At 39.2% G+C, this 144,179-nt stretch overlaps 4 protein-coding genes and 1 pseudogene across 4 annotated transcripts in view; 3 read left to right on the forward strand and 2 right to left on the reverse strand.

Moving 5' to 3' along the window:
* Positions 1–11,412, forward strand: part of LOC140228377 (cell growth regulator with RING finger domain protein 1-like) — a 15,571-nt gene extending 4,159 nt beyond the window's left edge. Inside the window, exons 2-6 of the mRNA XM_072308603.1 lie at positions 6,422–6,558; positions 7,360–7,543; positions 8,456–8,651; positions 9,315–9,422; positions 10,054–11,412. Coding sequence (XP_072164704.1) covers positions 6,422–6,558; positions 7,360–7,543; positions 8,456–8,651; positions 9,315–9,422; positions 10,054–10,464 — 1,036 coding nt within the window. The 3' untranslated portion in view covers positions 10,465–11,412. The remainder of the gene's footprint in view (positions 1–6,421; positions 6,559–7,359; positions 7,544–8,455; positions 8,652–9,314; positions 9,423–10,053) is intronic.
* Positions 11,413–19,663: 8,251 nt separating this feature from the next.
* On the reverse strand, positions 19,664–92,181 carry LOC140228388 (protein Smaug homolog 1-like). Its single transcript, XM_072308611.1, has 11 exons — positions 92,058–92,181; positions 65,873–66,320; positions 54,320–54,859; positions 53,754–53,816; positions 53,187–53,296; positions 49,932–50,018; positions 41,878–42,172; positions 36,544–36,745; positions 34,072–34,279; positions 25,408–25,612; positions 19,664–20,948 (listed from the first exon to the last, which is right to left on the reverse strand). The coding sequence occupies exons 2-11, from the start codon at positions 66,078–66,080 to the stop codon at positions 20,911–20,913; spliced, it is 1,956 nt and encodes a 651-aa protein (XP_072164712.1). The 5' UTR covers positions 66,081–66,320; positions 92,058–92,181; the 3' UTR covers positions 19,664–20,910.
* Positions 69,686–72,267, forward strand: LOC140243569 (uncharacterized). Its single transcript, XM_072323585.1, has 2 exons — positions 69,686–72,079; positions 72,250–72,267. The coding sequence occupies exons 1-2, from the start codon at positions 69,686–69,688 to the stop codon at positions 72,265–72,267; spliced, it is 2,412 nt and encodes an 803-aa protein (XP_072179686.1).
* A 435-nt stretch (positions 92,182–92,616) lies between the features above and the next one.
* Positions 92,617–105,007, forward strand: LOC140228397 (E3 ubiquitin-protein ligase FANCL-like). Its single transcript, XM_072308618.1, has 11 exons — positions 92,617–92,630; positions 93,635–93,742; positions 94,488–94,546; positions 95,010–95,240; positions 95,945–96,041; positions 97,738–97,806; positions 100,001–100,151; positions 100,597–100,680; positions 102,866–102,993; positions 103,517–103,633; positions 104,678–105,007. The coding sequence occupies exons 2-11, from the start codon at positions 93,662–93,664 to the stop codon at positions 104,795–104,797; spliced, it is 1,137 nt and encodes a 378-aa protein (XP_072164719.1). The 5' UTR covers positions 92,617–92,630; positions 93,635–93,661; the 3' UTR covers positions 104,798–105,007.
* A 29,339-nt stretch (positions 105,008–134,346) lies between these two features.
* The window catches only part of LOC140245674 (phospholipase B1, membrane-associated-like), a 19,172-nt pseudogene continuing 9,339 nt past the window's right edge, over positions 134,347–144,179 (reverse strand).

A 144,179-nucleotide genomic window follows, 5' to 3' on the forward strand; every position in this document is an offset into this window, starting at 1 on the left:
TAAGATAAGATCGCACATACGTGTTCTCATTCTTTGGTGGTTCGCCTGATGGTTTTTAAACATATTGCTCATACGTTTATTATTGCCAAGAAACTACGTAATAGATAGATTACAAATACCAAGGAATGGCATTGATAAAAACGAATAGTTGCAAGTCAAATCCAGTCGCTTTCAAATTCTGTGGGGTTTTTTTTTTATAGAAAATGATTTCATGGGTTGATTTAAATGCAATACAACGTAAACTTGGTTGTTAAATCCGTTAGGAGTGACTAATAATCAATATTATACAAAAATGAGAGAGAGAAAAAAAATGTTATGGTTAAGTAGACCTTAATGCATGGATCTATAAAACATGAGGGAAATGTCTGAGGGAACATTAACTATGCATGCGTGTATGTATGTATGTGTGCATGTATATACTATAACTATGTATATATAATATATCTATATCTATATATAATATATATATATATATATATATATATATATATATATATATATCACGTTTATATTTATGCAGGTTTGTATACTTTTGTGTTGTGTGTGTTTGTGTTCAAGGATGTATGTGTATGACTAATGTGTTAAACATTAGACATATTCAGAGTGTAAATGTTTAACCACAAGGAATACAATATTTTCATGTTTTCCACAGAAATTAGTTGCTAAAATGATTTGAAGTGTATCTGCTATAGGCGCATCTGACGTGCAATCCACTTTTAGAGCGCATGTAAGTTCCGCTGGAATAACATTTTAACTCATGCATGAATTAAATACACCATCCAATGTTTTCAGATATCCATTCCCTACTCGTCCGCCGGTCCTTTTTAGATAGAGTAACTATAAATGTGCATTATCGATACCCAAAAGATTATTGACATTGCACGTTAAACACTTTCACTAGGTTGCCATTGTCGCGAGTCTCGATATGCTAATACATGTATACTATCTACCACAAATCGATTCTTAGTCTACGAGTGACCGTGGTGATCTTATCATGGCTTATCACATCTTGAGGTCTATGGTGGTAATCGTGTTGATCGTAGAAGAATTATTGGACTGTTCGAAAAATTACTACGATCAACACAATGTCTTTGACTGACATCAAGATTTGATTATCTGATGATCAGCACGATTAGTCCCCGAGTAAGACCACGATTTCGGGCGAATCGAGAAAGTGGACCCAGCTTAGTGAATTCCACGAGAGTGGTAACTTACCATAAGGATAATCAACACGACAGTTTCAATACCGTACATATCAATATTTACATATCTTCAAAGATTACTTCACCTATGTAATCTAGATTCTTTTGTATGCCTCCGCCAAGAAGTGGTGCCGGAGGCATTATGTTTTTGGGTTGTCCGTCCTTCCGTCCGTCCTTCTCTCAGTCCGTAATGAATTTTGCGGACAGCGTAACAAAAAAAAAAAAAAAAAACTGAAATTTGGCATGTATGTGTATTGGGGGTGAAATTCTGCCTATCAACTTTTGGGTGCACATGCTCAAGGTCAAAAGTCAAAAGGTCGAGGTCAAATGCTTAAAATTTCACTATTTCCCTCATATCTCTGCAATGCCTAAAGATATTTTCTTGAAACTTAGTGTATACAGGTATTACCTAATTAAAATTCACTGGTAAAAGTTTGGGGTGATAAGGTTAAGGTCAAATGTGAAAAGGTCAAGTGAAAATGTTAAAATTTTACTTTTTTTCTCTGTATCTTGGATATTGTTCAAGGTATCTTCATGGAACATAGTATATATTATGCATGTACTGACTGGAAGTGATTATCTAGGGAATTTGGGGTTCATGGGGTCAAAGGTCAAGGGCAACACTTCAAAATTTTACTATTTCCCTCATATTTATGCAATGCCAGCAGGACTTTTTTTTTAACTTGGTGTATGCATGTATAACCAAAAATAGAGATTCTCTGGCAATTTCTTTTTTTTTTTTTTGCCAAAAAGGTCAAAGATCAAAGATCAAGAGAAAGTGCTGAACTTGCTTCTTCCTCCATGTCTCGGAAGTGGCTCATGGCATCTTGAAACTTAGTACATATTTATGCATGTTCTGCCTGACAGTGATTCTCTTATGAATTTTAGGGTCAAAGGCCAGATGAAAATGGTAACAATTTTCTACACAATACAAAAATTGCACTTTTTCTCCATACCTTGAAAATTACTTAATGCATAAACTTATGAAAGGGCCAAAGTCAAGTTAAAGTCCTAAAATTCCCAAATACATGCTCTCCTATTCATCCAATTAGACCTAGGTCAAGGAAGGTGACCATTTTGAATTTTGAATGGAAACAATGTCATTATCGTTTTCAAATTCCCAGTAACAGGGCATTTAATCTTGTTGCTTTCGCGTGGCCTTTCTTTCTATAATATACAAGAAGTAAATTTGTTATTGCTTTCAGCAATAACAAATTTGGGCCCGTTTATCTATATCATGACGAACCTCCGGAATAACGAACCTTTGGGGGAAAAAAAATGAACCTTCGGAATAATAAACTGTGACCAATATTGTTATATTGTACAAGCTTTAACGCCGACATCTATTAACCTACTATATTACTACTTTCACTCTTTGAAAGGAAACACGCCAACAACCAACGACACAACAGGAATGGAAACAATGTCATTATCGTTTTCAAATTCCCAGTAACAGGGCATTTAATCTTGTTACTTTCGCGTGGCCTTTCTTTCTATTATATACAAGAAGTAAATTTGTTATTGCTTTCAGCAATAACTAATTTGGGCCCGTTTATCTATATTATGACGAACCTCCGGAATAACGAACCTTTGGGGAAAAAAATGAACCTTAGGAAGAATAAACTTTGACCAATATTGTTATATTGTACAAGCTTTAACGCCGACATCTATTAACCTACTACTACTTTCACTCTTTGAAAGGAAACACGCCAACAACCAACGACACAACAGGAATGGAAACAATGTCATTATTGTTTTCAAATTCCCAGTAACAGAGCATTAATCTTGTTACTTTCGCGTGGCCATTCTTTCTATAATATACAAGAAGTAAATTTGTTATTGCTTTCAGCCGGCAGCATAGCTTTCGATGGTTTGTGATATCATTAGAATTAAAACATTGAGCTCTCCATAGCTGACAATTGTAAAGTAGTAGCCCGCCAAAGTTGGATTACCTTTTTTTGATACGCACTGTATAACCTGAAAAAAAAAATTATTGGGTTTTTATCAATTGTACATTATAGCCACTCATATAATGATGTATTGTTTGAGTTAGTCTTCGTACACCACTTAATTACCAACTGCTAATAATAGTCGTAATCTTCGTTGTAATATTAAACTAGAAATGTCGCTATGACGACTGGTATGCCTCCGCCATAATGCATGATTCTCCTAAATGGTCTATAGTACATGTGGACAATGTGTGATTACATTTTCACAAAACTGGCAAAATATTATAATGGCATGTTTGTCACAAATGTGTTGAATGGTCACCTTATTTGACCTAGGTTTAATTGGATGAATAGGAGAGCATGTATTTCACTTGATCTTTGACCTTTGACCTATCGTAGATTTTTTTTTTTTTTTTTTTTTTTGGGGGGGGGGGTGCACGGGGACCATTTCTGAAGAATTTATGATGTAACCCAGTATGGGCCGACATGAACTACACAGATACTTCCCTTCATTTTGTTATGAAAAAATAAGATAGCCATGTTTCATTTTAAACTCTGAAAGGCCATTTAACAAGTTTTTTTATTTCTTAGGGCTTTTAGCATAAGATTCTTCTTTTTTTTTCACTTTAATCTTCCAATAAGAGGAAACTGTCACGTAAATGTTTTTTCTTTAACTTTTTAATATCAGATAAGTTGTGATTAATTTCACGTTCTTGGAGGGAATCCAAAAAGACAAGAAACTGTTCATATGGGAAGCTGAATGGATTGAATTTGGTAACACAGAATAGAAAAAAAAAAAACATTTTTATTTCATATAAGGAATAGAAAGTGTAATTTTTCTTTCTTTCTTCGCCGATTTCGATGAGATTTGATCAATAGATAGCAGTGATCTACAACAAACCCCACATACAGAACCTACGCAATTGCGCGCGGAGACATTATAACCCTTAGATATTGCTGTAAAACCTATTGAACCATATCCCCTTTAATGTCGTGTAACTTTTAAAGGAATTGATGTATTGGAAAGCCGTTTTCACATGATAATAGCTATGTTTGGGGGATAATTATAGGAAAATCCAAATGTTATTTGTAAATGCATATTAAATGTATGGAAAAGAACATTATAACCAAATTCCGGATCTTTTTAGAAAAATGCTAAAAAACATAATTCCTTCCTTAATATTTCATGACAACATCTATTTATCCCATCAAATGGGGTATCAGCTTGTAGGAAATTTAATTCTCTTCAAAATGATACCATTTTTATGGTAATTTGTTATTCCTAACTAAAGTTATTCAAAAATAATCCGTCTCCTAGCAACGGGCGGCGCCCATCTTAGAAATATGCAAATTAGACGCGCGCGCAACCTTTTTTTTTTCCACTGGCGACAACCGGATTCGGAAAAGACAGGTTCTGACGATCTTTGAACATATCGTAGAATTTTGTTTTAGGGTGGGTGCACGGGGACCCTTTCTGGCTGCTAGACTAAGTAGACAACATACGATACAATGTACATTATACATGTGTACGCGTGTTGTAACTGTAAGTCGATTTTTTTCGACTTACGCACAAGTCGAAACTCGCCTAAGTCGATGTGTTTTGCTCAGTCCCGAGAAGATCGACTTATGCGAGTTTAACTGTACGTCTAAAAATTTATGTGTAAAATTTAGCTGGTCTAAACTATGCCAGTATGTGAAACTTGTAGCTGATTGAAAAAAAAAAAAAGAAAAAAAATCCAAAGAGATGAAATACAATTGTGGTCATGAATGATCTTGTTTTTGCTTGTGATGATGTCTTAAAACTGATAGGGGTAGACGGATGATTTTTTTTTTGTTGTTGATAAATGGAAGAGCAAAAAAGAAAAGGAGATGGACGTACATACAGCAATACTATTGCTTACAGCAATAAATTTACTATAGTACTAATAGTGTGTACATATATTCCACGACCCTGCAGTTGTTTGTTATTATATACCTCGTATACATATAGAATCCTCTCATCTGATTGGTTAAAAGGGGAGTCATGAAAATAGCTGTGCCCCATATTTGATTTACTGTGCCCGGCACCGGGGCACAGTAACTCAACTGTGCCCTGTAGATAGGTTTGGAGACATTCGCGACCCCGTACACATAGATCGCTCATATGTACGCACCAATGATACAACCGCCGCGCATTCGATCATCGTGCTGTAAAAGAGACTAGCGGTCACTGTGCCCTGGTTTACGTTTGGAGACAGTCGCAACCAGTGGTCGCAACCCTCGGAACTCTCGCACGCTTGCAGCCCCGTACACTGTAAACGTGATGATCACTCAGTACACATGTAGCACCAATGATATGACCGCCGTGCTGTCGATCAACATTGATTATGAGTGCTGTAAAAGAGACTAGAATCTATATTTTCGGTATCTATATTTTGGAATCTATATTTTCGGTATATAAAACAAATAATGACTGCTTGATATTCGGGGCACAGTTCAAATTATGTAGGCCCTCGGTGATGTGAAAACCATAACCATGCCCTCAGCTTCGCTTCGGGCATAGTTACGGTTTTCACATCACCTTGGGCCCATAATTTTAACTGTGCCCCTCACAGCAGTCATTATTTGTATACTCTTCTCTCCTTTTATGTGACAAAAAGTGAAAAACATTGAGTAAGCATGTGCTTTATTTGCAGCCAGGCGCTAATGTACAAAAGATCCTGAGCACTATGCAGCCATCCTACCAAACTCAATGTACCGTACATATAGATCAAGTTCATTCATGTCAAAACTTTATGAAATAGTTGCTGTGCAGTGGTAAGAAAACATTTGCTAATTAAGTACACTTACCTTTTATGCCTTCATATATAATTTGCCACACAGTTGTTGACTCACTGATTTTTCCCCTGTAAAGTAATTGCAGAGTAAAAGGTAGTTGTTGTATTCCAAGTATGTAGACTAAGACCTATTGATAAAAAAGCCATGAGATGAGATGGAAATATCTGTCAAAGTGTGATGTCAGTCTTCATTTTGGGTATTGCTCTTTTTTAAAATCAGTCTTCATTTGAGTATTGCCCTTTTTCAAATCTATGTATATCCTTGTTCCCTTCTCAGTGAAGTCTTGAGCCATCCCCCAGATTCTGTGCAGTTCCTTGACATTGATACGTTAAAACCCATCTGTTTATAAATAAAAATTCTTAACCTGGGCATTTCTTACTTTGTTTTGTTTTTTGTTGAAACTCTTATTTTCCATTCCCTTTCTTAAAATTCATGTTTATATTCATGGAGCAGACTTGAGTTGCCTCACATCCCAGATGATGATTCCTGGCAGCACCAAGAGCCTGTACCCGAGACGCCCATGTTCACCACAACCCTCCCATTCCAGATGAAGCTTGATGACAAGACCAGAGGTGTAGCATCCCTCAGAGGTGGGCTGAAGTGAAATTCAGAGAGAGTCTTGCAGTAAAGTTGTTAGCCTTTGTCTATTGGATAAAGATGTATTTGTGTTTATTGTTGTAAACCGTTAGAGGTAGTGCATACCAACACACAATGTGCACAACGCCTCACATCTTATATATCATGAACACCATCCCAGACTTGGTTTATCGCTGACCCTAACACTCAAGAGCCCTAAATCTTAAAGGCTATAAAGTCATTATTTACTATTTGCAGATGAAACAAAAACCCAGCTTTATTGAGCAATCCAAAATAGTTCTAAAATGTGAGTCAGGGACAGAAACAACCAATGTGAAACTATTAATCAGTATTATCAATGTTAAGTATTGTTAAAATATACAAAATGTGAACAATCGTTATCCTAAATTGTTTCGAGTCTAAACCATCTACAGTTACAGTTTAGTAAGAAAAATAATGATATTTCCTAGGCTATATTACGAAAACTTTGTATGATAGGATGTTTCGTTATACAACTGACCTACACATATGTATGAAATGTGATAACTCGAACTTATTTTAACTCACTGCTCCCAATAGTAAACATTACCTTTAAGTTGAACGTGGCCTCTAAGCAAGCATAGTAAGTAGCAAGCCATTTGTTTACAAACATGTTGGTTTATAATTGGGAACCAACTTAATGCATCTTCAAGGCTCTACAATGTTTATTTGATGATGTATTTAAAATTGTTCTATGTGCCTTTGTCTAACATCAGAAGCTAATATTTTTGCGTTGTTCAGTCATAAGTTCCCTTCTTTCTACATTTATTTTACAGAGGGTGTTCTGATCACAGTGGAGACTTTGGTCCCATGCTCTCTGATGGGTTTTTGGGTAGTGGAGTGTGCAGGACTGACAAAGATTCTTCAATCCTGTGAGAGGTCCAGACAGAATGGGTCACATTTGCCCAATTTTGAGGCACAACTTCAGGAAATATCACTGTCTCACAGTTCTAAGTATTGGTATGTTTCAGCAGGTCTCTTATAGTTCATACAGTGTACATTCTGAAAAAGGAATGAACCTTTAATTGAAGAATTGGGACGCAGGCAAATTTCTTTTGTGCTAGATTGATTGTACTCTAAATTTTGTGAAAGAGAGCAGTAAGAAAGATACAGGGCAGGTGTATTCTGATACATTTATTTTGAAAGAGTACTCAAGCCTGCCAGTTTGCACAATGACTATTCAATGAATGTTGATATCACGCAAGATGTGTATCATTGTCTCACATGATGTTTTGGGCTGATAATTTTGTATGAAGTTGAAAGATACTGACAGCATTTAGATGTACAAATAAAAATTATCTTACAAATTTACAGTAATTTTCAATAAATTTGGACAACCACCTCAGAATAACTTTACTTCACTTGAGAGTTGTGTAGAGTATAATTTGTGTTGAGCTTCTTTGCAAATAATATGAATGTCCTCCTGGGGTCTAGGGCAACTACCCCCTTGGGCAATTACCCCGGACCCTTCCCCTGGTCCTAATCCTAATCCTGAACCTAATCCTAACCCTAACCCTAACCCAAACTCCTAACCCTAAACCTAACCCTAACCCTAATCCTTACTCTAACCTTACCACTAACCAGTATTTAGCCGGGGGGTAATTGCCCTCTGGGGGTAATTGCCCGGATATGTTGTATGATTTGACCTGGTAAGGCAATTGTACTGATGATGTTGTGATAAAGATGACATTGATGATTATAATAAGAAAATAATACGACAAATGTTACCACAGTATTGCTATTGTCACAACAGCAGTACTACACATGTACTACTATTTACAAGTACAATGATGATAATAATGAAAGTAACAAATGCAAAATTATGATTCTCACGTCCTCATCTCATTTTGATGCTCCATACCAACAAAAAAGGCTTGAACAAGACAACACAAGGCAGATTCATCTTCGAGTCACAGAAAAGTCAAATGCAAATAAAAGGAACAGTACTACCCTGGAGTCTGAGCCTGATCTTGGGCCACTACCAAGAACCAGGTATCCACTGGTTGTCCTTGTGACCCAAGGTTGGGATGCTGGTGATGACGAGAATGCACAGACCGATGCTGCAGTTGTAAGTTTACGAGTCTGGCAATTTGTAAATGCAAGAACGTGATGCAGGACAATAATGATACCTTTTTTTTTTTTTTCATTTCAACTTATGTGTAGAATAGTCATATTTCTCTACACCTGCTCAGATTGATAGCACTTTGTGGTGAACAAATCATACATTCAAAGCATCCTTCAATTTTATGTGGTACCAGGTATGCATTTTATTTTTCATTTCATGGGTAGTTCTTTATTTTACCTTGTCATTACCTAAGATATTCCTCTCATGAATTATATCTTGACTTGAAATCTGTGGTTAAATGTTGATATCCATATTTTAGTTTTATCCTGACAAAAAAAAAAATCATATTTTACTCTGCTACACATAACTTTCAATGTTACTGCATTTTGTCATGAAATAACTTGTATGTCTTCGCACATGGACTGTATTAGACAGTAATTGTCAAAATGTAGGAAAGAGTCATGTTTTTCTAATTATAGCAAACTATACATTCAGTTCATATTTTCCAGGTAATTAATCTATGGTGAGATAAAAGTAAAGGTATTAACTATACTTACAATTTGTAGGAGTTATTACCCTCACGTTTGCTACAAATTAGTTTCATTTTTATTTTCACAATCAACTCGTGAAACAATCTGGCCCTCTGATACCTGTTTCTGTCTGCAGAAAACAATCTTGTGGATTCTACACCTCCCAGACAAGACAGTGACAAAATCAAGTCATGTGATTAGTCAGGTGATCGTGACTGCTGAGGGGCAAGTGTGTGACCTTCAGGTATACTATTATTTCCAATCATCCAAGCCCACTGTGCATGAGAGAGAGCAATAATAGACTGTTATGACTGTTCTTTTTTTTTAACTTTATATTTGCTGCTTAGTGATGGGAATGTGTCTTGGGGAAAAGGAGCAGAGGGGAGGAAAGTATGGAAATTGATGGTGTATAGGAAATTTGTTTTGCTGTGACATCTTGTAAAATATGAATAATACCCTTCCCTTCATGCCAAAAGTCACAGGTGAATTGGACTTGAGTGAATTGGATTCCCATTCTAGAGTTTTTATAATTGTATTCTCTTTTCTTCTTTTACTTTGTGAAGTTTGATAATATGGTAGCACTGACAATGATTTTACATGTAATGATACATGTGTTATGCTGCAAAGCCCTTCAGGAAGTACCGACTTCACAATGGTTTAAAAACTGCTGCACTTTATAGTAATTAACTGACTCGTTGGATTTCAAGGAATGAGAGGATTATGTTATGGAATGTATTCTTTTAATAGGCAGCTTTTGTATGTGTCCCTGACAATTTTAATGCATTTGAAAGTAAGATGTTTGCTTCAGCCATTTGAATAAGTAACACAGACAAAGATGCTTTAAGCTCTGTTCTCCCAAACTGCTTGGCTTTCAGAGATTGTTTTTGGAGAGTGAAGACCGCAATGTACAGCAACGCAACTCCGAAGAGTCTGGTGCATCCCCAGAAGAGCAAATGGAACTCAGTTCGGAGGAGAGCAGACTTACCGACAGCAGTTCCAGAGTTATTGACAGGAGCTGCACGGTGTGTCAGAACGCACCGATCAGCCGGACCATCATCCCCTGCCGGCATGCGTGTGTCTGCCAGCACTGCATTGGGCTGCTTTCTGCATGCCCCATGTGCCGGGGTACCATTGTGTCGTACTTCAGGATCAGAACGCAAGACAGTGCCTGTGGAGATGACAACGTAGAGGATCACCAGCCAAATGACAGACTAGAGCAAGGCATGAATGTCACGGCTAGGATTCAGCATATCCTGGAAAGATTTAATGACTGGTTTGGCTTCTGATAGAATATGGAAATGCTCTATGCCTTTATGGTGTTCTAGTATGTGGAAAAAAAGTCTTTCAATCTCACAGCTTTTTGTGCTGTAGACATTTTATGATGAGAGGAAGGAGTTTCTAAAGTGTGGGGTCAATATCATCAGCCTTGATGGTGGCAGAATTGCAGTCCATCATTGAGGACAAGAACAACTCTAACCCCACAGTTGATCTTTATTGGTGCTATACATTTGAATAAATTCAATCAAGGTACTGTATGTCACTTGTAGTTTGGTTTTATTGTACATCGCATGGATAGCATTTCATGTGTGAACGGTGGTGAGTCAATTTCCCACTCATGCTGCAAATTTGTACTTGACTTTTTCTCTTCTCTCTTGTGAAAATTAAAGGGAAGGATATCATCTTTGGCTTGAAATCAATATTGGGAATGCCTGAAGTTTAGAAATGCTTTCTGCAGAGCTCTGCAGAATCAACATTACCAGATACCTGGAATTCTCCCTATTGCATGTAAATGTAAACATTTCGTCGCAAGGGGTCGGGTCCATACGCCGGTCGAAGACTACGTGCAAATGAATGAGGTGATTTTATGCACCCACGCGCAACATGCAGAGGTCAAGCCGTGGCACACATTCGATGTAGACTTGTGCACTTCTGGTTATGTGGAGTTACTGTGCAAGAGGCACAGGCAGATCGAGCATATGTGTGGTGATTGCATAGATTATGACTAAAACATTGTCACTTCACAATAGAAATGCATTTTCAGAGCTTATAATTTGATATTTCTTTTTCCAACATGTAACATTTGCTGAGAAAATCTACAAAACCATGGTAGATTGGACATAGAGGTAGTGTCCGATTTCATGTACGATCAACTAGAGCTCGCACCGTGCACCATCACAGCATTGTCAAGACATTGTTGTGGAAATATAGAGTGCTGCCGCCATTTGAGTATTTTTTTTTTTCAGTTATATGCCATAGGGAGAACTGTTTATCAGAGAGAGAAAAGAAAAAAATTTGGCCACACCTTAAGTTTTTGTTTCAATGCAACAAAACATGTGACCGTTGTGTTGTCAATCTTTCAAACTTTATTTGTGACCTTGAACTGCTGGTTGTGTTGACACAAAACAACTCAATAACTTTTGTGCAGTAGTTTCAAGTAATCAGCCGCAAAACACAATTTGGCGAGGGTTCAGTTTGTGAGCATTCTCTGAATGAGTTTTGTATTGTTTTGCTAATGTTTTCATTTCTGAAGTAAAACTAAAATCAGACTCATGGGTTACTTTAGGATGTATACACATGAAAATGATGAACTTAAATTAATACCATTAGTCAGCCTCCAAAATCTTGGAGTGAACAGATAGATATTCAAATTTTGCAGACTGAATGACAGTGGATGTATTCTGTGTGTATCCCTGTGTCATGCATCAGGTTGATCATGTTGTGCACACATAGTGCACTTCCCTGAAACAAACAGCAATCAACTCTCTTTTTCTTCTCATCTGCCAAATGTACATGTACAGTGTACAAGAGAACAAACCTGTATAGCAATATATTTTGCAAGTTGCAAAAGTAACAGGACTTGTGTAAATGGAATGTACAGTCAACCTTGCCTACATCAACCTCGCACAAGTCAAAAAATTGGCTAAGTCAAAGTAAATTCTACCCCAGATGCCTTAATTCTATGCTGTAAATCAAAATTTTAGGTGAGACGAAGGGTTTGCTTTTGTCCCATTTTGACTCAGCTTAACCCTAATCAGGCTGGGCTTTTTTGGCCATGCTATATCGAGGGGGGGGGGGGGGGGCGGCGGATTCCGCCCCCCCCCCCCCTTCAGATCTCGCCTATGGAACGCGCGATTGCGCCGAAAATCGGCACACGCGACGCCCACGACGTATTCTATCAAAATGTATGGTTGCTTTCTCCGAAAAATTTTTCTTATATTTTATATTAATTAATTATTGTAATTTATGCATAAAATCAGTTTTGGGCTCTAAATCACTTATTAATGCTCCAGTTAAGCTAATTTCTTTTTTAAAATGTTTCTTGTATCATTCTTCTGAGACATAGGATAAAAAAAAATCTGTATCGAAATTAATTTCTTATGTATTTCTTTGTTTTTTGACCTTTTGTTTTTGTTTGTTTTTTGGCCAAAATTTGTCACAGACATTTTTCGAAGCATTGTTATGCTAAAATAAATTAATTTCGGCCATTCTAAGTGAAGATATGAATTTTTATGTGAATTAATTGAAAAAAACACAATTTGCATTGGATTTGTACACAAAATCACGTTTTGGAGCAATTTTGGGGTTGACAAATTTTTTTCGAACGGGCGTCGCGTCAAAACGGTACGCGCGGGCACAACAATTTGGGTCTCAAAAGTTGCGCGATACTTGAAAGAAAAAAGTCATGAAACATCGCGGCGGGAGCTTATCGCGTTGCGAAGATATTGCGCGAAGCGTCGAGGGGGGGGGCGGATTCCGCCCCCCCCCCAGCCTGATTAGGGTTAAAGGAAACCGAAGCCAAATATCAGTATGGATTGAGTGAAAGCAGCAACATTAGTAGAACACATCAGCGAAATTTTGAGGAAAATCGATTCAAAAGTTTTAAAGTTTTGGTGCCGTCATTGCTGGATAGGGAGACTACTAAAATTCATTACATCAATTTGGACAACAGTATAAAGAAAATTTAAGTAGAAATTCACAGTCTTATTTTTCCAGAAAAGTGCACTTTCCATCAACTTATTAGTGACATAAATGAACCTGTATCACACAACCACCTTAGTCAGAAGGCATGGATTTTTAATTAAGGGCAGATTCTGAAAGCAGACTGTAAGCTTTAAAACGAGGTATGAATTAATACAAATGGACTTACCTAGCCAATCTAAATAATGGAAAGAAAGTACACACTCTGGAAAAGTGTTGAGTGAGAACAAAGGCTTTGAAATCTAGCCTATTCAAGCGCTTTAATACTCTCACCAAGCTGTGCTCTGTGCAATGTATGGGACAAAAGACAGGATGTTAAACTCTCTAGCAACCACAGTGAAGGGATGCACACTCTATTAGCTCATTCCATTCATGACCAATACTAACCCTGAAAGGAGGTAGCATTATTCTTTCAAAAGTTGTTCGAATGGAAAGTAAAGAATGTGAAGAGTTTTTCACCTGTTGAAGACTATCTGCATCATCTCCAAGGTGGATAATCACTGGGTTTTCTACTGAATATGGTTGATGCTTATTCTTCATTTTGTCACTATATAACATATACATGTACAATGTATACAGTAAACTAGGCAGTCACAACACATATGTTTTCAAGGTTTGTACGCTTGTATCACACATGAAGATAAAAACCAGAACAACTTGCACTTTTTATGCTGCAGTTATGTATTTTATTTGTCAAGGATCCACCTTCATCCAAATTACAGACCTGCAAATCATATTTTTTTTTGTTTCGTTTTCATATGAATACACACAAGCAATATATACTGTTTATAAGCCATGCCTTCCTCATACAGTCATGCATGGTAAGCTCCAGCCCTAAGTAGTGTGTGCAGCTACACACAAAGGTATATCAGAGTTTCAGAAACAGTAATTCATAAAATACAAACTGCAAGGAAGCAGTTCTTTTTTTTTTCTGTGGTTGTCTTTTCTGAGTTCTCGTTAAAGCCATTCATCTGATAAAATAAATTATTTACATTTGTTTTTTCCACCATGAGGCTTGTCTTCTAGACACAACTATATTCTCTAAAACATCTTCAAGAAAAGTCGATATCACCATATATGAAGCATCCCAGATGCAATGTTAGAACAATGTATAATCTTTTCCGACAAAAATAATGGTGCATATCTCATTGAAGTACACACATCCATAAAATTGCAAAACAAACGTACAGTCCTCGCTGTTCGAAAAAAAGCTACTTCTGGGTACATGGGGGTGGGCAAATCCCATGCAATCAGAGTTCATGTTGCCTCCAGAATTGTTGAGTATTCAATTCTTCACCGACTCCTGCAGATGATGAAATCAAGACATTCTCATGCTTACAGACTAGGTAGAGAGGCATTGACAACTGGAAAATAGGCTTGCATTTCCCATATTTGTTTTCCAAATGAACAAAAATTCTTTACTTGGAACCATGATGGCATGACGGTAATTCTCACAGATTAGCAGCAAGAAATACATAAATTTATGGAAAAATTTTCCTACCCCTTTCCTATAAGTGCAGATTACTTTTAATTTGCATGCTGTACAGTGGGCTCTTGTTGAGACAGACTCCTTGAAACAAGTGATATACTATGGTATTTAATTTTCATCAGGATTTCATAAACAGTGAAACAAAGAAAAAAACAACAACACTTTGAACTTGGGGGAAAAAAAATCACTGCTAAATGAAGAGTCTGTCATATCAATTTTTCTTTCTAACAAGAGACCACTGTAGAAACATGACAAGATAATTTCATCACAAGTTTGTTGGCAGAGCCTTGCTGCCTCCACCATTTATTTCAGATAAAGATTTTTTTTTCTTTCTTTTTTAATCTCACTACTTAAAGCAGGTACAATGGATATACACTACAATCAAATTACTTTCAGTACACATGCCTATTTACCTAAATGAATGAATGAAAGTGAATAGCGAATACAAACAAGTAAATTGTTCATGCTAGTATTCATATAAATTATGCTCTAATTCTGGCATAGCTACACCATTATGATGTACAACAACAAAAGAGAGCATATGGGGAGAAGATTAACAACAAGTGTAAAACAATAACAGTACATACAACTGTACTTTCCTTTCACAAGTGATATAAATATAGAGAAATACAAGGAAATATTTAGATTACACAGTGTTGACCTAACACATCTATTCACAAAAACACATGCAATTCTAACTTGTACAGTGTCCAATCTTCGGTAAAGATTTTCATGTCGATGTGCCTGATATCTGCTAGAGGCTATGCTATTCATGAATGCAAATGGTTTATGACCTGCATTTTGCAGCTATGTTTATTCACAGAGCTTTGACAGCTAAGGGCTACCTGAGCGCAAATGGCATCACAGCTTGAGATGCCAAACGGAGCTCGCTTGACTAGCAACATGGAATGTCCTTACAAGCTTTAGCGTTTGTTTTACCACCATCAGAGAAATATCAAATGATTAGCTGGGAAGATACTGCTACACTTTACTACCAATGACCAGGGCCCCATTTCATAAAAGATGTTAGGATAGCAACTTTTGCTGGAATGGCAACTTCGGTGACTTGCGAACATTTTGCATCATCTACAGCAGAGCCTTAAGCCTGAGTCATTACCACATAAAATATAATGCAGTCTAAATCTGCATACACTACTTTTAATTAAGCATGTCGCAAACCCATTGTGCAGTCACCAGAGCTATGAGAAGTCCATACCACATCAGTCTCATATTAAACCTGTATTATCTATGTGCATACACTTTGCATCAGACTAAGCACCCGGTTCTACTAGTGATGTGTGGGAGGAAAAACTTTGCCAGCAAACTGCTCTACAAACATATCAATCAGTATTGCAGGGGGTAGTTCCTTCAGTACAATTTTCCAGCCGTTCAGACAGTGTGTTTTATTACAGGTATGCATTGGTCACAACCTACTGCGCCCCCCCCAAAAAAAAAAAAACAAAACAAAAAAAAAATAAAAATAAAAAATACAGGGAGTCAACTATCATATCTCTTTTCTTTGAGATTGTGGTCAGAGTAAGGTGGTGGGGTTATATTTTCAGCAAAACAAAATTACTCATATGGGGCACTTTCCTTACAACTATGAACCAAACTGTTTTGGACTGTTTTGAATAGACATGTAAAGCTTTACAGTGCAGTTAAAGATGCCTTTGTGTGTCTTTTCTAAATTTGTGTCATAAACAAAAATGAATCATTCTAATGTTCAATAGCAGCACGCAGTATCAGCTTAATGAGAGAACTGCTTCTTACTAGACAGGTATGCTGATAAAAATGGACAACTCCTTTTTCAATCTGCACTTTCCCCTCCATTTGATTACTCAACAAAAGTGAAAGTGATAAAGTGGTGTTTTTTTTTTTTTATTGATTTAATACAAACATGGTTTACCTACGTGCGTAGCGTGATCTATATGAATGTGTTAATGTTAGACACTTGCTTTTTTTCTTCTTCTAGTTTTGTTTGCTTCTTTACTCAGAGGTGGGGGTGGGACTGGCTCTGGCAGCCATGTTACAGAATTAATTCCTACATCTTTACAAAGTCCAGGGTTTTGTGATGCTACAGTGTTGACCAACTCCTGTAACGGCTGTTTACATCCATCTATTTAAACAGCGCAACCCCCATCCCCCATCCAGTCTGGTATCCTCCAAGATAAAACTTGAAAAAAACTCCCACTGACACCCTGCCACGGATGAAATACCATGACCTCATCCCCACTGGGAGCAGGCCGATTCTTGCACCTCTTGGAAACGTATGCAGCAGTAGCGCAGCTACATCCCACTCAATTCCTCTACAGTAGGCGTGGCAACTATCAACTTGTATACAAAAGAGCAATTAATCCAAACAGAACCGTAGACACTTAATTCTGTATGAACACTTTATGACTTCTACTGATAAATCCCATATCACCTGAGCATATCATCGCCGGCGTGACGAAACCTTACATCTCAAATTTCGGTCGAAATCCCTTTCTTTGATTAACTGCCAGATAATCAGCAAAGTGATGTCCTGTCCAAATCCTAGCTGTCTAACCCCAAAACTGAAGCCACCATGCAATTCCAAAGGAAAGGCAATCCCATTTGTTACAGTGCTTTGGCTGCCACGTTTTATAACTCTTCTGAACATTTGACATATTTGAGATACAAGGTTTTGTCACCCCAAAAGTGGTATGTCAATAGAAAATAAAGACACTGTGTGGCTGCTGTAATCAAACTACAACTAATTCATAAAATGGGGCCCTCTGACTTTAGCTCATGAACCATTAGTAATGCATCCCCTCCACAACCTAACAATAACCAAGGGCACACATCCCTGATTTAACCACAACCAGACCCAAAAGAAGCTGCACACTGATAACACAAATCACATATAACCTACCCCTCATTACAACCATGAGCTATAGTCATAAAAGCATCAAACAAACAACTGGTGTGTCAATACAGAATAGGAGGGGCCATATTTATGGGTGTACAAGTTTGCAACTCCATATTGCATGTATTCTATTTTCAATTTGGTACACCAATCATGTAATTTATTTCACTGACAGACGTAGAAGATATGCATTTCATTTTAAGCCAGTAGCTCTCAGAAGTTGAAACAGCATGTCAATACGATAAGTAACCACCCTCATAGCCAGATATCCGCTTCACTTTTATTTCCCCATTATATTTGTCGTCCCCTATAACTGCTCATTTAGTTCTAGTTTAAGATAAATAACAGTCTGACTAAAATTAGACTATTCTATACAAATGATTTACAAATGACAGAAACTGATTTGTTTTTTCCCATACAATTAGACAGGAGAGATAGATAGATAGATAGATAGATAGATAGATAGATAGATAGACAGACAGATAGATAGATAGATAGATAGATACAAAGAAATGATGAGAAGTCACCTTTACTACACTCAGTTCCATGTGATACGATGCACTGTAGCACTGCCCAGCAATGCAGATATAAGCACACATTAAATATCAAATGAAAAATCACCTAACACATATCATAAAGGCATTTGTTGTACATCACAAAAATGATCCACGCAAAAGGAGGGTTTTGTTTTTTTGGCCTTGAAATTCCATTAAAACGGCCTGCGCTTGCGGCCCGTGCTCATGGCATAATCAAAGAATAGACAAATGAAACGCACAAAGGGCATACCCATAGGCTAATCTCTGTATGAACAAGTGGCAAAAGCACACACAAGCCTGCACAGATTTTTCTCTGTGTTTTATACAGCATGAATGCAAAAACCTTCACATATAATTTTATGTAAAGAAAAAAAGAAATATGTGAACAGAAAATGGGCCTGCCGTTAAAATATATCATACGTGTCTTAGTTTTCCACATAAGTCTTTACAATAAATGTGTTTGCATTATGAGAAAATACAGGAATCTAGTCACACGTTGCTGTGTCAAACAGCAAATCATGTTAAAAAACTACTGTAAACAAGTTCAAGTCTAAAAGGGAAAAATATACAAAATGATACAATACTACTTAAGCACCATGTTAATATCTGTCCGCCAAATAATGTAATATGGCCAGCATGCAATTCATTAAGTAAATATGAACAGTTTAACAAAAAGTCAAAGAACAGAAGTTACCAGTATGGTGGGACAGAAAAGCAGACGAGAGATTAAAAAAAATACAAAGACATACACCAAATGCACCAAAATATCTGCATGCTGGTTCAAATGCACTGCTCATCACGTGGACACTCAATCTAAAAGACCCACAGTCTTCCGAACTCGTTCCGAGTATGGCACCGCTTTACTGTGACTCAGACTACATCACATACACATAATACTAAAATATTTGATTCCACTGGAGCATACATAGAGCACATTATCTGAAACTCACTCATTTGAGCAGCTTTGCTCTTCTTTTTCCTCTTCCTCCTTATGAAAGGAAACTCACAGAACAATTCTTGTGATATCACCTAAAAAACAAAATTCAGCTTTTTCCTGCAACACATTCTATTTGTTTCTATCATACACTAAACTGGCATAAAAATAAAGTGAGAATAACCCGCTTCTCTTTCATAAGTATTTTCCCTTCCTCTTTTTTTCATAATACAGGATATTGTGTCACAAATATATGACCAATCCTGTTATAACAGTAGTCTAAAATCAAAACAAAGCAAAGTAAAAGGCTGGTCAAGCCCCAGAATAAAGTAGTTTCTGTGAGACTCTGACTCGATACAACACACAGATATTTTCCACGTTGTCCCAAGTTCTTTCTTGGGTACTGGCAGTCCGTCCCTGTCTGCAGCATCTAACAACTGTCTCTTCTTCTTCCATCGTCTCTGCGTGCTACAATACAGAGTGGCATTCTCTTCCCCCACCCCCTCCCCCATCTCCTTGCAGCAGAATGTTTTCTTTGGTTTGCCTTGTGCAGTAGCTGCGTAATGTGATGACCATCTGCACGACCACCTCCTCTGCCAGCCCGCTGCCTGCAGCATCTACCACCTCAAGCTGAGAACATTCCCTTCCTCAAACCTGCCTGCCCACACTTGTGTTGTGTTACACATCACGTCGGGGCATTCTGCTGCAGGTATAAAGGTCATATTGTCACTTGTACATTGCGTATGGCAATCTTCACAGCGTGTAATAGAGTAATAAAGGGGATTTCACTCTTCTGACGGGACTGGTAAGGTTGGGTATATCACACTCTACATAGAGTATGCAAGACAAGCGGGTACAGATGGCAACCATAAACTTTCAGCCTGATTTGTTTCCATTCTCCTCCACACAGTCGTAAATGCAACGCTGTGCAATGTCTTCTACGCTACTGCCAGTGTGAAACGTGTACCTCTTGCAAACACTTATTACAAAAATTGTGTCTTTGTCAAATTGATGGCATACTTAAACACAGCGGCTTCACTGGGAAATTCAGTGACCCATTTGAGTTGCAAATAGACTACCTTGACTACTGTGCTTATATAACATTTTTTGTTGCTATGCGAGGCGGGACACACACCTTGCCATCTTCCCGATTGTACATGATTGCCCGACACCATGGCTTGAATTGCAGACATTACATATCTCTAATAGTTGCAAATACCGCCATTGACTGCTATACATCAATTAGACAGGGCGACGTATCTCATGTCAGTGAAAGCGCAAGGTCTTGAAATGTCTACTCTGCTTTGTAACTGCAAATGATTCTACAGGCATGCACTGATACAGCAGCCGTTTAAGCATCATTTGTTATCGTTTACACCACTAAAAGCTAGGAAAGAAAGATAGAATGCCTGTGCTTTGAATTCTGCCATTTTCTCGTGTGGAAACGTTGCGTGTCGTACAGGGTGACGGCCATCTACTGCACGCTCTGCCTTGTGGAGTGCAGGCTGGGTCCTGATACAGTCGTCAAAAGCCGTGGTGTGTCGGTGTGGCTGCTGGCTTCTAATGGCAGAGCACGCTGATGTTCCAGTCTGTATAGCACACAACAGCTTGGCCCTCTCCGCTTCACTGTCATTTCACCCTTTTGCTCCCACTTTCACATCTTCAGCAGGCAGCCAAAGGTTTCACAAGTTCAAAACGGAAATGAACGAAAAAAAGCGAGGGGGGCCGTATGATACCAGAAGGGTAGTGCAGCCCTTCCTTGCATAGTGGTTTCCTTATATATCATTCTTTGTTTTGTTCACTTTTTTTTTTTTTCGTTACACAATGTTTCATTTCATTTGGCAATATCTTTGCTACTCTGTCTGTCCTCCGCTTCCACAGCACACCATGGGGCACTCAGGGGCTGCATCAATGTCTTGTCAGGTCTCCATTGTGCTCTGCTTCATCTGTTTGGGAGATGGGTGATAGAAAAAAAAAAAACAAGGAAAAGTAGAAATTACGCGGTGCGTAACATATGTCCCCGCCGGAAGTAGCATTTTGTAACAAAATGTGCAATATAGGTCAAAAAATCAAGGTCAAAGGTCAAAGAAGTCAACGGTCAAAATTCTGTGTAGAAGTTTTGAAGCCCTCACCTAGTGCCATCACATAAAGCAAACGGAATCGAAATCGGGTTAGAAATGGCGAAGGAGTAGCATTTTGTAGCCAATGTACAATATGGGTCAAAAATCAAGGTCAAAGGTCAAAGAAGACAAAGGTCAAAATTCTGTGTAGAAGTTTTGAAGCCCTCACCTAGTGCTATCACATAAAGCAAACGGAATCGAAATCGGGTTAGAAATGGCGAAGGAGTAGCATTCTGTAGCAAAATGCACAATATAGGTCAAAAATCAAGGTCAAAGGTCATAGAAGTCAAAGGTCAAAATTCTGTGTAGAAGTTTTGAAGCCCTCAACTAGTGCCATCATATAAAGCAAACAGAATTGAAATCGGGTTAAAAATGGCGAAGGAGTAGCATTTCGTAGCAAAATGTGCAATATAGGTCAAAAATCAAGGTCAAAGGTCAAAGAAGTCAAAGGTCAAAATTCTGTGTAGAAGTTTTGAAGCCCTCACCTAGTGCCATCACATAAAGCAAACGGAATCGAAATCGGGTTAGAAATGGCGAAGGAGTAGCATTTTGTAGCAAAAATGTACAATATAGGTCAAAAAATCAAGGTCAAAGGTCAAAGAAGTCAAAGGTCAAAATTCTGTGTACAAGTTTTGAAGCCCTCACCTAGTGCCATCACATAAAGCAAACGGAATCGAAATCGGGTTAGAAATGGCGAAGGAGTAGCACTTTGTAGCAAAATGTACAATATAGGTCAAAGGTCAAGGTCAAAGGTCACGACTGAAATTCTGTGTAGAAGTTTCAAAGCTCCCATGTAGTGCTATCATATAAAGCAAACAGAATCAAAATTGGCTCATAAATGACAGAGAAGTAGCAAATTGAAGATTTTGATCACACACGGACGCACACACGGACACACGGACGGACGGACGGACGGACACACGGACGGACGGACGGACGGACGGACACACGGACACACACACGTACGGAGCCCGTTTCATAGTCCCCTGCTCGAACTCGTTCGGCGGGGACAAAAAAACAGAAAGGAAGAAAGAGAGCAACAACGCAAGGAGTGAGACACATAATGATATTATACTGTAGGAGACTGGTTGCTCTACTGTAAGCTTTGTCTGCACATCAATCAACAGAATATCAAATTGCAAGGTTATCTTCGGGCTTTGAAAAAAAAAAAAAAGAACAGTCCTGCTTTGCAAAACAATAGGGGGGGGGGGGGTAGGGAAGGGCAAGGCTGGGCTGGCATCATGAACTGACAAAAGATTGTCCATTTGTAGACAGCCCAAACTAAATCTTACCTAACACTGTCCCATACAAATCTGATACATATACAATCATCACAAAATACATCTGGCAGTTTGCAATCATACTTTTCAACAGAAATAAAAACGTCTAATGTTTAACATACTTTTGTATGCACCAAGGACTAATGCATCAAGTGTTTCAGGTAGTGAATCTGACAATCTATCAACTCCTCTTATAATTTTCATTTCCCCTTTTGTTACAGTCTAAGTAGGATCTTTGCAACAGCTTATTATTCCTCTCAAGGCAACCTGAATGCACAGAAGGCACAGATCATATGTATGATACGCCACATATTTTACGGAGTTTCAATTTTTGCGAATTTTGTGTGTTGAATGCTATTCACAATTCAACAGCAAGGAAAATTATTAACCCTATTCTAACTGGGGGGGGGGGGGGGTCAAATTGACCCCCCCCCCTCGACGTTTCGCGCCACGATTTCGCAACGCGCAAAGCTTTTGCCGCGTCGTTTCACGACTTTTTTCATTGAAGTCTCCCGCATATTTTGAGACCAAATTTGCGACGTCCGGGTACACCGTTTTGAAGTTACGTAATGTTCTGCATATGCATGTCAACTAAAAAACAGCTCAAATTCATGATATCGTGTGCAAATCCAATGCAAATTGTGTTTTTTGGTTAAATTGATATAAATTAGATTATTTCAACTTTTAACCACTGAAATTAATCAATTCTAGTGTAGATAAGCCTGAAAAAGTGCCTGCAACAAGTTTTGGCAAAAAAACAATGGAAAACAAAAGGTTGAAAAAACAATAAAATACATAAGAAATTAACAAAACAATAAAAAACAAAAGAAATTAATTTCAATTGAGCTATTTTTTTACACAAAGATTGTTTGATGTGTCTTGAGGAATTCTGACACAAAAAATTTAGCAATCCTCCAGTCTTTTTAATGGAGTTATAGGTGAAAATATGATTTCATGCACAAATTTGCATAATTAATTTATCAAAAATAGAAAGGCAATATTTTTGTATTGTATGACAATGTAATCTTGTAGTTGATATCCAGCTCTATCTTCAGGCAAAATTTCGCGGCGATCGCACGATTGGCGGCCGAGATCTGAAGGGGGGGTCAAATTGACTCCCCCTCAGTAAAAACTTGGTCTCAAATAGCCCAGTTAGAATAGGGTTAACTCTAATCCTACCATAAATGCATCTTACATGCATGCAATTCTCAAGTCATTACAATACTAACTGTACTCCACGATTGTGAATTTAACCACTCATGAAACTGTTGGGAAGTCACGATTTGCAAAAAAATGACTGGCCAGATATGTGATGAATACAGTTTACAGAGACGTTGAATTGTTAGATGTTACAGTATGACAGCCTATAGTCTTATAAATTCTAGACTACGCACTGACAAAACTTACACATAATCCAACACTTTGCTGAAGACATTGTGACTTCTCAAAACACAAACACTGAAACAAGTATGTCGGACAATTATGATCATCTTATTACATTCCAGCAGCAGAGTGATGAGATTTGGTCTTGGAGAAATATTTTTGTCGCCTATTTCCCTGTATCCTTACAAATATAATGTTTCCTGTAGAAGAAAGGTAAATTTGGTAGAGGTTCTGGGGATTTTGACCCACTGAAACAGAAACAAAACTTTGTTTGCATCTCAACTTTACTTGTAAAAACTTATTCATCTTCACCCACACACTGATTTACCAATCCCATTCATCACCCTGTTTCACTTTTCTTTCACGCTATCCTTTCCACGCATGAAAAGTATGACTGATTCATTTTCAAGTATCGCGTCTCTTTTCTTCTTCTTTGCATTCTCCATGTAGTTTTCTTGGAATTGTAGATTTCCACTCCAGCATCCTACTACACAATAATCTTGCTCCTACATTCTGTGAATATGTATTCTTTTGTTGATGCATGTAGGTGTGCATTCCAGCATAGTTGTGTTTCTCACTTCCTCGATGACGTATAGTGGCTGAGGAAAATGGCATGCCCCCCCAAACCTTTTCCTTGTTTTGCAATGTGGACTTATATTTGCTAAAAGTCTTCGGAAATCTTACATCAAGTGCTTTCTGTTGCATTGAGAAGAATAATAAGCTGAATTTTTCTCATTACATGCAGGAAATTATAATCAATCAAATGCAATTACATTATTCTTCATTGTAATTGAAAGGAAGACAACTGCACTACTTTTGTGATGTTACATAAGCAGGGTTTAATATATAACTTTATGAACTTTTCATCTACACTGTATATCATGGACTGATCTTGACAGACAACACTTTAACCCATTGAGGACGAGTCCCGAGTATACTCGGGCAGGTGTCTATGGGAAACGCGTGTTGTAGCAAAATCAGTCCGTCCTCAACGGGTTAAAGGACAAGTCCACCTTCATATATATTAGGATTGAGAGAATGCAGCAATATTAGTAGAACACATCAGTGAAAGTTTGAGGAAAATCAGACAATCCGTTCAAAAGTTATGAATATTCTATGTATCTGTGCAGTCACTGCTGGATGAGAAGACTACTACAGTGTATGATGTCACATGCGTACAACGATATAGGGAAAATAAAAGGAGAATTTCACAAAACTTTACTTTTTGAATAAAGTGCACATTTCTTCGACTTGATTCTGACGTATGTTATGGGTAATATTATTCCCCCTGCTTTCTGAAAGAGAGAAGTTGAATGTTCTTTTGTTATGCGAGAAAAGTGAAAATATGTTGAATTTTCTTTATTCTTTCTTTATATCGTTGTACACATGTGACATCACAAGCTATAGTAGTCTTCTCATCCAGCTGTAACTGAGCAGAAACTTCAAAAATTCATAACTTTTGAACGGATTGTCTGATTTTCCTCAAACTTTCACTGATGTGATCAAATATTATTGCTGCATTCACTCAACCCACATGTCTATGAAGGTGAACTTGTCCTTTAATGGACAACAGCTAAAAGTGGAATGAATTGAAGGGGAATAGCAAAGGGGCCTCCTCGTACCTCCTAGGGCGTGCTCGGTGACACTCCTGCATAACCTCTCCAGTCTGTCTGTGATGTCGGGCTCTCCTAGGCTGTGGAGGGGGGTCTCCACCCTGGTCAGGGGTGGGTGCTGGGGTGAATAGGTGGGTGGAGTAGGCTGGGATGACCGTCGGTTGGGCGCCGACTTGGTTCGCTGCACCATGGAGTGGGCATTGCCTCCGAGGGACTACAAAAACAGAGTGGAAGAAAAGAGACAACCGTTTTTTGGGGGATAGGCCTGCAGGTACACAATATTTGTACACTGGAAATTGTGCAAAGCCATGAATATACATTTGTTGTACTTACTCCTGTGGCTAACAGTACCTTGTAAAACTTTTGTAGACATTCTTGCATTATAACATAATCTTAAGAGGTTAGATACTAACATAATCTTAAGAGGTTAGATACTATCATAATGCTGAAGAGGGTGATTCATTGACCACTGTCAGTATTGGAAAGTCTTGGGGATCTATGCTTCTCTGAATCCCTGGTTACAGTCTAGCTTTGTCATCCTGATGTACAACACCCATGTACCTCATTTTGGAGGTGAAAAACTTTCAAATTTCTGACACACCTCCTCTGAATGTTATTTGTGAAAATCTCCTGTATTTTGAATCACATGATCAAAGCAAGTTACTATAAAATGTGAATGTGAGATGCAGATTATGCTAGCCACAAAATTGCTATTCTATGTGTGTCTGGGACTGTTGACTATGCAAGCTTGTTTCCTTGCTATTCAAAGTGTCATGTTATTGAAGAATTTTCTTAATCATTGTCTTCATGCGGTCTTCTTGCCATGACCTTTCCTGCTTAGACTACATGTGATATCTATGAGATTTATAAGAATATGAATACACATGTACTGAATCGATTTGATAAAACCTGACAAAGATATTCAATGCACCTCATGACAGCTCAATGGATACATCTAGATAGATAGATAGACAGATAGATAGAGAAAAAAGGAGAAAGAGAGAAAAAAAACATGTCTATTCTAACAACTAGATAATTAACAAGGAAAAGTAGAAATTACGCGGTGCGTAATATATGTCCCCGCCGGAAGTAGCATTTTGTAGCAAAATGTGCAATATAGGTAAAAAATCAAGGTCAAAGGTCAAAGAAGTCATAAGGTCAAAATTCTGTGTAAAAGTTTAAAGCCCTCACCTAGTGCCATCACATAAAGCAAACGGAATCGAAATCGGGTTAGAAATGGCGAAGGAGTAGCATTTTGTAGCCAATGTACAATACAGGTCAAAAATCAAGGTCAAAGGTCAAAGAAGGCAAAGGTCAATATTCTGTGTAGAAGTTTTGAAGCCCTCACCTAGTGCCATCACATAAAGCAAACGGAATCGAAATCGGGTTAGAAATGGCGAAGGAGTAGCATTTTGTAGCAAAATGTACAATATAGGTCAAAAATCAAGGTCAAAGGTCAAAGAAGGCAAAGGTCGAAATTCTGTGTAGAAGTTTTGAAGCCCTCACCTAGTGCCATCACATAAAGCAAACAGAATCGAAATCGGGTTAGAAATGGCGAAGGAGTAGCATTTTGTAGCAAAATGTACAATATAGGTCAAAAATCAGGGTCAAAGGTCAAAGAAGTCAAAGGTAAAAATTCTGTGTAGAAGTTTTGAAGCCCTCACCTAGTGCCATCACATAAAGCAAAAGGAATCGAAATCGGGTTAGAAATGGCGAAGGAGTAGCATTTTGTAGCAAAATGTACAATATAGGTCAAAAATCAAGGTCAAAGGTCAAAGAAGTCAAAGGTCAAAATTCTGTGTAGAAGTTTTGAAGCCCTCACCTAGTGCCATCACATAAAGCAAACGGAATCGAAATCGGGTTAGAAATGGCGAAGGAGTAGCATTTTGTAGCAAAATGTACAATATAGGTCAAAGGTCAAGGTCAAAGGTCACAACTGAAATTCTGTGTAGAAGTTTCAAAGCTCCCATGTAGTGCTATCATATAAGGCAAACAGAATCAAAATTGGCTCATAAATGACAGAAAAGTAGCAAATTTAACATTTTGATCACACACAGACGCACACACGGACGGACGCACGGACGCACGCACGCACGGACACACACACGTACGGAGCCCGTTTCATAGTCCCCTGCTCGAACTCGTTCGGCGGGGACAATAAAAATGAAATATCAAAGTTAAGCAACATGAAAAACAAATCTAACATCTGAAAGTGATATATTGTATACTAATGTCTTAATTTTCCTGTTAGATTCAAAGAAAATAAAGTAAAAGCAATTAAAAATTCAAAGAATGTATATTTTGCGGAACAGAACTTTATGAAAATAAACGTCTCTCTGTTTAAAGAAATAGACTTGTATTTGACAGAGCAGGGAAAGCATGGAAAGTGAAATTCACATCTATAGAAAGAGAGAAAAAACAACATGTCTATTCTAACAATTAGATAATATAAAAATGAAACATCAAAAATAAGCAACATGAAAAACAAATCTAACATCTGAAAGTGATATATTGTATACTAATGTCCTAATTAGATTCAAAGAAAATAAAGCAAAAGCAATTAAAAAATTCATTATATTTTGCGGAACAGAACTTTATGAAAATAAACATCTCTCTGTTTAAAGAAATAGACTTGTATTTGACAGAGCAGGGAAAGCATGGAAAGTGAAATTCACATCTATAGGAAAAAAACAATTTTTTGCTTGTTTGTCTTTCAACACTATAGCTCTGTATTTATACATGAGTTACTGAAATGTTGGGAAGTGCACAAAAATACCTATCTAGCACATCACTGCCAAATGGGCCATCTTGGGAAGACCCCACCATTGTAAAAATCCCTGTATCTCATGCATCCCTTACTTCTTTTGTTATGCAATTTGCAATCATATGTTTTTATATCATCAACATCAGAGGCAGGGGAAAGGGATGTTCCCCCAAGACACATCATCAAAAGTCAGTGACTTCACACTAACCACAAAGGTCAGAACTGCATTTATAGATTCCATCTCTAATCTCATTCCTTCACCTCTCTAAAACTCATTCACTACATAAGATCCATGTAATGAGTCATTGAAGCATGTGGTAATTCTTTTACAAAAGAGTCCAAATGAGATGAGAGATAGATACCCATCCCCTATCTCCCACTTTCTATTTCACTTCATTCTACTTTAAAAACTTGCACTGTCATATGCATCAACATAATGAATGCGTTTACAACTGCAGGAAAGTGGTCAATCTTTATAAATGTACTTTACATTGTTTTGGTCGTGATTCACCCACACACACACCTCCTTCAGGTGTAGATGATACACCAAGATTTTCATTATTCCTGGAACAGGAAAATTTGCAGGCTACTAGCAAGCCGATAATCGCAACCCACGGAGATGTAGATTGGATTGAAGCCTTTTGCAAGCACCAAAGGAACTGACACAGATCGGACATAAATGGGCATCATTACTCATATTGCAACCCCTACTTCATAAACAAAGAGGATATCAGCGAGATACTCATCCCTGCAAGCCACCAACCAAGTTCCACTTCCATACAATGCCACAGGGGAAAAAAAAAAAAGTTTGATGACCCATGGAGTACGCAGATCATGTGCCGGCCATACATCGTAAGGCCCACTTCCCGTTTCACCCTCAAATGTAGAAGGTGGCCCCCTGTTGGCTTCCTGTCATATGTAGTCATCTGAGTTCACAGTGGTACCATCCTCTGCTTTAAGAAAATGTGGACTGTCCCCTAGTCCAATCAAATCCTTCTTTCACGCCATTTCTCTTTCTTGTGAGGCGATAATCATAATACTTCTCTGAAGCATACTTTCATTTTTCATGTACGGACAAAAATATATACCATTATGAATTTATGACTATATAAAGTCAGCCATCATACCCTAAAAATAATTCACCTCTCTTACCCTCATCCTAATGCATACAACAAACAACAATAGCAACAACAACAACACCACAAATAGGCTCTGAGGGCAAGTTTTCCCCTCAAATCTTGCGTTTGTTTTGGAAAATTAGCTGAAATGAATGGCAGAAAGAAACGACACATTGAAACCTCGGCTTTAAGCTCTCAAGGCTACAATGAGCACACAAGAACAAGAGATGGCAAGATGCCTGTTTGTCCTATATTTACAATACTGACACCATCACATGTCACCGTGTTGTGAAGTGCAATTATCTAAACTTCTGTAGATCTTGCAGACTAATGAATTAATCCTGATGAAGAAATTGCAACAACAACAAAATGTACTTCTGGAGCGGGGGGCTTTTTAAAAATTCAAATGGTGTTGGATCTTGCAAATTGGAGGCAACCTCAAGGCAACTTCATTGGTTGACAACCCAAAACCTCACACACCATTTGTCACTCCAAACCACAATTTCCAGCATCCTCAGAGGTGATAAGTCATTTTTTCTTTCTAGCCATAAACAAAGCAATGACAAATCCATCTTGTCATTCTTTTTTTCCCCCTTCCTCTTTTTTTTTTTCCTTAAATAACCTGAAAAAGAAGTGGAAAGTCCAAACAACACCTGCTCCACATTGTCTCAGTGATTGCCCGCTCTCCCACATGTTTAGGAAAATATATTATAGCAATCTAGTTTTTTAGAATGGTGGTGATGGGGGGGGGGGTGGTCTTGATGGAGAAAGGCTAATCTGTTGTCGCATCAGTAAAGGCTCTGTCTTATCATTGTACACACAAGACAAAAGCGGCACCCCACAGTCGATTGCAAATTTGTTATTACCTGAACCACAATTATTCCTGAAAATATTAGGATATTAAATGCTGATGAGCTAGGTTCAAAGTCTAACCATCACAGATTACATGATCATCAGAGACTAATAATTTCAACGTAGGAAACGATATACACTTGTACCTTGCATTTTGTATAAAGGTACATGTACAATGTTAGTACCAAGTACCATTTTCAAAGCATTGCAAGATTTCATCTGAGAACAAAATAGTAGTGAGGAAAATGTGACAAAGGTTCATATTTAGCAGAGGTTTGACAGTAAAAATATAAAAGGAAAGTAATCCTCTTCAAAAAATTTCTCAACTTTGAAGACAGCATTTGCTACAGGGCATCATATCATATCTGACTGTTACATGTACGATACAGCTGAATGTATAGACAGCCACTGCTTATATGAGAAAAGAATAGTCCTAGGGATTTCTTTCTATCCTTACGAACATTTTATTCATCTTACAGCACTTATGGCTAAATGGCTTCCTACGATGGCTCTATGTGTGCCACATCGACACTATTCTGAGACCACAATGAATAACTTCTTATAGAAGCATTTATGCTAGAAATGCAGTACAGCAAAGTTGTGGACAAAATTGCAAGCTTTGCTGCTAAATGAATTTTCTGACAAAGTTATGGCTGTTTTTCTTGTAAAAGGCCAATATTCAAAACCTAAAACAGGCACTCAAAATAGTAATCTTGGTCATGATTGCACACACTTTCAGGAATAGGTCTTGGAGGAGGCATGACTTTTTGAAGACATAACCTCAACAGAAAATAAGAATCTACTTGAAAAATCCCTGTGAAACAATGCTACTCTGTATTTAGTCACCACACACAGCAAGCTCCATGTGTGAGGAACAGAATCGCAAGTGATGCTTTCAATGTACTGTGGCATATTGTGATAAATCGATCTGTTTGTGCGCAATTGTGTGTTTGAGTAAAATATGCAAAGTTGGCAAGCTGTCCACCGAGTCAGGTGTGCAATCGTGGCAAACAATGACTTACTAAGGTAAATGATGCAAAAGGCACTCTTGCTCTTCAAAGAACCCCTTCAAACACCCCTTTCCAAGGAATCTAGTCCTTTCAATGGTGACACTTCTCCATACATGGCAGACCCTCCCTGAGCTAAGGAAGCGCCGCCCCGCCCTGCTGCAGTGACTCATGCCACGTGGGCAGCTCCTCCATCTTGGAGAGACACGCTTGTCACATGACAGCCCACGGAAGTCATGTGACTGCCAATGTCACCTGTTTGTCATCAACGAGAGTTGCCTGGAGCTACTTGCGGCTGAGATGTGGCGAATGAGGCAGCCTTGATGGTAATCGAGTGGGGCTTGGACCCCAATAAGAGGATAATAAAAGGACGCACTCAGACTACTTCATTTTCTGTGAGGCAGCACTACTGAGAAATGCTTGGCTAGAATCATGTTAGAGTTATCTCCGCTGTATGACTGTCTTGATGTTGTTGTTTTTTTCCATTTCATATAAACTTTATCAGAGCAACTGCCAAAGAGAGGTTGCAACAACCAAAATCTAAATACATAGCAATAAAAAGCACAGACAAAATAAAGAAAGATCTAACTGTATTTTCTGAAAAGCATTCAAAGTTTTTGTCATCATTTAACCCAAGTCTCTTCCCTCCATACGCAGGATTCTTTTTCTTTGCATAGATACACGACTTTATTCTCTCTACTTCACATCAGCCACAATGTAATCCACTTTGGATCACAACATCCAAACAGTCTTCTTTCTCTTACACTGATAGATGCAAGTATTTACAAGATCTTGACTACTGAGTAGGTTACATGACTGTCAGTTCCAGCACAACCATGTACACGTATGTGTTCTTTTTAGCAAAACATGCAACCCTGCAACCACAAGTAAGTTTGCAAACAAAACTGGCAAGTTTCTTGTGGACACTGACCTTCTTCTACAATGAGGAAGTATGGCTTTGTTTTGCATCATTAGTCTGCACAAATGACAGCCCAGTTTAAAATGCCCATGAAACCGTTAATTAACCGCAGGTTGATGCGTGGACCACTTCTCACTATTACATGTCTGTACTACACGGGGTCACTTGGAGAGTGTCAGAATCCTGGTTTGCAAATCACTATCAGCACTTCTGATAGGTTTGCAGAATATGATTCTCGAAAAACAGACATATATGCCAGTGCTCGACACTAACGATGGCCCGGTGGCCCAGGGCCACCAAAAATGAAAGTCGGGCCACCAAATTTCAAAGAAGTTCAAATTTGGTGGCCCGCCTCGGGCTACCAAATTTTTTTGAAAAGTAGGGGCCTATGTCAATAAATTCGTAACTTTTTGTGCCGGAAATGCATAAATGCATGCAGTGAGTGTGTGACTCATTAAAAAAAAAAAAAAAAAGGACTTTTAACGTTTTTTTTTGTTTTTTTTCGGGCCACTAAATTTTTCTCTCAGGCTATCAAAAATTTGAAATTGATGATTTTGGTGGCCCCATTGGGCCACCAAAAAAATAGTAAGTGTGGAGCCCTGTATATGCACATACACACACACACAAAAAGGAGTTTGTTGCCATTCATCCCAGAAATCAAAGCAGAGGAGGGCATGGAAAACATATGCTGTGCTCACCCAATAATTGGGAAAGACTTTAAGGGAAGCTCACTTAAGTGGAACAAAATTCAAAGTAACAATTTTTTTACATGTCACTTCTACTGCTTAATTGGAACTATTAACTGCTTTAATCAGGACAAATTTTGGCTTAAACACTTCCATTGTCCATCATTAATGTCTAAAGGTGAAAGTAAATACTTAGAAATAATAAAAGGGAATTCAGTTCTCTACCAGAATAGTTAGTTTCAAACCAATCCCAGATAGATTTTGACGATTGCACTGTCTAATCATACACAGTAGGACGTAGTACTGGCTGTCCTATCAAGCATCATCAGCGTCTATTCACGAATGTCCACTTTATACCACCCCTTCAGTGCAAGAATGGAGAGTCACCTTACCCACATGCGGCCCATATACTCTACCTCTTTGTGCATCTGTACGTGCAATATGTGTGTGTTTGTGGATGGGGGTGTGTGAAAGACAGAGTAAGAAGGCAGGATGAATATGAGAAAAATGTCTTTGTTGTTCATAAAGTGCTGTAATGTGCATGTTGTTTTACCTTGAATGGTGTGACTGAAACGTGTTCAAGTTGGCATTGCTGCCTCTTTCTTTACATTGGCAGGGTCATAGGCATCACTACTTGATATATGTACTGTTAACTCTGAAAAAGTTAACTTTGTGAATCAATATGAAGGATTTTAACCAGACTTTTGTGTCTTTTTTTTTTTTTTTTTGACATTGTGTGCTTGTTGCTGTGGATATAAGTGAGTTCAATGTCTGTGTATGGTTTAGTGTAAATCCACATACTGCACTTCATGTTGTGTGGTTTGCATGGGCCAATACCAGCCACTGTTTAAGCGGGAGCACTGCTTAAATGGGAGAAAAACTTAGTCTCCCGACCCCTCCCGATTAAGCGATGACCACCGTAATGGGAAAGTTGAAACTGGCACACTGAAATTAGAGACCATGCATGTTGGACACACAAGTGCAATGGCTTGCAATTACTCTATTACCTCTCACAACATCTGCACATGGAAGGAAAAAAGGCAAAGACCACTTACAAATGGTCCGTTTCTACTCTGTAATACACAGTCTGCATTTCTTTCCACCTGAATCAAGCTAATAGCTCAGAGAGAAGCATTAGTCTCATGTCACAGTATCTACTGTGAGCCTAGCATCCGGAGAATCTGTAAACAGTAATCTGTAAACTTGAACTCAGGCAAACCTCACTTGGAAACAAACATTAGCCTTGGCACATGGCTAGAAGAAGACCATTTCCCCTTCTATTTTTATCATCCCCCCCCCCCCCCCCTCAATCCTCCCTGTTCCATACCTGTCTGTGGTGGAGATACATGTTGCTGCCAGGGGTTTGCCTGTAGACGGGGCTGGTGCTGCACAGGTTGTTCATGGACAGTAAGGGGTTGAGGTGGGGCTGTGTCATCTGGCCGTACGGCTGCCCGCCGACCGGTCTCCGCACACCGACGGCCACCCCCGAGCTTGGGGTAGTGTGCTCACGGAAGGCTGTTGGGTAGTGGCTCCAGCTGCAGTGAGAGAAACTGCTATCTTTAGTACTGGTACATTGCCTATGTGTCATGAATCTCACAGTTGTCAGTGAGACTCATGTTCTTTTGTTTCCATCCCCTTTTTTGTGTTTATCACAATGGAGATACTATTCTTTGAGTGAATGCAATTTCTACCTAATACAATAACCACTGAAAAGTGTCCAATACAGTCCCATTTTGTGTATATGCCATATATTTTGTGGGGTTTTTATTTTTGTGAATTTTGTGAGTCAAGTGCTATTTGCAAATCTAACAATATGCCAAAATACTATCTCTGATCCTGACATGAATGCAACGTGCAAGTGTTCTACTGTAAAAGTAGATATTTTCACGCTAGTAATTATTTGCGCTCAGCCGGGTAAGATGAATTTCGTGTGTTCTTAATTCTGCAGAATCAGGACATTACCCACTGGAACATGGTATGGTATGCAAAAATATTTACGTGCTTCTACTTTTGCGCTAGCTTCTGGTTGTGCAAAATGTGTGAAAATTTTCACACCGTGAAAATTTCCACTTTTACAGTATTACATATTACCAGTTCTATTACTACTATGGCTCCTTTTGTTTGGGGGTCTTTAACCTTTGACTTGATGCATTCTGTGACAGTGCTGTGAAATATTGGAACAATGAATTTTCAATCTACTTTGCTCTTAGGGGTCATCACTTTAACTTCGTCCAACAATATGAAAATGGTTTTGGTAAAACTTTTGATGATTTACCTTGAAAGCAAACAGCAACCCACTACAGGATCTCAATGACTAACATTTCCAGAATAGAATGAATGCTGCACTGTTTCCTGTTTGTACAATTATCTCTTCCACCCAACGAAACTTTCCACCTCCAAAACCGTTCTATAGATCAACACCGTCACTGCACTACAAAATGTGCATAATACACACTATATGACACAGATGCAAAAAGCTGTAGTATCTCTCTCACTTTCATGTCCATAACAATGCCAATCATACGTTAGTGTATACAGTTGCTGACATAAGAACCGGTCTCTCTTGACACAAATCTGTTGATGCAATGTCGGTGGGAAACTATTAGTAAGTTCGCTAAATGAAACCTAAAATACAACATACACTGTACAACAAATACAAATAGTAAAGAGCATTCCCCCCCCCCCATTTTTTTCTTTTTTTGGGTGTCAATTTCATTAAATCAACACTATGGATACTCTGTGCACTATTAAGGTTAAGCACACCAATGCTCTGACATTTCTGCAAAGACCAGTTTACTTGGGAAACAAAGTAAACATAGAAATAAATACCTATCTAAAAATACAACACTATCATCTGTCACAGAATTTTCTAACTGAAATAAAATCATCATGGTAAAATTTGTAATGCATCATAAAGTACATGATGGTGAACATGTCCGCATGACTCACAAGTTGAGAATTTGTTTTATTTGCAACTTCCTCATCAAAGTGCGGGTTACCTCATAACGTTTAATTGTGAAGCGTGTATTGAATATGTGTGTGTGTGTGAGTACTGGCCTGAATGAGTGACAATCATTACATGTATTCTCTGCACATAAATGTTAAGCACACAAGATAGCAACAGAAAGTACAGAGTATGCAATTCTTACTTTCGGGGAGGAACAACTTACAAGACCGTTCATGACAAGACACTAACTACTATGTGTTACAATTCACCTTGAGCTTATTTTGAAAGACAAAGTCATCCAAGTCATTGTTTGGTAAAATGCTGCTGACCCAGGAAAAATACAAGAACAGGCATCAATCACGCAGCTGATAAGGAATTAGTGGATATCTAGGATATCATAGTACAGGGGAATCTCCCAACAAGGATATAAAAATCATGACAATCAACTTGTTATATCAGGTTTTTCACTATATCTGGTACAAAAACAAAGAAACAGAAAGAGTTGGGGCCTGCAAAATCACATTGTTATTAGAGGGCTTTGTTACATGTATCTGACCTCTGTACGACAATGTTTCACTGTATGTTCATGAAAAGTTTTAAGTCAAAAATAAAAATAAAAAAATCAACATGAGCAACAACAACAACAACAACAACAACAAAAATGAAATACAAGACTTGGAAATACAGCAGATAGAAAAAAGTACAGAATTTGTCAATTGCTGTTATAGAGAACACTTTGTTTACTGGCTGTGATGTACAATGTACATGTATGTCATTTCGTGCTTTTGTGGCAGTCACTGCAAAATTGATAACAAATAACGTACTACTACAACTTCCAAAAATGCAACTCACTTGCGCTGTTGTTTGCTGTCCAAGGAGGCTTTGCGCGTGTAGGGGTGAGGGCTGAACTTTTGGCAGTTCTTCCGCCACGAGAGCAGCTTGCTCTTCTGGGCGGCAGTGAACGCCTCGTGGTTGTAGCACTTGTCCAGGAGCTGGAGGTACTGGGTGATGATCTCCTCGTGCGGCCGCGGCGACATCAGGAGCTGGGTGCACACTGGGAGGCGGAAAGGAAAGGAACGACAGGAACATGAGTAGCTGGTTGCTGAGGGGCATTTGTCTCTTCAACTGGTAATCTAAACGCCACTGTATTTACATATACACACAATTTTAAAGGAGAGTGGAACCAGGGAGGTGGGAAGAGACCACCTCCCTGGTGGAACAATGCATTTACACTGCTAAGAAATATATCTACAAGTGGATGAGACATAATTTCTCACATAGGAAAAGAAGAACAACAATCCGTAATCACATTTTGGTAGAACACAGTCACAAGTTTGAAGAGATTGCTCACTATGAATGCCACATGAAAATGTATTAAGTATTCTACTATTTTATGTTTTATTTTACGTTTTCAGGAGGAAAGAAAGCAAGGACTTTGTAAAAAACAAACAAACAAACAAACACAAAAACACACACACAGATGCAGAGAGACAGAGAGAGAGAGGGGGAGAGGGAAGCATGGTAGCACATGAGAGGCTAACCTAGGGAGAACAATGCCATGCACTATCATGGAGATATGTAAATGTTTGAGTGGTAATAACATAATGTGGACAAAAATGTTCCCATGATTTCAGGATCAGATTCCTGTATATCCTGTTATGAAAGCCTCTGGATGCGGTCAGTGACTGCACACAGTCACGAGACATCCAACTCGGATCAGTCACCGTTTCATTTAACCGAAATCAACCAGGCCTCGCGATATTGACATTTTTTGTGGCGCGACACACATTCTTCTTTGCCACGTCTTTGCTTACAAACAAAAAAGAAAAAGTAAAACAGAAATATACTTGACAAGAGGGGAGGGGGAGAGTAGGAATGGGGTTGCTCAAGGAATCGTGGCATCATGGATAGGAAACTCATAAAATTAATTCAGTCTGGCCTAATACATTACATCCACAACGCTTTGGCACTGCTCCCATGAAGGTCTAAAAAAGGAAGTGACCAAAACTCTATGTGAATTCAGGAAAATAGTGCAGTCACACTTGAAATTATCATTAATGAAGGGCAAGAATCTCCAACAACGAAAAAAAAAAAAAGTGGGGGGGGGGTTAAAGAGGATAGAGGGGGAGAAACTAAACGTATTCTGAATTGGCGTGGATGTACAATTGTATTACATTGTACATTGAAGATTACTACAGGCATGGCAGGACAGACTTCCTCGTATCCCTTGAAATGATGTCACAATCCCAAAACAATGCTTACTATAAATGCCGCCAAAGGATACTGAGTTTTCAATTTTGGTTACTTACTCATGCTACATTCATGTCCACTGGCACAATAGATTACTACTACACTGAAATAAAGAGTTGTCATTGGAACGATTCTTTCAAGCATGTGCAAAGATGTTAAAGCAAACAAAAACAAAACAAAACAAAGCAAAACAAAAAGAAGACTCTGTGAGTTGCAGAGCTGTCAATATTTAAGTGTCACTCCAAGAACAACCAGTGAGTATCTCATGTGAGGTAATCAATATCAATTCTTGACAGTATATCCTGTCTGGTGTATTCTAAAGATGGCGGAATACATGCTGTACAATGCTCTTCCAACACATGAAAACCCACAACTACCCAGGTTCTGAGAAACCACATCCGTAATTGCTGTTTCACTTCTGTTTCCTAAGTGTCACAAGTCCAAAAGACGTTTTGATAATGACAATGATGATAACAATAATACACTTGAGGTTGGTTAGGACTTTAAAACAGCTTATTTAATGACCTAAATGTTAGTAACCATAATCGATTTCATCTTGTGCAGTTGTAAAGGCAACAATAAAAAAAAAAATGACAAACATGCAACAAAAAAAAAAAAAAAAAAAAAAAAAAACACTGAAAAACAGGCAAACAAAAAGAAACTTTGTTTTAAGCAAACTAGAAACATGAAGTTACATTCTCACTGAGAAACACACATTCTCATAATAGCAATGCCGGTCAGAAAATATTAGTTCATGTATCAGCTGCAAGTTTAGGGGGGCTTCAAAGTCATGAGTGAGATAATAGAACCCAAGTCTGTGTGTGTGTGTGTGTGTGTGTGTGTGTGTGTGTGTGTGTGTGTGTGTGTGTGTCTGTCTGTCTGTATGTGTTTGTATGTGTCGCATGAATCTCCATGAGCTACGTGTAGACAGGATATGCCTCATCTGCAATCAAAGCAATCCCCCAATCATGCCACTTCTCATGGAAGATCCTTTCATATTAGTTTCTTCTTCTGCCCTCGGCGGGGATTTGTTAAACACAAGAGCAATATTTAGATCTCGGCATCTCAGCAGCATTTGGACATTGCAAACAAGTTAACTTAATAGCTCACACAAAGGCATTGTAGACCTCTGAAAAATATGACAAAGTGCAATACAGTACTGTAAAAATTTCCTTTCTTTTTTTAAGAAGTGCTTTTGTTCTTTACTTTTTATTTCAGAAACCTATAAAACCAAAGAATTTTAAATTTTTCTTATGCAGCCAAGACTTGTACCAACCCTGATAAAATGACAGTAAGCCTGTACAGTGTAAGTTATTGTGGAAGCAGTGGGATATTCACATTTGCCCTTAAAGGAAAAGTTCACCTTCATAAACATAAGGATTGAGAGAATGCAGCAATATTAGTAGAACACATCAGTGAAAGCTTGAGGAAAATTGGACAATTGATGCAAAAGTTATGAATTTTTAAAATTTTTGTGTTGGAACCGCTGGATAAGGAGACTACTAAGGCTCGTGATGTCATATGTGTACAACACTATAAAGAAAATGTAAAGAAAATTCGACATATTTTCACTCTTTTCGCATATAAAAGAGCACTTGACTTGCCTCTTTCTAAAGACAATGGGAATAATATTACCCATAACATATGTCAGTAACCAGTCAAGGGAATGTGTACTCTTTTCAAAAGATGAAATTTGTGAAATTCTCTTTATATTTTCCTTATATTGTTGTACGCATGTGACATCATACACTGCAGCAGTCTTCTCATCCAGCGGTGACTGCACAAAACTTCAAAAATTCATAACTTTTGAACAGATTGTCCGATTTACCTCAAACTTTCAATGATGTTTTCTACTAATATTGCTACATTCTCTCAATCCTTATATTAATGAAGGTGAACTTGTCCTTTAACTTCAGGTATTTAACAATCTTTCAAATGAATAATATTTTTTTTTTTTAATGCCTTGCTTCTTCCTTTGTAAATGATTTAGAGAACATACCAATACAAATATTTAACCAGACAGACAGTCTGAAAGCATGTGTTTTGCGTTTTTGGTGCCCCAGCCAACAAAACAAAACAAAACAAAACAAAGCAACGACAACAGCAACCACAAAATATTTGATGTTCAATAATGCTCCCAACTCCCCTTAACAATCTATGACAGCAATGTAAAAGTAAAATGTAAAACTACAGAAACAACCCCTGCATTGAAACTTCCCAGGTACTACTACACTATACCTGGACAAGCAAACAGATCTGGGCTAGAATATAATTTTCATAACGTTTGCAGCATTTAGACCACTATGTAAACAGGAAACATAAGTTTATTGCTTCCAGCACATTTTCCTCATCATTCTCTCATTTATTTTGTTATTTGTATTTTGTTGCTGTAAGAAGTCATGTGATGGAGGTAGAACAACAAAAATATTTAAAAAGGAATCATCAAGTATTTTCATAACGCAAACACAGTCTGCCACAAGAATCATTACAAATACATTGTAGTCCATGAATCAGATGGAATACATCAAGACTCCAAGTTGAATTGTTATTTGTACAATCCTCATAAATACCCAGTGTCAGTTTCTTCACTATAATATATTGAGTGAAGATCTCACATATCAAAAACAAAACAAAACGAAAACAAATGCTTTCATAGGACTTGAAATTGCATGTACAAATTGTAGATGTATAGTTTGTTTGTTCACACTTTGCTTTATTTTTACATTTTGTTTATATTTCTTTAATTCTATTGATTTTCATTCTAATTCATTCTTCTTTCTCATTGCATTAGAATAACAATCATACTGCACCAATGACCATTCATTCCTCAAAACAATGCAATTTTTACTGCATGCCAGGAAAAAAAGAAAAGAAAAAAGAAATGAGCAATCAACTCTTCTTCTCTCGGGGGCTGTATCTTACAAGTACTAGTATGATTGCTTACATTGTAGCGAGTTTTCATGGTATATATTCTGCACAGTCTCCATCTCAAGAGCCCCCTCTCTCTCTCCTCCTCCTCCTCCTCCACCACCACTACGACAACCACGCCCATTGGTCCCCACAGTGTTTGTGTCCTTTTACCCATGGATGAGGTGGAAAGGGCAAAGGCAAAGGCAAAGGAAGGAGACAGGAGGAAAAGTGTATTCCACATTTCTTTTTCTCAGTAACCTTTACACACAATTGCTGTGTCCCAGTTTTCCAGCATTTTACAATGGCAGTCTCTCTTAGGAGTTGACAGAAAGGCACACACACACACACACATACATACATACATACACAAGCACACATTCACACTACCATAAACGCTCAATCAAGCAAGTGTTCTATATCCCTTTGTGTTGATGGGTAGTTGCTTGATGGAAAACTAACGACAACACAGTAGCTAAAGGAATATAATGAAGAGTTCCTTTAACTCTAGGCTATACACTTGTAATTATAATCCCCTCATCAAGACACTCTCTCTCTCTCGCTCTCTTCTTCTCTCTTTTGCTTTCTTTTTTTTCTCTTATACACAAACACACACACACACACACACACACACACACACAGAGTCTCGCAAACAAACATGCTTCACAGAATCTAGAATTATTGTCATGCATATGAGAAGATTGATGATGGTGGGCGTACACGCATCTCAGCTTCCAGGTGCCAGACAAATATTCATGAGCTTACCCTTAGATGAGCTTTGTCGATATATCATGCTATCAGGGTGTTAGTTCTCAGATAATTTAAGCATCCCCTACACGTAAAAGAATACAGCAATATGTAAAATAATGCACAAAACAAAATCATACAAAAAGAAAGCGATGCTCCAAGCACACCTCAGAATGCAATACTCACTCCAATGCTAAATTACTGCTTGGTGGTATAAAAATGCAGCGCACTGGAGTGTTGGCTATTTTTCTTCAGATATGAAAGCATCAAGGAGGTACTCACTTTTGCCCATAAACCTGGTGATCTGTCCCGGGAGGTCCCCTTCTGCCACAGGCTGGGAGCCCTGCTCCGTGTCTGAGGAGGAGAGACTGCTGTCCGGCCTCATGTCTCCCACCACCCCCGCAGGGTTTGGCCCGCTCTCCTCCAGTGACTTGCTGCCACCGCTGGTGCCGCTGCTGCTGCTGCTGCTACTCCGTAGCTCCTCGGGGTCGATGGCCCGGATCGGGGTGATCAGCATGTTCTTGATGTCATTCAGGGCATTCCTGAGGTTCTTTGCACTACCCGACGACATGATATCCTTATAAAAGGAATAAAAACAATTTTTGTTAAAAAAACAAACAAACACAGATATGTTATGACAGTTTTTCATTCTGTTTAAACACAAATTCTGCAGAGAGAATTTATATTACAATTTCAGATATTCATAATGACCTCAGCAGAAAAAAAAAAAGAAAAGAAAGAAAAAGAAAAGGAAAATCAGATGAAATAACTTTACAATCTGTCTAGAGCTCAGTCAAGCCCGCAACAATAGTAATGTATCCTTCAGTGCCTGTCATCTCAACCTGTTACATTGTATCTCAAATCCGGGATGCTGTAAACTTAAATTATTTCACCAACAATGGGACATTTTCCATAATTCAAAGAGCTAAAAAAACAAACAAAACAACCACACACACACACACACACACACACACACACACACACAAGCAAACATTCTTTAAAATTATCAAATTTCGCAATGATAAAATCATCAAATTTATCCCAAAAAAATCCGAAAAGAAAATGGCCAAGCACAATTATACATCATGAAAAAGTTGTCATTTCTATACTTCAAAATGAGTGCACTGTGAAACTTTAACATATTATATTCATGTCAAAATCCCAGCAGTTTAGCAAAATCTCCATGCTGTTCCATGATCCATATGAAACAATTTGTGGTATAAAGTTTGGTTTTAAGCTTTTCACATTCACTTTGACAAGAGTGAATAGGATACGATTCCGAACAGAGTAATCATCCTATTACTTGGACCCCTAGGAAAACAAACAAACAAACAAACATGCATGACAACTCACATTTACTGAGCTTAACAATGATTAGCATACCAAACCTAGTAACAAGCAGTTCCAGCGACAATGGCCAAATTACCCATTTCCTATCACAACGTTGATATATTGTGTATTCACTGAAACATCTGTTGCTAGTGCCAGTAGGGACATAAACATGCATGATACATAAGGTCGAGCATGTGCAATCAATAAGGACCCATTGATTTATAAAAAGCATGATGACTAACTGGTTCAATGCTGTTATCCATGTCCTCAATCATACCAAGAAGGGCCATATAATGTGCATTATACCTATCCGACTGTGGTGACAATACCTTCTATGATATTCACAAAGCAATTCACTTTGATATTTGCATATGACCATTAATGAAACGATACAGCTTGTACACACACAGAAAAAAAAAAGTATGATGCAAAACTGTGTTAGTATAAAGGACTCGATGCACGAGAGGCTAGGAATATCAGAGCAATGTGATCTTCATGCATGCATACTGCATTCAAATATATTGAAGGTTCCTCAGTATGCTCCTACTGATTGTGTAGCAACTTTTCTTTGCAAACACCACCAAATATCCACTAAATTTACGAAAAGATTTTACAGCAGACTTTTGTGTGTCAGATTTTAATCATTTGCTACAGAACTGGCAGCGACAAAGCACATGTGACAAAGCATACATGCCCAAATAAAGATATCTATTTTCTTTGAATATCCAAAGCAATATTTCAGTAAATTGTTAACACAAAAATCTTGTACGTTTCTTTTTAAATTTTCTTTTTTTGCTTTGTTGTAACATTGGAATTACAAAACACATGAATGCCGCATCAAATGCTTTTTATACTCAAAACAGCTACAAATGACTCGTCAATCAAACTTGATCTTGGTTTTTTTTTTTTTTTGATGTTTTTGTGAGCTTACCATCCCATTTTGGAAGATTGCAAATGAGGCAAAGTTATTTCTATGTCCATGTAATGGTGTGCTTAGTTTGAGCATGGATATCTCTGAGGCAGGAAATAAAACATCAATGCCAAAATGCTGTCACATCCGTTGCTAGTGCCAGTAATATATTTGTAATGACTGGGTTGCTCCAGTAAAAAGAAGATTGTGGCTTTCACTTCACACAATCATGCACTTTTGACAGTATGGAAACTGTTTCAAGACCCCACCCCCCCCCCCAAAAAAAAAAAAAGAGAGAGAAAAGGAACATAACGTCCCAATCTTCACTGTGTTGTGGAGAGGAAAAAAAGAGAGAAAAGGGGGAAAAAATGGAAAACAAACATTATAACAGGTGATGTACACAGAGAAATTCACCAGCCATCTTCCGCTCCATCTGAAAAGCGGAGGTTCTCCAGGCTTGTGGCACTTTCAAACAATATCAAAGGCAGCATTCAGGAGAAAGCGGGGACGAGGAGAGTTGATGTCCTCAAAAAGATTGACCCATACGGAGCGCCAGCCCGGGGATGAGATGCCTTCAAATATTCCCCACAAACACAAAGGAGGGTTGCCAGGCAACAAATCGTCACCAGTGCCAGAAACGGAAATAGAATTCTTATTCTACCACACACCTTCCCCCCCCCCCTTTCATCCGTTATCATTATTATTTTGTTTTTTCAAATTCAGTGAAGGGGCTGTTCATCCACTTTCAATACTGTTCTTGCTCTGTTACACAGTGACAATGGCTATAAGTCTTTGTAGCCATTGCTATCATTACATTATTGAGTTTCGTGTTGTTGCTGTTCTTTCTTAATTTTTTTTTTTTAAGGGGCGGGGGAAGTTAAAGAAGGTGTACATGTAATGCCCTAAATACATACACACACACATTAAAAAAAAAAACAAACACAAATACACATACATGTACTCCCCGTTTGGATATGGTTTGGGCAAAGAGTATTCAGCATTATGTGCCAAATTAAACTTAGGAAAAACAGGCATGGTAAACTTCTTTTGTGTAATTAATGTACACAATGAGTGAAAAAAAAAAAGACTTCACCAGGCAATCAGTTCTAATGAAGAGCTTCCGCAATAAAAAAAAAAGAAAATAAAAAGGAGACATGTTCCCAAGCAAAAACGGTTTTCTTCTTCTTCTTGCGGATGGTGACATTTCTTCTATCTTTCTTCCAAGAGATTTCATCAATTACAAACACTGGCGGATGTCACTTTGCATTTCTCAAACAAACAAGACAGAAAATCAGCTCTCTATCCTTAACTCCGGTGTACTTTATACAAGCAGACATCAACATAGTGTTGGCATATTTTTTATCTATTTGGAAATAAAGTTTGGTATTTATGAAAAGTTCACAATTTTTTTTCCCTTTTTTATATCACCTACTATACAATATCTACCATTAATATGAAAAAGAGACAGTTGTACAGAACAAGAATATGATAAAAATGCTACAAAAAAGTCAACAACTGCATTTTCAGAACTGGATCAATATTTCATGCAGTAAAATGAATGTCAGAGAGAAAGAGAGAAGTAGGGAAAACACTTCAAACATATATTACCAAAAAAAAAAAACCCCAAAACCCAATAACAAAAATACACAATTGTACATGGGTGTTGGTCTCAGATATTTTCTGAAATCATATTCCAATGAATGCATCATCATGTTCACATCATTTCATCAAATCTAACCTCATAATAAAACTGCCACCAAACAGCAAATCTGTCTTAATCAGTCTTTCTACCTTTCATTATTCTTTGCTGTAACTTTGCCAGTACAGAGATTCACTTGGGATCGTTCATGAAACGGCTCCAAATAATTTATATATTCTGCATTCAACAAAATATGAATGTGATGAAGTGCTATATCACTTCTTCTGTTTTTATGATGTGCATTTTAGTAACATTGTTACAGCAAACCATGCTTTCATATGGCACGAAAGAAACACACAAATATTTCCTAGAAATCAAACTCTTGTGTGTTGCCTAGACTTCAGTGCTCACTCAAAAACTTTTACAGCCAATCAGTAAAATTCCAATCCACCGCCCCCCCCCCCCCATCCCATGACACAAGTGACAAAAGGAAATGCAGACTAATGTCACATGACAGGGGCCACGTGTCAACATGACTAGTAGATGGTGGAAGGGGGGGGGGGGTTAAAATGGAGGGGAAGAAGGGGAGGAGGGAGGAGTTGGACTGATGGCTACATTCAATGGGTGCAGGAAGAACCTCATCACCATCCAAGTCCCTTGGCCGATGGTGTCGGCAAATCCTAGAGAGGTCAGCCTGTCAGATGGTATGGGGGACACACAGGCGAGTCTTGATACATCCCGCTTTATCCCATATCCCTCATGTTACCCCCACCCCGCCCACTGTCAAGACTATCTCATGACCGTAGTCATGAGAGGTAATACATAATTTCACAGACAAATGCCCGGGAAATACATGCCAGAAAGTTTCACTTCTACAGTACTTGTTACACCTTAAATGCCTAACGCAAGAGTTACATGTATTACATCCTTTTACATTTTCATATGTATAATATTCATGGCATATGTACTTTGAAATTATTCCATCAGATGGAAATTGCAACAAAACATCTATAAAACTCACAACAAAAGAAAGAAAAAATAATAATTCAGACAAACACAAACATATTCATGTACATGTATGCAAACATATATAATTACACACATAAACACAAACTAATATAAATTACCATTACTAATACATACATCCCATGCCCAGTGACATGGAATCAATTTGATATGCATGTAGGCCAGTCCAATCATACAGACCTAACTGAACTGTCATAGGGGACTATGTGGTATTCTCTCCTTTACTAAGAATTCCACCCCTTCGAGAGGGACTCACAGAAGAGGAAGGATCATTTAAATTCCAGCGATCCTCTGAAGCCACAGAAAGTTTGAAGGGAGCGTCCATGGTGACTGTTGGATGGGTTGCGTTCTAGGGCAGAGAGCCAAATTATGATTGGCTTAAAAAGGTCCTTCCTCATCCCTCCTCCACCGATATCCTCCTACCAGACATTAGATCATGTCACCAGAGGAAACGGGCAGCATGCATAGTGTAGGAATAAGCCTATAGATGTTTTTCTTGCCTTTGGCAATATTCCCTCTCCCTAAAAACTAGCCATTGTCATTCATGATAAAAAAGGGCGGATCTACAGTAAATCTACAACTGCACCTACAAAGGGGATCTCAGAACATGCATTATCCAATACTGGAATGTAAACAAAATGCCTTGGGTGTAAATACAACCTGAACAATAATGAAGTGCTAAAATGCTTGACCTTACATTACCATAGAACACACGTACAATCTCCATGAACCCGCTTAAACTGCCAGACTGGTCGGAGCCCGGCCCCAATTGTGGTATTTGGGTCCACAATATTTGCATAAATTGCATTTTGGGTTGGCCTATAAATGAAAACTTTTTATATTTCATCATAGTTGCACTCTCCATGGAAGTAGGCCCTAAATATTTTCTTCTGATGTGGTGCACAAAGATTGCATGCTGCGTGTGACATTGATTGTATAAATCATCTCTTGATGCTATCTTCTGATGAATTTGGTACTGCACTTGGGCCCATGTGCATTTATACCAAGAGTAGGTGAGCCCGTACTCCCTCCAGAGGCTGTTCCAAATGTGACTAAATTTGGTGCAGTAATCGGGCCCGTGTGTGATTACAAGAAAACAAAGGCCAGCCTAGGTACAACAATTTCTTTGTGTGTGTGTGTGTGTGTGTGTGTGTGTTTGTGTGTGTAAGTATAACAGTTGTCATATTTCAAGTTTTCTGGTAATTCAGGAGTTTAGTGTTTGTGTACTACTATTGATAGAGGCCTATCTGACAAGCACAAGATATTCTCTATGATTGCGGAGTACAGAATACAGGGCTGCCACCATTTAACCCATTAAACTATGGGAGATTCCATAGAGCAATTAGGGAGATAACTGCATGTTACGTGGATCAAAATGGGCAAAAATAATTCCAAAATCACACAGATTTTGGTAGTCTCTTATCCAGACATGAAGAATCAAGGAGACTTGGCAGCTCTGAGATGATCTATGGTACAAAACTACTGTTAGCTGAGACTACCGAGGGCTGCAAATCACAATCACACTCGTACATTGTATAGGCCTAAATATCACAGACTCTTTGAACTTATTAGATGAACGCATAATCTCTACAACTGTGCCAAGTTTCTGTTGCTTTTTTTTTTTTCTATCCAAATGAAGATAGTGGGAGATGACACCGAGCAAACCAAAAACTTGACTTATCTTGTTGGGGAGACAATACTCTATTGACTTAGAAATGATGCATGGAACAGATTATAGGATGGGGGGGGGGGGGAAGGAGGAAGGGGAACGAGTGTGGGGTGGGGGTGGGAATTCACAACCTTGACAACAGGGGACTTGGCCACAAAATTAGCGCAGGATTTCGAATAACATGAGTGACAGGTGGCATTTCCTCAAGGCTACAGACAAACTAGTAGCTTCCGCTCCACTCCGCATTGCATTCATGTACTTAGCATGCCAGTCTTCGCTCCCGTCCCCCCTACAGCCTGCATAACCCCCTCACCCACGGTCTTGCGCGTTAAAGGTGATCCTACAAACCCATGATGCAAATGTCACACATACTTAGAATTCAATCTTGTTACAGCATTACAGTGGGTCTATCATCATCCGCTATTGGCATTCATGAAAATGCAGAGATAGACGGTGTTTGTTCAGAGGGAAAGCAGATACATGTGTATAATGGATTAGACTATAAAAGCAACAGAATTGAGCATTCATGACTGACAAGTATAAGGGAGTGATGCCAAGTAATGAATTATCCTTTAAAGATAAGGTTCCTATTAGTCCGCAAGCTTGTAGACAAAGTGTACAGGTGCAATGGCCCATGTTATTCATGACTTCCCTCTGAGACTACATCTTCTATAAATACTTCTTACACAGGTACAGTATACAATGTATGTATGCCGGCACAGATATCTGTGGTCTATAAGCTGTGCATAGAAGATGTACCATTACTGATCGATCATGTGTCACAGCTCATCTCAGTCACAGAATAGCTATAATTTAACTGTTGTCTTGGAGAGTATTTGGCACTGCTTTAAAGGTACTGTTTACCTTTGGGAGCAGTGATTTAAAAAAATTTTCAAGATACCACATAACAGATGCATATGTGTAGGTTTGTTGTATCACAAAACAGCCTACCATATAAAATTTTTGCAATAAAGCCTAAAATATAAGGAGATCAGTATTTTTCTCATTAAACCGTGACTGCACACGGTTTAGTCTGGAAACATTTTTATCATAACTATTGTTTACATTTTGTGTATTTAACCATACTTAACATCGATTATACGGATTCAAATTTTTACAGTGGTTATTTCTATCCCCAACTCACATTTTAGAACTATTTTAAAGCACTAATGCTGGGTTTTTGTTTCTTCCGAAAATGGTGAATTATGCCTTTAAGATGTACTTACATGTACTTGAACACAAAACATAGCAGCCAGCATTCTTGCATTTTGTTTCTTCAATGTCTTTTTTATTTTCTGTCAATTCATGTATTTGGGATGAGAATTTGCTTGCAAATGTACACAACCAAAAAGAGAAAAATATCATATCTGAGTTTACATGTATGTACAACCGGCCATTCTTTATCTTTTGCCTAGCTGTCAACATCCTGCCTGGCTAATGGTATCTAGGTTTGTTATGGAATAATATACTCACAGGTACAAGAAGGGATATATGAGGTTTTGTTTTTCTCTTTCATTTCTTCCCAGGTATACAAGCAATATGCATCATGCACACATAAATCCCACTTTATCTTGATACATATCGATTACACAGCTCAACCCATACCTGTACCCACGCAGGGGCTCAGACGCTCCTGCAGAGCAGAGTCCCCCAATGATTACCCTGGACAGACGACAGCCATACCATCTCAACCATACTGATGTGCAACAGGTTATAACATACAAATATCAAGGGGAGGGGGAGGGAGTTTTTTCACTCACCTTTTCCAGATTTCTGAGGACCTGCTGCCTTTCTTTTAACTTCTGTATACTGAGCATGATCTTATTCCTTGCACCCTTTGTAACATCCTGCATGGGAATACAAAAACATGTCACAAACAAGTTATCATACAACTTTTCAAGAACATGTCAACATATCGCAAGTGGGCAAAAGAAAAAAAAAAAATCAGGCCTTGATGAAAGATTGAAATCATAATCAGTAAACAAAAATATAATTTTGCTCTACAGAAAAATTTCTCTGTTCAGCAAGTCCATATCCATGTTGGTAACTTGTCATGAAAGAAAAAAAAGTTCTTTTTTGTGTTGTTGTTGTTGGTTTTTTTTGAGGAAGGGGATGGGGAGGTGTAAGTATAATCAAATCATGACCACTTCTGCAAAAACATACAATACTGTAGAATGTATGTTGCTATCAATTCAGCAATCATGGGAAAACTTCTGAAAGTTAATTTTACTTGAAAGACATTTTGTAGCTTGCATGCAGGGGCTTTGATCTGATTTTTTTTTTTTTAACTCATCACTACTATGCGTAATCATTTCTCCATCCCATTTCATAGCATCTTTTATGACATCCTTCAAACCTTAATTGCCCATACTATTAGTATGCACTTTTTGAAACAACCAACGACCCTGCAATCTTCACCAACGCGCTATTTTGCTAAACAATGAAGAAGACTTAGGTACTTTCCCCCCTTCTGAAGTGGTCTGCTTTGTTTCTAAGAAATGAACTGTTTTGACAGTCACATTGTCTTGGCCCATTATCACAAGCCCAATTACTTGTAGCAGAAAGCTCTTAACATCGCCAGCTCCTAGCCGAGTGCAGAAGAGCTATCCCAAAGTAATGAACATTCCCGGAAGTGGTACGAACATTCCTGGATGGACAAAGCTGTGTTGGTCTCCCACACTGACAGATAATTATCCCAAACTCTTGGGCTCTGCTTTCATATCACACAATTCCCTTTCCTTTCCCAGTGCACACCGCCCCTGAAAAAAAAAAAAAAAAAAAAAAAAAAAAAAAAAAAAAAAAAAAAAAAACACGGGGGATTTTGACATGCGAAAGTATGGATCAACCGTTGCCAAGAAACATGTCCTCTCGCCACTCAAGGGTTTGGCTTGATGTATTATCAAGTAGCCATTCCTATTACATCCCGGTTATGAGCTGTAGAGAGATCCTCATCACAACTGCCACCAGCAACTCACGAATGAATAAGATTTCACTTCTAGCAACGCACGACTGAGAAGGAACGAACAAGATTTCACTTCTACATCTTCATACCTGGTGAGGATTATGGAATATACACATTCTGTGATTGTAACTGACCAAGCAAAAAATCTCACTGAATTTTATTTGTTATGTCAAACCATTGTGGACTGCTTTTATTTGGTGCAATGATATCAACAATGCCCTGAAAAGTGGTCCATATCTGTAAACTATTTATCTTTATACAGCACACATTATCCTTTAATCTCAAGATTGCATGGTGTATAGTGAGTAATCCATAGTGTTCAATCACAATTTGTGAGGCAATAATGGCCAACGAGATAGGTCTGACATTCACTGAGAATCTGATGGGAAAAGATGGGGTGCCAAAGATGCAATTCCAACACAATCCTCTTTTCACTTGGCCTGAGAGAAAAAGCCAAGGAACGCATCAACACAATTTTCCTTTGCTCCATAAAAATATTAAGAACAGGCAAACAAATATCATATTGTAACAAACAAACAAACAAACAAATATATTGCAACATCAAATTGCTGGCTTCCACAATTATGGCCAAAATTGCCCAATTTCAGTGTTTGTTCATCTGTCAGAATAAATGCTTCGTGATTTTAGCAGCTATGGCACCATAGGTACAAGCATTTTTCCACCTTTACTGATTGAGACCCGAACCTTTGTTTGAATGACATTTTGTGAATGCAGCTTTATACAATTTAAATGGATAAACTACATGAAACTGCTAACCCTGCAATTGTTTGGTTGTGGAAACCTGCAAGACCACAAGATACTGAGTATATAGCTGTAGTATACTTTTACATAATTTACCTTGACAAATCATTCATTGCACTGTTAATCCATAAATGCAAAACTGATTATCTTTTGATAGTTTGTTTCATGTTACTTGCAGCCCTTTGAATCCTTGCTAGAAGAATATTAAAAAATATATGCTTACTGTACTATTACAGCGAAGGGTTTTTTTTTCCATACATAACAAAAGGTATGCTCTCTATTGCTTCTTCTTTTTTTTGGGGGGGGGGTGGTGAGGGAGGCCTTTGTTACTACAATGTACCTACTGGCGTCTTAGCACACTGAAATAAAAACATTATCCATCAACTTAAAAATTACTCAGTAGAATTGACACATTTCTGCCTCTCTTCAAAATACATGTAGGTGATATTCCACAAAGTTTGATTTTGAAACATATCTGGATTGGACTACTATGCAATACCAAGGGGGACTGGTCAGACTGGAAAATCTGATTAACATAATGTGAACAATCATGTTAATGCGACCCACACATCATGGCTGCCATAAGTCTTCTCCCCTATATCAACACTACATGTACCACCTCCCCCCCCCCCCCCCACACACACACACACAGATTTGAAACTAGAGAACTCTGATAACATTTTCTCCTACCTCACTCACATGAGCCTGTCCTTATCATGAATAGCATGACATCAGATCAAGCCACTAGTCTGCAACTACTTTGGAATGAAACTTTGGAATGTTGATATAATGTGAACTAGTTGACAAAATTTGTATTACCCCAACACTGAATAGTCCTACAACATAAAAGTCTGTTTCCTGTAAATATTTTCACGTATAGCAGTATATTTCTTTGCTTGTGGCGTTAGCCAGCCATGTTTAACATTACCCTTGACCTCTCAAGGGGAGAAGAATGTCCTCAGACAACACAGTCTTTAAGGAGCTCATCATCATCACAAAGCCATTTGAAACAGAAAATTTGAGCTCTCATACTCTTTCAAAAAAAAAAATGCAGGTTTGTTATTTAACTTTTATGTTGGTACACAAAGACTTACACAAATATAGAACACATACAGGGGCACAATATGCCATTAACTCATTAAAAGTGACGCCTTTAGTTGTAACATACATTTTATTTTTAACACTAATTGACATACAATCTACACTATGAATTATATTTTTGTAACACAAATACAGGGAGATAGGGGGGATTGTACTGGACTGAGGCAAAAAGGTAGAGACTGGTACGTACCATTTCTTCAAGCTGCTTTTCTGTGAGCATCATCATCTCCTTGTAGTCTAACTTCTCAAAGAGACTGGTGTACTTGTGTAGCCGTAAGCTCTTCAGCCATGCCGGTACATCTATTCATGGGGTAACATGCACACATAAAACACAGGCATTGAAATCATTCTTTTTCCCCCCAATGACAAGACAGATTTGACTTTAAAAAGAGTTCAATGTTCAGAAATACAGGTAAAGCACTAACACTGGTATGTCCAAGGCAATGAGAATAAGCTTTCATTCCATTCCTTTCTACTTCTTTTATTTTTTTTTTTTTGTCATCAATCCTACTTTTTAGAAATAATAATGGGCATCACAATTTACAGACACTGATTTCAACAAAATGAGGCTCATCTTACTGTTTCATTTGTCATGAAACAATTATGCTCAGACTATCCAACATGATATAAGGTCATGACACAAATAACATCTAAAGAAAGTCGAATCAATGATAATATTGATTTCTTGAAAACTCGGAGGCAGATGTGCTGCTAGCAAGGTCTCACAAACACACAGAGAAAACCGAATGAGTCTTACCTTTCATTCCACTGTTTTCTTCCAGGAAGCTATTTCTTTTGCCTTTACCATGGAAACCATCATCTAGAACAGAAAATAATCCTAAATTTGTTCAGGCCTTTACAAACTATGAAATGTCGTGCATAAAGAAAAATAGAATCCTGTGGTACACACAGAATGCAACGCTTTTCTTAAAGCAATACAAGTAAGAGTACCGGTAATAATATAAATTTTCAGACTGCAACTAACTCTACACAAAGGCTATCACAACTAAAACTTAATGACAGCAAAGTCATTTAACCTGAAAAAGACAAGGAAGACAAAGGTGTGTTTTAACACTAACAGTGTTTAAGGTGACCTCAAATGCTTCACACACTATACAGAATCATCAATATTTTATTTCAACTCAAACTGTCTTTTGGCCTCACAGCCATATTAAACTGAATTTTACTGGCTGTTAAAAGCTGATGCACAAAAATGAAGGATCTTATCTAGAAGTAAATGATGAGCTTCCTATTCATATGTGGACATATTTTTTCTAACCTGACAAGGTAATATAAAGATGCAGTAAATAAATGTGTGGCTACCTGAGGATCCAGAGGCATTGACTGCCGGAGGAGCTGACATAGTTGTTGTTAGTGGCTGGTGGAAGGAACTTGGTCCAGCAAGCAGGCCTCCGCCCCCACTCCCTTCAGTGGAGGAGCCTCCAGAATACCAGTCATGGCAGCTGCCGGGCACCAGAAACCCTCGGGAGGGACCGTCTGGGAGCTGCGGGGGAGCATACGGAGAGGGCTTGGGGAACGGCGAGACCAGCTGGTCGGAGGTCAGCGAGCCAGGGTAGCTAGCCGAGGGAAAGGACGACGGCTGGTCCTCAAACTGGCTGATCCATTTGCTGTGAGGCAGGCGCTCCTCGCAGCTGAGGACAGGGTGTATGACAAGGTATGTGAAAAGCTGGTGGGCTTCTTCCAGGAGAACACCCTTCTCCTGTGTGTAGTTCAGGATCTCTGGGATGAGCTTCAGGTACTCTGCTTTAGCCTCAGTGCTGCTGGGCTGGAGCAGGGGAAGGTGGGAGAGGACTTGTACGAGTGCATCATCCTTGCTCTCATGGTTCAAACTTCTCACAAAGTCTGTAGTCAAAGATAACAATGTAAATCTCATGTTATTTTCTTCAAAGCATTCATTTCCCCAGAACTGTGCATAAAAAGACACATAATGTAGTTTTACAATCTGTAACAACATAAACTAGGACTATTTAGCACTGAGAAGGTACTTTATTTCCATACACTGAGAATTCAGTACATACATACAAGTGTATGGCAACTTTTTTCTTTTAAATATGCTTGGCATGCAGGTGTACAGGCACTGATTTCAATTTAAAACAAGCAAAGTTACACTAATCAAATTCACAAACACACACAACACACAAACATTTCAAGTATATACCATACACATCTCATTTTACTTACTACGCTATCTCTACAGATTTGAAGAAACTTTTTCAATGGCAAAAAGGAAATAAGTACATGTACTACTATTATATAGAATGTCATTACATCTCATTATAAACCGAAACTATAATGTAAATATGGTATCACAACCTGGGACAACTCATTGTCCGTTTTGGGTTTGTTTGTTTTTTCCTTCTTCTTCTTCTTCTTCGTCGAGAAAGGTACTTGTAAGTGGATCTTTCCTGGAGACATTATACAATACACTGTACGTGTAACTTGTAATAAACACACAGTTTATGCAGAAGGAAACACGAATATAGAATATGATTTGGTCGAGTTGCTTAGAATAACAATGCTGAATGGCAGCCAAGTGCATATTTCCTTTTTTCCTGTATGTTCTCATTATTTTCAGAACACTTGAGACAAAGTTTTCCGTTACAGAATATGAATTATGATGTGCACATGTACTTTTTACTTTGAAGTGCACATATATGTCATATGACACATTATTTTGCAGGATTTCGGCTGTGACCAAAATTGCAACACATTTTTGCAATTGTTTGCAAAACAACATGAAGTTGTATAGTGAGAACAGTGACCTCAAAAAATTGCAAAATTTTATATCCCACAATGCACCGTGTGTGTTGCTCAACTATCTTTACCAGCCATTGTGTGTGGTGGTATATGGAACTGGTATTGTGATGTTGCTGTAGTAAGCATATCATTCTTGCACATGCCAAGGTCAGCTCTTTCACAAACAATCATGACCCAATGTTTTGAATTTTTTACTGTGAGAATCAAAAAGATGCGACCCTGATCGTGACCCAAATTTCAAGATTTTTACAATGAGAATGGCACTTACATAGACTCCATTAACCCTAAAAAATGCAATGCCATATCTGACTAAATAACTGTGAGAAGAAATGATCTCTTCAGCAGGCAGACAGGGAATTTAAAAATCTATCGTCCATTCTGAATATTGATTCACTTCACAATAACCTGTTGAGGATGGGCTGATTTCGCTACAAGACACATCTCCCATATAGACACTTGTCGGAGTATACTCAGGACTCGTCTTCAATGGGTTAAAGCTACACCCATGTCATCAAAAGTATAACAAAATCTTTTGGAGGGATTTTGTGCTCCAGTAGATTTTAAATTCAAATCCTTTAAAATAATAACTGACTTGCGTATTCCCCTGCTCAAGGTTTTGATCACTTTCTTCTTCTTTTTTGAGGGGGTGGATGCAGAGGGACAAAACTCTTACTGCACATATTAGAAAAGAAAAGAAAAATAAAACTCATTCTCTCCTGACCTTACTAAATTATACAATGCTCAATGACATTGTACAATTGTACTTTGCACCTTGCTCTGTTCAATAAAGTATGAGAATCCACCAGTTTAGTCAAGAAAGCAAAAGGGAAGAAAAGAAGAAATTCAACCTGCACAAAGTGGACACAAAAGAACTCTTCAATGGCAGGGAAAACCCACACTTTAACATGTCTACAGATATATGAATTCAAGATTTGATAAGTTACAAAAGTCACTTACATTTATGCATTCCATTGGGCTTTTGATATGAGACTGATCTGACAGTATTTCATTCGGATTTTCAATGTTGCAAAAATCAAGAAGTACGTAACTGTAGGTCACACTTTGGATGACAGAATGGAAGCTACAGTATGTGAAGTACATGTGTTCACATAGCAATCTAACAGGTTGCACATCATGTGCATGCAATGTATAATTGTAGCTGAACATGATGTACAGAAGAGAGGCCTCCCCATCTCCAGCATCCAGCTGCATCCCGTCTGTCTCTTTCTTCCATTCTACCACAGGACCACCAAATTTACTGAGAGGGGAAAGTCCCTTTGATTAATGTCTACACTGTATTTCAAATACCTGTCATGTGACATGAGAGACGGGAGCAGGGGAGGGGTTAAGCCCACAGCTACATGTACAGTAGGTAAGTTTATACAACTGTCTAGTGTTGCTGGAGGCAGCGAGGAGTGAGTGACAGTGTAGTCTGGCAGGGCAGGTTGCAGTAAATCGTTTCCTGAACGGAGGTCATGCCTCCGTGAGTCATTCTCTGAGAGCTCTGCCCAGCTTGCAGGGAAATAATGCAGCCTGAGCTCTTTGCCTGAAGTCTACAATGGTAATCACTACAGTACAAGTGCAATCTTTCTGCAGTGTCACTGTTCAACAAGACAAAACAAAACAAAACAAAACAAATCACAAAAAACAGCAACTCAGAAAATGCGCAACTGATGCAATTGTTACAATGCCTTCTTCTCATACTCGTGTACCATGTTGTTTCTAAGGCCAAACACAACAGAAAACAACAGAACCTGGTTTTGAAAGAAAAACACTGATGTATTAACACATTGATATACATGTACAACGTAATGCACCTTAAAATAAGCTTTTAACACCAGAAGTAGTGCACTCCACAAGGTTTTGGGGAAATTGTGGTTACCATGGCAACACTTTCTCTGACAAAAAACCCCCCAAACAAACAAGAATGTCTTGCATATCTACACCTCAATGTCATTATTTACACCAAATTTCTAAGGCCAAATGCAACAGAAAACAACAGAACCTGGTTTTGAAAGGAAAACACTGATGTTTCAACACATTGATATACAACATAATGCACCTAGACAAATGAATAAGAAAATAAGCTTTTAACACTGTGGAAGTGGTGTAGTGCGCTCCACAAGGTTTTGGGGAATTATTATTATTATTTAATAAACAACTGTTCAGTATAATCCCTTGACATGGGGAAAATGTACAACGCAGGGTGACTGAAGACTACATGGGTGTTTTGTGTGTGTGTGTGTGTGTGTGTGTGTGTGCGTGTGTGCATTCGTGCGTGCAGGGGGTGGGGACGGGGGACTAGGGTAAGCATGGAGTAGGATATATTGTTGGCGGGGAAAGGGTGAATATCTAGATTTAAAAAAAAAAAAGAAATTCATCACCAGGTGACCATCATTTTACATACATCCATGTGACCTACAGTACGTGTACTGGGCAGGACTTCACACCTTAGCTGCAGCTAATTGCGCTCACATGCCTGCTCACAGTTAACTTCCTCTGCTGACGTATTTGTTGCAGTGATAGACTCCCACACCGTACGTGTCAACCTGCTGACTTGTCGCACATTGCATGTCTTGCGTGTGCTTCTGAGTCGCCTCTCTGCGTCTACCACATGAACTTATCACCTGACATCCTAAACACAAGTTGTGAGATGGTCTTGTTTTTGTCTGTGGTAGCAAAATATAAACAACCACAGACTGCAAAAGTTCAGATTGGGACAGAAATCAACAGCACTAATCACAAAAGAGTGTCATGTGACTATAAAAGAGAGAATCTGGTTACTAGTACACCTACATACTTGGTGATTTTGTTGTCATTACCAACTGTGAGAAGTTTAAATTGAATCAAATGTGGAAAAATAAGCCAAATTTAAAGTGCTAGCAAATTAAACAATACAGATTTGAGGTAAATCAAGTTAAATTACTGTATAAGTGGAAATTTTCGCACATTTCTCATGTCCAGAAACTAGCACAAAAATAAAAGCACGCAAATATTTTTGGTTGTTATTATTTGTATCACTATGTAGTGTTTTGATTCCACTGAATTAAAAACACACGGAATTCATTTTACTTGGCAGGGTGCAATAAAGTACTTGTAGCAAAAAGGGGGAAAAAATGCAAACATATTGAAGAGTTTTCAAGCATACCAGTTGTCACTGAATGCTTTGATCATTAACTTCCTCACACTCAGATTAATGTGTTATCATTGTTTGTATGCTCTCCAATATGAATCAGTGTTGGAGGCAACCTTCTTTAATTCTCTTTTTTTTTTTTTTAGCAATTGTAATAAAACTTTGTATTTCTACTTTCAATTTTAACTGGCCTTAAAAAAAAAGGAGAGCATAAAACAAAGCAATTTTGACTGGATATTTTTACAATTATGTACAAGATCATTGATTTGTTACTAAAATCTATTAATTATCATGTATTTGCAAAGTCACTGCCAAATCCTGTGCCATCTAGTAATAACCAAGGAGGTACTAGACGAGCTGGCCTAGTACTCCCTTGGTAAACTACATTGTAACATGATGAGTCCAAATCCATGGCATTTGTGCCCAATATCAATGCATTTTTTTTTTCTTTTTCGACAGCACAGTTGTCTTGTAAATTGTTGACCACAAGAGATAATTCTTTCACAGTGGACTCTAGTTGTATCATCGTAGAGGTACAACCGTAAAAAGACTAACCAGTACAATGTACACTGTGATCTTAAACATACTGTTAAAGTAGTTTAATGAGCGGATGGTCTCATATATCTCAACATTATACATGTATCTATGCCTCACTCAGTAGTGGTACCAGGCAAGTAGTGTGGTTTGATGTAAACAGCAAGACTCATACAGGTGCAACCTTAACTCAGTTGATTCATAGCCACACATGACAAGGCATCATATTGAGTCGGGTGACATACACCACATCTAGTCCTGTGTGTACAATGTATCTCTGCAGGGTCAATCTGCACTACACACAAAAAAGAAAAAAAAAAGATGCAGGAGAAAAATACAACTTTAAAATATGATGATTTTACAGTCACATGTGATTATTCTCACTGTTGATGTCACATTTGACAGGGTATTCTCTTAAAGCCTTAAACACTAATTGTACACTTAGAGTAATTGAACATTTTTTTTTTTTTATGAAGTGCCCTGAACTATGCTGATGGCAATACTGTCCAGATGTCAACTGTAGTGCACACAATGTGTACACACGTGTGACAAATCTAAATATTTGCTGAAAACATTGACTCAGAGAATTCCCCTTCACAGGTAGTTTATTTCAACGTTTGTAAATAAACTACAGTACATTAACATATTGGTCCTGCCATCACTTTATCCTGATGAAGTCACTTACCAAACCTGGCAAGACTGCGAAATAATGTGCTCTGGCAGAAAAACAAATTTCCCGATATATATTGCTAAAAAAATGAAATCTCCTCTTAGAACTTCAAGCCCAAGACAATTTGGAAATTTGAATTATTTCAAATTCTATGAAACAAATTTCATTCTTGCAGTGAACTTGACCATTTATTTGCAAATGCCTAATCTGCGTGCATGACAACTACAAGTACACTTGTAGGCCTACAATACATACACTTAGAGGGAAAGTCGTAACGATCTTCATAATTTAGCATTATGTACTGTATAAGCAACTTAATGAGCTGTAATTTCTCGTACAGATATTTTCACAAATGGGGAGGTCACAGACACTATTAGCCTAGTGTATGGTGACATTTTCATGTGTTGTTAAATTTACGGTCCAGCAGTGGTTCGCAACAATTGCAAAAATTAAACCCAAGTTGCAAAAATACCAGCTTATACAGTAGTACATACACATTGTACACACACATTGTACACCAACAGCACCATGCATAGATTTGAATAAGCCAGTTCGTAGTTCTACTTTGCGCATGAGCAGAAAAAGGTCATTGGTACCAAAACGCATGATGGTTTTTACATTCACGGAGATAAGCATCTGTCATATAATGATTATTCATGCGATCCTTAGAAATGATACTTGCCATTACATCGACCTGACAGCACACCTGCTATTTGGCAATACGAATATAAACATGTGTCAATTTATTCAATACAAACAAAGAAATATGGAAGCTTCCCCCGAGGGTTGTTTGATGGACCATTCTGGTCACCTCGTCTTGCTATGCAAGTTCATTTCTTGTTTAACACGAATTCCATAAATTGCTATGCCGTGCAAACTTACCAGTACGCCGTGTTGCTTTGAATATGAATGAAGTGCCTAACCAACCGAGAAAATAGAAAGGTCTTTTGTACCAACGTGCACATGAGCTAATTACGAACTGGCTTATTGTGGAATTTATTGTGGTCAGTGAGCAGAGAAACCAATACTCTGAAAAACAAAAAATAAATCAATACTGAACAAGGATGATGACAGAGAAGGCTCACATATTTCAGAAATGTAGCAATGTAATCCATTATCTTTTGCTTTATAGCAAGTTCACCTGTGTAAAATTTACATTATGTACATGTATGCATGCTTTCTTCTTTTGTTCTGCTTCCTTGAGCACCTCCCCCCCCCCCCCAACCCATAGTGCAATCTTATGGTGAAGCTGCTATGTCTTCATTCTTGTTCATTGTGATTTGTTATAAATTTTGGAAACATTTTTATTCCTCATCCCAATCACTACTATACATTCTGAAATTCTGTATACCTAGTTTAAACCAATTTATCTGTTCAATTTTACATCTGAAAATCATCTGGAAGTCTCCTTAAATGCAGCTCATTTCAAAAGGGGATTGAAATCTGTAAATCTTATTTAATATCATGAATCTTTAATTTTCAACATATATGCATACCTGTGAACATATATACATCATGAATGTTAAAAAAAAATGCAAGTTATCATTATCATTCCCACAAGCAATGCACATTTTTGCTGTTGGTGACATGACAAAACTGTCAAACAACTATCAGCGCAAGCTGGATGTCAATTCATGCCATGTACGCAGTGTACCAGGTACTTCACCCCCGCTGACAAGGAAAGAGAAAATTACTCGGAATTAACAACAACATTGTGCAACAAAACAAGGACAACAGATTCTAGCCTCCAAGTGCAAAAGAAGGCAACTGGAGAGTCTCTGGGGGGAAGGATGGTTAGATCAGGGGGCATTTGCACATAATCCTATGGGGATCCCTGCCAAATCTTCACCTCTAATGCTGTGGTTGGTTGGTCATATGCAACACAATCACTTGAGTCAGTACCTGTGACAAGGAACCATAAAAGGTCTTTTGTTTATCCCACAGAACACTCATATATGATGCATATTTACCCCAATCATTCCTGCATACGATATTTGACTGGTGTATGAATAATTAAAGGCAGCATGACAGCCATTTTGTAAATTCTGGAAAACTAAAGTAATGGCAGAGACTGCATTATTATTCATACGTGTATTTCATCTCTGAGTGGTCCATGAAAAATTTTATGAGAATAAAACACAATATTAAACTGTGTATTTCATTTGTATCATGAATCCCTTGATACAATTGTATGGTCACACTGCTGCTTCCATTACATTTATGTACACTATGAGTACCTGATACTGCACACACATGCGCTCAAATGAATACTACATGTACATTTTTATGGCACACACACACACACACACACACACACACAAACTTTTATCAAGAAGGCATCACTGACGAAGCCCACGATTCAACCCCTTCAAAATGTACAGAGAAAATTGTGAAGACATTTTTGTTTTTTTATTATGCTAGAAATATGAAAATATGCTGAATTCTCTTTAAAATATATATATTTTGTTTTATATCGTCCATGCATGATGTCATAAAATCATAGTTTTCTCATCCAGTGATGGCAGCATCCAAACTTTAAAACCTCATAACCTAGACTGCCTTTTCCTGAAACTTCCCTGATCAATGTGTTCTAGTAATATTGCTGCATTCATTGTATATTTTTGGGTTCATTCTCCTTTAATTGGCCACAGCAAAATTAAATTACAAAATTAAAGTACAATCAGTATCAGTCAGCTGTGCATGTACGAAGGGTCTTCCTTCAAGCATGCATCCAAGTACATGGTTTAGTCAACGAAAAAAAAACAAAAAACCCAGCATGTTGACACACACACGACGAGGGAAAAATTACGGGGGGCAACACAGTTGTACTGCCTTCGTGATATTACAGTGTACAAACCATCATTGACTTGAGAATTTAAGCTACCTTGTGATAGCACCACGCGAGAGGAGCAAGTGAGCACCTCGCGCTCAACAAATCTCTCTAATATCCTCTTTCCCAAGAAACGTCAGAGGATTGGCCAATGCTTCAATGACACACACTCACCAGACAAGACCTGGCATACATTACACTCTTATGATTTCTTTTTCCTTTTTACTCCTTCCTCCTTTTTTTTTTGGGGGGGGGGGGGCGGAGGAGGGAGTTCCACTGCACGCAATGTGTACTTCAACGCTGTCCACGCGACAGGACGGCCACACGAGAGATGGCCTCAATTATCCGCCAGGGGTTACTTTATTTTTGGATGGAGTCTGACGGTGCTGAATCTTATCCATCTAGTCAGAGTGTACTAGGGACAGATTATCATTTGCCTCGATCTATTAATATCCCACACTGCCCCTTTACCGGAGACTGACTGGGCTGGGCCTACTTCAGTTAGACATACATGTACATGTAGCCGTTTGTTTTTACTTCTTGATAAATGCACAGTACACTCTCTTAGCAATTCTTGCTGTCTCTACTCAGAAATACACTACTGAACACTTTAAATCACACTTGCTGCCAACTCGGTGGTTTATTAAGTTTTCCTGCCTATGCAATACAATGTACTGGTACATTGTACATAGTTGTTGTTGTTTTGATTGATTGTGTACCCCTTCCAAGCCTGTAGGAACGAACACTTTGCAGAATACTATTAGTATTCCTCTGTCACATTGCATTGACTATACATGTACATAGTGTACCGTAGCATGTGTGTGGGATGTAATTCATCTGATAATGCACATCACTTGTATTCACAAGTTCCATAATATGTGACCTGCTACAACAAAAGGATCCTTAAGTCGCTGACGGCTGAGCCGAGAAAATCGAGATTGAAGTCGCAGCATCAAAATTGGTCAAAGCAGTTGGATTTCTGTTTTGGGCATAATTTTGTAGTCTCATGTTTTGTCTATCATCTGCCGAAATTTCGAAGCTAAATGATCAAAGGAAAGCCAAGAAATCAGCATTTTTCTGGCCCATGACTTTCCGACTTTCAATGTATGAGAAACGTGTCCGAAGATTTGGATTTAGCGCCGTAGCTAGACTCCGCCCCTAGCAAAGAGGGAGTGATCTTATTGGTCAGTGCGTTGCATCCTGATTACTGATTGGTCGTGCGTAGACCGCTGGCGCTAAGCTTGAATGAATATCGCAGAGGTCGCTAGGAGCATGCCTTCTATTGGAAAGCGGTGAAAGCTGATAGCGTCGGAAGGAAAACTTTGAAGGCGTTTTTCTCGAAACTCTGATTTCCTCAACCACTTGACATGCGCTGATAAAATCATTAGTATCTCCGCAACCGAGTACTTTTATGAGCTGTGTTATATATGAAATAAAAGTAGAAGAGTACGGGAATAATGTCATGCCATTTTCAGAAAATTGTCTTCCCCCCGACTTTCGGATCCTTTTGTTGTAGCGGGTCACATATTAGGATGATCCCATGGAATGCCTGTGTAGCACAACTGATGGGTACAATGTGTAAGTTCAGAAAAGCTTCAATGAACCACTGAGGGACAATATTTTACAGCCCTCCACTACTGGTATTTACATGTATAAAGAGAGACCTGAAGTGTACCAGAAGTGACATACAGTGTAGGTAAATGAAAACACGAGAAAGGTTTTCATTGTACATATTAACAATTTATTCACATTCACCTCTCCTTCCCTGTAAAATGCTTACCCCCCACCCCCATCCCCCCATATATATATAAAAGCAACCGACAAAATATTACATCACTGACATAATCACACTTAATATCAGATCAGATTGCCAGCTTTAATACCGGTACTTAATTTCTATAATCATTGATCTTGGTTTAAGGTACATGCATTATAAACTACAAACTGCAGTTAACCCCCCCCCCCTAAAAAAAAACACAAAAAAACAGCAGAGTATCAATCTACGTACATGTAAGTACAATGTATTAGTGAAGAGTGGTATGTTTTTAATCTCTAGAAACAGTTAAAATATACAGAAATCCCCCCATTATTAAAAATGCCTGCGCTACCTATCAGTAGATACTACATGTGAACATTTTCATGCTTGCTGAATAGATCTGTCATCACTCCTTTTTATAGCTACAAAGAGCAGCTGACAACCAGCACACAACCAGCACAGTGCCTTAATACATTATGTATTGTTTCTGTTTCTACTGCAATGCATTATGTGTGTAAATCTTTGAAGTGGGTTGTAGTTGAACAATGCCCAGTGACAATCACATATGCCTGTCACAAAGCTGCCAAGTGATGTTAATACATTGTATAGACTTTGGGAAGGGATTCAGGAAGAAGTACCTCATTAACTTATGGGACAACTGCAGCATTCTCCAGTGTACATTGTACTGTGCTGTACATTGTATGTAGATGATCATTCATGGCAACACACATACTGGCTTTTCAACACATCACATCAAGTCATGCGATTGATGTCAGCAAAGTGCCAATTGTCCGTACTACTGGCATGAGACACAACACAGAAAGTACAAGATTCAAAAGGGGGGAAAAAAAAGAGAAAATGTCTTTATACACAGTAAAAAAAAAAAAATAAAAAAAAAAATCATCAAAATATGAATTAGAATGTTAAACTTTGCTGTACAACAACTTTTTGTACTTTCATGATTATATGCAGCCAGCATCTACACGATTGTCCACATAGAACATTTCCACACTGACTGTAACTTATAGGGAAATATGTCTTCCAAATCTGTGAAAAGCCAAAAATGTTAACCAAATTTGGTTGCAGATGTCCCCCACTGAAAGAAAATGACAATAACAGGAAAAGCACACCAAAAGTAATGAAAAAAAAAAGGGTGGGGGGTAAACTTTGCCTACCTGGATCATTGGCTTCTCTCTCTACATGCTGGAGGTCCGACTCAGCCTGGGCCTGTTCTAGCACCATTGATAAGAACTTGGCCTGTGTGCCCGACACCCCCTTGAGTAGCGAGTACAGCACCAGTGTCTGCTCACATTCGTTCCAGTCCTTGAAGCAGGACCAGAGGGCGTTGACCTGGTCCCGGAACAAGTCCGTCGGCTTCATCATGGCTTTAAGGGAGCCGATGGTGTGGGTGGCCGTGGTGCAGCTGCTGCCGCCGCCGCTGCTGCTTTTGCTGCTGATGCTGGTGGACGCCGCAGTGGTGATGGTTGGGGAGGCAGTGGTGAAGGCAGATCGTGGATCCACAGCACTCAGCCGCCGACCATCGTGGCCGAAAGGATTCCAGTGGTCCACTATGGGAAAGAGGCTACTCAGCTGGTGCTGATCTGGGAGCTTCTGGATGCCCTTCTGTAAATGAGAAAGTGATGCACACGTGAAAAAACAATATCCAGAATTTCCTCATGTGAAATGGCAATTGTCAATCAGCTCTTCAAGGCTGGCTTTTCTCCTATCCATCATCATTGGAGGAAGATGAAGTGTATCACATGCATACAATGGTACCTTGGATATCCTTCCTAAAAATAAGCATTGTCTCCGCTGCAGTGAAATCTCCAATAAGATCGGAAGCAGTTCAATATCTTAACATTTCTGGTCACGCGTATTATTAAAGTAGGTACTGCTAAAGTTGTGGGAAATTGTCCACCATAATTTCAAAGCTGAAATCAACAGTTCCTGAGGGAAATATTAAGCATTCATAGAAATTCATTTTCAGAAATATCAACACCATTTTACACAAGCTGTCAATATTACTTTTTTTTTCTTTTTTTCATGGAAAAAAAAAGTACATACAGTAACAAGTATTCCAGACACGGTCATTACAGAGTGCTTGAGTTTGGCTCGATTTACAACTGTAAGGAGGTTTCAAGTATAGAAGCTGGATACAACTACAATGACAAAAACAAAATAAATAAATATACAAATACACACTGCACCTTAAACCAACATACCTTCATTGAAATACTAAGCTTCAACATACTAAAGTTTCCAAATAATTTGAATATCATCTGTATAACTTCCCCTGTACTTCAACTATGGAAACTGACATACTTTTCACTAAAATAGAAATTCACTGCAACTTGATATACAAGAAGATAGTTGATGGACAGTAACACTGTCATGTTGGAATTACTATGCTTGTAATTTCACAAACTACTGAGTAGATTTCATCACAATACTAACTTTTGTACCTCTGAAAAAAGTGTGTATAGAGCTTTGTGTGTCACACAATGCAAAAATATTAAATGAAGCAATGCTTACTGCACACACCACAGCTGCATTGTCACAGTCATATAATATATTCACAGCAGTATTGAAAATGACACTAATTATATACCATCACTGCCAATATCTCTATTTCAGTAGAAATCTATATGATTTTTAAGCAATTCAAACCCAATTCCAATTCCTTGCACTGGCCAACTGGGAAAAGCTCTCTCCCAGCACATGAAAAACTGAATTACTGGATATCAACATTATAGGAAACTTACGTTTGGATGGGTTGTCACAGGAGAAATGTATTTGGTTTTTTTGTTTCTATTTTATTAGAATATATACCAGTGAATAGAGTAGGAACAGTTGCCATTGCTGGTGTAGTATAAGTGCGTTGAAATGTGATGAAGCGCGATTTGTGTTGTAACAAAATGACGAGTGTGGTTTTTTTAACCCACTGCAGAAAGCTGTGTGGGGAATGCGATGAGACAAAAGCGATGCGACAAAAGGGTGGAATTTCCACAGGTGCCAGATTCCGCGGGCGAGCCGTCCAGGGTTTCTATGTAGTACATTGTGTAGTTTTGTACATGACAGGGTAAGAATATTTTAAGTGTGTGACAGACTGAGCAGGGATGTGGTCGAAGGAGGAGTCGTAGCAGAACCTCGCCAGTTATTAATCCTTTTAAGCCAGTCTGGACCACTTGAAGCCAGGGTTCTTTTTCCTCTCCACGGAGAAGAATACTATCCATACAACCAGCAGTAAGTACTCTCGGTTATTTGTGTATTTCTTTGTTTTTTTATACAGGAACAATAATGATGTGACATGAAACGCATTATTTGTCATGTATGCCGTGTGAGATTGAATATCACTAACGTGATGGTGAAAACAGTGTTATAACAACATGATATTAGTGAAGTTAGGTATGAATAAGACTGATACATTGATGTGTACTGTTTAGAGTACATGTTACATCGTGCTATTATACGAAATTGAGTATTTAAGCTTAAGTATTTAAGATTTATGTACAAAAAAGTCAGATGCCCGTAGTATGTAAGGTTTCGTGACACTGCTTTGATAATTTAGATGGCAACTGGGTTTCGGGACTTCGCCCCAAAGTCGGCAATGCCATTCCAGATGCGGTGAAGGTTGCTGTCAACTACGATACCGGCCAGTGGAAAACCAGTTCACTGGATGTGCTGAACGTTGGCAAAATTACGCTCTTCAATCCGCCTGTCGACACTTCTGTATGCTTTTTCGCGTCCAGCAACATTGGTGATGTACACTGACAATTGAACACTGGATATTTCATGTACGGTACTAGGAACAGTGGCCAAACAAGTTAACTGGCGATGTTATACGCCCGATTATATTTGAGCTGGCTCATCACGTTGCAATTTGGAGAGGAGTGAGATGTTCATTAGTGTCTATGATACACGTCAACAATGTATTTTTTTTTTTCATCATATATGGTGCGACCGTGAGGTGTTCTTTTTTTTTGTGTGTGCGTGCATGACTGACAAGATAAAGGGATAAGAAGCCCGAATGATTATTAGCTCAGCAAGAGCTTGTTGAGTTTATGTCCCTTTCACGTGCACGCCTTCCTATGGCGAATTGTGAGTGATGTACCTGGAAGTTTGTTTGAGGAACCGTGTATAGTGAGCTCGAGCATTTGATGCTCCATTGTGATGCTCTTTTCGTAGCATTTGGAGAAGGTTGAGTGAATATATATATATTTTTGTTGTTCGATAACATAGATAACTTAGAAGTTAAACACTTAATGATATATCAGTAGGAGGATATGTAGTCGCTTCATGTGCACCACTAGGACCATATAAGTGGGGGTGGTATATGTTAATGGAGTAACGATTACCGGCCGTGTGTATAGTTACAATTATAATTTCTACCCCCCTTCTTTTTTGAGGAAGTGTTACAAGTGTTATCGAATCGTGTAAAACATGAGTATACTAGCCCATGTTAGTTAGCTAGGTCCCATACTCGCCCTAAGTGAAAGGTGAGTTGCAGAAGTGGTGTAACAACGTACTGCAACAGTTGTAACAGTAGTAAGGGCGACGGAGTGGTTATTGATGTAAAGATATCACGGCAGGTTCATATCAGGAACCTGAGATATCCCATAAGGTACTTGTGTATGGATTTGAGTATCAAAATTCGTGTACACGAATGTGCAACTCAGTTGATGAGATATACGTTAACGATATTTTGAAGTTGTGAAGTCCTGAGGGTTGTTGTGTTCGAATAAACACTACAGATTGGTTGAGATACTAGATCAGTAAGTGGCATGTGTGATTATATCCGACTCTGGTTTAACCCATGTGACAATTACTGGGGGCTTGTCCGGGAGAGTGTAGCATGCCATTTACTGTCGCATGGGTGTGATATAGAACCCGAGAGTCATTTTTTTTTTCTTTCTAGTAGGGGGAACAGTAACTTGGCTTCACTTTGAAAAAAAAAAAAACCAGGACAAAACAACGAATAAAGTATCAAAATGGATGTAACCAAGCTCGCGGAAACTGGTGAGAAATTAGGATTTAGTGGATCTGAATTAAGAGCGTTTGTCAAAGAACAACAAGACATAGCGAGAGACGAGCGAGCAGAACAACTAGAAATAAAACGAGCTGAAAAGGCAACTGCCGAGTTAAGGTTGAAAATTGTAGAAACTCAAGAAAATGCAAATGCATCCACTTCCACCCCGGAAGTGAACAGGCCGAAGGCTAGGACCCCTAAGCTGCCACCATTCTACGCAGAGAAAGACGATCTAGATGCATATTTACAACGCTATGAAAGGTATGCGCGGAGCCAAGAGTGGCCCCAAGAAGAGTGGGCTATAAATCTGAGCGCGTTGTTAACTGGTAGTGCGCTGGAAGTGTATGCACGATTGTCGGCGGCAGATGCAGACAACTACAAGGTGCTCAAAGCCGCGCTATTAAAGCGATTCCAGTTAACCGCAGAGTCTTTCCGTCAAAAATTCCTCACTTGTAGACCAGAAAATGGTGAGTCAGGGCATCAATACGCTACCCGCCTTGAAAGTTACTTAGAGAGATGGATTGAATTATCAGGGACTGCCTTCACGTTTGATGGGCTGAAAGATCTACTCCTTCGGGGACAATTTGTAGAAGGCTGCCCACGAGAACTAGCTTTATTTGTGAAAGAACGGCAGCCATGCACGCTAGATGAAGCTACTTCTATTGCTGAACAGTATCTGGAGGTGAGGGGCGGTACCTTCAAGCCTTCCCCTGCTCAACGAGCTAACGCTCCTAGAATGCTACCTGGAGAGACGAAGAGGGCTCCAGGTAAGACAAATGCTAACGCGCGATCACCGTTTCCCCCTCAGATGCAGAACCAGCGACAGTGCTTTTTGTGTGGTAGGCCAGGTCACCTCGCTAGAGACTGTCCAAAGCCAGGAAACACTCAATCCCCACCAACATGTTTTGTGTGTAAGAAACCGGGACATTATGCAAGGGACTGTAGATTAAATCCCAAGAATGTCGCAGGGATGGTCGCCCATGGTATGTGGTCTGAGATGCCCCGTGAAGAATCTAACTCCTTTCCGGGTGAGTATTACTCTTCATCCCCCTTCAACCCCAACGACAACTTACAGGGAATGATGAGCGGAGACCCTACTGTAAGTAACGCCGTCATCCCTCCAGAGGTAAGTTCCTCAAATAGAGTAGAAGCTTCATGCATGGTAGTAAAACTCCCACCGAGCACTCCGCAAGCATGTTGTATGGGCCCATGTGGCGACCGGGTGCAATTGCCGTGTGGACACTCACTGCCCATGTTGAGTGCGGCGTGTAGTGAAAACGTCGTGAGAAAGATGCCGGTGGTGATTGGTGCCGTGGGAGGTAAACGAGCCACAGTTTTGCGGGACAGTGGGTGCAGCAGTGCAGTGATAAGAGAGGATCTCGTTGATAAGTCTCAGCTGACAGGTGAGGAAAATACGTGTGTTCTGATAGATGGCACAGTAAGGAAGCTACCTATAGCTATGATCAATGTTGACACACCATATTTCACTGGCAGTATCGAAGCTTTATGCATGAAGACACCATTGTATGATTTGATCCTAGGCAATCTGGAAGGTGTACGAGCACCAGGCGATCCGGACCAAAACTGGACCTTGTCTATCAACCCGGCTGGAGCCGTGGAAACTAGAGGTCAGAAGAAACAGTTGGGTAAGCCATTCCGTCCGCTGAAGGTACCTGCACCCCTCGAGGAAACTGTCACACCAACATTGTTGAAACAAGCCCAAGCAGATGATGACAGTCTTCGAAAGCTCAGGGAATTAGGGAAATCACAAACAGAAAAGGTGAGTGACCACTGTGCAGTATCATCTTTCTTCTATGAAAATGGCATCCTGTACAGAAAATTTCATTCACCCAAAGTCGAGTCAGATACTCTTTTCACACAAGTCGTAGTCCCAAAGCCCTATCGTGCCCAAGTCATGAGAGCGGCTCATGAAACCCTGCTTGGAGGACACCAAGGCGCAAAGAAGACCCTAGACAAAATACTCTCGAACTTCTTCTGGCCAGGAATTACTGGAGACGTTTCGCGATATTGTAGGTCATGCGATGTTTGTCAACGCACACTCCACAAGGGTAGGGTTCCAAAAGCCCCTCTAGGAAGAATGCCCCTCATTGAAGTACCCTTTGAGCGCATTGCTGTCGATATCGTGGGCCCAATACACCCGATGACTGAGCGCAAGAATAGGTATATACTCACCATCATTGACTATGCGACGCGATACCCCGAGGCCATTCCACTGCCTAGCATAGAAACAGAGAGAGTTGCTGAGGCCCTTGTCAGTGTTTTCACTAGAGTAGGGATTCCTAAAGAGATGCTAACAGATCAGGGTTCGCAGTTTACCTCTGAGGTAATGAAGCAGGTAAGTAATCTCCTGTCTGTAAGGCAAATTACCACTTCACCCTACCATCCCGCCGCAAACGGCCTAGTGGAGCGGTTTAATGGAACCCTGAAACAGATGCTCAAGCGTATGTGTTCAGAACGACCCGTTGACTGGGATAGATATGTTGAGCCACTCCTCTTTGCCATTAGAGAATCACCTCAGGATAGCTTAGGCTTCTCTCCCTTTGAACTCTTATATGGTAGGAAGGTGAGGGGCCCAATGACCATCCTTCGAGAACTCTGGACGGGGAACATAGAGACAGGTGAGACCAAAACAACATGCCAATACATGTTCGACCTGCGAAACAGACTCGAAGAGACATGTCATGCAGCCCGAGATCAACTTCAAAGGTCAGCATCTAGGTATAAACGCTACTACGACAGAAAGTCTCGACAGAGACAGCTGGAAGTGGGGGACTTAGTCCTCCTTCTTCTCCCCACGGACAGGAACAAGTTGCTCCTCCAGTGGAAGGGTCCGTTTGCGGTAACAGCCAAGGTGAGTGACACAGACTATCGAATAGATGTAAAGGGCAAGTCAAAAGTGTTCCATATCAACCTGCTCAAGAAGTATAACGAGAGAGAAAGTTCCCTTCTCATTTCAGATCCCTCAGCTGACGTAGCGTGCACAGCGGTTCTTGAACCAGATGACAACGAGATGACCAGCCCCAACCTCCTTCCGGAGATGTCAAACTCATCCCTACTCCAGCCCTACCCAATGGAGGCCAAAGAATCACTGGGTGATGTGGACGTAAACAACGACCTGACCCCGAGTCAACAAGCACAGGTAGGTGAACTCATGGGAAAGTATGAGGATATTTTCACTGATATTCCTGGCCATACCTCCCTTGGTGAACATGGCATCGAACTCACCGTAAAGGAGATCCCAAGATCAAAACCCTATCCAATTCCCCATGCCCTAAGAGAGACGGTTCAAGAAGAGGTGAGGACAATGCTGTCACTAGGGGTTATTGAACGTTCAAATAGTCCGACCGCCTCGCCTATTGTTTTGGTGAAAAAACCAGACGGAAGCAACCGCTTCTGTGTGGATTTCCGACGACTTAACAAGGTGACTAAGTTCGACTCAGAGCCAATACCAGATCAAGAAGAGCTGTTCACTAGGCTAGCATCCGACAAATTCTTCACCAAAATCGACCTTAGCAAAGGTTACTGGCAGGTCCCAATGTCTGAGAAATCTAAAGAGCTAACAGCATTCATAACACCTGATGGTTTGTATCATTTTAAGGTAATGCCGTTCGGCCTAGTGAACGCGCCGGCCACCTTCAGCCGGCTGATGAGAACCCTTCTCAGTGGACTGAAGGGAGTTGTCAACTACATTGATGACATCCTTGTACATTCGGACACATGGGAACAGCACCTCGACACCCTGGGCCTACTGTTCCAGAGGCTGAGGGACGCGAACCTCACCGCAAGGCCAAGTAAGTGTTCAGTAGGTCATTCTCAGGTCGAGTTCCTCGGTCACGTGGTTGGACTAGGCCAGGTCTCACCTCGACCAGGAAAGGTGGAGTCGATCATGAAGGTAAGTCGACCAGAGACCAAGAAACAACTCAGATCTTTGTTGGGAATGACGAACTACTACCGTAAGTTCATCCCGAATTATGCAGCCATCGCGGCACCCCTCACAGACAAAACAAAAAAGGCGGAACCAAACAAACTGGAATGGGGGGTCCCTCAGGAGGTTGCGTTCAACACTCTCAAAAACAAACTTGACAATGCACCTATCCTCCACCTGCCTGACCTAAGCCTTCCGTTTGTGTTGAGAACAGACGCCTCAGAGATCGGTGTGGGCGCGGTCCTACTCCAAGCCCACGGGGATACGAAGTTCCCAGTTGCCTACATTAGCAGGAAACTCCTACCAAGGGAGAGAAACTATTCGACCATTGAGCGCGAATGTCTAGCGATTGTGTGGGCCGTTAGAAAACTTGAACCATATCTCTACGGCAAGGAGTTCGTTCTAGAAACTGATCATCACCCTCTCACGTACATGCAAAGTGCAAAGGTGATCAATGGACGAATCATGCGATGGGCGCTTGCCCTACAACCATATAGGTTTAAGATGGAGGCGATCAAGGGTACCGACAATGTCGGAGCAGATCTCCTGAGCCGCATGTAGTCAGTGAAAAGAAAACAAAAAGTGGAAGTGTAAATACATTTCTTGAAGGGGGAGTAAAATGTCACAGGAGAAATGTATTTGGTTTTTTTGTTTCTATTTTATTAGAATATATACCAGTGAATAGAGTAGGAACAGTTGCCATTGCTGGTGTAGTATAAGTGCGTTGAAATGTGATGAAGCGCGATTTGTGTTGTAACAAAATGACGAGTGTGGTTTTTTTAACCCACTGCAGAAAGCTGTGTGGGGAATGCGATGAGACAAAAGCGATGCGACAAAAGGGTGGAATTTCCACAGGTGCCAGATTCCGCGGGCGAGCCGTCCAGGGTTTCTATGTAGTACATTGTGTAGTTTTGTACATGACAGGGTAAGAATATTTTAAGTGTGTGACAGACTGAGCAGGGATGTGGTCGAAGGAGGAGTCGTAGCAGAACCTCGCCAGTTATTAATCCTTTTAAGCCAGTCTGGACCACTTGAAGCCAGGGTTCTTTTTCCTCTCCACGGAGAAGAATACTATCCATACAACCAGCAGTAAGTACTCTCGGTTATTTGTGTATTTCTTTGTTTTTTTATACAGGAACAATAATGATGTGACATGAAACGCATTATTTGTCATGTATGCCGTGTGAGATTGAATATCACTAACGTGATGGTGAAAACAGTGTTATAACAACATGATATTAGTGAAGTTAGGTATGAATAAGACTGATACATTGATGTGTACTGTTTAGAGTACATGTTACATCGTGCTATTATACGAAATTGAGTATTTAAGCATCAAGATTTATGTACAAAAAAGTCAGATGCCCGTAGTATGTAAGGTTTCGTGACACTGCTTTGATAATTTAGATGGCAACTGGGTTTCGGGACTTCGCCCCAAAGTCGGCAATGCCATTCCAGATGCGGTGAAGGTTGCTGTCAACTACGATACCGGCCAGTGGAAAACCAGTTCACTGGATGTGCTGAACGTTGGCAAAATTACGCTCTTCAATCCGCCTGTCGACACTTCTGTATGCTTTTTCGCGTCCAGCAACATTGGTGATGTACACTGACAATTGAACACTGGATATTTCATGTACGGTACTAGGAACAGTGGCCAAACAAGTTAACTGGCGATGTTATACGCCCGATTATATTTGAGCTGGCTCATCACGTTGCAATTTGGAGAGGAGTGAGATGTTCATTAGTGTCTATGATACACGTCAACAATGTATTTTTTTTTTTCATCATATATGGTGCGACCGTGAGGTGTTCTTTTTTTTTGTGTGTGCGTGCATGACTGACAAGATAAAGGGATAAGAAGCCCGAATGATTATTAGCTCAGCAAGAGCTTGTTGAGTTTATGTCCCTTTCACGTGCACGCCTTCCTATGGCGAATTGTGAGTGATGTACCTGGAAGTTTGTTTGAGGAACCGTGTATAGTGAGCTCGAGCATTTGATGCTCCATTGTGATGCTCTTTTCGTAGCATTTGGAGAAGGTTGAGTGAATATATATATATTTTTGTTGTTCGATAACATAGATAACTTAGAAGTTAAACACTTAATGATATATCAGTAGGAGGATATGTAGTCGCTTCATGTGCACCACTAGGACCATATAAGTGGGGGTGGTATATGTTAATGGAGTAACGATTACCGGCCGTGTGTATAGTTACAATTATAATTTCTACCCCCCTTCTTTTTTGAGGAAGTGTTACAAGTGTTATCGAATCGTGTAAAACATGAGTATACTAGCCCATGTTAGTTAGCTAGGTCCCATACTCGCCCTAAGTGAAAGGTGAGTTGCAGAAGTGGTGTAACAACGTACTGCAACAGTTGTAACAGTAGTAAGGGCGACGGAGTGGTTATTGATGTAAAGATATCACGGCAGGTTCATATCAGGAACCTGAGATATCCCATAAGGTACTTGTGTATGGATTTGAGTATCAAAATTCGTGTACACGAATGTGCAACTCAGTTGATGAGATATACGTTAACGATATTTTGAAGTTGTGAAGTCCTGAGGGTTGTTGTGTTCGAATAAACACTACAGATTGGTTGAGATACTAGATCAGTAAGTGGCATGTGTGATTATATCCGACTCTGGTTTAACCCATGTGACATGGGTATTGTAATTTCTTGTAACTATATCAATCAGGAATCAAAGAAACTGCTAAATTTACTGATAATACTTTGTTCTCAAGCAAATGGCTGTTCAAAATATACAGTATACAATGTACTCACATATGATTTACACAATGTACAGTGAGAAGGAATAAAAATAGGACTACTATTGCTCCATTCAATACTTAGCACGAAAAGGCCTCACACCAAACGTCAATACACTGTACACTGTACGATGCCGACATCTGTAGACACAATTTTTCTTCAAAATCTTTCACAGTTTTTGCCTGAAGATCTAAACTCAGTCACACTGCAGAAACAAGTGCAGTTAATTATACCCCCTTCTTTGCAATCACTACATGAATCTACTCTAACGATATTTACGGATGTCAACAAAAATAAACCAGGCTCAAAAAAGGGGGATCAAAGTACACCCTGCTCAGTGTTATCTATCAGAAATTCATCATCAAGCCATGAGACAAAACACTTCCACACTTTATCAGATCTCTTCCACAGCCATACTGTACTAGGTATCACAGGATGAGCTTTCTTCTTCTTGATTGAAAAATAACACTCTATGCAGAGAATGGAAGAACAAGCATAGAAAAACAGAACAAAACACTAGACTCTGAAATCATGGCAAGCAGGTGGTTTCCGTGTATAAATTGGCATATTATGACAGCATCCATTTAAAGGCCTGACATCATTTCCAGACACATCGGTCCAAAGTCCAAATGTCACCACTGTACTCTACAACTGCAAACACAGCACCAAGAATAAGCAGCTTTTATGTGCATTCTTGAATGAATGCATACTCTGCTGAATGAATTATAACCACAATGTACCTGTCATCAATGTGGGGATTTTTTTTTTCTTCTTTGGAATTGCACATATTACATCTAACTTACTACTCACAGGCAAATAAAAAAAAGTGACAAAACAATAATTGGCACTTCACAGTCACCCTTTCTGGGAGTAAAAAAAAATAATAAAAAACAAGAGACCCGCGGGTCTAGCGCTCACCTGAGTATCGCAAGTTCACCTTTCACGCAGTCACTAATCTAAATTATTCACAGCTCTACTAAAATTTGACCAGGCTTCTCAAGTAGAAGATGAAAATGTACAATAAGGGCCGAAATTTTTAAAGATTCCTTCATTTGGGGGGATTGGGGGCCCCCTGGGGCCCTCTGGGTGGGGCATGGTGCCCATTTTGATAAATTGAGATCCTGACCCCCTAGGGATGCTACCTGCCAAGTTTGACGAAAATCCATCATGAGGTTTTCAGGAAGAAGATGAAAATGTACAATTCAGGCCCCCATTTGGACCTTCCCAACCCCCCCCCCCCCCCCCCCCCTGCCCCCAAGAGGGGCACCCCTGGATTTGCTATGAACAAACTTGAAACTACAGTCATTAATGTACTCACTCATAGTATTATCTTAGCTCTATAACTTCTGATTCTAGAGAAGATTTTTAAAGATTCCTTCATTTTGGGGGGTTTGGCCCCGCTGGGGCCCCTGGGTGGGGCATGGTGCCCATTTTAACAAATTGAGATCCTAACACCCTAGGGATACTACCTGCCAAGTTTGGTGAAAATTGGTCATGGGGTTCTCAAGAAGAAGATGAAAATGTATAATTTAGGCCCCATTAGGACCCCTCCCCACCCCCCTCCCCTGGGTCCCAAGGGGGTACCCCTGATTCTGCCATGAACAAACTTGAAACTACACTCATCAATGTACTAACTCATAGTATTAACTTAGCTCTATCACTTCTGGTTCTAGAGAAGAAGATTTTTACAGATTCCTTAATTTTGGGGGGTTTGGGCCCCCCTGGGGGCCCCCTGGGTGGGGCATGGTGCCCATTTTAACAAATTGAGTTCCTAACCCCCTAGGGATGCTACCTGCCAAGTTTGATGAAAATCGGTCTTGGGGTTTTCAAGAAGAAGATAAAAATGTAAAAGTTTACGCACGACGGACGACGCACGACGGACGACGCACGACGGACGACGCACGACGCACGACGCACGACGGACGCCGGACGAAGGGCGATCGCAATAGCTCACTTGAGCCTTTGGCTCAGGTGAGCTAAAAAGAGAGAAGAAATCTGAATTTTGGCTCTTGTAGTATTACATAATTATTTGTAAAGATGACTAACTGTGTAAATTCAAAGCTATGAACATGCAAGTGTACTACACCATTGATAAATGATAAGCCAACATGACACTTGCCATGAATTATAGCACGTAAAGATTTCCAAGTTTAAACATTCACATTGAAATGCTGCTGCACAGTCACTGAAAAAACAAAACAAAAACGGAGTCATCTAAAACATTGTATAAATAAGTCAGAGTAAGAAAATAAGACACAAAAATTAACAATTCACCACATGGAAAGAATATCAAAACAAAATTAAAAAAAAAAAGAGGGAAAAGAAGAAGAAATGATCATTCAGTCACGGTCCACAAGTACTTCCAGAGAGTAAGACACATTTAAAAGCACTGTATATCCTTGGTATTAAAATGGTGACAACAACAACAGCATCTGGGCAGCATTGAAAACGATAACCCTCCACTCACCATGTCTGCTCAGGCACTTCTGGTAAGGGAGCAGTAAGAGCACCGACCGAGCAATCTACGGATTGTTTATCACACCCTATACTCCTGGCTGCTGGTAAAGGAGCAGCAAGAGCACCGATCGAGCAATCTACGGACTGTTTATCACACCCTATACTCCTGGCTGTGCAAGAGAACTTGTGTGTGTGAGTTACACATCAAGAGTGTGCGTGCAATTTCCTATGAGCAAGAATCAACCAGGAACTAACATATCAAGGAAGTTCCCTCTTCAGATATGAGACTACGACACTGCTCAGACAATATTTTAAACTGTTATTGGTATTGCCCCACATGACATGCTGTATATACAGATTTTAAACCTATTTTCTTCGCATCTCTCTCCATCTCTCTTTCTCTTTCTCCCCTGTGCTCACAGCACGCAGGGAAGAGAGGAGGAGTTTGGACGGTCTGCGTTGTACAATCGTCACAAGAAATGCACAGTCCAGAGTTTATTGAATCATTATGGGAAGTAACAGAAAATAAACAGGATATGCATCAGTGACAGACAATGGGCAACCGGGCTCATGGCGATTTCTATTGGCAGAAAGAGATAGTGTCATGGTGGAGTCTCCACCCCCTCTGTGCAGCCATATAAGGTTGCATGGGTGGATGACATCACGCAACACACATAATTACAGCTCATCAACAAACCCAAGAAGACAACTGACAGCAGGTTGGGATCTTTTAAGGCAGGTGAAATGGAGACTCAAGCTCTTGCTTTCAAACATTCACTTCTCTCCAGAAACACTGCAGGAAAGCCGGAGTGAGCACACTTCTAAAAATAAAGCCCTTTACTGTACGGTTGGTTCTCTGGGCAAGGCTCATATATTTCAAGCGCTGTGTCAAATGTGACAAAAATTTATTAAAAATACACAAAAATATTGTAGTTTTTTTTTTTTTCTCAAATCCCTTGCTATGAAAATCAAATGTACTGTACATTGCAAAATTAATCCAGGACAAAGCTGTTCAACATTCATATAGAACTCTACCACAATCAAGCAGCAATGCACACAAGTTGTTGAAAAGTGTTTGAAATTTACAAGCATGTGGGAGGAAAGACCCTCTGGGTGATAAATGCCAAATATATATATATAAGTATATATCATGAATGGACAAATCGTCATCAAAAGAGAAAGGAAGCAAAAATTTTCATGAAATAGGACTTCAATTCCATATTAATATCAGGTGGGCTTCTGATGGTTTCATCTTTTGTGTTCTCTTCTTTGCTTATAAATATCCTCCATAAAAGTGGAAGGAAATCAAAACAAAGACAGTTTAAAGGCTTTCCCCTTACTTTGGAAAGATGTTATCAGATATGACGCAAGTGAGGTTTTGAAAAGATAACCATTTCCAGACCAAACACGAAAATAAAATCACTCACATGAACTTTTTTCACTACCAACTAGACGATTAATAATGATAATGAAATCATATGCTTCACAGCATTAAACATTGATAATTTTCAGCTGAAGTAATCTTCAGATTTTTTTCCCCTCAGGTTTGTGTACTTCTTCCCTAGTACTAACAAACTACACAATGTATGGCACGCTGCATAACCAGCCATGCAGAGATCTTATTGAGATTCTTTATATTTCTTTTTTTCATGTATCATAAACAACTTAATAAATGTACTGCCTTGATATATCAATTTGACTGCAAGTCATCCACATCATTTGAAAATTATTTTGGGCTCACTTCGAAACCGTAATGCAATATATCAATGGGTATGCAAGGCTGCTTTAGAACCATTGCAGATCTCAAGGCAAAACACATACAGTTGTAGATTTCTAAGAAAAATTGCACACTTTACATGTATCAAACATGCTACACAAAGTTTCATAAAAGCATTTTGTTTTCTGCTCCAATTCTGTATTTTCTTATCCAATTCTGTATTTTCTTATTCTGAATGAAGACAAAACATACTCATTATACTGGTACATGTAGTAAAACCATAAGAAGTTGGTAGCTCTGCAACATTTACAAAATTGTTGAAACCTCTGGCCACATTCACCACAACAAGTACACTCTACATGTATCAATGTAAAATAGCTCTCTAATTTCATATGACAGAGGCTACTCTGTTTACTGGTAAGTACAAGTGCCTTTTTAATATTGCTTTTGATAATCGGAAGGAACACTCTGGATCTCATAACATCATTTCAGTCCAGCCTGGAAAATCTCCTGACCTAATCCTACAGTTGCTATGATGCAGAGATTAAGACAAACAACTGTCTGATGCACAGAGTATTCATTATGCCTTCACAGATGTATGTTTGACAGGTTTTGTTGTTGTTGTTGTTGTTGTTGTTTTATAAATACACTAACTTACCACATGTCATGATTCTCCACCATGTAGATACACATGTACAATATAAAAGAGGCAACACTAGGGGGCTCTCTTCCACTTGGCCAGAGTTATCACTTACAGTCAATGAGAAGTTGTATGGTATACACTGTACACTGTACATTGTACAGTACTACAGTTGGACTGGAATGTGTCACAAGTGTACAACCCTACAACGTACTGTACATGTACATGTACAAACAGCTCTGAGCTCAGTACAAGTTTGCTCTTTATTTCATGTGGTGCATCAAAAGCGTTACCTCCTTTTTATACAGGACCCTCCTTTACAAAACTATTAGTTTGTCATTGACCCATAGATGTGGTTTTTTAATTCAACGATTATGTTGTTCTTGTGTTTGAATATTTTCATTCTCCAATAACTGCACATTTCATTTTCATTCAGTTTCCAGATTTCAACATACTGTAAAAGCAAAAATATTCACGGTACAGAAATTTTTGCAAAATGGAGCCGATGGCTTATAAACGGCATGAAATTTTCATGAATTGCCACTGGCAACCAATGCATTATAGTGTAGACAAGAACTGTGTGCGTTTTAGTTTGCATATCTTGGCTCTTGTGAAATTTGCAAAAATAAAATGCAGCAAAAATTTCTGGTTTTACAGTAACTCAGGTGACTTTCTCTGCTGTGCACATTTTTTACATCACCATCACATTTATAAAATGGTAAAGAGTAGAACTAGTAGTAGTAATCAGCTTAGTGCACATAAATTGTAAATGTATACCAGGCGCTTCAACTACAAGGAAAGATTTCTGCAAAGAATACAAGGGCAATGCAACAGAGGTATGAAAATACAGTCAACCTTGCCCAAGTTGAATCTACAGTTGGACTGAAGAAATAGATTTGACTTTTACAGAGAAAATTCAACTTATGAAGGATTAAAATCAACAGAATATAAAGAGGACTTGAAAAGACCTTCAATTTATGTGAGGTTGACTTATGCAAGGTTGACTACGTACAGATAAATGCAAACTCATTTTTGTATGAGTACTGGACTTATCAAAAGGCTATAACCACCCCCCCCCCTTTTTTTTTTGGGGGGGGGGGGTTGCCTCATGCAAAACATTCAATGGCACCCTATGGCCTTACATCTGATCAGCTTCAGTGACGCAACAATATAATTTTCTCAATAGAAGTACATTATACAAATTGTCAGTGGGACTTCACTATTAACATACACACATGAGTTGTATCAAGATTCTACCATACATCCTCCTAGAATAAAGATTGTAATCATGCCATCACAGAGAAACATTTTTGTTTTGTTTTGTTTTTGTTTTGTTTTGTTTCATATGTGTGTGTGTGTGTGTGTGTGTGTGTGTGTGTGTGATAAACTACAGGAATGTCCATGCAAACAATCGGGAGTCGCATGACCAATTTGCCTGTCTTGGTGTATGTAAGAAGTCATGCTGTTGGACAGGCCATACAAAATCAAACAGAACAGAAGATATCATAGGGATCAAAGGGATCATACAGTGTATATTAAAACATACAGTGTACCTCACAGATGTGTGCATTCTCCAAGGACAAGAACTTTGTAGCCTTGGTTATTAGTTTGCAGTGTACATTAAAAGAAAAATGTATGTGAAATCTGATTTGTGCTTAGATGAGTCACTACCTTTCAAGATTATATGTAGTTTCTTTATGTTCTGTCCAATTCAACATGGATGGTTTCACCAACAATTTTCTCTTGCACATTAATTTGTCTTTGGGTGGGAAGGTTGGCTAAAGAATGTCTGTGGAATACTCTTATCTCAAGTTTTATACATAACCACATAGTCCACGAGCATTGTCTGCTCGACACAATACATTTAGTACCGATGCCATTGTACAGAGAAAATCTAATCCTCAAGTCATGACCAATGGTCAAAGGTGATCACTGAACAAACATGATCAATGACCAAACAATGGCAAAATACTAGAAACCTGCATGCAATTTCTTCCAGATAGGTGAATGTATGCACATGTACAAAAGTCTGGTCTGAAATACTGAATGCAATTGCATACAAATGCAGTTCTGTATGATTCAGCGTGTCAATGAATTGGGCAAAATGCTGTCCTGGAATTGTCATGTTACAAACAACAGCAAAAGAAAATAAATTTATACAAACATAACATGCACAGACACTTTCAAATATCATATCTTTGTTTCCTGTACAGCTCATCTGGCTGCATCAAAATGTATTTTAAAGACCTGTAGTGTGAGGAAACATGGGTGATCTGATTGAATTGACCTCCATTCGCTACCCACTAGGGTATAGTGTATACTGTAAAACATGATATATTCGCGGCATGAATTTTTCGCGAATTGGAGCCAACGACCTTTTTTGCGGCATGAAATTTTCGCAAACTGACACTGGCATTCAATGCATACAGTGTAGACAAGAAGTTTCGTGTGCATTTTAATTTCGCGAATCTTGGCGCTCGCAAAATTCGCGAAATTAAAATGCACGCGAATATTCCTTGTTTTACAGTATTCAAAGACCATGAATAGCACCTGTTAGCCACCTGTCAGCGGATTGTGCACTGAAGCGTACACTCATTGGTAATGGCCGATTCCTGTCAAGAGTCTTCGGCTCTGTGTGTACGACTGTACTTACAATGTACATGAGATCAGTGATAAAGCTCTGACACAATTTGTTATGGGATTCTTGATTCTGGAATATATCAGAACTGGGCCAGCCCTCCCACTCAATGGTATCCCCACATTACCTTGTCTTTAATCCCTGACTATTAAATCCTCTATTCCCATTACATTTCTCTTGCTCCCAAAACTACGATCAACTCAAATCAAACTTCCTCAGGTTTACAAGCAAAGAAGTTGAAGATCCTAGTTTTGCATTTGACTCTCGATAGAAATATGATTTTGCAAACTTGTCCTTAACTCATAAATATAAATGATTGACACGGACAGTAACATGCAAAACTTAAATATTTTTCTCCACCATAAACTTATTATATCTGCACACCACTCTTTAAGATACAAGAATAATAACCTGTCCCTTTCAGGACAATGCAATTTCACTCTGAACAAATGAAGAACGCTGATTATATCTAATACCACACAACCTACACTTTATACAAATGTACAAGCTGTAGACCTACAAGGTATTTGTACGTTAACATGTACTCCAAAGAACAAGGAAAAGTAGAAATTACGCGGTGCGTAACATATGTCCCCGCCGGAAGTAGCATTTTGTAACAAAATGTGCAATATAGGTCAAAAAATCAAGGTCAAAGGTCAAAGAAGTCAAAGGTCAAAATTCTGTGTAGAAGCTTTGAAGCCCTCACCTAGTGCCATCACATAAAGCAAACGGAATCGAAATCGGGTTAGAAATGGCGAAGGAGTAGCATTTTGTAGCCAATGTACAATATGGGTCAAAAATCAAGGTCAAAGGTCAAAGAAGACAAAGGTCAAAATTCTGTGGAAGTTTTGAAGCCCTCACCTAGTGCTATCACATAAAGCAAACGGAATCCAAATCGGGTTAGAAATGGCGAAGGAGTAGCATTCTGTAGCAAAATGCACAATATAGGTGAAAAATCAAGGTCAAAGGTCATAGAAGTCAAAGGTCAAAATTCTGTGTAGAAGTTTTGAAGCCCTCAACTAGTGCCATCATATAAAGCAAACAGAATTGAAATCGGGTTAAAAATGGCGAAGGAGTAGCATTTCGTAGCAAAATGTGCAATATAGGTCAAAAATCAAGGTCAAAGATCAAAGAAGTCAAAGGTCAAAATTCTGTGTAGAAGTTTTGAAGCCCTCACCTAGTGCCATCACATAAAGCAAACGGAATCGAAATCGGGTTAGAAATGGCGAGGGAGTAGCATTTTGTAGCAAAAATGTACAATATAGGTCAAAAAATCAAGGTCAAAGGTCAAAAAAGTCAAAGGTCAAAATTCTGTGTAGAAGTTTTGAAGCCCTCACCTAGTGCCATCACATAAAGCAAACGGAATCGAAATCGGGTTAGAAATGGCAAAGGAGTAGCATTTTGTAGCAAAATGTACAATATAGGTCAAAGGTCAAGGTCAAAGGTCACGACTGAAATTCTGTGTAGAAGTTTCAAAGCTCCCATGTAGTGCTATCATATAAAGCAAACAGAATCAAAATTGGCTCATAAATGACAGAGAAGTAGCAAATTGAAGATTTTGATCACACACGGACGCACACACGGACACACGGACGGACGGACACACGGACGGACGGACGGACGGACGGACGGACACACGGACACACACACGTACGGAACCCGTTTCATAGTCCCCTGCTCGAACTCGTTCGGCGGGGACAAAAATAGCTTACCACCAAATGCCAGATCTATGCCAGGAAGGGACTACCTGGTCTTCAGCCCACTAGCACACTACCGTACATGACCCGAGGTCATACGACCTTGTGACTGTCGGTATGATGTCACCAAACACCCAAGTGCTAAGTCATAGGACTAGGTCAAACGACCTGATCAGATGGTTTTGGGATGTTGATTTTTTTTTTTTTTCCAAAGTGGTTGTGAGCCCCATCTCAATTTTCAACCAATCATGATTATAAAGTATTCATTGACATCACTCCCTGCCAAAATGGAGATCTTACCCTCTTTTGATTTACTCATTTATTTACCCATTCGGTGTGACGTTGAGATCGTTGCTGACATTGCCTTTGAAGCAACATTAAAACAAATGCAACAAATTCGTTTTTGCCTCCATTTTTATGGCTGCTACTGGACAGGTAAAAAGTGCATGGCCAGGTTGCAGGTCACAAAGGTCATGTCGCATAGTGTGGCATTGCCAAGTCACATCACCATGACCTGGTCTCATGGTTGGAAGGTCATACAACCTCAGGTCGTGTGGTGTGTGCAGCGGGCTCTAGACAAGGTGTTCATGTGCTCTCAGTGAAAGGAATTCTGAAGCTTCTGTACAACCCCAAGCCTGGGAAACTCCTGGTCAATATGACATCAAATTACTGTATGTAAGAGCTGGTCAATGGAGTTGCACCCACTCTTCACATCACCCTTCACTCCTCCACTGATACTGGAACAGTACCAGCTGACTGGAAAGAGGACAATGTGACTCCCACCTTCAAGAAAGGAGAGCAGTACGAACCTGCAAACTACCATCCTGTGTGTCTTACCAGTGTGTGTTGCAAGATGCTAAAGCACAGCTTCAACTACTCTTGCAGCACAAGAAAGGACCACCTTGAGCACAAAAATATCATATGCCCACTACAGCATGTTTTCAGAAGGACAACGGATCCTGTGAAATTCAGCTTTTGGAATGCATTGATGAGCTGATCAATAACATGGTCCTGGGAAAGGAGATGGACATGTAAGTGTTACATTTTGCAACTAAAACTTTCAGCATAGTCAACCATTCATTCTTAGTCCACAAGTCAAGCTTCACTATTACTGGATCAGAGAGTGCATTTATATGCAATCTCCAACTTCATTACCAGCAGGCAACAGGTTGTGCTGACTCATTCTAATACCATCCAGGGCACACTAACAGTCTGGAGTCCAACAGGGCAGTGTGCTGGGCCCACGCCTATTTCTAGCCTACATCGATGACATGCCAAACCTGCTCACCTCCCATGGCAGGCTTTTTGCAGATTACACAGTGGAATGTATGATGTACACTTTGTAGAACTTTACGACTCCAAGCAACCAGTAGGCCATCTAAAAGAGAATGGCACATGCTATTCTATCCTGAGAAATATGTTGGCTTGTCTATTAAGGGCTGATTTCACGGAGCATGCGAGCGATTTCCAAAGGATGCGAATGTCAAAAAAAAACCAAGGAAAAGTAGAATTTACGCGGTGCGTAAAATATGTCCCTGCCGGAAGTAGCATTTAGTTGCAAAATGTACAATATCGGTAAAAAATCAAGGTCAAAGGCCAAAGAAGTCAAAGGTCAAAATTCTGTGTAGAATTTTTGAAGCCCTCACCTAGTGCCATCACAAAAAGCAAACGGAATCAAAATCAGGTTAGAAATGGCGAAGGAGTAGCATTTTGTAGCCAATGTACAATATAGGTCAAAAATCAAGGTAAAAGGTCAAAATTCTGTGTAGAAGTTTTGAAGCCCTCACCTAGTGCCATCACATAAAGAAAACGGAATCGAAATCGGGTTAGAAATGGCGAAGGAGTAGCATTTTGTAGCCAATGTACAATATAGGTCAAAAATCAAGGTCAAAGGTCAAAGAAGTCAAAGGTCAAAATTCTGTGTAGAAGTTTTGAAGCCCTCACCTAGTGCCATCACTTAAAGCAAACGGAATCGAAATCGGGTTAGAAATGGCAAAGGAGTAGCATTTTGTAGCCATTGTACAATATAGGTCAAAAATCAAGGTCAAAGGTCAAAATTCTGTGTAGAAGTTTTGAAGCCCTCACCTAGTGCCATCACATAAAGCAAACGGAATCGAAATCGGGTTAGAAATGGCAAAGGAGTAGCATTTTGTAGCCATTATACAATATAGGTCAAAAATCAAGGTCAAAGGTCAAAGAAGTCAAAGGTCAAAATTCTGTGTAGAAGTTTTGAAGCCCTCACCTAGTGCCATCACATAAAGCAAACGGAATCGAAATCGGGTTAGAAATGGCGAAGGAGTAGCATTTTGAAGCAAAATGTACAATATAGGTCAAAGGTCAAGGTCAAAGGTCACAACTGAAATTCTGTATAGAAGTTTCAAAGCTCCCATGTAGTGCTATCATATAAAGCAAACAGTATCAAAATTGGCTCATAAATGACAGAGAAGTAGCAAATTGAACATTTTGATCACACACGGACGCACAGACGGACGGACACACGGACACACACACGTACGGAGCCCGTTTCATAGTCCCCTGCTCGAACTCGTTCGGCAGGGACAAAAAGAGGCAAATTCTAACATTCACATTTTAGTCTGCAAAAGATCACCAAACCTGTGCAGGGGTTTGGAAGCATTGTCAACTGTTCGTGGGTGTTGTTTTTTTTAAATAGTTTGGCAGTGGTTTTTTAAAAATTTGACATTTCTCGTGAACATTTTCCACACACTGGGTCATGATTTGCTTGTGATTGGTTCTCAAAAATGTCTTGAAAGCTTTGTCATATGCCCAAGACCTTTGCAAGATGTGTGCTATGTTTGAAAAATCTTCATGAAACCCAAACAGGTCCCGACACTTTAGAAAATGTCTTGCGCATGTTTCACAAAATTTTGCACAGTTCTTTTGATCATCTTATGACATATCCACAAACTATTATTTGTGCACCTTTTGAGACATTTTCACAAACGTTTGGCGCATATTTGAGTGCAAATCCTCACCTTGGATGTCTGACCACCACAAAGCTTGGGGCCAAAGAGTGACTTCACAAGGACTTCATCTCATTTCATTTGAAATATAACATTTTCTACAAATTAAAATCATAGCCTACATCTACACATCCAACAATTAAATAGAGTAACAAAAATTCTAAGAACCTGTAAAGAGAACAAGAAGTTTGATCAAAGTCATAGAATACACTTAACCCTAACTAGGCCGGGCTATTTAGGTAGATCATAGAGCCGGGGGGGGGGCCTCCCAGGCCCCCCCTCCAGATCTCGGCCGTCGACCGCGCGATCGCGACGAAAATTGGCACACACATTGCCTATGATGTAATCTAAAGTACTACGAAGTTAGATTTTTGAAAAATTGTCATTTATGCTAAATTATGCTAATTTATGCATAATGATGCATGAAATCAGACAATTTGGTATAAATCACTAAATAAAGCCCGAAATGGGCACATTTTTTTGTGTAAATATTCTTTTTAGTGTCATAAGCAAATATAAGAGAAAAAAAATTGAGCCATCCAAAAAATTTCTTAAGTATTTTATTGTTTTTTGAATTTCTTATGTATTTCTATGTTTTTTCGACTTTATGTTTTTCATTGTTTTTTCGATGAAACTTGTCCGCGACATTGTTCTGAACGAGAAAATATGTTATTTGTTGATTTTAATCAATAAAACCCCAAAATAATCATGCTTTTATGAAATTTGACTGTAAGCACAGTTTCCATTGAAATTGTACACGAATTCACGTTTTTGATCAATTTTTGGTCTGACATGCATGTACATATTTACGCGAAACTTCGGAACCGTGCGCCCGGGCATCGCAAATTTGGTGTCAAAAGATGCGGGAGACTCGACAGAAAAAAGTCATGAAACGCCGCGGCGATAGCTTTTCGCGTTAGCGATACATCGCGCGGAACGTCGAGGGGGGGGCCTCGGAGGCCCCCCCCCCCGGCCTAGTTAGGGTTAAAATGACTCCAAAGGATGCCAAAATTATATATGAAAATGAAGATAATGTGTAAGGGAAGCTGCAGAAAATCAAATGCTTGTGAGGTAGTGGGGTGTAGATCCTCAGAGAAGAAATAGGCACACAAAAATCAATAAGCTTACATGTATAACACAACAAACAACAGAGAGAAATGAGAGGGAGAGAAAAGAGAAAAAAAAAAGAAAATAAAAAAAAAAACTGTAACAACTATCAAGCGTTACATCTGAATTCGATATGCAAGTTCCTTGCTGAAAAAAAAAAGTTTCTTGCTGAAAGAACGTTTGATTTTGAATGCAAATAAAAAAACACAACTTTGCATCTGATTCTGATCAATCACAAAGTTTTGAGTGATACACATTGTACAGTTTGCATTTGAGTGTGAAGTTGCATAAGTTTTTGACAGCACAGCTACGCAATGTCGGGCTATTAGTATGGAGTCCAGTACATACTTCTACGGTGCTTCTCATCAAAGCCTGTTCAGCAACTGGATGAGGCTACAGTTATGGTAAGCATTATACTTTAGACTACAGTCCAGAAGTCAGCATGTACATGTACAATGACACATCATTTACGTTGTATTTGCTGGCTAATTTTAACAGACTGTGCTCCTCCACCATGTGCTCCTCCACAAGGCATGCACGCATGAATACAATGCTAACTACACGTACATTGTATTTATCTACACAGCCCTGATGCTGTGCACAATTAAGTGTCACGGCAGCCGTGCTTTGCACAGCGTCTGGTCGGGTTCATTTATTAGACCTCTATAGCGATGAGTAGCGAGCACTTCTCCAACTGGTATTTATATTCAAATTGTAATTTTTTTTGTATGCACTCTGCAATGATATAAACACATGGAAGCACAAACATACATCCTACCCCCATACATGCAACAATCGCAACATTTATTACACCCTCAGCCATTTCGGTCTGCTCAGCTCAGGAGTGCCAGGAGAGAATTTTGACTCAAGAAGAGCCTCAATGTTCGAGCTTGATCAAGGCAACTAGCATCAATGGCATGGCAGGCAGTAGGCCTAGTTAGACAGAAAAAAATCTGTCTGTCCAGAGGAATTTTTGATCATTTTTTTTTTTTTTTTAACTTTTCTTGGTTTTAACAGTTACACCTCTCTTTCGTATTAAAGGATTCCATTGCATTGGCATGAAGCTAACGTTAGACAGAAAGACCCGTCTGTCCGGAGGAGTCTTTTATTTTTTTGACATTATCAATCTCCTCCGCAGGGGGATCCGTGCAGCCAGACGCAGTCTCCGCGGAACATATCCCGACCCAACGACCAGACCAATCTTTCGGTCAACCATGAAGTTAGACGCCGTCTCTGACGGTAGACCGATCTCTCAGTCAAGGCCAAGGCAAGGGCCAAGGCAGGCAGTAGCCTAGCTAACGTTAGACTAGAGACACAGTAAAGATAGAGGGCCTTCACTCTCTGTGCAGTCTACTTTTACTAATTTTACTTCGAGCGAGGGTCAAGACTACAATGTACACATTGTAGGGTTGGACCTACTACTCATCGACCGCCTAATGTTTATTTGCTTGATAAGAATATTTCACACTGAAATTCACGTAAAAAACTTGACCTACGTGATTGAGAAAATCCAGCACTATCAAATGCCGTCGCGTTGTTCCCTTTTCGATTCGAAGTTTCAGTGCAAAAATATCGCCGTCGAACTTGCGTGGCCTCGTTTCAGCTCCCCGCGATAAAGCTCCTTATTGAGATCGACCGCTGTTTTTGCATTGACAATGCACGCAAACCGAGTTGTATTGAACACCATGTTGTACGAAGCTTTTTAGAAACTTCAATAACATTGTTAGACATTACATTACGATTCAGTGAAAATATTCATTCGAAATTTTGTCCTGGATTAAAACCATTAATGAACAGTGAATTTTCGCGTTTTCCCACACCATCCTCGCGATCCTCATCAACGGTCCGGTCAGAGCCAATCCATTTTTATGTGCTCTGCGCGCAGTGAAGTGCGTACTAAGCGTTCTGTGCGCCAATGTATACGCGGTCGGTTTCAAATTACGTAAGGGTGGTCGATATGTAACGTTGTTAGTAGGGTTAGGAGCCTACTAACGTGTTAGAATCTATATTAATTAACGTTAGATCTCCCATTCTCGAACAGCAAGAAGATTGAACATCAGATTATCAGAACATTCATTGAGTCATAATCATATGTCAGTGATCTCTAACACATTAAACAGTTATTATCTGCGCCAAACGTCCACATACGTACAGACTACAGTAATTTAATAAGCGATTGTAAAATTGCAGACGGTCGTCTAACGTTATACTGTAACGTTACAACTTGTGATCGAGTACTGTACATGTAGTAACCGAACGCAGTAGGCTAACGTTAGGCCAAAGGGCGCTAGAGTTTAGAGGTAGGGACCTAGGGTTAGGACGACAACTAGGCCAATACTTAGCAATAGCAATAGAAATTCATTTAGCAATGCAATTTATCCATACCTATGTATTTCACACTGAGAACTGTAGCTCAGTGTGGCGTAGGCAGAGCTTGTCGACTCTAAAATTTAGAGGTAGGCCTACCCAGGAACAAACTGGCGACGTAGCTGCTGGCTGGTTCTCTCTAGCTAGCTCTCCTGTAAGAGACCACAACCTAGTCGAAGACGGATCGCCACGAACGGATGAATCGCCTACGTTACGTTCTTCGATATCCGGTTTTCCGTGCAGTAAGTTACGTGGTAAGAAACGTACAAATTTTACTGACTCTTTGGTGCATGCATGCATTGTACACGTAGAGTATAGCTAGAGCACTGTGATGGAGGCATCGCATGCACACCACACACACACTGCGCGCACGCCCTCGCTTGATCGGTTGGCGCGCTGGCTGCTGGCATAGGAATGCATGCATGCCTTGCTTGCTGCATCTGCACCATCTGCACGCTAGCTGCCATTGGTAGGTATGGCTTGTCCTTTGATCTGCGCATTACATAATACCGTTCCTATTGTACATGTATAAACACTTACACTAACCGCTAGGGATCAGAGAAGCGAACTACAGCCGCAGGTGAGTTGAATGTATGATAGATTCTCGAGTTACGATTTCTAGTGTCATTTCTATCCGACTGTATCATTTGTAATATGTCTTGTGACCATTTGAAGTATATTGAGCTGCACTGGAATATCTCTATTACTTACATGAAGAAGAAGAAGAAGAAAAAAAAGGCACGAAGATTACTCTCCCCGTCACCCCAGTCCCATGTGCCCAATTATTTGTCAGTTGTTGTGCTCTACTCGCTATATTAACTGCTGCGACCAGGTAGCAGCTCCAGCCCGAACGTGTAAATTTGCAAGGAGCTAGGACTAGGAGCTCCCCGGCATTAAACGTTACTCGCTATCTAGCTAACGTTACATGTACCCTCGCACTGCCACTGCCCTGTCCCTGATTCTGATCTAGACTCTAGTCCAGAGACAGTACAGTAGAGTAATTTATTTAGGCAACTCATAAGTTCTAACGTTAGCTCTCTGAGTCTGTGTGGGGACTGTAAATAACAGAACAGAACACCACACAACATCTTTTCGACGCTAGTGTACTGGTCTTTAGTCCCACATCCTCGTCAGTTGATCTCCAAATATGCACAAACTCATTCTAGATCTAATTAAAATTACTATAAATTTACAATAAGGAACAACCACGAATATTTGAATCTGAGGGAGACTCGAGTCCAGTAGAAATGGAGTTTTCGCTGTTTTGACACTTTTGATTTACACTTGACGGAATATATCGGTAGCAGCTAGTCTAGTTTGTGAAAAATGAAATGATGTTGGGACATGATGGATTCTTCTTATACTTTTGTGAATTGATGTTTTCCATGTGACCTGATCGATGATAGTACGGTAGTCTTCTTGTCTAGCAATGATGGCACAGAAACATCAAAAATGTTCAGTCTGTGATTTGATAGTCTGATTTCCCTCAAACTTTCACATATCTGTTCTACTAGAGTTTCTAATGTGACTGCTTTCACTCAATCCATACTTACATTTGGGCTTCAATTTCCTTTATATTGATTACTCCCTTTCAGATAGCAGGCCCAAGAAAAGAGCAAGCAATGAGCCGAGGAGATGTTTGGCACGTTCTCATTCCACAGAACCTTGACAGGACAGTATGGATGTGTATCATAAAAGTCCAGGTAAATCCACTGTTTGTAACCTGCCATTACTAGTTACCCTCCATTTTTCACTCAGAATAATGACTTGTGCCTAATGTGTGATTATAACAGAATTCCTCATCATGTCCAAGAAGAATGAAATCAAACATACTGAAGAGTTGAAAGTTTCATTTAAAAAAAAGAAGAAGATATGGAATCATTAATTTTAGCCAACTTCATATCAAAAGTGATTTTGCTTATGCAATATGCAAATTGATCAGATAGTGCAAAGAACCAATCACCTCATATGACTCTCATGTCCAGTGTTGTGTATGTGCAATGATCATGCAATAATTCTTTTGTACATAATTCAACAACTATAAACCCCACCCCACCCCATACAAAAGTCATCATTTTTGCATGATTGTACCATTAGAACCAAGTGATGCAAATGGTGATCATGATTTCCCTTCATATGTAGGAATAGAAATACAGTGAACTGTTATGTGCAGTCCAGTGGGACACTTGTGAAACTAAAAGACATCATCAACACAGCCAAAACAGAAAATGTGTGAGCGATGCCACCGATCTTCTCAAATATGCATTGAATCAAAAGAGTGTGTTTTGCCGCTATGTTTATCCTCTTCTAGAAGAATGTGATAGGGTAAATTTACTTTGGCCACTAGTCCCTTCCCCTTTAAAAAAAAAAAGAAAGAAAAAAAAAAGGAGTATCAATGCGTATTTCAGTATCATTCATTGTTTTGTTTCTTTGTTTTTTCTGTAATAGGGAGAAGAGCATCAGATTCATCTGGAGCTTCCTCTAGATAAATGCCTCCATGGCGCAAGGTGCTACATGTGTATTCTCAATATTCCAACTGCTTTCCTTCTTTCTTCCTCACCTGTTGTTCAATGCATTTTGTGTCAGTTATTGAATTAAACATAGTAACATCCTTCTGCATATCTCTCTCTTTTTTCTTTCTTTGTTTACATTTTGCCTACAGATGGTATTTGGCATCAGAATGAACATGTATTTAATTCTTTTAGTCAAGTTTAAGTGGGTTAAGCTGCTGCAGTTAAGAAATGACTACTCCTTGTGTATGTGCATTTCAGAGTGAATAGATTGTCTTGCGAAGATTTTATATTCAGTCTTATACTCACATTTCAAATGTCTGGTCAACCATTTAGAACAAGATATAGAAAGTTCTTTCAAAGTTTTCTGGCCTCACTGAAAGGTTATTGGTCTTCTAAAACATTAATGAGCCACATCCTGATATTCGTGTTAGTGCTTTTTTCTTGTTTTTTCGGACAGAGTGTGGGGAGACTGGAGATTAGAACGTCATCTGCGCAAACACAGAAAAATGATCCAGAGTAGGCTAAAGTCGGCCACCGACCCAGAGAATTTCATTCGAGAGCTCTGCAGCCTACTGGAGGCCTCCAAGAAAAAGGGCTGCAAGACGGGAATGCCTCTTCTGAAACTGGCTGATGACTCGGCTCTTTACTCGAGAATAGTCCAAGAAGTTGGGGATATAGGCTGGGAGAGGCAAGTATGGATACTTAGGGAAATGGTCATGATGATCTCCCACGACAGCAAGTTATGAAAATGCATTTAAAAAGACAATGACTCAAACTTAACTCGCATGCATGGGCTATGTACTGCTATTATATACTTGATGACAAACCTGAGACAGCCAAAGAGAATCTTTATAGAGCTTGCAAGGAGTTTTAGAATTGTAGGAGTGCAGTTTGGTATAGAATGTAATGTAATGTAAATACTTTAGTTGAATGTAAAGTATATGTACCTGTTAGACATATGCAAATGTGAATGAAATTGCTATTTGAATGATGCTTACATTGTTGAATTTCTGTCAGATTACAACTTTGCACTTTCCATTGATTTTAACCGTAGTACAGTGCACTCTCGTTATAATGAACACGGTTATAACAAACTCCGGTTACAACAAAGTAAAAATTCAGGCTCCAAATATTTATGTCCACTCTATGTATTTTTATTGTTTCTCATTTTGTTCGGTTATAACGACATGTCGATATAAAAAAAGATAAGTGCAGGTCCTGATGGACTTCATTGTTATAATGGGAGTCCACTGTAGTTTGGCATGCTACAAACTGAGTTAGGGTGTATGAATGCCAGTTTTTGTTTATTTTTGTTTCTTCATTTGTGGTTTTTGACATGTATCACATCTTTGTATGTAATTGCTCAGTGTTTAATTTTTGGTTTTGCTACAGAGTGAGTGACATTGATGCTGACTTCAAAAGGCTTGAGCTACTGTCCAAGGAAATTTCAGGCACTACTCACACCATCAAGATTCAACTACACCAGCAAGTATGAATATAGATTGCTCCATCACACAGAGTGCTTATGAGTGTGCTTAAAAGCAGTGTACCAATTAAGGCAGCATTATTTCTGGATTTTATTTTATTGTTTGTCATATCTATACTGTAGTGCTAATACTCCAACTCCGCAAGAAGTGTCCCATGTATTTTATTAGATTTAAATTCAAGAAAATTAAATTGAGATTGATGAGAACAGGAGTGTGTTTGTCATGGTCCACTTACGTCAGCTTGCCCCCACAGAAATCTGTGTAAAGCATCCTGACTTCATCCCGTGATGATAATCATCATTTTCACCTTAGCAGCCCATTTTATTGTCGAGCCCACTGGAGGTGAGGGGAGACTAAGGGATTGCCTGCAGCATCTGTCTGTCCGTCGTCCGTCCGTCGTCTGTCCGTAACGCTACAAAAACTTCAATAACTCTTCACTCTGGGTTTCAATTGCAATCAAACTTCGAGGGAAGAGGGGTCATACAAAGTTTCACATTTTACCATGTATGAAGGTCACCTCAAGGTCAAAGCTCACAGACAGGGGTCAATGAACTTTAGGGCCCAATGTTAAGTTTTTATGGCGCGTTTCTATTATGGGTCATAACTTTTGATCCATAGGTCCATTTGTGACTAAACTTTGATGTCAGATGTCCCTTTGGGAGTGGATGGTGACCACAAGGTCAAAGGTCACAAGCAGGGGTCAACAACCTTTTAGAGCCCAATGTTAAGTTTTTATGGCGCGTTTCTATTATGGGTCATAACTTTTGATCCATAGGTCCATTTGTGACTAAACTTTGATGTCAGATGTCCCTTTGGGAGTGGATGGTGACCACAAGGTCAAAGGTCACAAGCAGGGGTCAACAAACTTTTAGAGCCCAATGTTAAGTTTTTATGGCGCGTTTCTATTATGGGTCATAACTTTTGATCCAAGGTCCGTTTGTGACTAAACTTGGATGGTAGATGTCCCTTGGGGAGTGGATGATCACCACAAGGTCAAAGGTCACAAGCAGGGGTCAACGAACTTTTAGAGCCCAATGTTAAGTTTTTATGGTGCATTTCTATTATGGGTCATAACTTTTGATCCATAACTCCATTTGTGACAAAACTTGGATGGTAGATGTCCCTTGGGGAGTGGATGGTCACCACAAGGTCAATGGTCACAAGCATGGGTCAATAAACTTTTAGAGTCCACTGTTAAGTTTTTATGGCGCATTTCTATTATGGGTCATAACTTTTGATCCATAGGTCTGTTTGTTACCAAACTTGGATGGTAGATTTCCCTTGGGGAGTGGATGGTCACCACAAGGGCGAGACACATTTTGGCACTTGCCGTGTTTTATTTTGCATAATTTAGATATTGTGGTGCAGTTTTAACCCAACTGCATGTGACAATGACTAGCATTGTAGTAATACTGCTGTATGTTTATGTATTTATTTTTCAAGGAATATACAACTTTCATGGTGTCTTTTCTTTAATTGTAGGATTTGACCATGTAGTTTTTGACAATTTGAATCTTAACAAAGCAGGGCCCTGGTCACTCAATGTTTCTTCATTTATTATCAATACTAGTGTTCTCATCATAGTGTAAGATTTATATGTATAACATATGAACATATATTCACATACACACAACTTGACGTATACAATATGTGCCAGTGTCACAGTTTCAACAAGGTGTCCTCTTTCTATCCATACAGTATCCTTCAGTAGCCCCAACATGCTGTACAAATCTGCCAGGTGATTTTGAACTGCACTGGAACCACAAGGTGAGTGCTGATAGTGGCCATGATAAACATATTTTTAGAAGGAACTTAAAGCATGTAGTCCAGTTCACTGCATTTTGACGTATATACTTTGCTTTGATATCAAAAATTATTTGTGTACTGTATACTTTGCAACATATGAAGGCATACCACATGGGAAATAGGCAAGACTATGCAACATTCAGTGTCATTAGATACTTGATTATCTGTGAGCCATTCACACAAGGATTTTTGTCTCAGGTTGTGATGGTTTTACTTTCCTCTTGGATGCTATATGTGTGTCACAGGGGACTTTCCTCTGAATGTAAGGAACGAAAGTCCTCCCTGCGACTGGGATCTTAGTCAATAGATGACTTCCTCCAAATGCAGCAAATTGTTAGCAGACCATTCATTCAACCAACTCTTTTGACTTGCGCAACTAATGTGCTTCAAAATGAATAGCCAATCACACAGTATTCTTACAATATAACAATCAAGTTATTATACTGATTTCAAAGTTGTGATGGTTTACAAGCTTAATAACATTCTACAAACTTCAGTACATATTCTCAATTTGACTTGATCTTGAGCTTGGTTGCTCTGCTCGTTGGTTAATTCTAGAAGCTCCCTTGCTTGGTTGCTCTAGGCTGTCAACGATGCCCTTCCTGAAGTATTAGGTCGTCTCCCCTTTCTGATCGTTGGCTTCCCAACTTCGGTCCCTGTCTGAATCCCAAACTGTGGTCCTCCTCGGAACCCAAAACTTGGTCCTTTCTGGAACCCAAAACACCCTGTTAATTTGATAACATGATATTTCCCATATAATTTGAGGTGTTTTGTTATCCTTGATTCTATTCATATAAATTCAACAAAACACATTTATAATTCCATCCTAGGTTCTGTTAACCACAAATAATTTCCACAATAATGTTTCACAATGTATCACTATCTTTCAACGTTGAGTAGGGATGATTAATCAGCCCATTAAAATCTCAGCGTTGTTCTGGGTCTCGTTTTCTTCCACAATGCAGTTAAACTTCTGTTTGACATACAAACTTCACACGTACATTGCCATATCGGGAATTACATATAAACTTACAAGGCACAACAACTTTCAATTAAATGGTCATGTACTTACAACAGTTGTTGGTGTTTAAACTCAGATCCTCCTAGATTCTCTTCTGGACGGTCAGGCTGTCCGAGCCGAAATGCATCAATCCCTGAATCACAATGATTCCAACACTCTGCTACTCTCTAACTTCCCAATCTTGAAGTAACGTAGCCTGGTCCCGAGTGTTCCACAAATTATATTGCATCTGAACTTTGCGCCTAAACATTGCATATCTATACATTTGTTGGACCATAGGCCTCCATGTAAACTAAGTTAAATGAAGTGACTTCCTGGAAAGTTGTTACAGAAGTCCTGCCCCCATTTCTTATTGGCTGGCGTTTTCTGCCTGTCAAAACTTTCTTAAGTATTTCATTTTGCATCGGTCAAGCCTCCGCTTGATGTCATCACTCCTGTCCACAGGAACCAAGAATTCTCCGAAATGGTCCTGTTTTGACCAAGCTGTGAACTTGTCTGTTTACGTCCTGAATGACCTCCACATTCCAGACAGTATGAGGCATACCATCAGGGATACCCTTTCCTCGTATTTTTATGTCACATAGGGTCTACTCATCCTAAACAAAAAAATAATAATTCCAAATCACTGTCTTTTACTTTCATTGTGCATCGTAAAATCTCCTTATTTGGTCATGTTGATCCAGGTTTTTGTCTTAAAGTTGCACTTCTTTTCTAACCATTGGAACAGCAACATACATTTCTTACATGATCTACATGATAAACATTAATAAAATGAGACAAATTATTACATCATAAATACAAAATATGTCATATCATGAAAACTGCACATTTTGCTCTCTTTCAGAACTGTAGGTAAAACATGTTACCCCCCCCCCCAAAAAAAAAAAAAATGAAACAAACAAACAATCAAACCAAAAAAATAAGACAAACAAAACACACAAGATGAATGCATTCATACAAAAGCTGCCATACAAGCACTTACTGAGGTACTGACTCTGTAGACTCTGATTGGCGTGGTATGTATTTCTATGTTTTCACAAACAAATACTTACAAATGCTTACCACTATAATGTTAACACATTTTATTCATTAAAAAAAAAAATGAAATCATGTGGCTGATGGCATTCTGTACAGTGCACCTTGCGGGATATTCTCAACCAGTTTGAGGGATGCCTTAAGCAGTACCAGCCATTCTGGGATGAGATGACAGAGATTGATGCCAATGCCTGGATCCTGGAACCAGAAAAACCAGGACCAGCTGATGTGCACCGCAGAATAGCATTAGGTTAGTGCGATTTTTCTCTCACCTCAACATGTAGGTTGACTGGCATATCAAAGGCATTCTGATGCACCCTCTTAATGTACATTCTTCCATGCTCCATGACATAGGAGTCTGCACTCCCAGTGAAGAAGATTATGACTTGTTGCATCTTTTGTTGTAAGAAATGAGTGTCATTATGTTTTAAATCCACTTTTCATCATTGCCTCCTGTAATAATATTTTCTTTGTCTTTTTTTTTTTTTGGGGGGGGGGAATGCATATTTTATTTCTATACCTCCAAATCTGTGTAAGATTGATAGCACACCTCGTATATTCTCCTGCCCCTCCCCCATGCTTTCTACATGTTTTAGCTCAGATGTTTCCTCCAAAGCACATGTGAATTGTTCAGTTTCTTGTGTGCAGGATATCTTTCAGTGTCTCTTCACAAGAGTGCCTCTGTTTCTTTGCAGGGAACAACTCGTCACTTCAAATCACCGTTGATCCCTTCCATCCCCACATGCTGCCCCAGTGCAGGTTTCTGGGGGCGGAGCATGGTAGGTGCAACCAATCCTACGCCAGCTAACCAGAGAGGTGCTATTTAATAGATGGAGTAAAAACTAATTGCTCTTCATTGAAATCATGCGCGACTCTGCTGAGAAGTTATGCGCTTGTCTTATTAAATATAAGTAGTGTCCAGTCGCATTGACAGAAGAGGGCATCAGTGATTAGGACTCACACTCTCACAGCATAAAACACCTCACCCTGATTCACTTTGCTTTCTCTTTCAATGTGCTGGCAACGATGAAATGTATCTGCTTTGAATTGGAGCAGCAATTCAAACTGCAGTGTGAAAATTACACTTTTAACTGCAAAAAGTAGAAAACATGGTGGAACACACTGTGTCAGGGTACTTTTTTGAAAGATCAATTGAATGTGCCGGAAACTAACATGCACAAATGAGTGCCTCATGAAAGATAATAAGTATTCAAGAAGAACTTATTTTCTTTTTCCTTTCAATTTGTGCAGTGCGAAGAAAACAGAAATGCATGTGTATACCTGTGAATTCTTTTCTGACTGTTCTAAACAAATTTTAGTATTTTATTAAAAATCTTACATTGAAATACAGCTTGTACTTTAATGAAATGGGAAGCTTTTCTTCTTCTCCACACTTTGTCTTTAAGATAAAGCAGCGCTCAGCATGGCTTCAAAGCGCAGAGGAATACTAAACATCCCATTGTTACACTGTAAAACCCAACATGTTTGCATGAATTACGAAAAGTTGCCACTCCATCTATTCTATTCTTTCTTATTCTTTTGTAAACAAATTGGTAGTATTTTATTTAAAATTTTACATTGAAATGCGGCTTGTTATTCAATGAAATGAAAAGCTTTTCTTCTTCGCCAGACTTTATCTTTAAGATAAGCAGCGTTGAGCATGGCTACAAAGCCCAGAGGAAGACTAGACATCCCAACTGTTATGTTTTAAAACACAAACATTTTTGCATGGATTATAGAGTTGCCACTCCATCTATAGCACATACATATGACTGATCTAACAGTCTGTGTCATAGATGCAGTCTATGTCATGTTAGTGCTGCTCTTTTTTCTTGCAAGTCTTTGCAACAATGTTTGACCATTCTTTTTTGTCAATATTTTTGAGTCATTTGTTACAATAACATATACTGGACATACATATTATGTGACCATACCATTTTCCCATCAAACTGTCTGATTCAGTTGTAACTGAAAAATCTTGGCCATACCACAGTGTGTGATTTTTAACTCACGTGTTTGATGCATCCAGAATTATTCTTGTGACAAAATCCAATCTTCATTTCAAAATTGGTTTTTGAAGATGTTGGATATACTGTAAAACGAGGAATGTTCGCTTGCATTTTAATTTCGCAAATTTTTATTTGCCAACATTCGCGAAATTAAAATGCACACAAAAATTCTTGCCTACACAAAATGCATTGGATGCCAGTTGCAATTCCAAAAAATTTCATGCTGCGAGAAAGGCCATCGGCTGCAATTCGCAAAATTTTTATGCCGCGAATATACTGTATCATGTTTTACAGTAATAATAATCATGATAGATTGATGTATTGTAACCATAAGATACTATGATTAGTCTCTTCTCTTGTTTGTTTGGTTGTTTGTTTGTTTTTCTTTGATTGTCACTATTGAGACTCATCTACTGATATGCAAATGATGGAAGAGACAATAGGCCTGTAGCCTATTTTCTAGAGACCTGGAACAGAAGGAGCATTTAAACAAACAGTCAAATTTTCACTGCCAGACTGAGAAACTGGTAACAGATTTGTACAAATGCTCATTGCTGTATTAATGTTGGCCTCCTCCACATGTATTTTACAGAGATTGGAAGGCTTAGAAACATGACCAAGGCATGTAATGATACCATCTGAACATCATATCTCTTTTTGCTTGCCCATAGTGATATGTCATCTGCTTCAGGAAGATATGGATGATGTAAATTTAGTTAACAGACCAAATACCAACCACACATGTACATTTGTATGCCAGAAGAATATGACAGAGGTCATGAACCCTTCTTAGTTGGACGATTTTTGTTTTCTGTAAAAAGTAAGTCTTACAGCTGAAATGCATAATTTGATGCAAGTTGTGTGTGTGTGTGTGTGTGTGTGTATGTGTTTTCTCTCTTGTCCCAATTAAGTATTGCTCATACTTTTATCCTCATCCCCCTACCTTCTCTGGCAGTAATCGGTCCTCTTCGGCACCACCTGAATGTCAACCTGCTCACGTGGAACAGTTCAGCAAGTTTGCTGGCCAATTTGCGTAGTGTTCTGGATGTGGACTTCCCTTTGCCATCATCTTCCCAGCAACAGGTAACACTTTTGATGCCGTCAGATGTTTTTCAGGCAAAATGTTGATTTGTTTTGCATAATTTTAATAAAGCATGTGTGTTTGTGTGTGTGCCATTATGTTTTACTGTGAGCGGTCTTGTTATGTACAGGAACATTTGAATTTCCAATGAGCAATGATTTTAGAAGTCAATATAGGTAATTCTTCCATTGCAAAGTGTGTGAGAATCATAGCAGCTTGTGTAGTCACAATCACAAGTTTCATTGAGTTTTAGAGGCAAAGCAGCAGTAACTGTATTCAATTTTCAACTTGTAATTTTGTAGATATCATATTATGTGTCTAACCCGTTGAGGACGAGTCCTCGGCACAGTTTTGGCTCTTTAAAAAAAGGGGGAGGGGGGTCTGCAATGCCGAAGTTTGAAAATTCTGGGTGTCGTAAGGCAAAATGTGCTGCTCAGGTGAGCGCTAGACACACAGGTCTCTTGTTTGGTTTTTGTTCTTGTTTTTTTTGACATGATCTGTGGTTGATTACTCTCAATCTAACAGGACTTCACAGAAGAATGTGGGATCTGTTACTCATATCGCCTTGATAGTATCATCCCTGACCAAGTTTGTGACAACCCACAGTGCAATAAGCCATTTCACCAGACATGTTTACATGAGGTATGCACAAGTTTTGCTTCTGCAACTCCTTCTTTGTTTTCTTGTGTTGGAATTCCAATAATAATAATAATAATAATAATAATAATAATAATAATAATAATAATAATAATAATAATAATAATAATATATAAAGGTATTAGTGTCTTTAGGGTCACTTCCTAAGTCTTTGATGACTACTCTCTTCAGTGCACCTGATCTATCTTCTCATTTCATTTCATTTTTCATTTCAAACAAAATTATATACAATCAAAAACACAGCATGATTATATGAATACAAAGTAATGATATCAAATATTTACATCTGTAAGTGAATTGTTATATGATAACAGTTAAACTAAGTCATATAAATTTGTTAAATGTGCAGTATTTAATGCTTAGTTAGGTAGGCTGTTTGGAAATGGAGGGGACTACTAAAAAGTTCATCTTGCATATTGCAGTCCTACTAGAAAAATAAAAGACAACATAAATCTAAGCTGCCTTTAAAAAAACAAACAAACAAACAAACAGTGGAAACAAATATGTGTGCTTTTGATGTGCCACATAGCAAAAAATGCATATCTTGCAAAGACTGACAGTGTTATGCAGAATTATGAGCCTTCATAACTTAATGATTTGGGTCATGAAAGAAATTTGTAAGTTTAGACACTTCCAAACGGGACATTTCCAGATTCCGGTAAATCAATATAGGGCTGATGATGTGAAAAAAGTGTGTGTGTGTGTGGGGGGGGGGGGGGGGGGGATATGATTCACATAATCATGCCATCCCCAATATCCCTAACCTTTGCTGAAATTCATGAAGTATTTATCAGACTGTAAAAGGTTTGTTTTTTTCCTCAGTATCAACCCAAATGATATCATTGTGGGTTATTAGTGTAATGTTTTCTTTTCTATTCTGTCATTATGTGTGTGAAATTATGCCCATATGAGTGAATGTAATACAGTTAAAACAACCAGAGTCCTCACGGTATCATGACCAAGTTGTTCGACTTTGATTTAGGGAGAATTCATTTCAGTGATGATATTTGTATTTCTCTTCCTTTTCAGTGGCTTTGCTCTCTTCCAACGAGTCGCCAGAACATGACAGGTCTTGGATTCAATACACTGTATGGGGAGTGCCCATATTGCAGCAAGCCAATATCGATGAAGAAGTTGGACAAAAGATGATAGATTGTACTTCAACAAACTTTGTCATTCATGGTCAAGAATGTTACAACTGTATGACAAAATTCAAAATGGCGCTGGAGTACTTTGGCTAGTCCTGCTCCCATGCTCATCTTTTTTCAGGGTGGCATTACCCTTGTGTGTTGAGAACCTTCAAACGCTGAATCCATGTGCTATCTTGTCTCCACCTTGATTTTAGTACTGAAGTGTGGGTTACAGTTAAAAATTAGCCCCCCGAATGAAAATTGAAATATCCACATCACCTAATCGTGACCTTAAATACATTTGTTGGTAGAAGATTCCATTCTTCCATCGTCCTAGGAAGCAGGGGCAGATCTAGCTTTTTTCCAAGGGGGGGGGGGGTTCAGGGGCTGAGCTGGGTATTGCAAGGGAGCGTAGCGACCGAGCCCGAGCTACGGAAGCGAGCGAGGGGGGGGGGGAGGGTATCCCCCTCCCACACAGTAGGGAGGTTTTTCATTTTTAGGGTTGCCAGCTTACGATTTTAAGCATACTTGCATGCTCTATTTTCTCTCTTTTTTTTTTCCCAAATAAGAAAGATATGTGATAAAAAGGTAGACTTTAAGACAGTGTAACATATGTTGACTTGTATAGTACCACAAATATTAAATATAGGTAACCTCTGATGTAAATGATTATACTAGAGTTCAGGCCAATGAAGTAGAAATTAAAATTAAGTTCGACTAAATGTTACTTATTCAGCCAATTGAAGGTCACCAGTGATGTGCGTGATGTAACGTACGTTACCATGCGTAAAAAATGTGTGTAGGATATACTTAATAACTATCCAAATTGGTAGCAAACTTATTTACACCATATACATGAGGTTCTGGGTGAGCTTAGCAATCATTTTTAAGGCCAAAATTGTATTTAAAGGACAAGTTCACCTTCATAAACATAAGGATTGAGAGAATGCAGCAATATTAGTAGAACACATTAGTGAAAGTTTGAGGAAAATTGGACAATCCGTTCTAAAATTATGAATTTTTGAAGTTTTTGTGCAGTCACCGTACCGCTGGATGAGAAGACTACTGCAGCGTATGATGTCACATGAGTACAACAATATAAGGAAAATATAAAGAGAATTTCACAAAATTTCATCTTTTGAAAAAAGTACACGTTCCCTTGACTCGTTACTGACATATGTTATGGGTAATATTATTCCCCCTGCCTTTAGAAAGAGGCAAGTCAAGTGTTCTTTTATTATGCGAAAAAAAGTGAAAATATGTTAAATTTTCTTTACATTTTCTTTATACTTGACATCACAAGCTGTAGTAGTCTCCTCATCCAGCAGTTCCAACAAAAATTTTAAAAATTCATAACTTTTGCATCAATTGTCTAAATTTCCTCAAACTTTCACTGATGTGCTCTACTAATATTGCTGCATTCTCTCAATCCTTATGTTAATGAAGGTGAACTTGTCCTTTAAAAAGCGTTAATGTAACATACGTTAGCAATTTGAAACATACAATATGGCCAAATCACATATCTTTAGAAATCGTTAAAAGACGCCTGACTAGATACAATGTTCACAAATATGTTTTAATGGTTTGAATTCTTTCTTGTTTATTTTCATGATTGTAACCTTCCATTACCAACTTTGAAACTATCTAGTCATCATGTGAAATGTTGATGGTATAACGTAATGGTGTAACATACCGTATGTTACACCTTTTTGTCAAAATAAAGCACAATGACAAATTTCTTGGACAGTAATACTATCAAGTCTGAGTAGACAGTTGTGCATAAGTAGTGGTTTTGAGCCAGACGGAGCACACAGTCATGTGGTTAGTCAAACATGGAGCTGCACAATAGTCGCCTTGGGTTAGTCTTGACGAAGTGCTTGACCACCTCTGCCATGTCGAGCTGTGCTGCTTGCCTGCAGTGGACTGCCATCAAGGTGAGGCCCGCCAGCCTCTCCTCTGTCATGGTGGAACGCAGGTACATCTCCACATGTCTGAGGGCACTGAATGAACACTCAGCCTCGCAGGACCTGATTGGTGATGTGCAGCCAACTAAGATCAGTTCCCTGATGTTGGGGAAGACGCCAGCATCAGCTTGTGGCATGGTGTTGATCAGGTTGTCGGGGACGTCACCTTTCTGACAGTGTGCCGTGCAGAAACTCTTCCAGCGCACCAGCTCTCTCTGAAAGCACAAAATAAAAAAGTAAATAAATAAGTAAACGTTCATAGCAAGATTCAGTTTATACAATATGTACACAATATGCACAACCTTTTCACTATTAAATGTGAAGTGTCATATCGTACCTTCAGGGCCAGGGGGAAAGAGAGATCCTTCTCCCAGAAGAGCAGATCCTCAGCCAGTGACTCAGCATCCACGAGCCCTGCCATCACCACAGGGACGAGTGACATGATTGACTTCAGTGCACAGTTGTCGGCCGAGAACCTGTCGTCCAGCTCCTGTAAAAAGCTGTCCATGAATGTGTAACAAGCAACAAATGGAGCCAGGACTCGCGAGTTGGTTACTGATGTTCTTTTATATTCGCAGGTTCTGCTCATAACGAGCCGAACAAGCCCCCTGCCAGAGACAAAGATAGCTGACTTTCGCGAATTCTGCCGCACAATATCTCGATGTTTCGTGTTGTCAAAGTTGCTGGGTTTCCTTCCACCAGACCAGACTTGATAACGTTTTCCCATAGTCATTTGGGGTTTCCAAGCCGTCACCTCTTTGTACAGGGCAAGGACATGGAACCATGCAGTTCCCTCACTGGACTCTGCTAGTGTCTGCTGAAACCGGCTCTCTGACGTGGACTTCAGTGCCTTGTTGACATCTCGAAGGACGTTAGATCCGATGACAGCAGGAACAAGCTTCTTACGCTCAGCTATGGGCAGATGAATAGGATCATGCACGACAAGGAAACCCATCTCCAGAAACCTCTTTCCCGTGACCTCCAGTGACAACTCAACATAGCCGCGATAGGGAACTGCCAGACCTTGTGCACCTGTAATATAGATGAACTCTGAAACGTCAACAATTTCTTCATGAGCGAGGTGCTCATTGTGGAAGGACTCTGTAATCGTGGACACCTGGGCACCAGTTTCCAGCAAACATCTGACTTCCTACACCCCTCCTAGATTAACAGACACCTCCGGACAGCTTCCCACCGCCTTCTCGAAAACTGCTGAGCCATGACATCCCTTACCCTTACGTTTAGCTCTCAACGGTGGGCCTTACTCTTTTGACGCCTCGGCTGGGGTTTGAGATGCTGGTTGCTGGGTGATGGCTTGACCCTCATTGGCCGGACTCAAGTCTGCCATCCTCCTCTTGCACTGACGTTAAACATGGCCAGGCTTCCTGCAGTAGTAACAGGTGACCCTTGGTCGGCAGGAATGTTCAGCAGTCAACACCTCAATCTGATGTTGCTGCTTCTCCAAAAGGTCACCCTGCCTCTTTAGGATATCCAAGATGCTTGCATTTTCACTCGTCGAGGTCTATTGTAAGGTGGCCCCCTTTGGTTTCCTCGACAGCTCAAACCAATCGAGGGCTCGGTCTCGGAGTTCGAAGAAGTCGAGGTCGGGAGACTCGGTGTTCAGTCGTCGGAGCTCTCCTCGTAATCCCTCATCGTAAACAGTCTCCGCCAGCCTTCCCTTCAGAGTTTCAGTTTTGCTGGTCTGGTAGGAGCCATCCAGGAAACAGATTCTGTCATAGAGGGTCACCAGCTATAGCGAACATTCCAGCAGTCCCTCTGCTGGAGCCTGCTGAAGCCTGCTGATAGCTGAAGAACTTCTGGAGCACAACCAGAAGTGAGTCCCCACTCCCGAAGACCTTCTCCAGAGTAGCGAAGATCTCCTTTACGTCCTGGGCTACAGCATCACCACGACCCAGGATCTCCCGACGGGCGTTCCCACCTAAGTGATCATGGACGAAAGCAGCCTGCTCTGAAGTACCCAAGTTCCGGACAGCAAGCTGGCTCTTCATATCTATGATCCAGTCCTGGACGGTTGGATCTCCTGGTTTCACCGGTTTCCCTTTGAAGACTTCCAGCCACCTTCCTTTTGTCAAGAAGATGGGTTGGATGCCGGTAGTTGTGCTTGCCGAGGCATGGACCTTGGTGTCATCCCGTTTTGTCGCGAGCTTGGCTTCCAGCTCTGCCACCTTCTCCTTCAGGGCGTCGATCTCCGATTTCTCCATTTTCTCCAGCAAAGGGGCAGGTAGGTGAACAGTGAACTGCGAACCCTGTCCGTGACGGCAATTTTCGTAACGAGCAACAAATGGAGCCGGGACTCACAATGTTGGTTACTGATGTTCTTTTTTTCTTCGCAGGTTCTGATCATAACAAGCCAAACAAGCCTCCTGCCGGAGACGAAGATAGCTGACTTTCGCAAATTCTGCTGCATAATATCTTGATGTTTCCTGTTGTCAAAGTTGCCGATATCAAGTGAGGAGAGGAAAACTTCTCCATTTATTGGGTTTACGACCCTTCCCAAAGACACATTTTAACTTTAAATCCCTATCCACCGACGCACAGTTCTACGTCACTTTTACTGTCACTTTGTTTGGGTGGAGAGCTATGAGGTCTGCTAGGCTTACTGCGTGCACTACACAATGGCTGCAAGTGTCTGTGGCTGAGCCTGCATGGGACAGAGTCGAGTGTGAGGAACATATTGTGTGGGTCTTGACCGTATCCGGGCAATTACCCCCAGAGGGCAATTACCCCCCCCCCCCGGCTAAATACTGGTTAGTGGTAAGGTTAGAGTAAAGATTAGGATTAGGGTTAGGTTTAGGGTTAGGAGTTTGGGTTGGGGTTAGGATTAGGTTCAGGATTAGGATTAGGGCCAGGGAAAGGGTCCGGGGTAATTGCCCAGGGGGTAATTGCCCTCGACCCGGTCTAGACACATGATGGCGTTGTTCACTTGGTAGTCGGGGGGGGGGGGGGGGGGGGTTAAACCCTATTGCCCGAGGCTGAGCCTGAGTGCTATATAGGAACATATTGTGCGAGTCTGGACATATGATGGCATTTTCCTATGCACAGTAAATTTTTACTTGGCAGCCCAAGGTGTTTCCACCCTAGTTCTGCTAACATGGAGGAGACACTACTGGTTCTTCTGGAGTACTTGCAGACGAATCTTGCTGCTCTGCGTTGCACAGTTTCAAGTTTGGATCAACAAGCCAACATGTGCCTCTTTCGCTAATGATGGCAATTCAGTGACTTGAAGATATGGCCACTTCTGCAAGTCTTCTTGTGTACAGTAGGAATATCTTCCTTGTCTACTGGTATCTGTTCTTATGAATAAACTTCAGGCAGCTGGATGATGATGTTTCCCAGCAAATCCATGACTTCTATATCTTTGAACACTTGACTAGTCGTAACCTTCTCATCTGTCATAGTAGACATGTGCAAGTTTATTTTCTTGCTTTGCAGGTTCAAAGTCTTTACCAACTTCTCCGTGCAGAAAACTGCATTGCTCTGGGAATCAATGAAGGCATACGTTTCTGTCTGCATACCTATCTCACGTTAGCGCACTATTACTGGAACAATGCCTTGCAAGGTGTCATTCCCTAAAGAATTTGTGAAACTGCACTTTACTATATTTGCTGCCACTCCTTGCTTTGGGTTCTCACTCTGGCTGTTCTGCTGTGGTTGTGTAATCATGGCAGAAGCCTCTGGTTCTTTAGCCTGCTGATTGTCAGCCTGCCTTTCTGGGTGTCCATCTCCTTTTGGGTAGATCTGTCTTCCGTTCCCTGTGCAGCACTGTGGGATGTAGCTTACTGCTTCTGGCAGCTCCCTTTTATGTGCGTGACGTTGCACGTACTCGGACATCTCTCTCGAGGTCCTTGTCGATTCCGGGTCACCACACACAGTTTCGATAGATTTCCTTCATTTTTACGATGCCTGGGTATGCATCATATTCCTCATCAAGCATTTGAGCGTGGCGCTGAGATGGAAGTACGACGCAACTACACCACAACAGACATCCTTCGTCCACACTTAACTCGCTTTTTCAGCCGAAGTATGGCTTGACGTTCTCTTCAGGTGGTATCTCCGGTCACCCATTCATGACGAGGTTGCAAACACACGAGAGCATTGAATCTCTTTGTGTCATGATTCTCACTCTCGCTGGATTTACCGGTATTTTTTTTTCCATCTCAGGTATTGATCAGTAAGACAATATCTCCTGGGATCGGCGCTTACTCCAAGTCGACTCATTGAGGTAGTCGACTCAACTCATCTGCGTTTGAGATGGTCGGACCCAGCTAGTGCACGAGAGCCTTGTCGTACGCTGCTGAAAATAAACGACCAGCGAATCAGTGATGCCATAGCTGAAACGGCCTTGCTGTCGTTAAACAACCCAAGCAGCGGTTTGTGACCCGTTTTGATGACAAATCATCGCCCTCATACGTAGGTGTGAAACTTATACCACCTAAAAGATGATTGCGAGATCCTCCTTTCTAGTTTGTAATATTTGTCTCTGTATCATTCAGGCTACGGTATGTCTTGAGCATTTCCTTTGCTTTTCAGAACGCGGTTCGTTGTTCCTGTCCCAACTTCCATGGTGTGTTCTTTCGCAACTGACGATCAAGTGACTCAAGCATGGTTGGCAGGTAATCAGGAACTTTGCATAATAGAGGATCATGCCCAGGAATGTCTTCGTATCCTTGACGTTCGTCGGTTCAGCTAGTTCGTTGATGGCTTGAACTCGTCCCTCTGTTGGCTGCAACCCATCGGTGTTGACCTTGTGGCCCAGGTACTGCTCCTCGCTGACGAGAAATGCACAGCTTTCTCGCCCCAGCCGCCATTCAGCGTCTTGTAGTCTACGTAGAGCCTGCTCACGAGTGCTCATATGTTTGTCCACCATACTACCCCTGACGAGCAAATCGTCCAGGTACATTGCTACTTTGTAAATTCCTGCTAGCAGATATCCATGATTCTCTATAACATTACAGGCGCAGCTGAAATACCGAACGGTGTTCTTGTGTACTGGAACAAGTCGCGTTGTGTATTTATTGTCACAGAGATCCTGTACAGATATCACAAGTTTTGTGATTACGATGTCCCCTGGCTTCTACTGTGGTGCACACAAGCTTGACATGAGTTTATACGTATTGGCCCCGCAGACACTGAGCAGGGGAGAGCGTTTCTTGTGTTCCTCACTGATGACTCTGGTATACAAGTAGAGATGTACGTGTGTAGTATCCTGCACAACGATGTAGGGGCCTACGCTCGACGTATTGCCACCAGCTTCCTATCCTCATTCGACCCAATATTATGTCCCATGTTGAGGTCCGAGAAAAGGCAAACCGCGTTCGTACGGATGCGAAAACACCATTTCTCGACGTACCTGGTTCTCTTGTTCACACGTTTCCATCATGTCTATCATATTTTCTGCAGTTATTGCTGCTATGTCCTCGTGCAGGACATGATGGATCACCTGCACGATGTCCATTGTGTCCGTGGTATCATCGGCGATTAGCCTTTCTGTCGAGGAGGACCACAGAGTTTTGCTCGATCCATGCTCTCACACGGTATAGTTGACGGAAGACTCCGTTCCCTTATTCATTATGGCATCCTGCTTCTCTGCATCCACACTGGCGGGTTCACTGTCTAGGAAGGCGAATGGTTTGCAGTTCTGTTCACGGAGTATTCGAACGACGACAAAGTCTATTAGACTGTGATCAATGTTAGTGTTGCCAACGAAGTTACACGGGATAGATTTTAAGCGGGTGTGGTGGGCTCCAATACCCTGTCGGGCTCCAATGACCTGTCGGGCTCCAAATGCCCTGTAGAGTGCCTGTTGCCTTGCTGATAGTGGTCCTTGTAATAGTACTGGAGTGGGGCGGGTGTTGGTTTTGCTGCTGTCATGTCACACATGGCCAGAAATGCCGCAGAAATTTCAAATAAGTCTTATCGTTGTTCACATCCACAGCTCTGGCCGCGGACTCCGGAGTTGCTACGGGATCATCTCCTTCTCGACTTTGGTCTCGTCCCCGACTGTACTGTTGTCACTTTGATTTCATGCACTAAAATACACCGTTGGATGTTGTAAATTTCTTTGGCTCGCTCGGTCATTATCTCTAACCAGTAGTTTTAAAGTGAGTCTACATTCCTGACAAATAAAGGGATACCAGCCTTATCAATATAATCCTCCTTACAGAACTTTGGAATTTTTAGTGAATAGTGTCTTCGTTGATGTATTTAACATAATACAGTCCATGTACAGTAGTCAATACAGGACCTCTGTGACCCGTCTGGTATGGGTACATAGTATATGAAGTACCATGAAAATAATGGACCGCCAATTACATACGACATGTTTCTATGATGCCCTAACCTTCGCCAGTACGCTGGGATTCATTCTGCATTGGACATTGTTGAATGGGACCTGCACTTCCATCATTGTACTGGACGTTGGCGTCATCATAGAAGAAGTGAATTCGTCGATGTTTGTGTCTGCATGTAAGACTACATGTGCATATGTGTGTATTTGTGAGGACACACATTAAAACTGACTTGACATCGGATTACATTGTGCTCGGTTCCGTTTTTCTAGGGAAATGTATTTGGTGTGGGGTGTGTCTGAAGATGAAAAGCAGCAGAATGAATACGTATAACTGGAATGATAAGAAAGCGAATTGAGCTGAAATGACGTAATCTGCAGTGATTGAAGGCTAATGGAGTGATCGGTTGTGTACAAGTATGTGGGTGTTTACATCAAAAGACATAGTAGCCTCTCTATCTCTGTCTCTACCTCTACCCCCCCCCCCCCTCCGCGTAAACAATGAATTGACTAGTGAGACGATGAACTCTGAAGAAAAAAAAAAATGTGACGCGTCATTCATGGAACCAAAATAGCTGTACCTAGAGGACATCCGTGCAGTTTGAAAAGAGACAATGTCAGCTTGCAGACTTTATTGACTTTTTTCAACCATCCTTTCATGGTTTCATGTACTGTCTGGCGTCGCATTTTGAAAAGAAATGTATGTACATGTATTTATGAGAAATTGAGAAGGGTAATGCTAACAAAATACACTTCAACAATGTAAGCTTACTGAAACCTTACCCCCCAAAAAAAGAAATAATGGAATATGAAGCTTGAATATTTTCTTTTTGTATGAAATAGTTCATCTTTAACAGGCACCATATTGCAAATAGGGGACATGACGATATTACTATCTCGAAACTCCATTTTCAAAAATAGCAAGGTAATCCCTCGTCGGCGATAATTCAGTATTTATAACGCTGTCAAATACCAAGCCACCATTACGTAGCTGTAAATAGTCTTCTTCAACGATTTATGATACGAAGAATGCATGAACATGAAAGAAGGCGAAGGTTGGTGAAGATTTATGGGCACGTGAATTGGATTTCCTCATTAAACATGTAGAGTAGAGGTTGTGACTGACCCTTCTCATTGTGCTGAGGAAACTTGAGTACTGTTTTTTAACCTTGGTAACTTCTAGTACAATGTATACCTAGTGAATTGTTTGGTTTTCTTTTTGAATCATGAATGTCATTTTTTTTTTATGTTTCTTGGTATTGTGCAAATTTAGAATTACTAGTCACGAATACACGTAATAATCTCCAAAAGGTACAAAGTGTATTACGGACGTGCTTAAATGATTGCACATGAACGCCAACATACACACACACACACACACACACACACACGCTATGTGCGTGAACGTGTTTCGCGATTGCTTGCGGACATGTAGGGAAAGGCAAGAAAAATAAGTCCGAAACAATTTGCGGATGAGATATAATTATCTTCACTGGATGATAAACGCGCAACAGTGGACGTAAACTAGAGCAGATGAATGGTTTCTATAAATATCGAGGCATTCTTCTCACCGTAATGTCGAAATGCCAACAGGAAATACTCGGATTAATCGAGTTTAAGTCGTTCTGCCCCGATGATTCTCATAAAAGGCAGACTGAAGAGACAGCCGCACATACAATGATTTTTGGATTGGGCAAGCAGAAAAGACATGTGACACAGTGTAGGCCTATTGAGAGTTATTGAAATCTATAGGAAGGGGTGCAGGGAAAAAAAATTGTTTGATTAAAGCTGCCGTTGAGCTTCCACACTGCTAGAACCTACAAATGAAATGCTATTGAAGTGATTGTGGAACGGATAATGCTGAGTTGAGAGAGAGACAGTCAGACAGACAGACAGACAGAGAGAGTGAGAGAGAGATTGGGGGGGGGGGGGGGACAGATAGTAACACCCACTAATTATACGGGGAACATCTGTGTCAGTGATGTTCATACAGGACGATGAACTTCTGTGTTTCGATTTGTTTTCTTTTTATTCGGTTTTGCATTTTCAACCCTTCAACCTGTCTGTTCATATCACGCAAGTTGATGGATCTGCATGGCCAAGATTTTCAAGATAGAAAATACACCCCAAGGAAAAATAGACAAAATAGAATTGGTTCCAATTGTCTTCTGAACACGATTGATCTTTCTTACTTGGAACATTTATAGTGAAGCCTGTGTGTTTATCGAAGGCTGATATTTTACGCTGTGTAAGTATTTTATAGTATGTAATGAAATCCTAAATGGCATAAAAAACGTTTCATCCTGCCGGTGAAGTGCATGTTTTAGAAACAAAGCACCAAATGAATAGAAAATAACGATTGAACTTTCTTACTTGGTTTATTGTATTATATATATTTCTTAGTACATTGTTTTACATAGTATATTACATAATACAATATTGTATATTTACATGTGTGTGTGTATGTGTGTGTGTGTGTGTGTGTGTGTGTGTGTGTGTGTGTTTTGGCGGGTGGACCGAACTATACGTTGCACCCGGTGTAATGCCGTAGAAGATTCTCTGTAGTAGACCCAACTCTATAATGTCTCACACGATGTACTTCAACATTGTTACGCAGGTCCGATAATGCATCCAGCGTTCTTCAAGGCGACCTACTGACATTTTTCATTAAAATATTCATCAAATCTGAATAATAAGCATATTGAAGCCGGCTGTCAACAAGTTTTGAAGTAGCGAGTCAAAGTTGAAAAGATTGGTTCCTCAGAACGATGTGAATGGATCGACGTATTGCGCCCCACCCCTCCACCAGCAAACAAAACACAAACCGGGCTTTCAACAAAAGCAGCCACGCCGCGCCGGTTCACCAGCGACACCACCACATAACAGCTCACTGGGTAACATCAATACGAGACCCCGACAGGTGTAGTGTGAAAAGCCAGTGTAATCTTGCGGTTAAAAAAAAAAAAAAAATGATTGTAACTGGATTACTCCCTCACCCACGTGATTTTGGAATTATAATGATGTATACAAAACATCGCAATCAGATTACTCGATCGAGTCTATACAGAAGCTCAAAGGTGCATGCTGATATTGTATGTGTCAATCCTTAATATCAGTGGAACTATTGACCCTTCTATTGAACCGTAATATACGGCTGGGAATAACAAATCAATATGCATGCAGGACACGCACATGCATACGGTGAACATATCGAAGAAGATGAAATTGAGAAAGGGAAGGCGCGGTGCACAGATAGGTCTGTGTGCGATCTGACAAGACGAGATACAACCTGTATTTCCTCGCCTCTAATTTTTCTTGGGTCCGAGAAGGAGAACCGTGATGTATAGGATCTCGTCTGCTGACATCTGACAGATCTCGCATTCTCGTACCCCAGGATCCCGTTGCATAAAACTTCTTTAGCAACCTTAAAAAATTCAGGTTGGGATTTGCCCAACCTGAATCTTTTAAGGTTGCTAACCTAAGAATGTAAAATCCGTTGCATAAAAACTCTGGTTGGGAGCTTCCAACCGGAATTTTGTGATTTCAACTGGAAAAAAAAAATCCGGTTGGAGTTTTATGCAACGGGCCCCAGAAGTTAACCCTAACTAGGCCGGGCTATTTAGGTAGATGATAGAGCCAAGGGGGGGGGGGGGGGGGGGGCCTCCCAGGCTCCCCCTCCAGATCTCGGCCGTCGACCGCGCGATCGCGACGAAAATTGGCGCACACATTGCCTATGACGTAATCTAAAGTACTGTGAAGTTATTTGCTAACCTAAGAATGTAAAATCCGTTGCATAAAAACTCTGGTTGGGAGCTTCCAACCGGAATTTTGTGATTTCAACTGGAAAAAAATCCGGTTGGAGTTTTATGCAACGGGCCCCAGAAGTTAACCCTAACTAGGCCGGGCTATTTAGGTAGATGATAGAGCCAAGGGGGGGGGGGGGGTCCCAGGCTCCCCCTCCAGATCTCGGCCGTCGACCGCGCGATCGCGACGAAAATTGGCGCACACATTGCCTATGACGTAATCTAAAGTACTGTGAAGTTATTTTATTTTTATATTATCATTTATGCTAAATTATGCTAATTTATGCATAATGATGCATGAAATCAGACAATTTGGTATAAATCACTAAATAAAGCTCGAAACAGGCAATTTTTTGTGTAAATATTCTTTTTAGTGTCCTTAGCAAATGTACGAGAAAAAAATTGTGCTATCAGAAAAATTTCTTAAGTATTTTGTTGTTTTTGAATTTCTTATGTATTTCTTTGTTTTTTCGACTTTATGTTTTTCATTATTTTTTCGATGAAATTTGTCCGCGACATTGTTCCGAACAAGAAATTATGTTATAAATTGATTTTAATCAATAAAACCCCAAAATAATCATGCTTTTATGAAATTTGCCTGTAAGCACAGTTTGCATTGAAATTGTACACGAATTCATGCTTTTGAGCAATTTTTAAATCTGACATGCACGTACATATTTATGCACAACTTCGGAACCGCGCGCCCGGGCATCGAAAATTTGGTGTCAAAAGATGCGGGAGACTCGAAAGAAAATAGTCATGAAACGTCGCGGCGATAGCTTTTCGCGATAGCGATACATCGCGCGGAACGTCGAGGGGGGGGGGGGGCCTCGGAGCCCCCCCCCCCCCCCCGGCCTAGTTAGGGTTAAGATCTTGATTGTGGCCCTGTCAAAAAAAAAAAAAAACATTCCACATATATTTTTTCTCATCGGTCAGTCATCGGAAGTTAAGTTTATCGCTTCCGGCCACCTACCGAAGTTATCGAATCGCAGTCCAGTGGATCCGACTTGTGTTGACTGTCACGTCAGAGTCAGACATGTCGTGCATGCGCATGCGCATGATTATGATAACTTTACAATACATGTACAGTACTATAGTACATCACTTGCGGAATTGCCCTCATTGTCCCCTTCTTTACTGTCGTCAAACTTCTTGGAAGAGAAGAAACTGCTCACAATCACTCTGCCCGAGACATATCAATGAATAGCATTAACTTTTATCATCATTCATCCATTTATGTATCGTGAGTTCTTCCCTCAAGTACTCATGAAGAACCCATTCCTATACTCTCATGCAGGGTCTTCATCTCAAATTGCCTATAGCGAGCTTTAGATCTACGACGCGAACGCTATGACGACGCTGATTAGCCAATAATAATTACGATGTTCTGCCCAATGTGCGAGACGGCTGTTTCCATTGTACAACCCGTCGTCTTAGCGTTCGCGTCGCAGATCTAAAGCTCGCTGGTGGATACATTGTATTGTATGCCGGGATGGTATTATAGTGGAAGGTTGATCATCTCGGGACCTGATTGCCCATGAACAAGTTGGCGACGATACTGTACCTGTTGTACCTGTAATACTTGCAGTTTTGTAGGTGCGTGTGTTGACAGAGGGAGAATTGTTAAAGACGTAAGGACCGTTTTTGTATCGTAATATGTTAGAATTCATGGATTTTTCTTTTTACTATACAGCCTAGTAACGATTCATTTTATTAACCTACTCCATCCAATTAAGTATCTTCGGCAAAAAATTCACTTTCGTATCCGTATTCATTAGTTGCTGTTAAATCTCCCGCAAGCCTTGTGGTTGTTGAAGTGTATACTTTGAATACATTGCTGAATGATCTCTGGAGCCATGTGATTGGTAAGAGGCAAAACAATCACTTATTTTGTGCTGAGCAGAAAAAAGAAGAAACCAAAGTTGTTGTTTTTCAGACTCAAGCTGCTCTTCTCACCACCATTAATTTTGTGGGAAGAAAGAGAGCGGGTGACACTTCTTGTAATTGCCATTCATTTTTCCCCACGCGAATCAATGTGGAATATTTTCTGGTCCGTCGAGCGGATCCAATGATCACCTGATGATAAAAGAGGAGTATGTAAATCGATTTGATGCACCAGACAGTCATTTCTCACTTTCGAACGGATAAGTTTAACAGACAAATATGTGTGTGTAGATATATATATATATATATATATATATATATATATATATATATATATATATATATATATATATATATATATATATATATACATTTATTTATTTATTTATTTATTTATTACTCAGGGTCGACCCTGAGGAAGACGAATGTATTCGTCGAAAATTTTGGTCTGAATAAATAGCACTGTTGGACTGTCAAAATGCATTACCACTCTACTTTGTCATCTTTTCTACACGGGTACCAACACGCGAACTACAAGTATCATAAATTCTTACGCATATTCACGACATACACTGATATTTCCACCTACGCAGCTTTCAATCTATACATTCACTTCGATTGGACGATCGCCAAAGGTGCACAATTGGGTTTACCCACCTTTTTGCATTTGAGCATCTTGCGCAAATAATCTTAACAAATATGTCGATTTCTGTGGAGAGCCGTCACCATTATCTTCGTTTCCGTGAATGAAACCTACTTTTGAATCTGCTATTGTGATGTGTGCTGATTTATGAAAGACACTGAAACACCACCACAGATTTTTTTTTTCTTTCTATCACGGCACCATTCCACTCAACGTGTGGTTATTATCCCTGAAAGCCTACCCAAAGCTCCTGCCGTCTGGCGACATTTTGGTTTTCTATTTTAAACGCTCCTTTCGCGTTTTCATCTTTCACGCCTTCTGATTCAAATTTCATCCCGAATTATAAAAAAAAAAGTGTGCTTGACTTGAAATTCTTTCTTGATATAGCCTTGTGGTGTACGCATGGCCTTGTTTGATGCCACTTTTGCGTCACGATGACGAACTATGAGTCGGAGGACTGCAAACTTTATACTGTACATTTAAAAATTCAGTTCAGATACAAGTATAGAAACAGCTTTACGACAGTGTTAAAAAGTGGTTTGTAGCGCATATATTTTCTATTCACGTCCGTTAAACGTAGTTTACCCTCTCTAAGAAAACAGTAATGTGACTATAAACAATGTGAATCAATTGAGAAGACATCATTGAAAGCAGCGCCTCTTTTATTTTGAGCTCCTCATAGAAAGTAGGGTATAAACAAATTGAATATTGTTCACATAATCACCAATCGTTAATTCTTCTTACCTCAAACAGATGTCCATTACAGCACCCCGGACGAGTTACACATAAAACAACATTACGACAAACAGTCAGCAGTGTTGCGTAATGATGATGATAATAATAATAATAATAATAATAATAATAATAATAATAATAATAATAATAATAGTAATGAGAAGAAGAAGAAGAAGAATACCTGCCTGAACGCTAATACTCCACCATTTTGTATTATGAAACAAATGTAATGTAAATAGAGAAATTACTGAGCTGGAATATAACTAAAATTATAAGTACCCTTAAAGGTGGAGATAAGCCACCAGTCTGTGGTTGGTATATGTATTGAGATCTTTAATTTAGGTAAAACCATGTTTTCAGAAAGAAATGTGAATGCAAATATGCGACTAGACACTTTTTAAAAAATGATTCTATCAATGTGAAACTTCTCTACAAGTGGAAGTGAATGTTTTTAGAGTAAAATGAAACACACCAAAAGGGAGAGGTTCGTTAAAATCAGACTTAAAAGACAGCAATACTGTGGAATTCTAAATTTTAATGCCACGAATGCATTAAATAATAATGTAATAATATATATGTGTATATTTATATACATATTATATGAAATATAATAATAATTAGATAAATTGATTTCATCGCCTCACAAATTCCATTTATAACCGCCAAGAAGCAAATTTTCATTAATTTCCCTTGCAAAACCGAGTTTCTAGCTATAAGTCAAAATTGATAAATCTCTTTCATATTTTTGTATGATTTTTATCAACTCAAACATGGTATAACAATGCACTTTGTTACAAAGGGGAACCATTGACGCTCGTGTTTTGTTCAGCATAAAATTATTATAATTCAACATAATGGTCTCGGTAAAAGGTCTTTATTCCATTCAATCAGAACTAATTAGATGAGAAACGTTGTTACACGTATTTTTTTAATCGTTCTCTTTGTAAGCTTAGTGCATCCTTGGTGACTTCTAGCAGGCCCTGTTTAAAGGGATGGTAAGAGTATTGGTTGAAGAGAGGATTCAGCTTTTAACTTTTTTACAAGATACCTAGAAACCACTCTATATGAAATGCTAAAGAGCATACAATGTTAAGAGGAATTCAAAGTGTATTTAATGAAAATCGGTTTTGAAATGGCTGTGATATTCAAAAACAAAGTAAAACTAAGTAATCCTAATAAAAGATGGACCCCACCTTTTATAATGATCACTTTTTTGTATATCTCGGCCATTTTAAAACCAATGTTCATGAAATGAACTTTGCAGTCCTTTTAGAATTAAATGCTGTATCATATTTCATATTGACAAAGAGGTTTCTCATTATCTCACAAAAAACTTGGAAGCCTGAATCCCCGTCTCTACCAAATTACTATACCCTCCCTTTAAGCATATAACAATCATGACCTTGTAAGACAGAGAATGTCATATAACATTAAAAAAATATATATATACAAAACGTGTTACAACAATTAAAGTGCACAACCTATACATTATAACACAACATAAATGTCATGTATGCCAGTGTTGACAAAGTGATAACATCTCAAAACACAACAATCCATTGTTGTGTACTAGAAACACGAGATGTGGTTGAAGTGTGTACATATTAAAGCCACGACCTAGAAGAGTTAACAGTTTCTGACACTACAACAATAGAAACAAATAATAAAAAAATCTGACATACACGATAAATTGATATTGGTTGGTATTTTGCCGATGTCATATCTCGAATGGAACGGACGATCGAATGGTCCATGAACTGAAATTAATTACATAATTTTATAGGGTTATCATTGGAGTGCAGAACATTGGAGTCATATCGACAATGCCATTTCTTGTGTCCCAGGTATAAAAGGGCAAAATTACTTATTTTTTAGAGAGACTGATACTACAAGCACTTTTATCCATAATCAATACTCTATCATCACAAGCGAGTAGAGCGCTATAAGCTCCTTATCGCAAGATTTGATGTGGATTCATATAAATATATAGTGCGTGTAATCATTCAGAGGTTAATTCAGTTCGATTCAATTGTAACTAATATCTTATGACAGAGGTCTCATCTTTACGTGAATTATCTGTTTTAAAGTATACTGCATCTGTTTAAGATTATTGATTCGTCACACGTCTTCTAAAATATCTTTTATTTTGGCATGTTTTGAGCTAAGCTGGTATCTTTTATACGAAATATTTTTTTCAAGGTGCTTTGAAAAGGAAGGCAAAATCAAAATGAATCGATGATTAGATATATTTCAGGGATAATTTTTTTTTTAAAGTATTGGTACCACTTTAGCTACTTCAAACAATGTTAAAGGACTATGGATATTCACCTGTAGATAATGAAAGGTTAGAATATAACCCAGTCAGTGTCATCAAAATGAATCGTATATTTTCTTCAATAGATATGAACTTAATTCATCATGAACAGAAACATAATTATCTTTCAGTGATTTAGTGATTTTCGATATCTCACCATCATTTACAGGATTTAAAAAAAAAAATGATGTATGATTGAAAAAATACTTAAAATCCGTTCCTTTCCTATTAATTTTCTCAGATTGGTTTTGACCAATTTCGGCAAAATGCTAATTGAATTTATTTGCAATTGTTAATTGTGTGTCATACGACATCTTCAAAAATATCAACCTTATACATACGCAATTTTTATTCAAAATTTCTTTAGTTACTTTCCAAACAGAATTACAATTATTTCTAACTTATACAAATTTATTATGAAACAATTTATGAGACGTCCTTATCAATTGTTCAATTTATTCTTATATCTCTTATATTTATAAAACATTCTGAATCAAATATGTTATTCATATGCAATTTACATAACATTATTTATCAACATTAACTTCATTTCGAAGCATATTGTTATTAAAATCATATGAAAAGTTATTGAAAATAAGCAGAATTAACTTGCTCGCATGCAAGGACATCTACGTTTCTAATACCAAATCATTCTAACCTATTCATTGAATCAATTACGTTTAGATATTTTGTAGATTGAGAAGATCTTTTTGCAATCATATTGGTAAGGATTAAAAAAAAAAATTGGAGATAACCAGATACAACGGCATAACGAAATAAATGTTTTTGATATATCTCGTTGTATATTCATGAAAATATTATCTATTACAGGGGATGGTTGAGGAATTATTCTTGTCGGGTTATCGCTTGTTGGATAGAATGGAATGTGATAATAAGACATTAAGAAAACTTAAAGTCGGATTATTTTCCTTCGCCAGATCGATATTGAAATTAAACAGCGCATCTTATTAGAAGAGTTAATTTTCCTGAGCCGGTTTTCTAGGTCTTCAAAAAACAATTCCAGGTTTGTATACACATACAGTAAGATAGTTACCAGGCGTTCAACATACATCAGCTTGTATAGCATTGTAGAGAGTATTTCAGCAATGGATGTAGAAAATTTTAAACACTTTCTCATTTTTGGGGAACACTGAATGAGTAATGTAAAAACCCAACACTTCCGCCTCTTCCACATGTCCTGTCAGCACGAATAAATTTATTGGCATTAATGGTACAAGATCAGGAGATGTATCATTCAACCGTTGTTTCTGTTGCCCCAGTGACAGAAAAGTTACTCTGTATGGAGGACAGAAAGTAAGAAACATTATCACAGTTTTTTTTTTACTATGCTGCGAGTATCAACATGTGATAAGCTTAAATCGGAAGATACACTATGATCTGACATTTGACGATGAAATTCGTGACATAGGACGTATCAAAGAGTTGTCATCTATATCAAGTTGTTGATCATTTATATAGCCATTAAACATAGTAAACATGGGATATCAGGGATTTTTCAATTATCGAGGTACAGATGTTGAACGCATAACTTTGCAACATAGTTTCGAACGAGGAAGGAAGGGATATGAGAGGAAGGATGCATCACAAGGCACATGAACTACGAAGAATTGTTCCTCTCCACTTTCAACTGAAACAGCGTAAAGGTAAATACGAGGATTATATACATAGTACTGTACGTTCATGAAGAAATATCGAAACCAAGGATCTTTACAAGTCATGTTATCATGAATAATAGTCTTTTGTATAAAGACAAAGGAGAAATTTATTTCTTGCACTTGATATACGCATATATCTTGATATTCACCTCATATCAAATAAAAGCAGGGTGTGGTAGCACTATGAAGAAAATAAGGTATACATGATAGTATCAGCGTCTTGAACTGGTATATTTTCACAACGGCGGAATACAAACTGTACTGGCAGTGAGTGGAATTTGAATCGATGAAGTTTGAAAATAGGAGATTCCGATGCTGAGACATTTACTCTTCTCATTTGTTTGGTATATATTTGTTGGTTTGTGCCATCTGAGTGTGGGAAGGGGCATGTGCAGATATACCCATGCTTACCGCCGATATTCTTACAATAAGTTTAAATTACTAGCTTAGTGTTTCAGAAGTTTAAAAAAATGTTAAAAAGATAGATTACTTACAGGTATTTTTGGGAGTCAAACATACCCTTGTAAGGTCCAGATCATGACCTTCAAACACAGTACCTATGCTTATACATTTCCTGGTAGTATGGCAAAGCGGCGTCAACGCCCTGGAGGACATCCTCGGTCAACTGATCACGAGGTACTGGATCTTTTGCGCCGGTGCTCTTGAAATTCGTGCTCCACAAGGCTGCGGAGTAGTAGTGAGGGAAGGAGTCTACCAATGAAAATTCGCGGGAAGGCGTGTGCCACCCAACTCCTCTCAAATCCCCGGGTTGCCATGACAACATGGCATCGCTGTATGGATACCCAACTTTGTCGCAGAACGCTTTAAGCGTAGGGCCCGGTTTTGAGACAAGGTCTGCCGAATCTATGATAATTGTGTCATGGTCGAGGTTTTGCCGCACGAACCGCCATAGTTCGTACTGCGTCTTGTAGAACGTCAGATGCTCCATCGTCGCCGATGGGTCGTCCGTGATGATGCTGGCGTTTGCGAAGTCGTCCTTGCCGTGACCACCGTGCATATCACAAAGGGTTAGAAGCATTGCTTTGCGTATCGACTGAAACACTTGGGTCGGCTCTCGTATCAGGAAAGCGTGGTGAAAGCCACGCGGGATGAAGCTTCGAGCACGCGTAGTTGCCATGGAATAAGCTTGCTCCTTCACGAAGACATACCTGCTGCTGTCACATTCCATGTGTTGTTTGATCTCGGCGTATCTGAAGAAAAACGAGGAGTCTTGGAATGACACTTCATGTAAAATAAAAGGTGCTTGTACTGAGATGAGCTGCTCACGTGCAGACACACAAGACACTATAATTATATGCAGTAGTTAAAAAAAAAAAAAAAAAAAACGCCCAGCAGAATGAGATCAGTATCATTCCCGCTTTCGGACAAATCTTACAACGTAAGTGCAATATATCTCCTCAATAGTGTCTATTTTTTGTTTGTTTGTTTGTTTGTTTGGTTTTTTTTTTTTTGTTTGGTTTTTTTTTTTGTCTTCCTAATAGGGCCTATGTGGGAAATTCTCTCAGAACAAGTTATCTCTTTTCTGCACAGAAAAAGATGTTGTAAAATCTTAATCAAGATATTTGCACTCACCATATTCATACAAATCTGCAGTGGCATCAGCTAAGTACTCCCCTGAACTCCCTTAAACAAAATTCCCCTCTTAAACTCCTTTAAAAAAAGGGGAACTTAAATTCCCTTAAACAAAATTGTAAATGACAGTGGTAATAGTAACAACAGGGGCCCGTTGCATAAAACTTACCGTTGAATTTCAATGGTAACTACGGTCAAAATTAGGCGTCACAGCCAATCAGCATCAAGGATTATAAAATTTACCGCTAATTTGAAGACTTACCGCTAGAAAGGAGCGGTAAGACCAGCGGTAAGGGTTTTATGCAACAGGGCCCAGCAATACTGAAAATGGTAGTGATAATGATGATGATATTCATAACAGTGATGGTATCTATTATGATAATCATAAAATTGACTGCCTAACATTATTTCAAAATGATTGATGCATACCCTACTCTGTCAGGTGATGGAGTGAAACCTTTCCCACTAAGTTTGATGAACTCCATCGCAGTGTCAAAGACCTGTTCGTTTCCTGCATACTCCATTGGGAGAAGCGTTCCCGTCGCGTCTCCGTACACCTTGGCAAACCATTTGGCGTAGGTGAAGTTTGAAAACCAGGACGACACACAGTCGATCTCGGCCATGCACTTGGTGAAGACCGTGGACCGTGAGCGAGGCACGCACCACAGCACCGCTCTCCCTGCTTGGGGGACCTCGTCGGCTTTCGGAACAGGGCCACGATGCAGAAAATCACCACTGGAAGCATGCATTGTGGATGTGTTTACTCTAAAAACTTCGCCTCACAAATTGCTCGCTGACCAAAGCGGTCTTCTCGCCGATACTTTGCAGGGCAAACTGATGTGTTCGCGAACAATACAATAATGCCAAACCCTGACGACGGGATCACCAATATTATTCAAGTTATCTAGTTGTCAAAGTAAACAAAATGTGTAGGCGAGGTATACACCCGAACCCTAAATCTCGACAGTGCCATACGTCATGCAAAGTTTCACAAATCTTTTCATTGATCATACTCTCTCCCTCTCTCGACCCCCCCCCCCCTCTCTCTCTCTCTCTCTTCCATTGGGTCTCTGTCTGTATTCACCTTCTCCTAAGTCTCACACTGTATTTCTCTCTATCCGTCTATCTTCTTCTCTTTCTTTTTCTTCGTTTGTCTATAAATCTGTCTACATGTCTGTCTTTATTTTCCTTTCCTGTTTCCCGTTTTGACATGAACAGAAAGGAGTTCACTCCCGCTCATTCAGACATATTGACGAGCTAGGGGTACGTCTTTTAATTGTATTCAGCATTTCGGATTTGGGAATGTTGGGAGTTGGACAATCTCTCAGTCTCACCATTCAATACGTGACGTTCCTTTTACATGAGTATCGGTGTCAAAGAATTTTTGTGCAAACCTACCCGACTGATAATAAAATTCGTACATACTGCCCTATCAAAGCACTGACCAATTTGATTTCAGAATCACTTAACACACACACACACACACACACACACAAACACACACACACACACGCGCACGTACGCACCCACACACGCGCGCGCGCGCACACACACACACACACACACTGTCTGTTCACCCACTGAAAATTATGTCATCTTCCGGCATGCACCCTCCAATGCATGTGCCAAACAGCAGGCATTGTTGAAAAAAAAAAAAAATTACTCGAGAGTACGCAGTGCAGCACATCCCCCTCGGATATGCCTTTCCTTCTCGCGCAATCAATGTATTTGCCAAACATTATTATTATGATCCTTTATTTACTGACGAATCTCATTGATGTTGACCAGTAAAGTAATGACTTGTAACCCTCACTGCGCAATGGAAATAGTTTCCAAGCTACATCAACCCAAGACCAAATCCATCGTCATAGGTGATTACATTAACGTGTGGAAATGGCAAGATAAACATAGTTTGAGTGGCCATTGAATTGACCTTTGACCTCTTGCTTCTAATTTCTCATCCTGTTGTTCCGGATAACATTTCCACGGGACATTACTAACTGAAGGTATGACTGGGGTTTTTTGTTTGTTTGTTTGTTTGTTTTTTGTTTGCTTGGTTTTTGGTTTTTTTGAACAGTACAGTGGCATTTTGCCTTCATTATCATCACCTCGTACAAAGGGCCTCGTGTACTTGTTGAAATCGCGGTTTTATATTCCGGGTATTTTCACTGAAACGACTTGCTCCCTAAAACCGCGGAAATTGTGTAATAAAAGAAACCCAAACAAACTCTTTTCCAACGATGTATGGGTGTTCATTCTGCGATATTAGACTGCGGGATATTTATTGTAGGGGCGTACGAACACGTTAAAGGCATTATTTACTATTTGCAGATGATTGTACTCACACTCTCAAACTGATGCGCTGGCTGAGCAAGAGTCGAACTATATTCATATCATGGCGAAAGAATCACATTCCTTTCGATATCTCAGTTTTGTACTGGTCACTGTCCGTTTAATGTTTCACCGTATACGTGGTAGAGAGTCCGAGCCGTCACGTTTGGCAATATCACAAGTCAATTGATCCCGAAGGTGTGTATGGGACTGAGGGACTCCAATAGACGGCATTCAGTTAACATTTGCTTGTGACGAAGACCTGATAAAAATGCACTCCAGGTCATCTATAATCCAGCTCATAACACCAAACGATGTTTCAATGTCAGCGAGATATTAGTGCATCGTCATATCCCAATAATGACTGAATCAGGGGTGGGATATAAGACCGAAATCAAGGTCTAAAATGGTCCAAAGTGATTTTTAATCCCATAAGTGCTTCAAAATAGTTCCAAAATGTGAGTCAAGGATAGAAACAACCAATGTAAAAATTTGAATCAGTATAATCAATGTTAAACGTTGTTAAATATACAAAATGTAAACTAAAGTTATAATTGAAATATTTGTAGATCAAACCGTCTACGGTAATGATTTGTGAGAAAAATAGTGATATCTCCTTATATTGTAGGCTTTATTACGAAATCCTTAAGGTCGAATGTTTTGTGATACAACTGACGCACACAAGTCATATGCATCAAAAGATGTGATATCTTGGACATTTTTTTTTTAATCACCGCTCCCAATGGTGAACTGTACCTTTAAACTTGTGACAAATTTCTATACACAGCTTTGCTGTAGGCCTATGTTCCATGCGCTTTATATACTGGCCAAAATACTATCTTCAATAATAACCCAGAGCCTGTAAAGAAAGAAAGTTAAATCCGGAAGAACATGAGGTCATTAGACAAAAATCACGAAATTTCTGCAGTCTGCATTTACACTTCCCGATACCAGGAACTGCGCTTGAAACTCCAGACGTTTAACTGCAGCTGAGCCTTTTCGAGGCTGCTCTGCAACCAATCCCATGTAGTCGAAGGTGGTATCAGAACATGATCGGATATGATCGCCTTTGTCCTGTTCTGTCTGTATAAACTGTGCCAAAAGTCTGTTTGAGGCTGCTCGTGGAGACTTCAGAGATTTACTTTTGCATAAAAAAGTACGAAATAATTTGGTATCTGTTTCACATCACGCGGACTCCTGTTAAGCTTCTCTTGCAAAAGGACACAGCAGCAGATAATAGTCATTTGTACTAACAGGCATGTTGGTTTTTAATTTTACTGATAAAAGCATCTATGATGTAATTATCATATGTAATCCTTGTAACAGATGCTTGCCAGGATATCCACCTGACAGTAACAAAAGTGTCCATAATCTATAAGCCAGTTCGGAGTTAGCTCATGGGCACATTGGTCCGAATGACCTTTCTTTTTTCTCAGTCGGTTAAGGGGCTCTTCACTCGTTTTCAGAGTGACATAATGCATAAGCTTTACGCAACGATTTATGGATTCATTAATCCTGCTTAAACAAAGAATGAACTCGCATAGACCAGATGGCCAGAATGATCGTCAATTAACACTTGGGAAAGCATCCATTTCATTATCTTACATTGAATGTAAGAACAACCTCTTTCTATCGATATTGCCAAATACCACTTTTGCTGTCAGGTGGATGTGCTGGCAAGCAGCATTTATAAGGATTACATGAATAATCATTATACATGTATATAATAATACATCACAGACGCTTATCCCAGTGACTTTAAAAACCAACGTGCCTGTTGGTCCGAATGACCTTTTTTCTGCTCATGCGCAGAGTGGAACTCCGAACTGGCTTATTTGGCAATATCAGTAGAGAAATTTTGTTGATACTTTCAGTGCAAAACAGTGAATTTGATGCTTCCCGAAGTGTTAATGTGACGGACCATTCTGGTTATTTGGGCTAGGCAAGTTCCTTCTTTGTTTGAACACGAATTCCAGGGCCTGTGCATTGTGCTGCTTTGAAAACGAATGAGAAAAAGAAAAGTAATTGGTGCAGATGTGTTGTGCACATGAGTTGCTTATAACCCGACTTCATACAGTGTACCACAAAAAGAAACACAGCCTTAAAGAAAGGCTGTGTCGTATAATGGGGGAATAAAATACTCAGTCGTTGTCAGTATACAGTACATGTTATTTTCAATACGTTGACCTTAACCATGATTGCTTTTCTTCCAGACCCACGCCTTTTTATAGAATTTAAACACACACACACACACACACATACACATACACACACACACACACACACATAAACACACACACAAACACACTCACGCACACAATGAATAGACAAGTTCAAACACAAAGGATGATGTTGGGCGTCTCGGTAATAGTTCATGAGATCATTCGGGGAGTGAACATAACAAGTGTGCCCTTATTTTGTAAGGGATGGAGCGAAATATATAGAGCGCAAAGATATATATTTAAAGATCTGTACCGCTCGATTTATGAGGATTTTATAACGATTTGGGTTGTTTTACAGTCTTAACTATTTACATATTTTGACAGAATTGCACGAACGCAGAGTTCTTGCGTGAGAGACTCGGTCACACGCCATCCTGTCGGATGAGGATTGTTAAATGTTGCTTTGCTATACAGTTTGCAAATACCACGCATGGCTATTTGAAACAAAATGGCAACTGCGGATAGACTGATTGGTGCATGAAGTCAATACATCGGCAAATCCAAACTTTCATAAGCTTCAGTATGCCTGCGAGGTATACACGCTCCCGGCATTTATATAGGCCGATGAAGGTTATTAATATAGTGGTACATACCTGTCATTTTTTTTTTATTATTATTATTTTTCAGTGTGCTTTAACCGGTTACATTTTCGGGGGGATATGATGGCGTGTTAACTTTAAAAAGAAAGAATGTGACCTTAGGCCGTGTCCTTGGCAATAGCTTGAAAAAAATAATCCTACGTCTCATCTGAAAATAAGTTGGGGGCGAAGGACTTGCAAAACACGATACAAATTGCACAAAGAAAGAACTAGACCTATATCACAGCGCCTATTACAGACGGGGATCAAGGCCAAACTTCAGTAGGTGGCCGCTCTACCTTGATGAATAATCAAGAAACCGTGGCCCGTGCCAGAAAGGTGGCAGCTATTATATTATTCTCAGGGATATGAGTACAGGTGTGTGGGTGTTATCTTGGGGGGGGGGGGTTCAGCTGGTAGCATATAAGATTTATTTAAATCTATAGATTAAATAACCGCAATGTCGACGTTTTGTTATTTTTCATTAGTTCATTTGTAACAATAATTCTTTATTTTCTATGCTTATGTGGACAGATAGCTCTTTCAGGCACAGGCTGCTTTTCAAAGGGGTCCGATCCAAATTCAAGACCGTTACATCAAACTTATTTACAATCAATAACAACAAAAACAAACTACTATAGTATCTCATGATACTAGCAACTGGGGGGGGGGGGGTGAGCAGGGGTGGCACTTGCCCCCCCCCCCCCCCATCAAAATGTAGGGGGGGGGGGGCAAAACGAGTTTTTACCCTCCCCCCAAGTGCCCCCTGTAACAAATAATTAATCACTGATTTAAAGTCAAAATGAACAATAAAGGCATATTTCTTGTCTAAATGTTGTAATAGTGTATAATACACTAACAACATACATTATTGTATCTATACACTAATAGTAACTTATGAGTAAATTTAGTGTATAGATGGTAGCCTCGTGTCCTCGAGTGTGCCCGCTGAAACATACCTTTATTAAACTTTCCACATTTCATTTTCTTCTTTGCTTTCTAGCAGTATAAGAATATCTTTTATTGTTCGAACGATGAGATCACGTATAAGCTTTTAATGAGTACATTTCAGATAAATTGCAAAGTAAAAGTGGCTCGCTCGTTCTGCCCGTACTTATAGTAAAATGAAAAGTTTTCATAAGTTATTCTAGTCCTTCGCAGTGATTTCTTTTACTATGTTTAATTCCTCAGAAATTTAATTTAAAATGCTCTATAAAAGCGACTTTTATACTCTGTTTTTACAAAAAGTCCCTACTGTGGGAGGGGGTATCCACCTCCCACACCCTTCCCCGCTCGGTCGGTTCGCTCCCTCGACGACGATCTCACACAATCACATAATAATACCCCCCGTATGTTAAGATCATAGTCCTTCCAACTGATTTTTTTCAATATGTAAATTCCCTAGAAATTTGCTTTTAAATGTTCTATAAACGCGACTCTTATACTCTGTTTTTACAAAAAGTCCCTACCGTGGGAGGGGGGGGGGGGGGATACCACACCCTCCCCCCGCTCGATCGCTTCGCTCCCTCGCCGAGGATCTCGCACCATCACATTATTAAAGGGATCGTATAGTATTGGTTGAGACCTAATTTCAAGTTTCTAACATTTTTGGTGAGATAATGAGAAACCTCTTATGAAATGTGAAAGAGCATGTAATTCTATGAGGAATTCAACGTTTATTCGATGAAAATTGGTTTTGAAATGGCTGAGATATCCCAAAAAGAGCAATTCTGATAAAGTGTGGGACCCACACTTTATTACGATCGCTTTGTTTCACTTTGTTTTTGCGTGTTTCAGTCACTCCAAACCCGATTTTCATCAAATAAACTTTGAATTCCTCTTAAAATGGTATGCTCTGTACTATATCATAAGTGTTTTCTTGGTATCTCGCAAAAAGATAAAAGCCCAATTCTCATCTCCACCAATACTGTACCATCCCTTTAATGTACTCCCCGTATGTTATGATCATAGTCCTTCCAACTGATTTTTTCAATATGTTAATTCCCTAGAAATGTGCTTTAAATTCTCTATAAACGCGACTTTTATACTCTGTTTTTACAAAAAGTCCCTACCGTGGGAGGGGGTATCCCCCCTCCCACACCCTCCCCCCGCTCGGTCGCTTCGCTCCCTCGCCGATGATCTCACACAATCACATTATTATGTCCTCCCGTACTATGTAATAATCATAGTCCTTCCCACTGATTATTTTTCACTATGTTTAACTCCTTAGAAATTTGCTTTTAAATGGTCTATAAACGCGACTTTTGTACCCTGTTTTACAAAAGCTCCCTACAGTGGAGGGGAGGGGGGGGGGGGTATCCCCCTTTCCACCCCCCGCTCACTCGCTTCGCTCCCGCGCCGAGGATCTCACATCGTCACATAAATGTGCCCCCGTTGAGATTTTGCCCCCCCCAAAAAAAAAACAAAAAACAATCAAACAAACAAACAAACAAAAAAAAAAACAGAAATGTTCCGGCGCGCTTGATTGGGTTCCTATTAAAGCTTTTCATTCCATTACGCATGTCTTTGTGCCTCACTCAGATCAGGCAGCCTCCAACACCAAGACACATCCACCGCAATATTGAAACTTACACCATGGACCCTTTAGGGACCATGCTTACGAGCGAAAGCGAATGATGTACCGTGTGACAAGGCAAACTTGTCATAAAGTTTATTTTGAATCCATCAAGTAACATTCTGACTTGATCTTGTGCGTTTGGCGCTACGTTAATAATGACATACTCCAAAAAATGAATTAAGCTAACAAACTTCACAGACACACTTTGTCAAGGACTGTGCAACAGCGACCAGCGTTTGTTCCTCCCCTTCCTCGGAAAACTATACATCTATAATTTATATGAAAAGCACCCTCCTCACCTATCTACACAAATGTTAGAGTCAAGTTAGTTGAAAATAAAACCGCTAGTAGTTCACAAAATAAAGCACAGAAAATATCTGCATGAATAAGCGGATTCCTTTATACTTGTTGTCCCCTGGGCGTTAAATAGTTGTTCCAGATCTGCCTGATGGCTCTAATTTCGCGATGAGATAAATGTCGTGTGATGTCCTTTTAAGGCTTATGTGTAGTTGGTTGTTGAATGCGAATGGGAATCACTGTGTTATACTTCCCTCTCCCGTTTCACCTCAACCGCGGGTCTCTCCAACAAAGTTGCAGTCATACCAGGGAGGTGCTATAGCACCTCCCTGGTCATACTCATCTGAGCAAGCCATATTGCAGGTCATCGTACAAAATAATTATATGAGTTGAGACGATGACAGCACTTGATATTGTTCATCGCTCTGAACAACGGGAGAGTATTTCAAACAATGGCTTCACACTTCTTACATTATTATCTTCGTCTTTTTTTTTCACAGAAGACCATTTCAGTCCCCTTTGGCTATACGGAAGAGAAACAAACGTATATACCTGTCTCGATGCACCGTAAGGTTTGAATTTGTGTAATGAATATCTAATAAAATAAACGTTCCGAGAGCTTAAAACACCATAGGGATTGTCCATCAAAACTCTCACATCCACGCTGGAGAGGAACGATTGAATGGCTGCCGCAGGAATCCAGGTCGGCTGTTCACGTTGGTATACATGAAGGGGAAGTCCTGGAAAGATGTAAATTATAATATTTGAAAATTCCTTATTAAGACGTTTAATACAGTATCGCCAAGAAACAGTGTGAAAAAGATTCTTGGACTGTTCTTGTTTTGATATAAATTTGTCTATTAGACTCATAAGCCCATGTCATTTATTGCCTTATCTTCTGGTGTTCATCTACACTAGCATTTACAAAGACTGGAAATTAAAATGCTTCCGCGTTGGGGCACTGATGATTGTTCGATCAAGCAATGAGGGCATTCAAAAAAGTAGTTGTAGTTATAGTAAGATATTGATACATCGGAAAATACAAAACCCGTATCATATTTTTTTTTTAAAGTCGTATTAGAGAGCTGCATTTTCTACCTTTCTTCTGGAGAAGAACATAGTGGGTCTTAAGAAGAGGGTCTTACCGTTGACGGACAATCCAGCGTTTCTCCGGGAGAGTAGGCCCGAGATTTGGAGCCAACTGGCTGAAACTACAAAGTGGTAAATGATTGCGATAAGTGAACCTACTTTGCATATTAAAAACAACATACGGTTTATAGCTAATTTAATCATCTTGAACGTTTAAGATTGCGATCAATGGTTCTTTCAAAACTATTACGGTGTGAGCCATTAGGGCCCAAAGTCGACCGTCGCCGTACGGAGATAAGGGGAAGGGTTTTCATATCCCCTTTTTCTTTAGAGTCGGATTTTGTAGATTTTCAAATGATTTCATCAGTAAATAAGAAAATCACGCCACAATTAAAAATACAGTTTTTGGATTTGCAATCTCGATTGCAAGGATATCAGGTTAGAAATATATTCATACGAGAAATTCTTGTCAGTTGGAGTAACTTAGTTTTTTTCTCAGAACCCTCCTGAACGATATATTCATAATCAGGTTTTTTATATGGAACAATTCTTGCATTAGAATTAATGGAAAAGTTGTTATTAAGCATAATTGGATAAATAAAGGTATTATAAGAATTCATCATATATGTTGAATGAACAGGGTAATTTCCTTTCATTTTCACAATTCAGAAAGAAATATGAAATTCAGTGTAACTTTTTGGATTTTTTTTCCATTATATCTGCAATTCCTCTTAACTGGAGCCTCATTTCTGCCTCTTATTTCTAAACCAACAAGAATTACTAGTCATTCTGCTACTCTTATTGATAACATTTTTGCTAACCTTAAACCTTTTCCAAAATCTGGCATAGTGGTTAGCGATATATCAGACCATTTTATGATATTTTGTCACTTTGATATTGGACCAAGGAGTCAAAGTACAATTCGAAGGCATGTATTTCGTCGTAAATTCACCCCTGAAAATATCGCTCTAGTTCAAGAAAAACTTCAGTCTGTGAACTGGTCAATTGTGTATGACGCAAATGAAAATATTGACCAAGCATATGATAATTTTCTTTATCTTTTGAATAATTGCCTAGATGCATGCATTCCCTTAAGGAAATGTACACAGGATTAAAAACGAATCCCCAAGCAACCATCGGTTTCCAAAACACTCTTACGCTCAATAAATCGCAAGAGTACTTTATATGTTAATTTTATCAAAAACCGTGACGAAACCTCTCGAATGAAATATATTTCATACAAAAATATTCTTACCAATACACTCAGATTAGCTAAAAAGAAATATTTTGCGGACCAATTGAGTCAATTCAAATGTGATATCAAGAACACTTGGAAAGTAATAAATACCATTTTGAATAGAGGGAAGGCTGTAAATCTCATTTCTAAAGTTCAAGTTGATAATACTATCATTGAAGACAAGTCTGAAATTGCCGAGATTTTTAACTCATACTTTTCAAAAATAGGTTCAAACTTAGCACAAACTACTACTCCAAGTGATAAATCATTTTACGAATTTCTTTCCTCACCAAACGACCACTCAATTTTTTCAAGCCAATTGACAGGCAAGAATTAATCAAAATTGTACTTCAGCTCAAAGCAAACAAAGCCCCTGGCTATGATGACATTGGCAATGTCCTTATCAAAGACATTATACATTGTATAGCAGATCCTTTATTGTTTTTATATAACCTTTCACTACAATCTGGTCAAGTACCATCTAAAATGAAACTCGCAAAGGTGACTCCAATATTCAAGAAAGGAGACAAATTATGTATCAGCAAATATCGCCCAATATCTTTGTTAACTTCGTTATCAAAAATCTTAGAGAAAATTGTTCATTCAAGGACTACTACCTTCCTTGAATCTCACAACATCATATCTGACTCCCAATTTGGCTTTAGAGAAAAACATAACACAACTCATGCCATTCTAAGTTTAATGAATACCATTTCAGCTTCAATCGAAAAATCCTGTCATACTATCGGTTTGTTCTTAGATTTTTCTAAAGCATTCGATACTATAAATCACGACATTCTGTTATACAAACTTGCGCACTATGGTATTAGAGGTAAGGCTCTGGAATGGTTCGAAAGTTATCTTTCTGGAAGAAAGCAATTTGTTACCATTGATGGATATAATTCGTCTACGGTACCAATCACGTGTGGGGTTCCCCAAGGAAGCCTTCTTAGTCCACTGTTATTCTCTATTTATGTAAATGAAATTCGATGTTCTTCGAGTGTTCTCTCTTTTATCCTTTTTGCTGAGGATTCAAACTTATTCTATACTCACAGTGATCCTAATAAGTTAGTAGAAGTTTTAAATGTAGAACTTACACATGTAACAAATTGGATAAAAGCAAATAAATTATCTTTAAATAAACAAAAAACCAATTACATGTTATTTAGTAACTCTGTTAAACAACTTCCTGACCAAGTGATATTTGATAATTCTGTCATTAAAGAAGTCAAGACTACAAAATCTCTCGGTACTACAATTGACAATAAGCTAACTTGGAATTGTCATATTGATAATATTTGTAAGATAGTTTCAAGAAATATTGGCATTATTAATCACGTTAAACGGATTCTCCCCAAGTCAGTGCTTCTTATGTTATATTCAACTCTTATTCTTCCTTACCTTAATTATGGCGTAATGGCATGGGGAAATGCAACACAAACAAAAATGGACAGGGTACTTCTCTTGCAGAAAAGAGCGATGCATTTGATATGCAATACCGCTTATAGATCACACACTGATGTCTTGTTTAAAGAAAACCGTATTCTTAAGATTACTGATTAATATCGTCTTCAGCTGGGTTGTTTTATGTACAATGTAGAAATTAACGCTACCCCTGCTGTATTTAAGGAAATGTTTCGAAAAAAATAATGTTATACATAATTACTCAACAAGGAATGCGAATGATTATCATCTTCCTAAAAATAGAACTAGTTTTGGTAACAGAAATTTCATGTTTACTGGTCCTAAACTTTGGAATTCCTTTGATCGTTCACTAAAACAAGCTCAGAGCTTGAATAGCTTTAAGTATAAGCTCAAAACTTTGTTTCTTGATAAGTATTGATAAACAGTTTTATGGTAATAAAACGTATGTATATTTCAATCAATGTTTTCTAGAAGTACTTTCATTAAGTATACTCGGAAGGTTATCTTCTGTTTCATTCATTATTCTAATGGCATATAATGTACACTGTAAACACTTTATACATAAACCTGTGCTTTGTAACATATACATGACTTGTTGTATATCCATAGTACGGTTCATAATTGTGCCCTTGTAAATAGTGTATATATGGTGTTTTTGTTATTCCACTCAGCCTTATCTTTCATATTATTTTGTCTATAATCTGTAGGGGGACTACATTTAACAATCAGTGCTTCTAAGTAGTCCCCTCCACATTTGTACATGGTGTGATTTTATCTCAGAATATCACGATATTTTGTATATACATGTAATATACTCTGTATAGTATTGATATAATGTCCACTATGTGTTATACTCTGTATATTTTATCATATAATGTCCACTATGTGGAATATGAATAAATTTCATTTCAAATTTCAAATTTCATTTCATTTCATTTCATTTCATCTCATTTCAAAATGTTGTTAGAAAACCTCAAATTCAAGATAAAAATTATCAAGAAGAATTGATTCTTGATATTAAGAAAGCTCCTAAAGTATGTAGATTCATTCATAGAAAATGCGTTGATAAACTTCGTGAAGTTCCAAAATCACAAGAAAAATGGAATTCAATTTTGATAGAACCAGTCACTGACTAAAAAAAAGTTTATCTCATTCCTTTTAAAAGTTCATTGTCGACAAAATTACGTTATTTTCAGTTTAAAATTCTACACATCATCCTCGGGGTGAATAAACTATTAAAACAAATTGGTTTGTCAGATTCTGATTTATGTAGCTTTTGTTTAGATACAACCGAGACAATTTCACATTTGTTCTGGGAGTGCCCTTATACTCAATGTTGTTTTTTTTTGAGAGAGTTCCAAAGACAAGTTTTGAAAGACGAAGTTATTCTCACATTTAACGATTTCATATTTGGAATTTCAAATGGTCCTTTCACGACATTGAATTCGGTTTTTCTATGCGCCAAATATTACATATTCACCACAAGATGTAAGAACGGTACATTATCTTTGGCGTTATTCCAAAAAGCTTTGAAACATTATTATGAAATTGAAGAAACTATATATTTAAAACAAGGTAAAATCACTGTGTTTCTAGATAAATGGAGACATGTCCAACTTATTTGAACTGTCTGATGTTGCTTCATTAATATATTTTATTCTATGCTAATTTCATTGATGATCCAAGGATGGAACTGACGCAACATTTTTATTTGGTCTGTAGTCAAATATATGGAGGTATTTTCCCCCGGTAACTGGTAACATTCAATTTCGTTTGTAGAAAATAATTCTATACTTGGAATCCACCTTGCATGCATTAGTTGTTGCAACGTCAGGTGGACATTGACGGGCTTACGGGTTGCCTGCATATGGAGCAACCTTTGCTGGGGAGGTATATGCATAAAAATAGTTAAAAGGTCTATGTACCCGTGAGTTTGTTCTAACGTTGTTATGATGTAAGCTAATTTATGCATGCTTTCGGGCAGGGTATGTTCTTGGCAACCCGGTGGCTTTCTAGAGGCCTACCTGGGCGTGGCGGCGGCGGGTGCATGCGATCGGCTAATTCATGGATGTTTCTTCTTGTGGGATGAATTTTCTTTCATTAACCTATACACTGGTATGATACTGTTGTACTTTATACAATTTGCATGCACGCGCTGTTGCTATGTCGGGTGGGCCTGGGCGGGCTGTCGCACTGCCAAGAGGGACTTCATCCTTGCTCGAAAGGGGTTCTTCGGGTTGCCGGTGGCAACCGCTGTTGAAGTAGTATATGCATGAAGTAAACAAGCGGGTTTATTCAATGTATTCAAATGTATGCAGTTCGTTTTTATTGTGTAATGTACATGTATACATGCTTTTGGGCAGGGTATATCCTTTGCGACCCAATGGCTTGTGAGTTACTTGAATATTTGAAGAAAAAAAAAACACCTTTGTACCAAAGAAATGGCTTTATATGGTTTTAATAATTATGTATTTCATTCATCCTCTGTATAATTATGTTGCTTCGAGAAATCAATAAATTCTATCATTTGAAAGAAAAAAAAAAGAATACAGTTTTTTTATTAAAATTTACTTATTACATTTCTCCTTATCCTATTGTGAAAATAGAACCTACACAATGGCATTTCATGATATCTGTTACCATTTCATTCACTGCCGTTTACTTTGTCATTGCCAGTGAACGCTATCTGCCTCTATAGACGTCATACATAATGAAGACGCACATACGAAGCAAGAGATTGCAGATGCATGCAGTATCCCCCTCCAACATACTCAAATCTATTTGCTTACGTAATCATTATGGATACATTATAATTTTTCAAATAATGTATTCGGTAAATGGAAAAAAAAAATCATGAAAAATTAAAGAGTGGATTTTGATTGTCGCTTTATCATCCAACTTACATGTATTTCAACCAAAGTATCATGTTACTTTTTTTTTTCTGATAAAAGTTTTCCAAATATTCCACCAAAAGCGTGCACTAGATTGTTAGATTTCAAATCTAAAACTGAAAACCAAAAAAAAAAAAAAAATCCCTTGTGCGGTAAGGGGCATCCCGCACCCCCTTCAGTGTGGTCGCTGAAATTAAAATACTTAATTTCATATACTATAAGTTTTATATACTATAAGTGAGAAAATCACCTCACAATTACAGCATATAGATTGTTTTGTTTGTTTGGAGCTTTTTACAGTTTTATAACAACGTATAAAATAATGGACGTATAGTCTTGTGATTGACAATTCTGCAAATATTTCACCATAAAGTGTGCACTGATCGTGTGTGTGTGTGTGTGTGTGTGTGTGTGTGTGTTCTTCCACCTTCAGTGATCTGTTCATGAGTTCTCATCATCTTCGATATGAATAGATATTTCATAGTAACTATACACTGGTGACTGACTTGTTGTTCAAATAAAACGAAAACAATAAGCCATTGAATTATTTTTGAAGGGTTCGAGCGACACCAATGAAAAGCAAAACGCAACTGCTCGTTAGTATAGCATATTAATGAAACTTTACTGACAAGGAATAATTGATATATTATCGTTGCACGGAACTGAGAAAATAAAACCAGCATATTCACCAAGGAGTTCCAGTTGACGATGGCTTGTGCCGAATGCCCTTTCTGGCTGAAGTGAAAGCAGTCCGGTGCAAAGTAAGATCTGTCTACACTACCGTCCTGAATATCGCAACGTTGCCAAGGGGACCGTAAGTGATGTAGAATGAGTAAATAAAGGACGCAACACGCACTGAATCCTGCTCCAGATAATGTGATTGAGGGGTTTCTTTAGAGGAACATACAGTCATCACATAAAGCATTACATTTTGCGAGAATAAAACGTTTGCCAGTCAGTCACTCGAAATCATTTCTAATCGATAGGCCAGTTTACCAATCAAATTGAGCACATTCCTTCCGAAAACCTGATAACAAGTTTTTCATCCACCTGCACATACAATATTAGCACTTCAATACCTGCAATGCACCCATACAGCATGCGTTTGATATTATCTTTTCGGCAAACCTCGGCATAGTCCAGCACTATGCTACATAAAAATATGACTTAGTACGAAACATTGGAATAAAGGCGTGGAGAAATCGGGTGATGTTTATTATTCCGAAGGTGTGCTTAATCGAAAATGAAAAACTTTGTTAATTCGAACATAATGTGGCGTTATTCCAAAGATTCGCGATATTAACTATTAATGACAACAGAAGGCTTACCAATAATGAGAAAAATGGTCATATTTAGAAATTTTTACTCACCGGTGATTGAGGTGGGACAGAGTTCTCAAAAAAAGGCTGGTAAACTGCGGCGAAGTCTTCTTTGTCGTCGTATTTACCACTCTGAATTGTCGTTCGAAGCAAATCCTTCAATATTGAAATCAGAAAAGAGTTTATACATTAAAATATATAATAGATGACTTGTCATTCCTTATGCTAGTATACCTATACATAGTTGCTTGGCATGTATACAATCATACACGACAGCACCTTGTTGGAATGTCATCATCAGGAACTGACTTCGCGGTGGGTCAGAAACAAAACGGATCAATGGATCACTGTAGCTCATATTTCCTCGCGACGCAATATTATATATATGTAAGACGGTCATGATGTGGAAGCTTAGTGTCAGAAAATATTACCTGATATTCCTTGGTCTTGAGGTACAGGAGCTTTTCTGCCTCCGGGCCTCCCAAGTTGCAAATGCAAGACCATCTGTTGTGACACACGAGATAGACAAAGAGAAATGAAAGAAAACATAAGGAAGTGCAAACGTAGTTTCAGAAAATTATCTTAATGACGCACAGAAACACGTACATACACACAACACGCATACATAATCATTCATGGACATGACAGAGATAAGCAGCGATAGAGTGTTCGCCTGCAGCCTACATTTTAAACTGTGCTGAAGCTGTATACACTGCTTCATCCTCCTCCTTCTTGTCCGTCCTGCCCCCACTGCCACTGGATGGCATGATGGAGGACCGTACTACTCTGGAGTTGAAACTGTCCCACAGCAAGACAAAATGATCTTATGAGGCCTCTTCAAAGCCAGTACTAGGAGCAGCATCAGTAGTAGGAACAAGACTACATTATGAAGACCTGGACCGGGCCGATGTACGTGACTTGGACAGGAGTGGAGGCGACACGATGTCAGCACGCGCTTTTCAATATAGTCACGTGGCCTCTAAAGCGTTTCCAGCAGCGTCGCGGAGTCGTGGTCGCATCGTCGCCGCAACGTCTCCTCTGTCTCATTGGTCTCCAGCACGTCTCGGAGACGTTGCTGCAACTGATGGAGACGTCGCGGAGTCGTCTCCAAGACCTTCTGAAGACTAGAAAAAGTCTCACAAAAATCGAACTTGTTTGAATTTTTCTCTCCGGAGACCCTGATAGTCTCAAGGAGACATCGTAACCCTGTGGATTTTCCTTCAATGCAAAGGATTGATATCCCTCTGCTGTTGCCGTATGACTTCCTCTTGTTGAGGTGAACAATGGAGGTGTTTTTAATTCATGCGGGATGACTCCTTGTATTCTCATGGCCGGAAGAGCATTTTGTCACACGTCTGGGAGCTACCATGCTTGAAGACCTCGACTGGATCGAATGCAATCTTTAAGGGGCTTTACCACACTACAGCTGGTCTATATGGCTTTGTCTACTTCTGGCAGCATGGGTGGGTTGTCTATCGCCTGGGTGATCTCCACCTTTAGTAGTCTTGCGATGACTTATGGATGTGCGACGGCCTGTTGAGGACGTTCTCAAAATGCTCAGCCAATCTCTCCAGGATTTGGGAGTTCTGAGTGATCGAAGAGTTTTGTTGCTGTCATGGGACCCAAGTCCTGTGGCCGTGGGCGAGCGACGAAGCTGCAAGTGGGAATGTATTGGAAGCTGTTTGCCGTAGACCTACACACAGGCAAATATCAATAGTCACGTAGTACAAAATGTACCAAGATGATAGATAGACCAGTCCGACACAAATCAAATATCACTTTGGTTGATGTAAATGAGTAATGATTGAAATATACGACATTCTTAGGTGATTCATAACCCTTGACGAGACTAACCCTGTCATGATGTTACAGGTGTAGGGACCCCTGAGTTCTGACACTGTGCTGACGAGTGGAACAGTGAGCACGTTGAGAAATGTTCGCGGAACCTGTGTTAAAAAGAGAAATGGGTGAGAAGGGTCTAAAGGGATGGTATACATTTGGTTGAGATGGGAATTGAGATTCTAAGTCTTTGCGTGATAATATTACAAACCACTCAAATGAAATATTAAAGAGCATACCATTCTAAGAGAAATCAAAAGTTTATTTGATGAAAATCGGTTTACAAATGGCTGAGATAAAACAAAGTGACCCTAATAAATGGTAGGACCCACCCTTGAATAGTATTTTATTAGTCATGTTAGTTGCTCTTTTTTAAGCCCTCCCTTCCAATCCACGAAAAGTTCATATATCTGTATCACAGCGCCGTGCAAGCTCTTAAATATTGATGCGTCTTTATAAAATAGCAGATGAAACTAGCCATGTCCACACAATATGTTACGTAGTCTCTTTTCGCTCTTGTATTCAGTAAATTAACCTCCCTGTTCTCTATAAATGTTTTATATATATATATATATATATATATATATATATATATATATACATATACCTCATCATGAAGCGTTTGGATGGCGCTCTCCACGTCCTGGACGAATTTCTCCGCTGTATTTTCGTACGA

The sequence above is a fragment of the Diadema setosum genome, chromosome 1 (assembly GCF_964275005.1).
Source record: "Diadema setosum chromosome 1, eeDiaSeto1, whole genome shotgun sequence".
In the NCBI taxonomy this organism is placed as follows: Eukaryota; Metazoa; Echinodermata; class Echinoidea; order Diadematoida; family Diadematidae; genus Diadema; species Diadema setosum.

Excerpts from the sequence above, each read along its gene's own strand:
- LOC140228388 (XM_072308611.1), bottom strand. The coding sequence starts at position 66,080 with ATGATGAAGCCGACGGACTTGTTCCGGGACCAGGTCAACGCCCTCTGG. Across the intron at positions 53,297-53,753 it reads AGAAAACAGTGGAATGAAAG|ATGTACCGGCATGGCTGAAG; the intron begins GTAAGACTCATT and ends CCCCATGAATAG. Across the intron at positions 34,280-36,543 it reads GACAGCAAACAACAGCGCAA|CTGGAGCCACTACCCAACAG; the intron begins GTGAGTTGCATT and ends CTCTCACTGCAG.
- LOC140243569 (XM_072323585.1), top strand. The coding sequence starts at position 69,686 with ATGGATGTAACCAAGCTCGCGGAAACTGGTGAGAAATTAGGATTTAGT.
- LOC140228397 (XM_072308618.1), top strand. The coding sequence starts at position 93,662 with ATGAGCCGAGGAGATGTTTGGCACGTTCTCATTCCACAGAACCTTGAC. Across the intron at positions 96,042-97,737 it reads AGATTCAACTACACCAGCAA|TATCCTTCAGTAGCCCCAAC; the intron begins GTATGAATATAG and ends CTATCCATACAG. Across the intron at positions 103,634-104,677 it reads ACCAGACATGTTTACATGAG|TGGCTTTGCTCTCTTCCAAC; the intron begins GTATGCACAAGT and ends CTTCCTTTTCAG.